We start from the raw sequence: 139,069 nt of genomic DNA on the forward strand, positions 1-139,069 counted from the left end.
CCAGGTCTTAGGTTCTGATATCTGGTATTTGCTTTATGTTTTTAGGCCTATGCAAGTTCTTGATGTATCAATTTTTTAAAAATATTTATTTGAGAGAGAGAGAGAGCATGAGCAGGGGGAGGAGCAGAGGAAGAGGGAGATAATCTCTAGCAGACTCCATGCTGAGCACAGAGCCCAATGTATGTTCCATCCCAGGACCCTGAGATCATGTATGACCTGAGCCAAAACCAAGAGTCAGACACTTAAACCAACTGAGCCACCCAGGCACCCACTGATATATCATTTTTTTAAAGACTTTACTTTGAAGTAATTTTTTAAAAAAATTTTTAAGATTTTATTTTTAAATAATCTCTACACCCAACATGGGCCTTGAACTCATAACCCTGAGATCAAGAGTCACGTGCTCCACTAACTGAGCCAGGCATGTTCCCCCACTCCTTTTAAGATTTTACATTGTGAAGTAATTTTAAATTTACTGCAAAGTTGCAAAGACAGCATAGTAAGTTCCTGAATACCCTTACCCAATTCCTTGTAATATTCACATCTGTGTGATCATGGTACATTTGTCAGAACAAAGAGAATATTGGTACATTACTCTTAACTGAATGACAGACTGCATTTGGAGTTCATTGCTTTTTCCACTAATGTTTCAGGATTCAATGCAGGGTACCACATTGCACTGAGTCATCACGTCTCCTTAGTCTCCTCTAGTCTGATAGTTTCTTGGTCCTTCAATTTATAAATTTTAAGCATTTCCTCCAGACTGGTATGAGAGATGAGTGTTTTTGATCAATTACACACCCTATTTTCCCTTTCCCCATCTTTCCCTTATATTTATCTTACCTTTTTGGTATAATCTGTATTTATTGATTTTGTTGGTTTTTTTTAAGATTTATTTATTTGAGAGAGAGAGAATGGGGGAGGGGAGGAGCAGAGAGAGTCCCAAGCAGATCATTTGGTTTCTAGCATAGTTACCAGCCCCCCTCAGTCACTACATTATTCAGAACCCTTCCAGTTTCATATGACAGAGCCATATCCTAAATGATCTTTGGCAAAATTTTATCAGCTCAAAGAATGGACAATAAGCCATGGAAAGGAGCATCAGAATCAAGGACCTGAAATCTACAATGACTCTCTGGGTATCTTGTCTCTGTCCATCTCTCTTTCTCACAGACTTTTCCACAAGGCTGGAAAACTGGTGGCTCATAGCTACTGATTCTCTTAGCCACCCACCCCCCACAAAGGGAAAACTGCCAGCCAATCTGGTCCCAAGTTTGAAATACCAGGAAGAGTTCTCATTGGCTCACCTAGAGTCGGGTGGCCATTCTTGGACCAATCACCAGTGACCAGTGGTAGAGGGCAATTAGAAAACATGGTGGCTCTGAGAACCACCTGGTTGGGGCAGGGAAAGAAGCAATTCCCAGGAAAAGTGCTAAAAGCAAACAAAGTTGGAAACTACACAAGAATTTTACACTTAAGACCCCACGTAAATCTACAACACATCTTTCAAAATCATCTCTGGAGAAGTATGTTGGAGTCCAATTAAGTGACTACTGACAGATTGTTCCCAGCGGTGGTGACTGTAGTTTTCACTGCAGGTGAATTAGCAAAATATGGCCCCTCATTCAGAAGACTTAGCCCTCCTTACAAAACAGTACATGGTAGAGCTCTATAGACTGTTTAATATCCATAGTACCTCACCCTTTCTCAGGCTTCAAGATGCATCAGAATCAAGTGGAAGTTGGTAGAGCGTGTACTTTCCCAAGCCCACCCCTCAGATTTTGCTTCAATGGTGTAGGGTGGAATCAAGGAATCTGCATTTCTATATGGCTCCCAGGTGATGCTAATGTAGGTGATCCATTACCACGCCAAGAAACCACACACCAGGCCACCTATCTACAAAATCATAAAAATAAAGCACCTAGCACATTGCCTGGCACACGGTTTGTGTCCAAGAAATAGCCCAAGAGAGGCCACGTTAACTGGTCCCACACCTGCACGAGACCTCTGATGCTCACTCAGTCCTCTGTTGTCTTGAGTGCAACATCTAGACTTCCCCTGGCCCTGTCCCCCAGCCTGCCTGGGAGAAGAGAATAAACAACAGCAGAAACATTTTCATTTTAGAAGCACTTGGTTTTATTGCACAGAAGCAATTGAAAGTGGACTCCAGTGGAAAAGTGCGCCCTGGCATAATTCAGTGGCCAGTGCCCAGCCCCACCTGCTCAGCTCTTCCAGGATAGAGAGCTCTGGGCAAAGGCTCGGCCACTCCTTTGGAAAACAAGGCATTCAGGAATAGGTTAAGACATCTCAAGCATAATGTGTTTCTAACTGCTCATTCATTATTGCGGTCATCTGTCAATTGCACATACAGGTAATAAATGCACTTATTTGGAAAGGAGGGGGTCAGTTTTTATAGTCAAGTGTTTACATGTGGCATTCGGCATATATCACATTCGGCTACGTAAGCTATCATAACATAATTGTCCATCGCCTGGGGAGGGTTTGGGGTGTAGGTCCGGGGGCTGGGAATACCCTCTCTTGCTAACATATTGCTAATAGAAATTCCTGTTTGGTGAAGGAGGGCCCCATCATCTAAGCAGAGTTTCTTCTTATATAAAGAAAAGGGAGAAAAAATGAAAATTTGTTATGTTGACCCTTGAGCTCCTGGGCCCTCCTGAGTTTCTTTGGCTGTTCTGGATAGTCCTTTCTCCCTGCCTTACTTCTCCCCCTTGGAGGCCTTGTCTTCTGTGGCCTTCTCTGGAGGCCTGCTGTCTTTCTGGTCTGTGCTAGAGGATTTCTCAGCCTTTTCTGTCTTGGCTTTGCCAGGTGTGGTGGCCTCCTTGCTGGGCTCTTCTTTGGGTTTCTCCTCAGGCTTCTTGGCCTCCTTGACATCTTTTTTCTCGGGTGCTGCCAGTGTCTCTTCCTTCTTTGGCTTTTCTGGCTCCTTCTCTGCTGCTTTGCTGGGTTCTTTGGCCTTGGCATCATCTTGCTCCTTCTTGGCCACCTCAGCCTTCTCTTTGGGTTTGGCCTCTTCCTTCACCTTGGCAGGAGCCTCCTTTTCTGGGGTCACTGCTTTTTTCTTATCTTCAGCCTCTTTCTTGGCTTCGACTTTGGGTTCTTTGGGTTTCTCCACAGCAGGTCCCTTCCTTTCCTGGACTTCAGGCTTTGGAGCCTCCTTTGGCACCTCATCTTTCTTGCTGTCCTTCTTCTCCTCAGTTTTTGGTGTGACTGGAGCCTTCTCTTCCTCTACCTTCTTTGGGGGCTCTTTCACTTTCACTTCCTGGGGTTTCTCTTCCTCCTTTTTGGGGGACTTTGCCTCTCCCTTCTTTGCCACCTCTTTTGCAGGAGCCTTGGTCTCTTCTTTCACAGGAGATTTGACCTTCTCTGGGGACTTGACCTCCTCCTTGACAGGGCTTTTTGTCTTTTCGGGAGATTTGATGTCTGCAGGGGACCTTACTTCCTCCTTTGCTGGAGTCTTGGCTTCTGGGGACTTCACATCAAGAGTCTTAGCCTTCTCAGGGGACTTAGCCTCTTCCTTCACTGGGGACTTGGTCTTCTCTGGAGACTTGGCCTCTTCCTTCACCGGGGACTTGGCCTTCTCAGGGGACTTGGCCCGCTTCCTTTACCGGGGACTTGGCCTTCTCTGGGGACTTGGCCTCTTCCTTCACTGGGGACTTGGCCTTCTCTGGGGACTTGGCCTCTTCCTTCACTGGGGACTTGGCCTTCTCTGGGGACTTGGCCTCTTCCTTCACTGGGGACTTGGCCTTCTCTGGGGACTTGGCCTCTTCCTTCACTGGGGACTTGGCCTTCTCTGGGGACTTGGCCTCTTCCTTCACTGGGGACTTGGCCTTCTCTGGGGACTTGGCCTCTTCCTTCATTGGGGATTTGCTTCTCTGGGGACTTGGCCTCCTCCTTCACTGGGGACTTGGCCTTCTCAGGGGACTTGGCCTCTTCCTTCACTGGGGATTTGGCCTTCTCTGGGGATTTGGCCTCTTCCTTCACTGGAGACTTGGCCTTTTCGGGGGACTTGGCCTCCACTGGAGACTTTGCTTCTTCCTTAGCTGGGGACTTGGCCTTCTCTGGGGACTTCACCTCAGTTGGGGATTTTGCTGCTTCTTTCATGGGGGATTTAGCTTTCTCAGGGGACTTCACCTCAGCTGGAGATTTGGCCTCTTCCTTCCCTGGGGACTTGGCCTCAGCTGGTGATTTTGCTTCTTCTTTCATGGGGGACTTGGCCTTTTCTGGGGACTTGGCCTCTTCCTTCACTGGGGACTTGGCCTCAGGTGGGGACTTAGCTTCTTCCTTCACTGGGGACTTGGCTCCAACTGGTGACTTGGCCTCTTCCTTCTCTGGAGATGCAGCCTCTTCTGCTGGGGGAGACTTTGTTTCTTCTTCTCCCCCTTCTGCTTCCTCCTCCTCACCTTTCTCCTCTTTGGCCTCTTTCTCTTCTTCTTCAGTCACTTCTTCAGTCACTTGGATCTCCTCTGTCTGTTCCTCCAAAATCACGGTTTCCTTCTCTGACTTTTCTACCATCTTGATCTTCTCTTCGCTTTTGACCTTTATGTGAGTGGATGTAGAGGGGATTTTGGGAAGTCCTTCTGGAAGGGAGAAAGGACTGGGGCCAAAGCCAATCCGACATTCTTCACCCTCCAGGAGTTTTCTGCAGAATGGATAATGGAACACATTACTATTATTAACTCAGAGCAGACTGATGAGTTGGGGGTCGTCCTGAGTTACTCTGAAGGTCATAGAATCCAATGATATGGACTTTGGGGGAGAAAGGAATGTGAATGATGGGCAATTTGAGCCTGGAAAAAGTCACTTTAGCAAATCATCCCAGGGACCACCCAGAATCTGTACCTGAGTGGCACTGCTCTTGTTTCATGCGGCTAAGGCTACAACTTATAAAACAACTCCCCCACCCCAAAATGGCCCTCAAGAGAAAACACCAGTATTAACAAAAATTACATTAACTGTCTCTCAACTAAAACGTTCAAGAGGAAGGTGGGAGTGTGAGCAAACAATTCCACATTTACAAATTTGGCATTAAGAGGTCTTAGAACATTCCACTGGAATTTCAAGGGTCTCTGGTCGCCTTATATTCCATCCTTTGAGTTTTAGGAATATGGTGCGGGCAGCAGTTTCTACTCTTTCCTACTCAGCAGGTGTGTGATCTCAGCCAAGCCACTCAAACTCTTCAAGTCTCAGTTTCTTCATTGGCAAAAAGAGGGTCATAAGAGTCCCTACCTCAGAGGGTTATTTCAATGAGAATGAATAAAAAGGACCTGGCAGTGCCTGACTCACAGTGGGTGTAGGGGTTACTCCTAGAGACCAGTGCTTTACAAATTTAACAGCATACAAATCCCCCAGGGATCTGGTTAAAATGCAGATTCTGGTTTAGTAGATCTGGGGTGGGGCCTGAGAGTCTGCCTGTCCAGCATGCTTGCGGAGGAGCCGATTGTGCTGGTTCACGGACCACGCTCTGAGCAGCAAGATTACAGACTAGACCCAAGCGCTGGGACGTGAAGGGTCGCCTACCAGCAACTGGGACAGATCTTCATGGGGTCAGCCTACTCCTCAGCAAGAAATTGCTAAGCTGGGCTTCTCCTGGCTACCATTTACTCAGGGCTTTCTCTATGGCCACCCAGCAGTATCCAGATTTGCTCTGGAACTGGATTAGTTCCTCCTCCCCACAACCCTGTGACAGGAGTACTATTATCATCTCCATTTTATATCCCCAGGAAACAAAAGCTCAGGGAGCTAAAAAAACGCTAAGAGAGTTGTCCCCCTGACAACTCAGGTACCTCCTTTCCCTCCAAAGCAGGCTTCTAGCTGGCTGGATGTGGGGAGGGGTGAGGAACGTTAATCCTCTAAGTCACTGGCAGAATGAAAAGAAGACACTCTCAAGACTTTTGACTCTCAGAAAGTAGAAAGACGGTTGCCAGGGCCCGAGGAAAGGCGGAAAGGAGAGTGGGGAGTAATTCTTTAATGACCACAGGGTTTCAGTTTGGGAAGATGAAAAAATTCTAGAGGTAGATGGTGGTGATGGCTGCATAACGAGGTAAATGTACTTAGTGCCACTTAAAAATGGTTAAATAGCGAATTTTTTATCCTATACGTTTTACCACAATAAAAAAAAATTGTTTTGTCTCTAAGGCAGGTCGCCTTGCTGGGAATTTGAAACTTAATGCTTAGCTTCTCATAAGAATGCAAGGGCTCCCCACCATCCCAAAGGCCCCCTGGCCCACCTCACCTGTAAGCGGCAATCTCAATATCCAGGGCCATCTTGACATTGAGCAGGTCCTGGTACTCTCGGAGCTGGGCTGCCATCTCCCACTTGGTGTTCCTCAGCTCGGTGTCCAGCTGCTGGATGGCTTCCTGGGGAGGAGCGATCACACACACGTCACGGGCCAGCCAGTGCCTGGCCCTCAGCACCAGAGAAGCTGGGGCACACCAGGCAAACCCAAAGCGGCGCCATCTCTCCCGGCTCACTGGGGCCAACACCCACACTGCCAAAGCTGTGGGAGCCTCATTCGTGGACGCGGAAACCATGTGGAGCAAAAACCCTGCTGTGTGCACACGACCTCAGCCTGGCGAATGGTTTGGAATGAAACACACCAGGTGCTGACAATGGTAATCCCTGATCAGTGGGATGACGGGGGAAGTTTTACAGAGCTCTTAAGCCTGGAAAACGCTCCACAGGAACAGAGCCTTGTCTGCACTGGTTCCTGATGTTCCCAAGTGCCTGCCGCACAGTAAGGGCTGAGGACTGGAGCCGTACAGAGAAGCACGCTAAATAGCAGTGGAAGCTTCTTCCCTGTCCCCAGGCTCACGGAGCCGCTGCTGAAAGTGAACCATTATGGCTGATTTTTATTGCCTCCTTTTAGCTTTCTCCATTTCCTAGTTTATCCACAGATAAACACTCCACTACTAACTTGCATAATAAGTTGTTTAAAAATGTTACTTTTGCCAGCTGTCTTTCATGGAAGGACTCTGCCGAGGCCTCCCCAGGCTACCCATGCTCCCAGACACTGGTTATGGTTTACCAAATGCCCACCATGACCCAGACCCTGCCGAGCAGGCTCACACGCCGCTCATGAAAAGTCTGTCCATCTCTTTAAACTTCACAGCTCTGCAAAGTGGACATTTTCCCCCCCTCCATTGCACTGAAGGAATTCAGATTCCAAGAGGCAGAGAACTTTCCTGGGGCCACACAGCTAGCTAGCAAGACATACTGGTACCCCTTGCATGTCTGACTGACTCCAAGGCCCACGGTCTTCACCACAACCTCGCTGAAAGAGGGACAGTGACTTGTCCAGGATCACCCGACTAGGGAAGGCAGTCTGGCTCTCTGCCCCATCCTTGCCCACCTGGTAGGATGCAATGTCAGCCTGATGACGGTCCTCCAGCTCAGAGCGCTGCCTCTCCAGTGAGTCCTTGGTGCCTTTGAGAGCCTCCAGCTCTGTGGTCCTGGCCTGCAGCTGGCGGCGATACTCTGTTATCTCCTCCTGTGCTGAGCGCATAGCATCTGTGTTCATCTTGGCTGCCTCCGATAGTCGGTCCAGCCTCACTGGGGGAGAAGGAGAGGGCACAGAGTTAGACACACCTAGATTTGGATTCTAGTGTCCAGATCCCAAAGGTGACACGCACGGGTTGAAGACCTACTGAGTGCCAGGTGCCATGTTGGATTCTTTTTTTTTTTTTTTTAAAGATTTTATTTATTTATTTGACAGAGATAGAGACAGTCAGTGAGAGAGGGAACACAAGCAAGGGGGAGTGGGAGAGGAAGAAGCAGGCTCATACTGGAGGAGCCTGACGTGGGGCTCGATCCCGTAACGCCGGGATCACGCCCTGAGCCGAAGGCAGACGCTTAACCGCTGTGCCACCCAGGCGCCCCGCCATGTTGGATTCTTAACATACCCTCTCCTTTGTGATAGGCAAATTACTACTGTCCAAGGCCGGCTAGTAACAAGCAGTAGATTCAAATCTAGTATCTACCTGGTTCCAAAAATCAGACTGTCTCCCCCAATTCAGGGTCTCAAACCCCACAGGACAGAGGAAGCCCCCATTTCCGGTCCTAATACCTGGTTCAGCTCCCCAGCAAGGGCTGACAGTGCTGGGAATTCAGATGTGAAACTTGGCTGGCTGACAGGGCTTAACTCTGAGCTTGTGGCTGAACAAGTTAAAGAGCCTGTGACCTTTGATGGTATGAAGGTGCTATGAGCCACTGAGCCCAAGGTCACTGCAGAGCCTGAGGCCCACGTGCCAGCTTCTCTGTCCCTTCCCCCACCTGGCTGCGCATTCTCTAGCACAGGAGTCCTTGTGTCAATGGCAGCCACACCCTGGCCCCTGTGAGCAATGGGCTGCTGGTGCCCAGAAGATCTTCTAGGACCAGTGGAGGTATGGAGACTAGTCCACATCTCCTGAAAGTGAATATCCTGAATCCCAAGATACTAAAACTCAGGGCCTGAGTCTTGGGAGGATGAGGCAGGAAGAAGGGAAGCCAGCTGGGTGGGCCAGAAGTCCTGGCATGGTTTGTCTTTGTAAAGGGTAAAGCCCAAGAGAGCAGAGACATTTGCTCTGGAAGGAGTCTTGCTGCAGAGATGGGGGAGGGAAAGGTACGGCCATTGCAAAGGAGAGGAAAAGTAATGGGGAAAACCATGCATCCGAGTCCCAGCTTTCCTCGCTTTCCTTGCTAGTGTTGGCAAAGACATAGAAACCATCAAGGTGGGAGAGGATTGTTACCCATGTGGACAACAGACCTGTTTGAAAATCGCTGGAGCCTCTGCACCCTCTCCCAAGGAAAATGCAAAAGTTTTACACAGTTTCAGGAAGGATCACGTAGCTCCCCCTGAGTAAGAGGCTCAGTTGACCAACCCCCTCCCCTTTCAACCCCCCAAGAAATGAAAACAAGAGAAGGCAAGCGTTGGCCAAGGTCACCCTGCAGCTGCTGGGCAGAGCTTCAGAGCTGCTGCAGCTGCAATCTAGCTGACTCAGAGCAGNAGCACGGGGTTGGGGGGGGGGGGAGCTTGAGAAGCTTCCAGCTTCTCAAGGGGAGAGAGGACATTAAGGGGCCACCTCAGCCTCATGCACCCATTGGTTGGGATGATGACATCTCCCGGGGAGAAAAGATGGAAGAATGCCCCACTGGGGAGGAGCCTGATAGAGGTCTGGAGAATGAGGTCCCCTGCAGAGTGCAGGCAAGGAGGATGAGCTGTGTTGGGCAGGGAATGCATGTTACTTCGAAGGGCAAATGGTCCCCAGTGCCTGCAACTAAAAGCTGGCACTGCTTTGGAACTGTAGAAGGAACCTGATGGAAAGGGGCCTCAGAGTGGGGTTATCTAATCTTGGGAGGGAGCAACAGAGGGGACTCAGAGCTGCAGGACAGATATAAGGTCCCTGGAGGAGGGCAGCCAAAGGACAACCCCGAATTGCAAGCAAGGGAGAGGAGTGTCTACAGAGACCCAGGGTGAAACTGTTATTTAACGAAGGGGAACCCACTTTGTAGGGGGAAACTGAACAGCACACCCTCCAGCCCAGCCACCTTCACACAGAGTGCACCCGGCCCGGCCAGGAGGGGGCGCCCCCTCCCCCACGCGCCTACGAACCTCGGAACCACTCCTCCGACTGCAGTGTGCTCTGCACCGCGTGGCCTTCAAGTTGCGCGCGGATCTCGCGCAGCGCCGACGTCACGTCGCACTTCAGGGCATCGCGCGCCTCGGCCTGCGCCTGCGCCTGCGCGGCGCCGCAGCCCTGGATCTGGCCGAGCAGCTCGCCCACCTCCTCCTGGTGGTGACGCCGCAGGTAGCCGCACTCTTCCTGCAGCGCTTGCGCCTTCTTCTGCAGCTCGACGCGCGCAGCCTCAGCCTCCTGCGCAAAGCGCGCAAGTGCGCGCGCCGCCGCCTCTGCCTCCTCCCGCTGCCGGGCCTCGTCGTCTAGGCGCTGGCGCACGTGCGCGATGTCTTCGAGCAGGTGCTCCTGCTCCAGGCGCAGCTGGCCGCGCGCCGCACCCAGGCGCAGTACCGCGCCGCGCATCTCACGCACCTCTCGCTCGTACAGCTCGCCCATGGCGGCGCGGCCAGCGTGCTGCTGCCGCAGGGCCGCCGCCTCGCCTTCCAGGCTGCGGTTGTGAGCCTCGAGCTGCCGCACCTTGTCGATGTAGCCTGCGAAGCGGTCGTTCAGCACCTGCAGCTGCTCCTTCTCGCTGCGGGCCGCTGCTGCTGCCACCACGCAGCCTTCCGGTCCGTTGCTCAGCGTGTCTAGCGAGTCGGTGCTTGAGGTGGCTCCTGCGCCGCGGAAGCGGCCCGGGGAGGCCGACACGGAGCTCACGGATGTCCGCGCCCAGGAGTGGAAGCCACTGGATGAACCGGCAACAGAGCGAGCTCCGCCCGCGCCGCCCTTGCGGGCCAGCGCGTAGTGCAGGCTGCCGCCTCCATGTAGCGGCGCGAACGGGGCGCCCAGCAGCGCGTCCGCGCCGCTGAAGCTCATCATGGCCGGAGCAGGTGCGGCCGCCGGCGGAGGGGGATACCCAAGGCCAGGACGGGGAGGGCAGCACTGCGGCAGCACCGGGATGCCGGCCTTTTTATAGCAGCCGGGTCGGGTCCAGCCCCTCGGCAGTGGGGGGGGGGGGGCAGGGGAGGAGGGCCCCGCCCTCTCTGCCTCCTCCCCCGCTGCCCCGGCCCCGGCCGCTCCGCCGCAGTGAGAGGGGCGGGGCAGGGGGACTCAGGAGTGAATGGGAATCGACGCGGCGTCAGTGGAGCACCCCGTGGTTGGGTTAGGGGGTAGAGGACTCCTGGAGTGGAACGGCAGGGACCCCTGGGTGCGAGTCAGAAGACCCTGCTACTGTGTTCGGAAAGGGGCCGGAAATAGGGAGAGGACAAGGAGTCCTGGTGGGAATAGGGGCAGGGTGCCTTTGGGATGGAGTGATGGATGACTCTGTAGTCAGTAGGATGAGGAGACCCCTGAATGAGAGGGGGCACAAGATTTTCCTGAAAGTTAGACAGGACCTCAGGATAGGGGGTGCAGCGTGTCCGGAGCCAGCCCGGAGTAGGGGAGGGAGTAAAGTCATCCTAAATGGACTAACGGTGGGTGGTACAGAGGGTAGAGATAGAAGACTCCTGAATGGAGGTACTCTTTCCCTAAAAGCTAGGAAGCCGCCAGGAGGAAATGCAGCCGGCTGCGGTATAGGGGAAGGGGACTTGGAGTTGGGAAGGGCGGCAAGGCTACCGTGAATTGGGGGTATGGGGTACACCTCAGAGGATGGAGAGAGGGAAGCCAGGATGGGAGACACAGTGGTCTCTGCAGTATAGGAGGAGGGAGACCCTGCAGCTGGCCCCAGCAAGAAGGGCCCTCAGTGAAGGAGGCAGAGGGTCCCCTGAATAGGTAGGAGGAGCGTGGGCTGCGTGAGGGTCAGAGGACCCGGAGTGGGGGTTCTGTGGGGACTGGACATGAAGTTGGGGGAACTAGCCCCTGTGTGGGGTGGGGAAGTGACAGGTGTCCTAGGAATCATTCAGGCTAGGATCTACACTTTGAGGTCAGCTCCACAGTTTGCTGGCCAAATGACCTTGGACAAGTTGTGTCCCCCACCCCTGGTTTTCCCATTGTACTAAGAGGGGGCCTTGCCCTGGGATAGGTTGCAGCTAGAGATTCCCGACAGCTCCTGCTTCAGTCTCTGGCTGAACTAGGGAAGGGGAACCCATATACGCGGCAGCCACTTTCCCACAACTAGGAGGTCCTTCTTTCTCCCTCTTCCCTCCTCATTTCCTCCACTTTGACTTGTCATCTCTCCCCCCACCCCCACAACAGAGAAGTGGGTGCAGTGATAGGCATCCCTTCTAACCCCCAGTGACGTGGTGGGATGCTTTCAGGGCACTAAAACCCCTTACCTCCATAATCCCTAAGGGAGGATAGAAAAAGGGGTCCATGGGATTTGGGGTGCTCTGCAACTGCTGTTATAGGACTTTTTCTTGAGCTTTCATTCTCATGTGAAATGCCTTGGGAGTGGGGGCAGGCTGTGTCTGGTGCTTCAGCACCAAGGACAGGGCCTATTCCTTGCGGAGAGAAAGGGGTTAATCTCTGCCTTTACCTTGGAGGGGGAGAGGAGGGAGGTATGCCTGTATGCTATGCAGATGGGAACTGAGGAGGGGGTGATGAATGATCTTGCAGGTTTACTCCGGGAGTCGGGGACCCAGCCCCTCGACCTTCTGCCGGGGGTCCAGTCCCCTGTTTTCTATGAAGTTCTTTCACATACACACCTGGGCTGTCCTGCCCCTCCTTTGGGAGCTGAAAGGACCCCTACAGTCTTTTTCTGGGAAGGAGCTTTGAGACTCCCCTCCCAGATCTGAGCCTCCCCTCAGGCAGTTACTCAACCCCTACTACACTTCCAGTTTATACTGGTTTTCCTTCTGTGGGATCCCCAGGATGGGGATGGAGAGATCCCTCCAGGAAAAACCTCTGCCAGTTTGTTTCTCTTTGCTCTCTGCCTCATTCCCAGACCCCTGGTTCTAACAGACCCTCAGAGATGAGGAAGTGATGGTGCTGTCCCTTTAACCACGTTTTACTGGAAGGAGATTGCGCTGGGAGAAGGAAGGAGGGGGAAGGGAATTTCTGGTTCTGAATGGAGAAGCAGAACATGATGAAGCATTTTTCCCCCATTTAAAGACCCAGTCATGAGCCAGTTTGCTGGGGGCAGAGGGGCTGGTTTGCAGTTGGTGCTGGGAGGATGGAGGTGAGTATCTGGTCTGAGGCTTCCAAGAATGGCATCCGGGGGGCTTGAGCAGGGCCTCCATGCTCTCTTGTGGCTCCCTATTTACTTGTCATTCTGCTTGGCATTTTGCCAGTAGAGCCTTGTGTCTTTCGGTCTTTTCAGTCACCTGCATAATGTAGCTACATCCTCTGGGTGTAGGATGGCTGATAAGCAGCTGACAGTAAGGGAGAGTGGTAAGAGGAGTTCCATAAAAGAGGGGTGGGGGCCAGGGGGCCAAGATGAATTCTCTCAAGGTCAGGGGGGCACAACCATGGATCACAGCTCCCTGTGGATTCCAAGCAAGAAATCCCAAACATGATTTGTGTGGCTGGAAAAAAGACATGAGGGTGGGAGTCCATAGTTCATTCTCCCAAAGGGCCCTTCTGACTCACTTCCAGGAAGCCATTTCTGGCCTCCTTTACCTCCACATTTAGTTAATTATCCCCTCCGAGGTCTCTAGTGCTAATCCACTACACTGCACTTAACCACTCTGTTGTCATTGGTTGAATGAATGAATGGCTAAATAAATTCCATCTGTTCTCCAGCCAGACTTGTGGTCTAGAGGAAACTAAAAATGGTTCTGTCCTGAATCCTTGGGTCTCAAATCACTTTCACCTTCCTCCCCTCAATTCTTACCATTTGGAAATGAGTAGAATAACATCATTCATTCATTCATTCATTCATTCATTCATTCATTCATTCATATATCCATTACATGTTTACTGAGCACCTGCTATGTGATAGACACCCAAAGAATACTGAGGTTACAGAATCTCATAAACCTCTGAAATTGTCTCCCGGGGACAAGGTTTCTCAAATCCTTCCCACATCCTAGTCCAGTATTTCCCAAAGCACCTTCTTGAGGATAATAAGTGTTTCTCCAAAAAAGAAGAGGAAGAGAGGAGTTTCATTGGTAAAGGAGTTAAATAGGGCTCTTGAAACAACTCTTGGAGCCTTGACTTGGCAATGAACATTGAAAATCCCCCAAAGGTGAGTGGAGTGTGCTGTCTTGTCCAAACTTGTTTGATTATAAGCTTTTCTTGCCCCCAGATGTCTCCCATGGTGGCCCACACTGAAGGACACACTCAGAATTGGGCTCCAGCCTGTGTTCTCCCTGGGCTGCTATCTGGGCTCCTGTGGATCGTGTCTGTTTCTCTCATAAGAGACAAAATCATGAAAATGAAAGACATTCATTAAAAAGGACATAATGAAACACGAAAATTGAATAACAATTTTTTTAAGTAAGCTCTACATGCTATGTGGGGCTTGAACTCATGACCCCGAGATCTAAAGTTGCACGGTCTCCTTTTTTTCTTTTTTTTTTTTAAGATTGTATTTATTTCACGAGCAGGATGAGGGGCAGAGGGAGGAGAAGGCTCTTTGCTGAGCCGGGCACCCAATGAGGGACTCGATCCCGGAACTCCAGGATCTTGACCTGAGCTGAAGGCAGATGCTTAACTGACTGAGCCACTCAGGTGCCCCAGCACGGTCTCCTGACTGAGCCAGCCAGGCACCCCTGAATAACAAAATTTTAAAGACTATCACAAAGTACAAAATATTTGAATACATTTTAACTGTGTATAGATTCATGGCAATACTGTGAAAATAACTGACTTTATTTTGTGATTGTACTTGCACTTGTCTCAAAATCATTTGTTCATAGTACTACACATCTTTTTGGCTTGCTGATTCATCTCATTTAACATCACACTTTTTCTCTTTTATGTTAAAAATTCTTCCTTCATTAAGACAGTTATCCATTTCCAAATACCAGGATACATATTTGTAACTGAGTTTTGTATTGCATTGTGAGAGCCTTCTCTACACTGTTGTTTGTTCTTGGCATAATGTCACATGTTGTTCATAGACATCAAAGTTCTGTGGGAAATGTGGGTTCAAAAATCTGCATCACTGTATAGACCATCATAATGGCTACATTTTATATTATATATAAATGGGAGCACTGTGTCAACGGAGAAATGAAACCAAACTCTCAGCCAGTTGATGAAACCAACAAACTATCAATCAGTTATTTTTTTTATCCTTTAAGGGAAAATTGCCTCATAGCCCATTAGTTATGAGGTGAAAATGCTTGCGGCAAAGAAGCTTATGGCAAAACCATCTAGAACCCCTGTGGACCTCAAGGTTAGTGCTCTTCAGAAACAGGGCTGCAGTGTGAAGGATAAAGCGGTACAGCTCTCTCTGAACATCAACCGAACATTGCCGTCACTCACTTCATTCACTCAGCATCTATGGGATTAGACCCTGTGTTAAGCAATGGGGACTCCAAAAATGAGCCCTCAATGAGGGGAAATCCTACCCCCCAACTCACATGTGTACAGCAGAGAGAACTCAGCCACCACTTTCTCCTTGGTACCTCCTCAAACCTTGTTCACTAGGCAAGGATGATTGTTGCTATTTTATAGATGAGTAAACAGGAAATAAAGTGAGAAAGTGGGTTGCCTGAGTTGACCCACTGATAAAGCAGAAGTGAGCTCAGTGTCCCTGTTGGACACACAGGGTGGAAACTCACTTCTCTGGCACAGTGGACCCAGATGGCCTGAGGCTGAAGGGATGAGATGCCCCAGAGAGGGAACAGGCGAGGGTTGGAGTCTGGCCTCCAGTGGGTCATCCTTTTTTTATTTATTTGAGCAAATGTGTGTGCATAGAGTGAGGGGAGGGGCAATGGGAGAGGAAGAAGCAGACTCCTGAACAGGGACCCCCCCACACACACACACACGGGGCTCCATCCCAGGACCCTGAAGTCATGACCTGGGCTGAAGGCAGACACCTAACCAACTAAGCCACCCAGGTGCCTCTGATGGGTCATCCAACTGAGAGTCCTTGTGACCTGTGACTGAATGTCAGCATATCCTTATGTGAGGGTTCACTCCCAGCCTTGGCATCCTGCACCGTTGTGTCTCCTCTTTGGGGAAAGGCATGTGACCACTGTTTAGGGGTGCATTTGCCGAACTCTTCATTCTCTTCCTGCTTTATTTTTCTCAATAAAAGGTGACTTTTTCTCACATTAAATATTGTATGAAAATTGTGACTGGTTTAGCATTTTGTTAAAAGTGAAATGACAAATCACATAGAACATTCTGTCTTCAGCCTATATATATATATATATATATATATATATATATACACACACACACACACATACATATATATGTATATATATGTGGTATAATATATATGTGTATATATATACACACACGCATTTATATATAAATGTTCCTTTTATATATGTGTGTGTGTGTATATATATATATATTTAGTGGCATGGGATGTAAAGTTCTGCACCAGCTATTATTTAACTAGGGTTACATTTTATTAAATGACCCTTGCTTGAAAATAACAATTTTAACATTGAAACTTTCCCAAAAAAGTGACCTTTTCTGACATGGATAGTTTTTATCTCTCTTATCTCTTCTCCCATGGGTTGTAAGCTTCATAAGGGCCCAGACATTTGTCTGTCTTATTCACTGTTGCCTTCCTCAGCACTTGGAACAATGGCTGGCATGTGGTTGGTGCCTAACAAGTAGTTGTCCAATGACTGAGCAGTCTTGCCTGACAGGCAGGCTGGCTAGCGCCTGGACATTTCAGCACCAGCATCTGGACAGCTCCCAGCTTGCAGGGCCCTCGGAGGGAGGCCGCCGCAGGACGACTGGGAAAGGCATGAAAGTGTGCCACCCTAACCGCCCCCCTCGCCAAAACTTGGAGCCTCCAGACCCTCACTCTGTGGTCACTTTTGCTGGGTCTACAGCCCTGTCCACTCCGTTGTCTGCAGACTCCCCTAGTATTCCTTTTCCTTTTTGACTTCAGCAATTATTCATATATATCTACCTTTTGGCTAAGATTAAGTGTATCTATCTATCTATGAAGAACTGAGCATTTCTTTTTTTTTTTTAAAGATTTTATTTATTTATTTATTTGACAGAGAGAGAGACAGCCAGCGAGAGAGGGAACACAAGCAGGGGGAGGGGGAGAGGAAGAAGCAGTCTCCCAGCGGAGGAGCCTGATGTGGGGCTATCCCAGAACGCTGGGATCACGCCCTGAGCTGAAGGCAGACGCTTAATGACTGAGCCACCCAGGCACCCCAGAACTGAGCATTTCTCTTTCTCCTTGTCTCTCTTCCCCTAAATTGTGCCCCACATCTCAGTCGGCCTTGCCCTGTCCTTTCTCCACTTCTTTCCCCTTCCTCTCTTCTTTCCTTCTCCCTGTATCACATCCCTCCTCCTTTCCCCACAATTTCTCTGTCCTTTATCTCTCCCCTTCTCCTCCCCCTCCTTAGAGATGTCCTATTTTTGGAGGGCTTGATTTATAGTAAAGGGAGGCAGCCTCCCTTTCCCTACTCCCTTTATGAAAGAAACAGCAAAAACTGAACTATGTGCAGTTTTGCATAAGCCTCGTCCTCCTAGTGTCCACCCACAGGTTAACCCCCAGGGGACTGGCCCACAGCTGATGAAAGCCTGCAGCAGGCCTGCCTGCCTGCCCACTTGTCTGTGCCCTGGGGTGGCACCAGGTGGGAAGCTGAATTGTGCAGCAAAGGTCATGGGCTGGTGGGTGGATTTACTGATCCACCCTATCACCCCCACTCCAGTTCCCTTTGTGGATAATCATGAATGAATGATTTGGGGCTGTGGTTCCTGAGAGTAAGAGGGAGGTGATTCATTGATCTTTCCTAAGGGACCAGTTCTAGCAACTAGGTGAGGTTTGCTGTGTTACACATGCTCTAGGGCTGTCATATTCTTGTTACCTAGAGCAAGAGGCTAAGCAACAATAGGAATGAGAGCTCTCAGCTAAGGAGAGGAGGAGGGGACTTTGATTTTACCCCTGGCCTTGCTTATCCCTATAACTCTATGATGTAGATAGATACTGTTATTCTCTCCACTTCATGGTCTGGGAATTGGAGGCTCAGAAAGGTTGAGTGACTTGCCCCAGAATACACAGCTAGAAAGTGGTGGAGCTGGGATTGGAATTCAGGTCTAATGGATTCCATTGCAGCAAGTATACTGAACTATAGGATTGTACTACCACCTTTCACATTCATGGGAAGGCCCAACTAGGTTCCCATAGGACCACTGCTTTAGAAATGGACCCAACACTTTCCCAGTTCCATCACAGCTGGTTGGGGCTTTGCTCAGGATGTCCCTTCTGTCACCCTAATGGAAGCAAATGGCGTTGAGAACTGGCATTGTGTCTGGGGGAGGAGGCTTTCCAGGCAGTACCATTAGGAAGTTAAAATAACAGCCAACTCAGCTTTCTGAATTACCTGACCTGAGGAGAGACTGATAAGTAGAAAGTAGTCATGGAGCCATGACTGATCTTGAGTCATCCAGAAAACAATTTTGGCAACCTCCATGTGGTGATCGCCTGCCTGCTGTGTGCTAGCCACCAACATACGTGGTGTCTGCAACAGCTCCGCTAGACCTGCAGGGCATCTTCTAGGACAGAGTAGGTCATTTAGGTCAGAGAAAGAAAGTGACCTCCCAAGGTCACAGAGCAAGTTAGTGGAGGGGCCTCCTGTACTTCCCAGTTTCCACAATGGCTCTCAGGGAAAAAAAAAAAAACGTTTCAGTGGTGTTTTATCTCTTTATTCCAGAGGAGAAAGCAGTGCATAGATAATTTTAGGAAGTTATATGCCAATGGGCTTAAATTGGGGGGTGTTGGGGCACCTGGGTGGCTCAGTCGGTCGGGCGTCTGCCTTCGGCTTAGGTCATGATCCCAGGGTCCTGGGATTGAGCCCCGAATCAGGCTCCCTGCTTGGCGGGGAATCTATTTCTCCCTCCCCCTCTGCCTGCCACTCCCTCTACTTGTGCTCTCTCTCTCTGTGTCAAATAAATAAATAAAATCTTAAAAAAAAAAGGTCATTCCTGATGGTCAGTATTGGCAGGTAAATGAAGCAATACTGGGCTTTAAAAGAGGCTCCTGCAAGTGGGCATGTCCTTGGGCTTCATGGACATGAAACTTGCCTTACTTGGGGGCAGCCACACCCTGGCCTGTCGCTCTGCAGTCAGGCTGCGTGAAGACACAAACCCAAGAGCAGCAAATGCCAACAGGGAGGAGACATGCCAGGAAAGTTTCTGAAACCTCTTTCTCAGCCCTGAGCCAGGCACCTGCAATAGACAAAACACTGCAAGAGCCCAGACTGGACCTGGACTGGGGAACTTAGTCACACATACCAGTAAAAGCTCTGCTGGGTGCCTGACTGCTTTCTGGCTTCTGGGGAATTTAGTGGTGGAGGAGACAGAGCTGACCTTGAGGTCTTTGCTCTCTTGGGGCAGGGAGTTAGTGGAGACAATGTGCTTTTAATTAAAAATTTAAAAATAATTCTGCCTCAGTGCCTATCACCAATGCATATTCCCAGGTCTACCCAGATTCTCAAGTCAGAATCTCTGGTGGAGGGGTCTGGGGAGGTGCATTCTGAGCCAGTGTCCCTACAGCAGAACTGCCTCCAAATCTGTTCTCAGCCAATCTTCCAAGTTCACTGATTGAGCTCCTGCTCTTGCCTTTTATACACATTCTCTCATTTAGCTGTTACATCCACTCTAAGAAGCTCTGGTAAGAAAATTGAGGCCCAGAGAGGTTAAATCACTCACCAGGTACAAAACTTCACAGCCTGGCTCTAGAAAGCCACTCTCCCAGCTTCCTGTCTTTGCTCATGACCAGATCTCTCTCAGGATGCCTTCATCCTTCTCCATGTACCTTGTGTCCTGCACATTACTCAAGTGTATGTCCTGGGTCCTAGATGATGGCATGTGCTGGAGTCCTGGTGCCCGGGCCTCCTGACCTATGGGTGTAGGGAATGGTCTTGGCACCTGGGGCTCAGGATGTGTGCAATAGGCAAACCAACTGTGGGGACACAAACACATGAGGCACAGATAGAAGGATAGAAGAATGTCCCTTGCTGGTGGCTTTGGAGGGGGCAGGACTGGATGGGACGGAGAGAGAGAACTCGTATGCCCTCCTCTGCCTACATCCCTCTCTGCCCAAATCTCTTCTGCCTTCCAGGGCCGCCTCCGTGGAATTCTTGATTCTGCCATATTCTCTTTAACCTGAGCTTCTTGTCTGAAACCCATTCCCTGACTCCAATATTCACTCTCTACCCCTCCTTCACGTAACTCCTTCAGCTACTCCATGTTACCTACTCCTTCGGGGACTTTCCCTAACCCCCAAAGTTTTTGTAGCTGATTCCTTTAGGCTCCCACAGCCCCTCTGTCTTTCTGACATTCTAGCCCTAACACTATTCTAAAGGGCTATTTATTTGCTCCTGATGGAACTGTGAGCTCCAACAAGGGCAAGAGCCAACTCTTATTCAATGTTGCTTCCCTAAGTTCTGGTACAAGAATGTTAGCTCAGTGAAGTTTGTTGTATGAATAAATGCCAACTGGTGGTGACTTCCTACGATCTCTACTCCACCTTATTCATCTAATTATAATCCATCTTAGGGCGCCTGGGTGGCTTAGTCGGTTGAACGTCTGCCTTTGGCTCAGGTCATGATCTCAGGGTCCTGGAATCGAGGCCCGCATTATACTCCCTGCTCAGCAGGGAGTCTGCTTCTCCCTCTGCCTCTGTGTGCTCACTCACACTCGCTCTCAAATAAATAAATAAATGAATAAATAAATATTCTTTGAAATCCATCTTGGACTGCGTTTCACAAGCCAGAATCCAAGGAAGCCAGGCTAAACGGCCTCAGAGAAAGGAGGAGGAAACTGAGGCTCAAGTGGTCAGTGGCAGGTCTGACTCCCAGCCCGTCATTTCACTGCAGCTCCCAGCTGCCTTGTTTCTGGTTCTGAGGTTGGAGCTTCTTGAGGGCAGGAACCAAGACTTGGACCTTGTTTCCTGGCTTGGCAGGGCGCTTTGCTTATTATCACAAAGATTGCCATTTATCGGGTGCTTACAAGGCGCCAAGCCCTTTATATGTATTTTTCCCACAGTTTGCAACTCTCACAATATACACAGGGAAGGAAGGTACAATTATCCCCATTTAGAGATGAATAAACTGAGGCGAGGTAAGTACATATTTATCAATGTGACTTCTTGTTCGTTTCATAAATTTATCCAGGTTCCACTGAAGCCTCACCAAACTTGTCATCAAACCCATTTTCCGGAGCAAGAAACCGAGGCCCCAGGACTACAGAGCCTGTTCCTGTGCCTCCAGAATGCTTGGCCCGCAATCCGACTTGAACGATCGCGCTGGCAACAGCGCCCCCTGCAGGCGGCGACGGCCACGCCCGCGTCACGTTCAGCCCCGCCCCTCGGCGCCGGAAACTTCCGAACTCTCCCTCCGAACTCCGAAGGTTATCGAGCGCTGCTCCAAAGGTCCGGGCTCGGAGACGCCGGGCGCACAGCCATCGGCCCGGACCCGACTTCCCCGCAGCCTTAGTCGCCGCGGCATCGGGTCAGAGGCATCCCCGGGGACCGCGGGAAGGTGGAGGCGGCCTTCGCTGCCGTCGTCTCCTTCTTCGTGAGTAACGCCCAGACAGACGCCGCGGGGCATCCGGGAGGGCCCGACGCCCACCCAGGAGCGGAGGAGGCGGGCTCTGGGAGGGGCTCCTGAGGCAGAGGCTCTGCCCGGGGGGACATTGCCACAAGCGAGGACGCCGTGCATCAAGCCCTGGGCATGTGTCCCTGCGTCCTTGAGCAGCAACCTCCCCCTCCTTAGACCTCAGTTTCTGCACCTGTAAAATGGGGGCTCGCGGCACTTCTGTAACTGCAAAAACCGTGATTTCGTCCAGCATTTTCAGAATTCCCCTCCCCCAGGCAGGCACTGAGAAATCAGAGCTGGGTCAGGCTCTGCCGTGTGAACGTGCAGAGTTCTGGGATCGCCTTCCCTTGCGGTGTTAGTCCTTCTGATACTGGAGAGCCCCAGAGGTTGGGGACTAGCCCCTTCCTGGTGGACCAGGTGCCCTGCAGCCTAGGATGTGACAGACATGAGACACGGCCATGCAAGTAACAAGTAACCGTGCTAGCTCAGATTTACTGAGCACTTACTGTGTGTCTGGCTTTACGTGAAGCCCAACACGTGTTATTTCCGCCTCACGACAGCCCTGTCTGGTAGGTACTGTTCCTCCCCAGTTGACTGAGGAGGTGTTTGAGGCCCAGAATCACAGAATAGTAACCAGTCCAAGGTGTCCCAGCTAAGATGTGGCTGAAGCAGCAGTCCACAGCCTTACTACCCACTGTACTGTTCTGAGAAATGTTTGACCTGGAAGGCGGAATGCCGGGACAGGGAAAATGACAAGGGCCTGCCATTATCAATAATACAAACCATGAATTGAGCACTAAATATGTGTAGGGTGGTGGCCTAAGGGCCAACGTCCTTTATACTGCTGACCCTGCACTACAGGGTTTGTTATTTCTACTTCATAGATAAAGCTCAGAGAGGTCATCTCATATGTCTCAGGTCACACTGGTACTAAAATCTGGGTTCATGAGTGGTGCCCTCTACGTGCCTGTATATCGCTCTTAGGAAGACCCCACTCTTTAAAAAAAAAAAAAAGGAAGACCTGACTCTTCTCTGAATCTCAGTTTCCCCTTCTGTTAAATGGGAGACTTGGGCCATAGGGCCCTGGACATTGTTTCCTGAGCTCACATTCTTTGATTTTTAGGTAGCATTGATATGATGTCTGGAGTTCTGGGTTTGTTCCCAATTTTCTGTGACTTGGGAATGCCTTGGCCAAGTCCTCTGTATCTCTGAGCCTCAATTTCCCCCTTCAAAAAATGTAGAGACTAGACAATCCTAATTGCAATGGCACCTTCTGGCTTTAATATTTTATGACTGCGGATGAAAAGACAAGTTGAGGTCCAGCAAACTTTGCATCCCCTGAGAATGTCTAATGAATGCGAATCTGCCACCTCACTCAGAACATCCCTGGTGGTAGGCTTCCAAGGACAGATACTCTGCATGGGTGAAGGGGAGCGGCCACCTCCAGACCATCACTGGGGGAGGCTTACTCCTCAGAGTAAGCTCAGAGCTCGCCCCTCAGGTCAGACCAGCCCAAGGCTGAATGCCAGCCCTCCCACTTCCCAGCGGGGAACCTCAAGCAAGCGACATCTCCTGTCTGCGCCTCAGTTTCTACATCTGTAAAATGGGGTGCTAATAATGCCAGCTTTGTCTGGAAAGCATACGCAAAAAACCTAACACCATTTCTGGCCTCGAAACCCCTCAATAAACACAACTGTGACTGATTGTGTCTGCAGCGCCATCCTGGGGACTAGGACAGTTCCTGAGCTCTGGACCCTGCCACCCTCTGCCCCCTGGGAGCATTGTGGTGTTGGGAGTGAGGGAGGAGAAGAAGGGTCCTGCTGAGTCAGCAGGGCACCCAGATAAAAGAAACAGGCAGCCCCACCCCTGGGGCGGCTGGTGTAGGCTGCCAGGCGTGATGGTGGCCGAAGCCACGTTGACGGGCATTCCTGCACGTCCTTGGCTGGTGGCAGCCCCTGGGGTGGGGCAGAGGCCGTCTGAGGACAAGAGGCAGAGGAATTGTGTCAGGTCTGCTGCACTGTGTGCCAGGGGCTGCAGCTAGGGGCAGGCTCGTGGTTCCAGATGAGGCGGCTGGAGTGCGTGCTATGCCTCAGGCTTTTATGAAGTCCATTCACATCTGTTGCGTCCCCGGGACAGGGCTGGGTGACACAGGACGGGATTTTCCACCTGCAGTACAGAGACGCTACTCCTGGGTGCCTGTGGGTGAGCTGCAGGGGGTCGGGAGCCCCCAAAACTCTGCAGGATTGTGTGAGTGATTCTGCAAGAGGTGCCAGACCTGTCAAACGTCAGAAGTTCTGGGTTTAGGAGTCAGAAGAACTGGTGTAAGACACCCTGATGCTAGTAAATGGCGTTGTGTGACTGGGCTGGTGGCTGAACTGCCCACCCCTCCTGCCCCCTCCCTTCCTTCCCTTCTTTCATCATCCAGTCAACACACATTTGTTGCCCAGGCCTGCACTCGGGAATCCCAACTCCTCTTACCATGAACAAATAAGGAGCCAGTTTTATAAGGGCTGATAGAAGGGCAAGTCCAGGGGCTGTGGGAGTCACAAATTGGGACTCCTGACCCAGCATGTGTTTGGGGAGCAAGTTGGGGAGTCAGAGGCGGAGTCCTGGTTCAGTGTCTGTAGCCTTGGGCAGATTGCTAGCCTTTCTAAGCCTGTTTTCCCCTCTTTCCCATAGGCCCGATAGTGCCACTTTCAGAGTGGTGTGAGGATGGAGGAGATAAAAGATTCCCTTTTGGAATAGGCCAGGGGGAAGAGAATTGGTGTGGGAATCAGGGATCAGCCCCAGTCCCCTCTCTGCCTGATCACTGGGTGACCCCAGACACCTCCCCAGAGCCTCAGTTTCCTCCCCACACAGAGAGGGAGCCTGGCTGCCCAGTTTTCCAGGGGCAAATGCACATGGGCAGTGGGAGCTCCAAGAAAGGTGAGCGATCAGGGAGAGCTTCCCAAAGGAGGCGGCATAACCAAGGCCTGAATGATGGAGAGCAGGGATCATGAGAGAGCTGAGAGGGGTCCCTGGCAGAGCCCCTGGGTGTGATGGAGGAATTTGGGGGTGAGGCTCTGGGTGCAGGTAGAAGGGAGGGGAGGACTGGGGTTGTCCTTGAGCCCCAGCACCCACTGACTGGTAGAGTTAATGGTGAAGAGCAGGTCCTCTGGGTCAGGTGGGCCTGGGTTTCAAGCCTACCCATCGTTGCTTCATTAAAGGCCCCCGGGGGCTCCTGGGTGGCTCAGTCTGTTAAGTCTGCCTTCGGCTCAGGTCATGATCTCAGGGTCCTGTGATCAAGCCCTGCATCGGGCACCCTGCTCAGCACTTGTCCGTGTTCTCCCGCCCCCAGCCTCTCCCTCACTCTCGCTCTCAAATAAATAAAATAATAAAGAAATAAGGCCCGGGGTAAGGTTTCACCCCGTCTAAGCCTCAGTTACTGCCATCTGGGAAATGGGGGTAAAATAACCCATTCAAAAGAATGTGGGATGTTATATGATACCAGTTATATGAAATATCCAGAATAGGCAGGTCTACAGAGAGGAAAGTAGGTTAGTGGTTGCCTTAGAGCCAAAGGGATGGTAGTTAAGGAACATGGGTGTTGTTGTTTTTTTGTGTGTGTGGGAAAAAGTGTCCTAAAATTGACTGCGGCCCTGGCCGCACAACTCTGAATATACTAAAAAACATTGAATCATGCACTTTTAAGTGGTTGAATTGTCTGCATGGTATGTGAATCACATCTCAATAGGCTGTCGCCAAAAAACAAAAGGTTGTTGGGATGATCAGCTGAGCTGCTACAGGGCTGCACGTTGGCATCGTTCCTTCCCTCCCTCAGAGAGAGCTGACGGGCTTCTGGAGGAGGGGAAGGCGCCTGGCCCACCGCTGGCCGGCTGGGGGGCCCCAAGCAAGGCACATCACCTCCCTGAGCCTGTCTTCTCATCTGTGCAAGGGGGGTGATTTTCCAAGCCTTGGCCACCTCTTGAGACACTGTGAGATCAGACTCTGGGTTTTGCTGGGTACAGATGCAAGGTTGCATGCGTGTCCCCTTCTAGAGAGAAGGGCGGGGAGATTGGATGCTCCCTGTCTCTACCCGGGGTGGGGCTGGCTTCATGCATCTGCTGAGCTTGAGCGCTGAGGCGGATTGCACTTAGGGCTCAGGGCGGAGGATGGAGCAGGGCCCGCAGCAGACAGAGCCCGCCTGCCTGGACCTCAGAGCCCAGCAGGAGGGGCACACAAGGGTCTCCTGGGCTAGGATGGAGCAGGTCGTCAGGTTGTCGTTCCGGGCCTCCGTTATCTGTGACATGGGGAAAAACAGTGTCCTCCGGGTGGGGCTCGACTGAGGCTCACGGTGACTGGCCCAGCATCTACACGTAACACCTGGGAACTATTACTATTATTGTTGCTTTCGTTAATATCAGGATCATCAAGTGCCTTTTGTCACCCCATCTCAGCTATCTTGTCACACAGTCAATGGTGTCAGGGCTCCATCTCCCCTTCCCAGACCATCAGCTCCCCCGCCCAGGGCAGGGCCTGGCTGCCCCTTCCCGGCACTGCCCTTTACAGACCCAGCCCTGGGCTTCTCCTCTATGTGGCCCCAAGCCCCCTTCTTGCCCCCTCTCTCGAAGATCTTTTCTCTGGGCCCGCAGGTCTGGTTGAGCAGGGAACTGAAGCCCTGCTCCTGCCTTCTCCTTCCGCCCAGCTGCTGGGTACGGTCACCAGGCCATCCCCCAGTGGGCCTTTCTGGGCATTCTGGTCTCACTGCGGCTGGAGCTAGAGCAGGCTGAGGCCAACTCAGCATCTCCTCCCACATCCCTCCCTCTGCGGAGCTGGGAGCCGGGCTGCGGAGTCAGCCAGAGCCGCAGCAGCAAACGGGCAGAGGGCCCAGAGAGAGGGGTGTGCTTTCCCCGGTTGGGTGCCAATCCCCGTTCTGGACCCGCGGTGCCTGCTTTGCAGTTCCCTCCGAACTCTCTCCACCAAAACTGCCTGCCAACCACTGCTTCTCCCTTTTCTCCTGGTTCCCATTTGCAGACGCTGTGGTTGTCTCAGGCCTCAGCCTGCTGGGCTTCCCTGGGCACCTGGGGTAGTGGGGCACGTGCATTGAAAGGAAGGACAAGGTCCCACCACAGCCTTACCGTGAATGGGCTGGGTAGCTCAGAGTGGCTGATGGAATCTCTGTGGGTCTCAGTTTCCTCATTTGTACGGTGTGAATGATCTTGACGGTGTCAGCACTGACATCCATCCTTCTGATTTCTCTTAGTCTCCCCCTGACCTTGAATCTTTCACCTTGAGCAGGGGCATCAGCACCAGGCTGAGCAAACAGGAGAGAGCTCAGATAGGCTAGGTGATGGGGGTAGTGGAGAAGCCCAGCCCTGGAGCCTGCGACCTTGAGCACGACTCCCCTTTCCCCCCAGGCCAGTCCTCACCTCCCAGAACCTCGGTCTCTTCATCCGTAGAATCCGGAGAGTGAGACCTGAGTTATTGGAGGTGGACCCCTGTGTCAGACACAGCACTAGCAGGTGACTGTCAACAGAGGCCTCCTTCCCCTTCCAGGCCCAGCCTAGCCCCCCAAGCCTGGGGCTCTGAAGTTGAGGTCCCTGCAGGCAGTGTCAGAGATGGGAACTAGCGAAGGGCATTTTGTGGCTGAGATGGTTTCCAGGGGGGCAGGGGGGTGAGGCCAGAGCAGGCTCCAGCCCTGGGGGTCGGCGGGGGGGTGGCATGGGGCTGTCTGAGAGCTTGGCGCCGTTTGCTCGCTCCTTCATCCACTCAGCACACACTGAGTCAGCATCAGCTCCCTGAAGGCCACGGCGCGCCTGGGCCTGTGGAGGACAGAACAGAACTGGGCTGTGTGCCAGCCCCTGCTCCAAGCACCTTATGTGAATTAACTCCCTTTTATCCTCACAACAACAGAGTGGGATAAACACTGTTTGCCTCGTTCGGCACAGAGAAGTTAAGTAACTTGCTCAAGTTACACAGCAGGTAAGTGGTCGACCTGGTGTCTGAAACCAAGCAGTCCTCTCAGGTCAGTGACAAAAGCCTCCCCTCATCTTCCTACTGCCCTCACTGGGGCTGGCTTCACTTCCTGATCGTTCTGGAACAACCCACCGGGTCTTCCACCTCTAGCCCTTGTTCTTACTGTTGCCCCTGCCTGCAGGGTATTTTCTGACCCTCTTTCTCCGCTGACTGACCAAACCCCGGTCGTCTCTCAGTGCTTAGTTGTGGCGACACCTCTTCCAGGAAGGCTTCCTTGGTGCCCTTTTCACCCCAGGCTGGGTTAGGCTCCTCTGCTGGCCTCTTACCTCTCCTCCATCCACCACTTCTCTCTCTTGTTGCAAGCATCTGTTAACTTAGCTGCCTCCCACAAGACTGGGAACCCCTTGCCCTCACCTTGGCACCCCCCAACTGTGCCTGCCACCATATGTGGTACAGAGATCACTGGGAAATAGTGAATGACTAAATCTTGATTGTTAATAATCTTGTGAATAGTGGGCAAGTACTAGTATCTCTGTTTCACAGAGGAAGAAACTGAGGCACAGAGGGATGAAATGATCTACCCAAGTCACAGACCTAATAGTAACAGAGCTGGCATTTGCTGGAATGGCCTCAGTCTTCAGGAAGAGATCTTGGATGGTGACAGAGGACCATGATAGTAGCCCTTGCTTGGGGTCTGAGAGATAGATGGTCAATAATAATAATAATGGTATTAATAATAATAATAGTAATCCCATTTTAAGAGCTTTTACTGTGCCTCAGGCCCCATGCTAAGCACTTTGTGTGAATACTTTCATTTATACCTTACTCTTTCCCTATGAAGTAAGCGCTGTGATTAACCCTATTTTATAGCTGGGGAAATAGAAGCTCAGAGAGGTTAAGTGACTTGCTCAAGGTCACACAGCAATAATTTACCAAACCAGAGTTAAACTTTTTAAATGATTTATTAATGGTTTAAAAGTCCAAAGGTCCAAAGGGTGGACAATGAAAAGTCTCCCTTCCCCTCTTCTGTCCCCAGCCCCCTCCCCTGGAGGCAACGAGGATGATTCTCAAGTGTCCTTCAGAGCAGGTTTGTGTGTTCCCAGACAAACCTGGGTTTGTGTGATTCAGAACCAGGTTTAAACCCACACCTGTGAGATGCCCTGTTACCCACCGAGGCCCAGGGCTTGACACAGGGTGCCCACCATGGCCTGGCAGAGATTTGGGGCCACCAAAAGCCTCTTTCGTCTGCCCCAGGCCCCTCTCCCCACTGCCATTGTGCTTCTTCAGCAGTTGGCTGAGGGCCTGCCTGGCTCTCCTCAGGCTGCTGCAGAGCCTGGGCACTGGTCCAGGGCCCTGCCCAGCGATGGGGGAAGGACTGCGGCAGGCCCTGGGGGACCCTTCAGCCCAGTCTAACACCCATTTTATGATCCCTCGCGGAGACAGCCCCGCATGGAGGAACAGCCCCGGCAAAGGCAGGGAGGCCAGCGTGAGCACAGGGGGTGCGTAGGGGCCATGGTTTTGGTGCACAAGGAGACTTGGGTCTGAGTCCCGGCTCCACCCCTTTGCTGTGAAACCGGGTGGGCCTCCTTAAGGAGCCTCTGTGTTCTCAGGATCCTCGAGGGTTAAGAGACAAAGTACCTGAAGTTGCTTGGGGAATGTAGTAGGCCCCCACTAGGCTGGTCGTGGGCTTGTTTTAATTATGAAGGCCTCTGCTCTGAGCTTTTCCAGACTTCCATCTGACCCCTGGAAGGCAGGGATGCAAGACCCCCAGCTCTTCCTTCCTTCCCGAATGCAGAAGGAGCTGAATGAATAAACATTAGGTTGTATTATTGTTGTTGTTGACGTTATTATTACTCTTACTTGGTGCCCAGTTCCGTGGTGTCCTTGGGTGTAGACCCCAAGGACCCCCATTCCTCCCCGACTCCCCAGATGACACTCTGAAGGGGAGCCCCCTGGCAGGAGTTCCCTCTGTTGGGGGGCAGAGCAGCAGGGGAGGTGTGCGCAGGTTTGAAGGCTGGGAGGAAGGCGGCTAACAGGAAGCTGGCTGGGGTGCAAGACTGAGCACAGGGCTGGGAATCGGGTGTCCTGGTCAGTAGCCATGCCTGCCTGAGCTCCAGTTTCCTCTGTGGAATGGGGTCATCTGTCCTCTCCCATTAATATCGTGGGGTTTGGGATGCTCAGGCAGGGGAATACGTGAGAGGATATTTGCCAACTGCAAAGTGAAAGTCATAAGGAGGCAGCCCACAGGCTGATGTGGCCTGTGGACCAGCTTGTCTTGGCCCCTACCCCACCCAAGAGTATTAAAAAAATTCATTTGAAAAAATACTCATGGTTGCGCAGCATTGTGAATGTAATTAACGCTACTGAATTGTACACTTAGAAATGGTTAAAATGGGGGCACCTGGGTAGCGCAGTCGTTAAGCGTCTGCCTTCGGCTCAGGGTGTGATCCCGGCATTCTGGCATCGAGTCCCACATCGGGCTTCTCCGCTGGGAGGCTCCTTCTTCCTCTCCCACTCCCCCTGCTGTGTTCCCTCTGTCGCTGGCTGTCTCTCTGTCAAATAAATAAATAAAAAATATTTTAAAAAAAAGAAATGGTTAAAATGGTCAATTTTATGTTATATATATTTTACTATGATAAAAAAAAAAGTGTGCAGAAAAAAAGAGGATTTGGGGGGGTCCTGGGTGGCTCAGTTGTTAAGCATCTGCCTTCAGCTCAGGTCATGATCCTGGGATCCTGGAGTCGAGCCCCACATCGGGCTCCCTGCTCAGAGGGGAGTCTGCTTCTCCCTCTCCCTCTGCCACTCCCCCTGCTTGTGCTCTCTCTCTCTCTCCCCCCCTCTTTCTCTCTTTCAAATAAATAAAATCTTAAGAAAAAAGAGGATTTGTGTTAATTGCCATTTCAGTCAGAAAAACAGAGCCCACTTTAGAGAAGTCAACAGGGACAATTTTAATGACCAAACAGGAGGCAGCAGAGGGCTGGTTACCCAAATTTGTGACGTGGACCCATGGAGGATGGGCTGTCTGGAGGGCACTGAGGCTTTGGAGGAGACCCCTGGCATGCACAGAGAGATGGGACATAGCCTGGCCTCGTCCCACCTGCCAGTCTTCCTTCAGTGCCTCCCATTGGCTGAACCTAACTAGTCAGTTTGCAGAGGAGCTTGGGAAATGTAGTTCACAGGATTGAGCACCCAAGATGCCAAGCAAAGCAGAGAAAGGGCGGGGAATGGGTCTGAGATCACATAGCAAATGACTGGTACAGTTGTCAACGTTTAACAGCTGGGTGATTTAACATAAAAATCTGGATTCATAGCTTTTCCTGAAACACCCTTGGGCCCCCTGTCCTCGCAATGACCCTGAAGACTAGGAAGGGAAAGGAAGACAGGGCATGGGGGTCAGTGAGGCCCACATCTGTCTAGTTGTCCTGGGGCACTGGCCTTGGGCAGCCCTGCTGAGGAGTCCTGAGAAGCCTACAGGGTCTCCAGTGTTCTGACTGGCACTTAGTGAGGCATGAAGGGACGGACCCCAGGCCCTCTAGAGCAGGAATAGAGGAGAAGCCATGGGGACCCTGAGCCAGGTGGACAGAGCAGGCAGGAGCAAGGGAGCTGGCGAGGCTGGATTGTCCTCTAGAAAGAGCACATTGGGTTTCCAGGACCATGGGAACCTCCTGTCCTATCTCTTGGAGACTCTCTGGTCCTGTGGAGATTTTGTTTGTCTTTTGTTTTATTTTTTTTTTCCGAGGCTCTTAAGCCCTGTGTTCAGATCAAATCTTCCAGGAAAGCCCAACATGTAAACTCATGGCAGAACTGTCCTGGAGGAGGTGGTTGGTTGGCCTGGAGTTTTCCTCTGAAAATCCCTGAGGGGATGCTCAGGAAGGGTCTCAGACCTGTCCAGGGTCGCACATGGCATTTGAGGAGAGCTGTGCTTATGCCACAGGCCTCTTGACTCCCAGGAAGCTGAGAGAGCACTGGCTTTGGAGTCAGTTGGACTGGGGGGCAAATCCTGCCTATAGCTCAGTGACCTCAGACAAGGCCCTTCACCCCTTTAAGAAGGGGATCTGGTACCTCCTTTACAGGGTGTTACAGGGGAGAGGCTTATGCTTGTCAGGGGCCCACACAGTGCCTGGGAGAGGGGCTGTCATGGTTACCAGAGAGCCAGTCCCAGGCCTGTAGTGACAACCCAGGCTGCCCTGTACCCCCAAGATGGGGAGAACTCCCCAGCTTCCCTCTTCCTCTCTTCCTGCTCCCTCCCAGGCCACACAGCCAGCAAGAATGTGTCCTCTGCAGGGATTTGCAGGGAGAAAGTCTCTTTTTTTGATGAAACAGCGATGAGGTGATGTCTGGGTTTTTTATATCCCCATTGCTGAACTGGAGCCAGACACAAGAGTCCAGGCCAGATTCCATTAGCCACATTTGTCCTGTGGGCTCCTGGCCCTGCAGGGACCTTCCAGGGGTCCAGGGTGAGACCCAATAGCTGGGAAGCCATTGGAAGCAATTGCAAGACACGGATCTTCCACCGGGGACCGGCCAGGGGCTTAAGAGTCAGCCTCACTCAAGAGTCTTTGCTTTAAAAAAAAGAAAGAAAGAAAGAGAGAGAAGAAAAAAAAAAAAAAGACATTGTTACGTTTTTCTTCTTGCCAATGTAAGAAATCCTCTGAGGTGTGGGAGTTACTACTAACCCCATTTTTGAGAATAAAGGGAGGCCTAGAGAGGTTGATTACCTTGTTCAGAGGAACCCAGTGGTTAAGTGTCAAGTCATGCTTTTAATCCTGTTGATCTCTTGTCACTCAGTCTTCCAAAAACCTGAGTCCTCATCATCGTTCTGCTCAACAAAAGGATCAAGGGTCTGGAGAATTCGAGATTGTTGGCCATAATATTATAGGATTATATTTTAGATGGGGGCAAAAAATCCCTCAAAGTAGTATGGACTTGTTAAAAAAAAATATTGTTACAAAAATGTCCGAAGTAGACGGTGAACGCCCCTGTAACCCTACGCTCGAGAGAGAAACTCTGGAACCATTTATGATGTACATTCTTCCAGATCCTTTTATGCATTTACAAGTAAGCACTAATTTTTATGGTTTTTTTAAAAAAAGATTTTATTTTTGAGTAATGTCTACACCCAGCGTGGGACTCAAACTCCCAACCCCGAGATCAGGAGTCATGTGCTCACCAGCTGAGCCAGCTGGGCACCCCTGATCTTAGGTTTAAAGAAGATTATACATCCTGTCTTGCAACTCGCTTTTTGCAAATAACAGTAGCCCTGGATATGTAGAGGTTCCCAACCACGCAGATGTGTGGCTGATCTGGGGGGGGGAAGCGGTTGGTGGAGTTTGTGCAAAATTGTGTTGCGGGGGTGAGCACTGTTGAGGGATTGTGGTTATGAGCGTCATCAGAATTTTTAAAAAGACTCAGACCCAAGCCCCTTGTTTTTCCGATGGACAGAGCGAGGCCGAGAGGGGAAGGGCAGGGGAGTGGGGAGCCCAGCCCCTCAGGATGGCCTTGAAGGGGGACAGCGAGGACGCTGCCTTGCTGGTCCTGGGCATCCTGCCCTGGCCCTGAGAGGAACTGCGCTCTGCATCAGAGCCAGAAGGAGGGCGAGGGCGTTGGCCTTGGCCGGGCTGCCAGGCGGGGCTTCTGCAGTCCCTGCCAGGAGAAGATTTACGGCCACCAGGAGATCGAGGTTACAGAGAAAGAGCTTGGTGCAGCGCTTGGGGAGGACACTCCCCGCAGTGCCTGCAGTGGGCCAGCTTCTGGTCAGGCCTGGCTCTGCCAGGCTCAGAAAAGCCCTCCAGGGCGCAGGCCTAGAGCGAGGGGATGGGCAAAAGGTGGGTTGGAGGGCGCTGTTGGGATCAGACCCCCCCACCCCTCCCCAGCTGGTGTTGGGCCCCCAACGCTGGAGAGAGGACACTGAGCACAGGGCCTGGCCGGGTTCCTGTTACTGTGCTAGTAACAAGAAGTTACTAGAGAAGGGGCAAAGGACAGAGTGACTAGCACAGGCAGAATGACACGAGAAATTGGATAGGAGGCCAGGTGGCTGGAGCTCAGAGCCGCAGGGTGAGGGAGGAGAAGGCAGAGGCTAGGAGCGTCGTGCCATCAGGGAAGTTTCTGAGAAGGGTTCAGGCAGGGGCTGGCCGTGTGTCAGATGCAATTCTTGAAGCCTCCCTCTGCCTGGAGGCTGGATCAGGGGAAGCGGGGGTGGGAGGGTGGTGAGGAGGCTACCGCCAGCAGCCACGGGCCACACTGGGCAGAATGCAAACAGGGCTGGGCCACCGAGCCATCAAGGGGCCTCACACCTTTGGGTTCCTACCCTTCGTCCTGCCCCAGCTGGGCCAACAGAAACTCACCACTAAGGTTTCCTGCCAGCACCCTCACGACCAGCTGAGCATCACCCCTGACCTACAAGCCCACCTCTAGCTCCCCGGTGGCTCAGGACGGTGGGCATTCATAGGGTGGGTAATCAGAACAGGCTGTGCTCACTTCTCTCCACGGCGTCTCCACGTTGGCTCCAGGAGGCTGGGACGGTTACTCTCCCTGGTTTACAGAAGAGGAAACAGTCTTGGGACAGGTTGAGACCTTTGCTCGAGGTCCCAGAGCTGCAGAGTGGTGGCAGACAGAGCCAGGACCCAGATCCAGGGTTCCCAGTGCCTTTGAGAGCCTTTGAGTCCCCCACATCCAAAGACCAAGCCTGGCCCTGCATGGTTTATTCTTTCACTTGATTCATTCATTCATTCATTCACATTCTTATGAGCCCCACTGTGTGCGTGGCTCTGTCAGGCACTGAGAGGCAGCAGCCCCTCCACTCCCAGGGCTCTACCCTGTGTACAAAGAACAGCAACCAGTAGAAACCAGATGGTAGGGACCCAGGAGACCGAGAACACTGCCAGCTCATTCCCTTGATGGCATCTACCAGACACAGGTATCAGTAATGTCCTCTTCAAGAACAGCATCTGTTTGGTACCCAGGCAGGTGAGCTAGGTGGGGGCAAGGGAATCAGCCGCTCGGGGGTTACTAGCTAAGGGATCAGGCAGGAGGCCAACTTGGGGGGACAGTGAAGTGCTGTCTTCCAGAGGGCAGCCCATGGGAGGCTATGAGGTATTCTATTATCTGGCGGATGAGCCCTGCAAAGGAGGCTCAGAGAGTTTGGTGAGGAGCAAATGGGAAGCTCCTGGGGGCAGAAGTTGGCTGCAGGCCTGCCAGGCTGGGGTGGCAGAAGGCCGCTGGCCGGGTGAGCAAGAATGCCTGTGGGGGCTGCCCTGTCTGGCTCGAGAGTGGGGCCAGGCAGCTTTCTAGGCACCTGGCAAGCCTGCTGTGCAGCTGTGGTGACCTGAGCCTGTCGTGAAATCCGAGTCCTCAACCCAGACAGCATTTCACCTCCTGCTCCAGCAGGGAGTTACCCAGAGGGTGGAGAGCCGGTGCTGTGGGACCAGGTGGATTGTGGTTCCCAAATCCCAGCCACAGATAATAATGCATTTAATACGGAACAGTGATTGATGTGGTGTGCTCCCTGCATGCCAGGCATTTGGCATGACTGCTTTTGGTCCTCGTGGCAGGCCTGTGGAGCAGGCATCAGCGGAGACAGAGGCACAGAGAGGGTGAGTGACTTGTTCAAGGTCACACAGCTAGAAACAGAGGAATCTGGGTCCAAGCCCAGGTCCATATGATTCTGGGCTGGGCTCTTCCCAGCTGTATTATCTCTCTCCTAGTCCAACTCTTTTTCAGCTGTATGAGCCTCTGTGTTTTCCCCTATGAAATGGGGGTGACAGTTGTGCCTACACCACGGGGTTATCATGCAGATGAAGGGAGACAGTCGAATTAAAGGAATTTTGTGTGGAGTCTGGCAGATAATGAGTTCTTGGCAAATGGCACTGTTACCACCACTGCCACCATGGTCACCATGATTACTGGGGCTGGAAGCCACCTGCGTGATCATCTGATCCAGCCTCCTCGTTGTACAGATGGGAAAACTGAGGTCTGAACAGGGGCAGTGGATCACACAGTTGGTGACCAGTGAAGGAGTACTAGAAATCCTCATGAGTCAGGCGCCTGGGTGGCTCAGTTGGTGAAGCGTCTGCCTTCAGCTCAGGTCGTGCTCCTGGGGTCCTGGGATCTGGGATCAAGCCCCTTGTCGGTCTCCCTGCTCAGCAGGGAGTCTGCTTCTTCCTCTCCCTCTGCCCCTCCCTGCCCCACTCTGCTCTCTCTGAAATAAATAAAATCTTAAAAAAAAAAAAAAAAGAAAAAGAAAAGAAATCCTCAGGAGTCTGAGGCCTGCCATCTCCAGCCTCCCCACCCTGTGTGAAGATAGCCTCAGGCCTTTCCATGCGTGTAGCCCCCATGGGAGTCCCAAGGGGCACTAACCCAGCTTCGTACCCACAGCTACCCAAAGTGGATCAAATGAGCTATGACACCAAGAGTTCCTACACATGCGGCTGGCTGCCTTGCACGGGGAATGTGCCGTGCTCAACCTTGGAGAAGCCCACTCCTCCACCCTGGATTCTTCCTCTACGCCACAGCCCAGGGCTATCACTGCCTCCCTGGACATGGCTTGGGAGCCCCCTGGTGGCCATCTAGGGCTCGAGCTGCAGAGTCCAGGCATCATGGAAGTCCAGCCCAGCCCCAGCTGGGAGCCCAGCGCACATGGGCCTCTTTACCCAACTGAGCTCCAGAGCAGTGTCAGTGTCCCAAACTCGATAATGAAGTCCACGCTCTGCTCCTGGGGAGCACAGGACTCCACCCTGATAGGGAGTGGTGTTAATACCCATCCACAGACCCCCATCACCCGTTTTGTCCCCAGGGTATCCCAGTTCTGGGATGCCCACTTACCACGGTACCCCTTGTGATACAGAGGATCTGATTTTAATGTAGAGTTCTGGGTTTCCTTTTTTTTATTTGGCCCATGGGATGGCAGGTAACTGCAGCTTTCTGTTGTCAACTTGGCAAAAGTCTCTCCTCCTCCAGGCACACGTAGCTACGGGGAAGTTAGGGAAGTTGGACTCTGTTTGAGTGGGTCTATTAGGAGGACCTCACACTGACAGCCTTGGGAGACCCTGAGCTCTAAGAACCTGCCTGCTCTAAACCAGTGTCCCTCCTCTCATTCAGTCAGGGTTCAAGCAGAAACACCAGGCCATAGAGAGTATGGGATTTGTCTCAGGGGTGTGAACTTGGGCGATTATGGGAGCTGCTTAAGCAATCTCTGGAAGGATGTTGTCACTGAGTTTGATGCTGGAGCTTACAGATGGGCAGGCTGTCAGGAAAGGGGAGGGCAAGGGTAATGCAGGGGAGAACCAGAACATTCCGGGACCCTCAGGAACGAGCTGGAACCCATGTGGACAGACTGGAACCCTGGTCGGTTCTTGCTGCTGCCAACCTTGATGGTGTACGTGGGGGTTCTGGAGAAGTCAGGACCCTTCTCACAGATCTAAACACACACACCTTGGGGCATCTGGGTAGCTCAGTCAGTTAAACAGCTGCCTTCAGCTCAAGTCCTGATCCCAGGACCCTGGGATCAACCCCCACAATCGGGCTTTCTGCTCAGCGGGGAGTTTGCTTCTCCCTCTCCCTCTGCCCCTCTCCCCTGCTCATGCTCTCTCTTGCATGCACTCTCTCTCAAATAAATAAAAATCTTAAAAAATAAATAAATAAATGCATACATCTGGCTTAGCAGGAGTGAAAGCCGGATGCCGATCCCAGGGTAGGTGGGCCAGTTGCAGACCTACCACTGCCTTGAGACAGGGAAAATGACGGGACCCCATGAACAGCTTTTTTGCTGCTTTTCCTCCTTCTATTCTTGCCAGGACCCCTACCCTACACATGTCTCTTGTACAGGTGATGTATATGCTCTTTGTAAAGGTCAAGGAGTTGATTTCTTTGGAGTCTTCCAGCCCTACAGATAACATCTAAGGAGTGACCGGGCAGGATTGTCATGAACGTTTTCCAAGACCACTGACTCACCAAGACCCCTGGCTCCAGGGCTGAAGTGACTTATGGAGGACACCTAAACACTCGCTTTGTTCCTGGATGCCCGAGAAGCCACGTGCACCAGACTGCAATCCTTAGTAAAACCCCCAGGCTCCCACCAAAGATGAGACTCACTCTTCTTTCCTTCCGAGTCCTGCAGACGCTTTGCCTGTATCTACATTCTCTATATCCTTAATAAACTCTGCTCTCACTTCTTGCCTCACATTTGATTTCTCTACTGTGCGAAGCCAAGGACCCTCTTGGTTGGTCCTGCAGGACCCCCACCCCCACCCCCGGTCCCTGGACCTGGCCGGTCTGCATCAGCCTCACGCCAACAACGTGAGCCAGCCAACCCGTCAGCAGCTGCAGTCTTGGTGTTGTTAGTGAGGCTGTGGACAATGTCACCTCCTGCCTCCTTCCAGAAAGGCCCTGATGTAACTTCTAGTAATTTCTAGGGTAAAAATAATAAAAACAGCAAGCAAACAGAAATTGAAGTAGAGGCATAGTAATCACAGAGGAAGAAGCGTCTAGAAAGAAGATTGGGACAGGAATGCTGTGGGGCGGCCTGTGTTAACAATTACATAGGAAGGGAAGGGTGACCGTTTAGTGTCACTTGGGGGCCCTCTAGTGGGCATAGACGGAAATAATACTTAATTTGTGCAACATCTGTTTATTCCACACTATTGTGGCGGGAGGGTGGGGAACGACCTGCCGGGAGACTGTGTGTGTCAGAAGGAGGAAAGGACTTGTTGAAGGGCACACAGTGCCAGCAGCAGGTCCTGGGTCATTTCACGACACCACAAGAACTCCCAACCTTTCTCTCATTGGATGAAGCCCCATGAGGCAGGTATGGCGGGGCGGGGGCGGGGGGCGGCGGTGGCAGAGAGGGGAAAGCATGGGCCCTGACTCCCAGCTCAGTCCATTGTTGCCCTGTGAAAGTAGGAAAGTTCCTCGGCTTCTCAAGGCTTCAGCATGCTCACCTGTAAAGTGAGGGTTATTGTAGCCCCCACCTCTTGAGAATGGTGAAGGTTACAAGAAGGGATGGATGTCAAGGGTATACGATGGAGCTTGGCCCATAATGAGTGCGGGGTTCTCAAGGAGGAGAAACTGAGGCTCAAAGAGGTAAACAGGCCAGTCCCACATCAGCCAGCTCAACAGGGCAGGGTGGAAAGTGAATGGGACTTGAAGAAAAGTTTTAAAATGTCCTCTTCCAACCAGGAGGTGAAGTTATTGTTAGCGATGGTGTATTTGTTGGGAGAAGTCCTCTATCCACGCAGACTTCACCATTATAGGCTCTGCTCCACCCTTCCGAAACCAGGGGCTCCTCCTGGGCCTGGGGTCTCAGAGGGCCGCGTGAGATGCACAAGACCCAGGTGTGACTGTTCTAGCCACAGCTGTCAGGATTTGATGGTGAGTGGGACTCAGGCAGAGTGGCCAGCTGGGTTTGGTGGTGGGGCTGGAGAGGGAAGACCCCGAGAAGCCCCCCTCCTCTGCTTCTGGGTCCCACCTCTGCAAGCCGTAAGTATCCAGTCTTTGATACTAAGCTGTGCCTTAATATAGTAGTACTGTATTTTTAGCTCTCTTGCCAGGCTGAGCTGTGGGAGAGGAGGCCTAGACCCACAGGGAGGTGTGCCTACTGGCCTGTTTTCTCAGTTTTACCTGGGGACAGTCATGGAACCTCAAATTGTTGGGCAGAGTCCAGTGACTTAATACGTGGGAGAGCCTAGCACAGTGCCTGGTTCATGACAACTATTGATAGTAACAATATCGTCCTTCACAGGTTGGGCTGGATGTCACCACCTCCAGGAAGCCTTCCCTGACTTTCCCAGGGCAAGTTTGCTGCCCGAGTCTCCTGTGCATCCCTGGTCCTTCTAGGCTGAACTGCCCCTTTATTTGTCTCTCTCCCATACTCAGCAGTAGCCCAAGGAGAGTCTGTGCCAGCTCTTGTTCATGTTGTAGCCCCCTTATGTCTGGCTCAGGTAGGAGTGGCAAATAGATTTTAGGTGAATGAATGGGACTTATAAGAGCATGTATGCTGGGGCTGTAGGACCAGGCCCTTAGCTCTGACACTCACACACTGTTTGACTTAAGCTCTTGGAGTTACATCCCCTCCCACTATGTTCTGTTCCCACGGGGCCAGGCCTAGCATCAATGCCACCTTCCCTCGATGTCCCTCCCAAACAAACGAACACTGTGACTTCTGTCTTCTTGGAAATCTTTTTCTTTTTAATATTAATTTACTTTTAGGGAGAGAGTGAGAGAGAGAGGGTGAGTGAGCAGGGGAAGGGCAGAGGGAGAGGGAAAGAGAATCCGAAACAGGCTCCACCCATAGCAACGCGGAGCTAAATCTCACAACCCTGAGATCATGACCTGGGCTGAAATCAACAGTCAGACCCCTAACAGACTGAGCCACCCAGGCGCCCCTGTCTTCTGGGGAATCTTAAAGCTCTGACTGCTTTTACCACTAACTTACTTTCACATAGGCTCTCCAGTTTGGTATCTTCAGGTTTTGTTTTACTTGTTTGTTTTAAGATTTTATTTATTTATTTGACAGAGAGAGACAGCGCACACACAAGGAGGGGGAGTGGCAGGCAGAGGGAGAGGGAGAAGCAGTTTCCCCGCTGAGCAGGGAGCCCAATGTGAGCTGGATCCCAGGACCCCAGGATCATGATCTGAGCCAAAGGCAGACGCTTAACCAACTGAGCCACCCAGGCATCCCCGGTAACCTAAAGGTTTGCTGGTTTGTTTGGTTTGGATATTCTTTTCTTTCCATGTTACATCTCCAGGGAAATTTTGTTCCCCAGGGAGGCTGATAGCATTTGCCAACGTTTATCATTAGGGAAAGGTGGTTCCTCCACATGCATAGCATGTGGAACATGGGATGTACATATAAAATTATTCTATTCGTGCCCTGCCTACTTCAGACAAGGATTTAGAGGGCACCTGGGTGCCAGAGTCGGTGAAGCGTCTGACTCTCGTCTCACATCTAGCCTGAGAGATGTGCCTGTTTTTAAAGGAAGAGTAACTAGAGATGCGATATTGTAGAAGATGAATTTCTCAGTAATCATAATATGCAAGCTAGAACATTACATGTCCCTTCGATTTCTTAGTAAATCTCAATTATGACAATTTTCTTCTTAAAATTAGGAAGGTAGGGACTGAAAGAGAACTCAGCCTTGCCAGTGACTCAAAAAAAAAAAGTTAGTAACAGCCCCCTTTGGCATAGTGAGCCCTTCAACTCAGTAGAGCTCTGGAATGTGTTTCCTTATGCCAGAGGAAAAAATCACATTCAAAGAGTATGGGGAAGGGGCACCTGGGTGGTTCAACCGGTTGGTTAAGCGCCAAACTCTTGATTTTGGCTCAGGTCAAAATTTCGGGGTCATGAGATTGAGCCCCACATCGGGCTTTGCACCGGGCAGGGAGCCTGCTTGGGACTATTTCTCTCTCCCTCTGCCCCTGCCCCCTCCAAACAAAACAAAACAGTAAGTAGGGGAAAGCAATAAAACCATAGAAAACCGAAGTTCTTTTTTTTTTTTTAGAATTTTTTAAAAGATTTTTTTCTTTTAAGATTTTATTTATTTGACAGAGAGACAGCCAGTGAGAGAGGGAACACAACAGGGGAGTGGGAGAGGAAGAAGCAGGCTCCCAGCGGAGGAGCCTGATGTGGGACTCGATCCCGGAACGCCAGGATCACGCCCTGAGCTGAAGGCAGACGCTTAACGACTGTGCCACCCAGGCGTCCCTAAAGATTTTATTTTTAACTTATCTCTACACCCAACAGGGAGCTGAAACTCACAACCCTGAGATCAGGAGTCACATGCTTCACTGACTGAGCAAGCCAGGCGCCCCACAGAAAACAATTTTTTTAATTTAAATTCAATTAATTAACATATAGTGTATTATTATTTTCTTAGGTAGAATTTAGTGATTCATCAGTTGCATCTAACACCCAGAGCTCATTACATCACGTGCCCTCCTTAACGCCCATCACCCAGTCATCCCATCCCCCACCGACCTCCCCACCAGCAACCCTCAGCTTGTTTCCTATGATTAGGAGTCTCTTATAGTTGGTCTCCCTCTCTGGTTTCATCTTATTTGATTTTTCCCTCCCTTCCCCTGTGATCCTCTGTTTTGTTTCTTAAATTCCACATATGAGTGAAATCATTTAATTGTCTTTCTTATTGATTGACTTATTTTGCTTAGCATAATACCCTTTAGTTCATCCACATTGTCGTGAATGGTAAGATTTCTTTTTTGATGGCTGAGTAATATTCCATTGTGTATATACATCACATCTTCTTTTTTTTTTTTTTAAGATTTTATTTATTTATTTGACAGAGATAGAGACAGCCAGCGAGAGAGGGAACACAAGCAGGGGGAGTGGGAGAGGAAGAAGCAGGCTCATAGCAGAAGAGCCTGATGTGGGGCTCGATCCCATAACGCCGGGATCACGCCCTGAGCCGAAGGCAGACGCTTAACCGCTGTGCCACCCAGGCACCCCTATACATCACATCTTCTTTATCCATTCATCTGTCAATGGACATCTGGACATTGTGGACAATGCTGCTATAATCATTGGGGTGTAAGTGTCCCTTTATATCACTATATTTGTATCCTTTGGGTAAATACCTAGTGGTGTAATTGCTGGGTCATAGGGTAGCTCTATTTTTAACTTTTTGAGGAATTTCCAAACTGTTTTCCGGAATGGCTGCACCAGCTTGCATTCCCACCAAGAGCGTAAGAGGGTTCCCCTTTCTCCACATCCTCGCCAACATCTGTCATTTCCTGACTTGCTAATTTTGGCCATTCTTTTTTTTTTTTTTTATAAATTTTATTCATTTATTTGGCAGGTAGAGAGAGAGCATGAGCAGGGCAGCAGGAGAGGGAGAAGCAGACTCCCCACTAAGCAGGGAGCCCAACGTGGGGCTCGATCCCAGGACTCCGGGATCAGGACCCAAGCCGAAGGCAGATGCTTAACCGACTGAGCTAGCCTGGAACCCCTTAATTTTAGCCATTCTGACTGGTGTGAGGTGGTATCTCATTGTGGTTTTGATTTGTATTTCCCTAATGCCGAGTGATATGGAGCATTTTTTCATGTGTCTGTTGGCCATTTGTATGTCTTCTTTTGAGAAATGTCTGTTCATGTCTTCTGCCCATTTCTGGACTGGATTATTTGTTTTATGGGTGTTGAGTTTGACAAGTTCTTTATAGACCTTGGATACCAGCCCCTTATCCGATAAGAAATTTGCAAAAATCTTCTCCCATTCAGTAGGTTGTCTTTTGGTTTTGTTGACTGTTTCCTTTGCTGTGCAAAGGCTTTTTATCCTGATGAAGTCCCAATAGTTTATTTTTGTTTTTGTTTTCCTTGCCTTTGAAGACGTGTCTAGCAAGAAGTTGCTACGGCCCAGGTCAAAGAGATTGCTACCTATGTTCTCCTCTAGGATTTTGATGGATTCCTGTCTCACATTTAGGCCTTTCATCCATTTTGAGTTTATTTTTGAGAAAACACAAATTCTTTTTTTTGGGGGGGGCTTGCATTCCACTTCATTATTTTTTTATTATTTTTTAAATGATTTTTTATTATATTATGTTAGTCACCATACAGTACATCCCCGGATTCCGATGTAAAGTCCGATGCTCCATTAGTTGCATATAACACCCAGTGCACCATGCAATACGTGCCCTCCTTACCACCCATCACCAGTCTATCCCATTCCCCCACCCCCCTCCCCTCTGAAGTCCTCAGTTTGGAGAAAACACAAATTCTTAATTATGATCCATTCCTATCATTTAGTAAGTGGTCTAATTACCAATCTTTACATTTTCCAGTACATTAAAAAAATATTTTGTCACTGACCACAATAAGAGGGGAAAGGGGCATGGAGCTCAAACTTTATTTGCAATGGAAGTATGAGGTAAATATAAGGTTATTAAGTACAACCACAGGTCCACTAATAGTTTATGAGGTAAGAAAAATATTAGTTTCCAAAAAAATCAGACAAGTATCTATACTATACCTTTGTTGCTTCTAGCCAAGGGACAGGTTAAAAGTGGGTCACCAGTGTATGAGCAGTCTACTTACTGCATATAACCCAAATTTTCAAAAAATATTTATTTATTTATTTATTTATTTATTTATTTATTTATTTATTTAAGAGAGAACAGGTTGGGGGAGGAGGGGCAGAGGGAGAGGGAGAAGCAGACTCCCTGCTGAACAGGGAGCCCTACACAGGCGATCCCAGGACCCTAAGATCATGACCTGAGCCGAAGGCAGATGCTTAACTGACTGAGCCATCCAGGTGCCCCCCAAAAGTTTTGTTTTGTTTTGTTCATTTAAGTAATCTCTATACCCCCGTGGGGCTTGAACTCATAACCCGGAGATTAAGAATCTCACGGTCTTCTGACTGAGCCAGCCAGGAACCCCTAAACCAAATATTTTTTATTCTTTGAGAATAAAAATCTCCACTGCCAAGATGACAAAAATGAATGAAACTACACATTTAAAAAACAGAACACACATTCTGTAAGTGCAAATAAGAATTTTGATGATGGCAAGTGTGTACCGCCTTCTCCAGAGTTTCCTAGAATCTTCTGTGATCTATTTGGCCTTCAAAAAAATAATAATAATAGCTCCTATTCTATTTCTCAGCTGAGCCTAAGAGAGCTGCCATTAGTTCCCCGTAAGTAACAAAACCATCTAGAACTACCATAAGCATAAAGTGCTACCAAAGATTATCTTTCTTACCAGATAGGTTATGTATGACAAAACCTGCATGTCCAGCTACCTTTTAAAATGATTAAACAGCAGAAGATACCTAGGCACGGGGCCCACTGTGAATTTCCAACGAGATATGTCAGAAGAGTTTGGTGTCTCGCTAGCTGTTGGTACAGGGGCGGGGAAGAAGCATTAAAGAACTATTTAATTGCTATGGGCCCCATCCAGATTTCAGCCCAAAGGGATCCTATGCCAAATTTGGATTTAATTGTTCTTTAGCAGAAAGAAAAACCAAATGATGAAAATGTTCAAATTATTAGTGGATTATTTTAAGAAATGACATTCTAAAATGGGCACGAGCACTGGTAAATTCCAGGTATGCTTCAAGTTTTGGATAAAAAAGACATTCTGCTCTTCGCAATAATCATTCCAAATAAAGATGTTGGTGTTTCGAAACAGGCTAAGAAACAAACCGCCTTCACACTTTCAGTATCATAATTTCTTAGAAGAGCATCAGGTAAATATATATTTTTTTCCTTTGGTAAATTAAGTACATCTAAGAGAATATTAGAAACTATCATATTCAGTTGTACCTAACTATCTACTGGAAGTGATCATTCCTTTTTTAAAAATATATTTATTTATTTAAGTCATCTCTACACCCAACGTGGGGCTCGAACTCATGACCCCCAGATCAAGAGGGGCATGCTCCACTGACTGAGCCAGCCAGGTGCCCCTGGAAGTGATAATTCTTTTTTCTTTTTTAAAGATTTTATTTATTTGAGAGAGAAAGAGAGAGAGAGAGAGAGGGGAGGAAGCCGGCCCAAGCGCGGGGGGGGGGAGGTTGGGTGGAGGTGGTGCAGAAGGAGAGGGAGAAACAGACTCCCCTTTGAGCAGGGAGCCCAATGCGGGACTGGAGCCCAATGAGAGACTCGATTCCAGGACCCTGGGATCATGACCCGGGCTGAAGGCAGACGCTTAATGCCTGAACCACCCAGGCGCACCGGAAGTGATAATTCTTAAGTAACGATTCAATTTACAAACAGGCCAATCAAGTCATACAGAAGCAAACTACACACATACGCTATATACTTCTCTCTGGTCTTGACAAAAGCTTCAGGTAACTTCACAGCTTGGGTTAGCAGAAACTCAAAAGCCTTTCTCTTATCAAATTAAAAAAATTGTATCTTTGGAGCACCTGGCTGGCTCAGGTGGTGGAGCGTGCGACTCTTGATCTCAGGGTTGTAAGTTTGAGTCCTACCTTGGGTGTAGGGATTCCTTAAAAATAAAATCTTAAAAAAAAGAAAAGAAAAATGTATCTCTTACTGTCACCTTGTTAATCAGGCTACAGACCCAAAGATAAGAAAAACAAAGGTCGCACATACCTTAAGAAATCATGTCAGTCGAGGGGCGCCTGGGTGGCTCAGTCAGTTAAGCTAAGCGTCTGCCTTCGGCTCAGGTCACGATCCCAGGGTCCTGGGAGCAAGTCCCTCATCAGGCTCCTTGCTCAGCGGGGAGCCTGCTTCTCCCTCTGCCTGCCGCTTCCCCTGCTTGTGCACTCCCTCTCTCTCTGTAGCAAATAAATAAAATCTTAAAAAAAAAAAATGTCAGTCGAGGTACAAAGGAACCCATGACTGGCTTTTTAATATCTAATATTTAAGCAATGTGAAAAACATAAGTAAAGGCAAAGCAAACAAACATTGCCATTATTCATGCTTTCATATATTTTTTTAAGATTTTATTTATTTATTTATTTGAGATCAAGAGCCAGGGAGCACGAGCAGGGATGGGGGTGCAGGTGGAGGGGCAAAGGGAGTGGGAGAAGCAGGCTCCCTGCTCTGCACAGAGCCTGACTGGGGACTTATCCCAGGACCCAGAGAGCATAATCCGAGCCTAAGGCAGAAGCTTAACCGACTGAGCCACACAGGCACCCCATCACCAGGTTTCATATTTTCACTAGCAAAAAATTTTCCTTAGGTTAGTGTTTGCCTTCAATCGTCCCCCGGAGTTGAATTAACACATATTTCAAATGCTAACCTTTTACTTATAAAATCTAGAGGATGAAACTAATTCCTTCTCTTATATATATTTGGTTTATAACCTGGTGATAGTGATGTATCTAAAAGCAATGTTTTCTAATACGTAGGTGAATAATGTAAGAAAGAGTGTGAAGCCAAAGTCACTTGTTAAAGGCTGCAATGTATGTAAAAGGAGTGCCTTACACATATGAAGGGCTCACTAAATTTGTAATTATAAAAAAAAACCCATACAAGTACTCAAAACAACACAAATATATCTTTAGCTAACCGGAGTGTTAACATTAGAAATAACACTTTCCAATTATATATATTTATACTTCATAGTTGAAATACTTCCTCCCCACACACAAAAACAAGATGTTCTTTACTTTTCCTGTAAAGAATTGAATAGTAAAGTCACCTTTTACATGTAAGAAATGGGGAAATGTTACTTCAAACTTCTGAATTTTAACTCTAGCGTTTCAGCCTGACATTCATGGTCTCATAATGTAGTAATAAGTAACTTTTATTTATTATTTTTTTAAAAAGATTTTTATGTAATCTTTACACCCAACAGTGGGGCTTGAATTCACAACCCCAAGACCAAGAATCACATGCGCTACGGACTGAACCAACCGGGCGCCCCTAGTAATAAGCAACTTTAAAAAAAATAGGTGTTCTTTTCTCAACCTGAAGTTTTGTTTATAAATCTTTAATTATTATCTCGCTGGAACACCTTTGTCAAAGGTGGCATTGATACCTAATTACAAATGTGCCCAAATCTAATGAAATCACTATCATGGCAAAAAGAAAATGCCCTAAGAGTCAGAATATGAGCTCGTCATAGTTAAACTCATTCCCAGTAAAACATTTTTAAAAAGCAGTGACGAAATACTGTTTTAAGGGGGATGATCAGAAATTATCTATAAGGAGAAAGTTAATAGTACCAGAATCAGGAGTGAGGTGATTATAGGAATCGACGTCCTGGCAGACCCAGCAAAAGGGAAAATGGGATATTATGAAGTTCCTCTTGGGTAAAAGTTCCTTGGAGGCACATGGGTTTAACCCTTCCAGTCGGAATTTCCAAAGGGCTGCACACTGAAGGGCAGCAAGGGCTAGACTGGATTTACAGCTCTGGTTTTGATCAACATTCATAAGGTAAACAATCTTGAGCAAAACTTTGTCTTTCTCAGAGTCTCAGTTTTCCCGTCTGTAACTCAGAAGGAAAAGATGGCTCTTAAAATCCTCACCTGAAGTTACTTAGCGATTAACTAATTCTTTTGCGCTCTGCAGGAGACAACGGCGAGAGTGCGCCGCGGCTGGGGAGGAGTTAATTCTTTCGGCCCCGCCCCTTCCTGGCCCCGCCCCGTGGGCCCCTCCCCCGCCCGGGTTGCACCCTTGACCCCGCCCCCAGGCCGTGCGTCCACCGGAAGTGCCCGCGCGCGGGCAGCTCACTTCCGCCCGGCAGGTGACAGCCGCGGGGCTCCGAGCGGCTGGCGGCACGGACGCACCGGGGGAGCGGGAGGACGAGGTCGCGGACATTTTGCCGGCGAGCCGAGCCGCACCGTGGCGCCGGGAGCCGTTCGGACCTGTGGGTGAGGAAGCGGGAAGTCCAGCGAGGCAGGAGAAGGAGTGGGGCGTGGAGGCGGTGGTCTGAGGTGAGGGGGGTTTGTGGGGTCAGAGGTCACGGAGAGGACGGAGCGCTAGAGAGGCGAGAGTGGCTTCCCAAGCCACGACGAGACAGAAGGACTGCGGGTTCATTCATTCGTGCCCACTTGGCCCCGGCCTGAATCCCAGCAGCCCCTCCTGGGGCGTCCTCCGGAGAGAGTCCGCTCCTGGCCAGGGGTAAACTCCTCTCCCGGTCGTGGTTTCCCCGTTCACATCCTGAGGCCTCCCTGTCATTCAGGGCCTTATCTCTTTGCCAAGGTTCAAAAAGGAAAAGAAAAAGAAAAAAAAGTCAAGAACCGGCTCTGAGCGCCTGCCCCGAGGTAGGCTTGGGCTTGATCTGTCCGTCGGCGTTTTATGGACAGGTTATCGGGGGACACCTGTAATCATGCTAAAAATACTGACGAAATGCTAGCTAGTAGTTACTGAGCTCCTACTGTGCTAAACACTGTGCTAAGCACTGTAGGTACAATGCCACATGTAAACTTTTTAACAACCCTTGTGAGGTAGCTGTTGCTGATATCCGCATTTTATCCACAAGGAAACTAAGGCACAGAGAGGTTAAATCACACATGGTAAGGTCAGTCCTGTGGTATAGGCAGAGCCAGGGTTCTTACCCAGGCTTTCAGGGACCTGCAAAGTGCAGAGACAGAAGAGGCTGGAGCAAGGTTGGGGTGTAGAGGCAGTTTGATATCTTTAACTGCCGTTGTATTTATTCGCAGCTATGTAAAGATGTAGTCTTATTACTTTGCGTCTAATCTTTACAAAGGACATTTGAGTCACATATTTAGGATGAAACAGTCCTGCAGGCTATTGCTATAAGTAATTACCTTTCAGGGCAAAAGTGGAAGTTTTTCCTGACTATTGAGAACTGTGAGACACAAAACAGGCTATTCATGAAGCTGATTTAAGAATATTCAGACCCTCTCTTAGGAGTGGTTGAGCTGCATTCCTTTTGGAGTAAAGAAAGTAAGCACATGACCCCTAGGGGATCTTTTGGCCCTAGGTTCTTGAAGAACGTTCTCAAGGGGAGGGTCTCTGTCTCTGAGAAAAGTGCAGGCCTTTTGGCTTCTTGACTGAGGAGCGCACAACCCAGCTTGGGAGATGGTGAGGTCATTTGATGGCTGGAGGACTTGACTCTGAGTCTGAGCCTTATTCCTTTGTAGACATTCACTTGCTTCAATTCTGCCTCAGTTTCCCTGATAGCAGCAGGAGAAAGACCTGCTGCCTTCCTATCCAGTCCTGGGTGTTACCAGCCTTAATGAACCCGTGAAGGTTCTTACATGCTTCTGAAGAAAGCTGTGATATAAATATTACTGTAGTACCTTTTTTTAAACTCTATGGTCTGTTCTCCTAGTTGCATTGAATTCACAGAAACTTAATATTGTCACCTTATCCCCATCCTTGCAAGGGAGGATTTGAGATGAAGTGACTTGTCACAGATGGTGGGAACATGAGCAAAGCTCAGAGCATCTGGCTCCCTGTCCTTAGTTGAGCCTACCAGCCTCCTCTAGCCTCTTAAAAACTGTCATAAAGAGTAGCCTCAGTAGTTCTCAAAGATCAGATCCTTCAGAGGTTGTGCAGAGATTATCTGTTGAGCATGGGTTGAACAGACTTAATCCTGAGTGGCCTGAAGGGCTCAGAGTTGTAATGGAAAAAGCACTGCTGGACTCCCCCCATCAGTCAGCCCCGGGTTCCAACCCCAGCTCAGCAGCTTCCTGATAGTGTGACCTGGACAACTTACTTAGGCTCTGCCTCCTTTACTTCAGCTCTAGAATAATACCGACCACCACCTTCTCCCCATCCCCCCAACACTGGTGTGTGTGGGGATTAGATAAGGAAATTTGTGCAGAGACTGTTACTGTGGTTGGGTGCCTTGGCCCTAGGCAGTTTGATGCCTACTGGGAGCCTGTGTCTGAGGAAGGCTGTCAACCCTGGTTTGTGGGGTATTACTTCCTTCTGCAAACAGAGACCTTTACATACACAGGACTGCTCCCACCCTTCTTGTTTCACTTCCTAAAAGTGTTTCAGAACAAGTTTAGTCTGTTGGTCCTACTGGCTTTGGGCTTGGACTTCCATCTTTTTCTGGGCATCCTCTGAAACTGTTACATGTCTTGATTGCTTACTTCCCAGAAAACCCCCACACCTGGTACCTATGCCTGACATGCTGACAGTGAGCAAACGTGGCTTGGGTATGGGGTTTGCATTTTGGTGTAATTATGAAAGCTTGAGAGGGCATCTGTTACATGTAGATGTTTATTTTTATGAACAGGTTTTTTTTTTCCCCCTTGTCTGAGATAGGTCACTAATACATGATCACAGCCCAGAAATGGTTTTAGTGTTTTGTTTTGTTTTTTTTCTCTTCACACGGAAAGGAACAAATAACACCAGAGAGAAAATATCACTTGAGCACTTGGGGAATCCTTTAAAAAAATAATCCTGCTTGAATATCCATTAATGACTCCTTATTGCCCTCAGGCTATAATTCACATGCCTTATCATTGCCTTCAAGGCCTTTTGGGCTGACTCCTGCCTGGCTCTCCTGCCTTATCTCTCCTACTCCCCACTTCCATTTCTTCCCAAGCTCCAGTCAAACTCAGCTGCTTGCCACTTCTGCAACCCCCACCTCTTTTTACCTCTGCGTCTTCGCTTTGTGCTATCCTCACTGCCTGAACACATTTTTTCCTGCCACACGTGCCTATTTCTTTGCTGGGCCACTACTTGGAGCTTCCCATCTGATCATATCTCCCACCTTGCCAGCCTGAACCTCCTCAGTGTCCTGTGGCACTGCTCATGAGGGTTTGTCATTGTTCACTTGGCCGTCTTCTAAGTAAACAGTTCTTAATCCTTGGGGAGGACTTGTCTTAACTGTCTGTATCTCTAGGACTTAGTGAAATGTCTGGCACACTTGTTACGATTCTTTGATTCCTAGGGAATTCAAAGTACTTTCCAGATGATCTCCTGTCCATCCTCATATCACTCGGAGAGAACAGGGAGAAGTCTGTCCAGTGATAGGATTAACTACTGTCTGGTTTTTTTTGTTACTACCCAGACAGCCACCAGAGTGACGTGGTCTGGGGAAAGAGCCTTCCAGGCCCTAAGGTAGTGAAGAGTAGGAGTGTCCCTGGCTTGTTTGAGGAACAGCAGGGAAGCTGATGAGCAATAAGCGGGGCAGTGGGTTATGAGGTCAGAGGAGAATGGAGGGGTCTTCCAGGTCAAGATGAGAACCCTGGCTTTTACTCTGAGTGAGTTGGGAACTGCTGGGGGGTTTTGAGCAGGAGTTCTGAGATCTGACTTACATTTCAACAGGCACCACCAGAGTGCTTCAGGGCCTCCAGAGACTTGGGGTTGGGGAACAGCAAGGAGGTGCTGGTGGTAACCACTCTCCCCATGTAGTAGTAATAGTGGCCAGCCTATAGCAGTAGGCCACTTGGTGGGCTGGGCACTGCTGAAGGCTTTGTATGTATTGACATGTTTATTTTACTTTTTTATAAAGATTTTATTTATTGGGGCACCTGGGTGGCTCAGTCGGTTAAGCGTCTGCCTTTGGCTCGGGTCATGATCCCAGGGTCCTGGGATTGAGCCCTCCATGGGGTTCCTTGCTCAGTGGGGAGCCTGTGTCTCTCTCTTCCTCTGCCTCTCCCCTGGCTTGTGCTCTCTCTTTCAAATAAATAAATAAAAACCTTTTTTTTTTTTAAGATTTTTATTTATTTATTTGTCAGAGAGAGAGACATCCAGTGAGAGAGGGAACACAAGCAGGGGGAGTGGGAGAGGAAGAAGCAGGCTTCCAGCGGAGGAGCCCGATGTGGGGCTCGATCCCAGAATGCCAGGATCACGCCCTGAGCCGAAGGCAGACGCTTAACCACTGAGCCACCCAGGCGCCCCAAATAAATAAATAAAATCTTAAAAAAAAAAAAAAAGATTTTATTTATTTATTTAAGAGAGTGCGTGCACGAGGGGGGGTGGTCAGAGGGAGAAGCGGACTCTCCGCTGAGCAGGGACTCCAGGATCATGACCTGAGTGGAAGGCAGATGCTTAACTGACTGAGCCACCCAGGCGCCCTTGTATTGACCTGTTTTAGCCTCACAAATCCCTCAGGTATGTGACATTGCAATTCTCATTTTATAGTGGTGGTATGCTTGTGCCTGTTAAGTAGTATAGACCCCTGGAGAGCCCCTGTCACACCTGTTGTGGCCACCTTCCCTTTACCAACCCCTCATTCTTGGACGGTCTCCTGTTAATGTTGCTGAGGACGGGCTTGGCTGTGGTTTTAGACTTTCAAACCTCATGCTTTTTGGGTCTTAGCCTTGGGCTTGACCTCAGACCTCCATTAAGACGGTCTCTCCAAAGTTGGGAGACCTCTTCTAGTTAAGGTAAGAGGCTGATTGAGTCCCAAATGCCCACAGTCCATCAGCAGCCAGAATGCCTGCCTTAGTGACTGCTCTCCCAGGTTTACCATCTCCTCCGTGGACTTGAGCTGGGAGATAGTAGGTTTGGAAGTCAAGTCTCAAAGCTTTAAAACCAGTCTTCGTTGTTCATTTTCAGCACTGAAAACATTCGTTAAATCAGAGCTCTGAGGAGAAATCGAGTTGGGTGACACATACTTTTTGCCACACCTAATTGTTTTTAGGGTCTTAAGCATATTGAGAGTGGAATGACAAAATTTCATTAGCCGGTGAGTCTGCTTCTGTGGTTTTCATTCTCTGAATGAAGTTGAGTGGCTGCATGTTGAGACAATGTCACCTGTCACCTTCCCAAGGTGGCCACCTGGTTAAATTTTAACCTACTTTCCTCCCTTCCTCCACACTCCCTATCCTCCCGTTTTCTTTTTCTCCATAACATTTATCACTATCTCGGATAGTATATATTGTATTTATTTACCTTGCCTGTGGTCCATGTCTGCCATTGGGATGTGTGCTCCATGAAGGGAAGGATTTTCGTGTCATTTATTCACTGCTGCATCCCTAGCATGTAGACCTGTTTATGGCACATGGGAGGTGCTCAGCAAACATATGAATAGGAATGGAGGTGGGGGTGAGGACAGGAAAATCTGTACTTAGTGCAGGGACAGTATCTTTGTGGGTTTTTTTTTTTTTTAATAAGATTTTATTTATTTGAGAGAGAGAGAGCTAGAGAGCACGAGCAGGGTGAGGGGCAGTGGGAGAAGCGGGCCTCAGCAGGGAGCCTGCTGCAGGGCTCCATGCTGGGACTCCAGGATCATGACCTGAGCTAAAAGGCAGACGCCCAACCAACTGAGGCACCCAGACACCCTGGAGACGGTATCTTGAAGTGATGTCATCTAAGCCGAGATTTGAAGGATAAATTGAAGCAGCCACTCTAGAAGCTAGAGAGGATAATCCAGGCAGAAGGCTCCTCAACTGCAAAAGCGGTGAAGAGCTTGACAAAGGAACACAGAAGGCCTGTGGGCTTAGAGGGCTGTAGGCGGAGCAAAGGGCCTGCTTGTGCTCACATAGCTGTGTCAGAGGCACTTGCCCCCAGCGTTGGCATCTACACCTCCAGCAGCTCTAGTCTCTGAGCTGATACATATGGGAGTTGAGGATGGTGATCTGGCCTCAATGAAGGAGGTGGCCTGGACCTTTCTCCCATCGGAGGTGTTGCCACCTGATCTTCTGCCCTTTGCCGTTTCTTTTCTCTTTTCTTTATTTACTTGTTTTCCATTTATTTATTGGCTCTAAAATGGGCTAGGGGGTGTGACATTTTCAACTTCAGGTTTATCAAAATAGCTTGACAACCAGAGCAGATGCATGTCTGATGCTGGCAAACCCTGTGAATAGAACATGGGGAAGCTGCTCTCGAGCTGAGGTTGGTTTATAAAACTTGAAATTTCCCCAAGAAGAGAGTTGAGTACTAATCATTCAGACATTTATTGGGCACCTACTATTTGTCAGGTAACAGTCTAGGAGCTAGGGATACAGTAGTGAATAAAGTGGGCAGAATCTTTGTCCTCATGGAGCACATTATGGAGGGAGAAAAAACAGATAACATAAATATAGTTTATAGTATGTTGGTGATAAGTACCTTGAAGAAATAACAGAAGGAGAAGGATAGGGAGTTGGGGGAATTGGTTGAGGATGTGTAGAATTTTAAATAAAGTGGTCAGAGAAGGTATCATTTGAGTGAAATTTGAAAGAGATGAGGGACTGAGCCATGGCGTTGTCTGGAGAAAGAGCTTCCCTGGCAACGTGAGTAGCATGTGCAAAGGCCCTGAGGTGGAAGCACGCCTGTTGTGTTCAAGGATCAGCAAAGGCCCCATATGACTGGAACTGAGGGAATGATAGAGAAAACAGTGGGAGAAAAGTTCGAAGAAGTAATGGGTGGTATGTAGGTGTGTGAGAGACAGAAGGGGTGTGTGTGTTATATGAGCCTGTAGTCCATGAGGCCATGGTAGAGATTTTGGCTTTTACTCCGAGGTGAGACAGGGAACCATTGGAGGATTTTGGACAGAGGAGTACCACTCTGTCTGGCTTAGACTGTAATGGGATCGTTCTGCCTGTTGCTGAAATGGGTTGTCGAGAGCAGTGTGGAAGCAGCCATACTAGCAGTCCCAAAAAGTGACGGTGGCTTGGTGCCTGGTGGAAGTGATGGAGCTGGTGAAAAGCTGCTTTATGGATTCTGGATTCATTTTGAAGGTGGACCCCTTAGGAATTGCTGATAGATTAGATGTGGAATATGAGAGAGTGTGTGTGTGTTGTCAAGGGTAATGAGGTTTTTGGCCTGAGACTCTGTTAAAGATGTTGATCATGAACTAGATAATGAAAACTGCAGATGAGCCAGTTGGGGGTAGGGGGGAGGCAGGAGGTCAGTTTTTATCATGTTAAGTTTGAGCTGCCTGTTAGCTGTATAGATATTCAAGTTCAGATATTGATTAGGCAGTTTGGATATATGAGCTGGGAATTCGCTGGAGAGGTTGGGCGGGGGGGGGGGGCTGTAAACTTGTGAGTTGTCAGCATGTAGGTGATACTTAAAGCCTTGACACTGGATGAGCTCACCAAAGAGGTGAGATAGTATGGGGGAGGTGGGGTACCAGGCCTGACTGTGGGGCCGTCTAGTGATGAGGGAGAGGAGGAAGAACCAACAAAGGAGACTGAGACTGAGCAGGCATGGGGCAGAGGGGAAAACAGAGTACATGGCATTCTGGAATCCAGGGGAAGAAAGTGTTTCAAGGAAGAGGGAGTGATAAGCAGTGTCAGATGCTCGTCAGTGTGAGACTTGTCATGTGACAGGATCACCGCATCTTCTGCCAGCAGGATCTAACACCCTCTGGCATCCAAGACCATCGCTGAATCTCATCCTTCCTTGCCTAACCTCGTCTGCTCCTTTCCCTTCCAAATCCTTGCCTTCAGCCAGGCAGGGATTCTTACAAACTCCTGAACACACATGCTTGTTTTGGCTTTGGATAAGTCACTCCTCTCTCAGCATTTTTAATTCCTCATTTATAAATGGATTACCTTGAGAATTAATTGAGAGAGGGGCTGTAAACCATTTAGCACAGAGCCTGCACCCCAGTCAGTGTTGCTGGTGGTTTAGTCTCTCTTTGCTCCCTGTTATGCTGGTATCGTGTGGGTCTTCTCCAGGTTACCCTCAGTCTTCCCTTTCCAAATGTGACCCATCTTTTCCTGTCTGGAAAGCACTTCTTCATCTAAGAGGGCTTCCCTAGATGTTGCCCCAGTCTCAGAACCCTCCTCTGAACAGTGGTGGTACTTATATGGAAGGCATGATTGCTCTGCTCTTCACCTGCAGTCTTTTACTTGGCCTCTGCATCTGTAAAACCCAGCGGGAAAACTGTCCTTTGTCTGCTGTGGGCATGCTCCTGTGCGGGGCATAGTCCCAGTCTCAGAGTTGACAGTGCCCCACACTGTTACACATGCTGAATGGATGACTCCAACACTTGACAGATCTTCAGAAAGTGTTTCCATTGTATAGATGGGAAAACTGAGATCTCAGGGTGCCTCCTTGTTCCAAAGTCTTTGGCCTCTTTCTTTTCTTGATTAATTTAAGTATTATTCAGAAGTCCCTGTTACTTTCTTTTTTCAAGTCCAAAGGTAATTTTCTTTCTCTTGACAGCAGATCTTTCCAAGCATTACTTCCTGTAGGTAGTTGAGAACTGGCAGGTGATTCTAGAATTAGTTTCTAAAGAGTGCTAATATAAGAACATTTGCATGTGGCATGTGCGTGCCTTTACTTCCTTTTCATTTTGAGGCTTTAATTGCTAGTGGGTCTCAGAAGATTGATTTTGGCTAACTGCTTTTCATCCAAATCCCAGGACACCCATAACTGGGCAAGCTCATCCAGACAGGCTTTCACTAGGCACATTACCAAACTTGATGTTCCTGTTGTCCGAACTGGATGGGCTGGTCCTAAAATAACCTGTAATTCAATGTTCGAGGGACTCTGCAGGGATACGTGGCAACATATTTCATGTATCCTTTAGCTTGGAGTGTGTGTGATTCTGCCAGGGCTTCATTTAGAGAGGAGAAGTTGCCTTGCTGGACAGAGCGGGACCTTTGGGACCTCATTATGGGGAAAGGGTAGAGAGTGTTGGTGCTACCATTTTCTAGCTGTGTGACTTCAGAGAACTGCGTCGGAATCTCTGGGCTTCACTTTCCTTATCTGTAAACTTGTGATATTATCAATACCTTTTCCACAGATCATTGTGAAGATTAAATGTGAAGCTCTTTACGTAGTATCTGGCCCATAGAGTGTGTCTGTTTGCCATTACAACTAGCACTGGCACCTTTGTTCTGAAGTTCATGCCAAGCCCAAAGAAGAGCACAGCTCATTTTCTCATAGTTGTTAAACTGACTTGAAAGAGCCTGTCTGAGTTTGGTGACCATGTTGTTTCAGAGAGAAAGTCTGAAATCTGGTTTCTGTACTGCTGAGTCACCTTTTAATCTTCAAGTTGGCCTCACCTGTTTCCCTGTCTATAAAGTGAACTTTAGGACTTACCTGTGAGGACCTTTTCCTTTTTAAAAGGAGACTGTCAAGATAGGTGAGCAATGTGGTGAGTAATTGCTGGGTGGTGAATAGAATCATTGTCTCTATTATAGTCTCTAGGCTTCGTGGGACAGGGACACAATCCAGAGCGTGGCACAGAGTAGGTGAATATTTGTGAGTGAATCAACCTGTGCCCTTCGAGACAGAACTGAAACAACCAAACATGGGGGGATTAAAGTTTGGCTTTTCTGTTCTTTTTTTTTTTTTTTTTTTTTTTAAGATTTTATTTATTTAATTGACAGAGAGACAGCCAGGGAGAGAGGGAACACAAGCAGGGGGAGTGGAAGAGAAGAAGCAGGCTCTCAGTGGAGGAGCCTGACGTGGGGCTCGATCCCAGAAGGCTGGGATCACGCCCTGAGCCGAAGGCAGACGCTTAACGACTGCGCCACCCAGGCGCCCCTGGCTTTTCTGTTCTAAATGAAGAAGAAACAGTAGCACCCCCCCAACCCTTTTTCTTCACTCCTCCTAGCTTATTCTTAACTGTCCTTGAGCTAACAAGTGCCTGGAGCAGTTTTCTGAACATCTCTTGGTCAGGCAAGGGTTTAACAGTGACAGTTTTATTAATTTTTTTGTTTTAAGATTTTATCTGAGAGACAGAACGCGAGGGCACGAGCAGGGGAAGGGGCAGAAGGAGAGGGAGAAGCAGACTCTCCACGGAGCAGAGAGCCCCATGCAGGGCTCCATCCCAGGACCCTGAGATCATGACCCAAGCTGAAGGCGGACGCTTAACCGACTGAGCCACCCAGGTGCCCAGCAGTGACAGTTTTAAACAGCACTGAAGTTGGAAGCCACCAACATAGACTTTCAGGGCTCATTTTTCCCTGCCTTGAATATCCTTGAATTCGGAGATGACTCTTGGCAGCTGGATCAGACCTTGCCAAATATCTCCTTCCCCTTTCCCTTTCCTAAAGCTGCTTCTCTGGCTGATCTCACAATAGTGATTGTCTCCCTTGTTAATTCACTGAGCGCCAGTGGTATACAGTGCACTGTGCTAGCGCCACCAACTTCATGCCTCTCATCTGAGTTTGTTGCTCTGGCACAAATCACTGCCCTGAGACTAGAAGTCTTTCCTTGACCATTGGCAGGCCATTTGGGGAATTGTTTGGCTTATTACTGTTTTCTTTCCTACTGAACACCTAATAAGGTTTGGTAGTCCTGGCTGCATTCTGAATTTGTTTTCTCTTTTCCTTTGGAAATGTCTTTTGTCGTGCTCAGGGAATGATCATGCTCCATTCCTTCTTGTTTGATACCCTGGAAGAACACTCATTGGTGAGGAAATGGATTTCTCATCTAGCAGAGAACCATGGAATGTGAGATGTGGGAGGGAGTTTATCTGTCATTTAATAGACCGGAACTGTTGTCCTGTGGAACTGTGGGTTGTCTGAAGGGACCCTGGTGAAGAGGGGGATTTGGGCATAGTGGAATGAGCTAGGCTCTAGGTCCCTCACTCTTAAGTCAACTAGAGCAATTCTGTTTTTGTTTTAAACAGTTTAAAAGTGAGAAGGGGCTTGAAAAGCCATTGATCTGGTTGAATTTTTTTTTGTTTGACAATTAGAAAAAGTAAGGCCCAGAGATGGAGGGATTTGCCCTGGGTCATAGAGCTCTTGGTAGCAAAGCTGGATTTCCTGGCCGCTATCTTGGCAGTGGATCAGCCTTGCCATGTTTGTTGAAAGTTAACCACAAAGGCTTATGCCCCTGGTCTTCCCCATCGTCACTCTCTGGTCTCATCAGGGAGTCCTCTTATCTTGGTCTGTCATAGGCCCCTGGTTTTGTAGCTTCTCTTTTCATTCACTCTGTCAGCAAACATTTGATGAGCTCCTGGAATGTGCCAGGGATAGTGCCAGTCACTGGGTTGACAGCATTAAATAGGACAGATCCCAGATTAGAGTCGTGAGGAGGGATGTGAAGTCGGCGATGTGACTGAGTCAAATGTCAGAGAGGCCTCTGCCCCTCTGGGTCTGGAGAAGGCTCCTGTAGGGCAACAGTGTTTGAGCTGAGACTGAGGATAAGCACGGAGCTGGGAACAGTGTTTTGGATAGATGCCCCATTATTCTTTAAACTGTACTGTATTTGAAAGAGGTGCTACATACACAGGATATACAATTCCCAAGGTATAAGCTGGTGAGTGATGAAAGGTCAGTCTCTCACCCCATCCTTTGGCAATCCAGCTGCTTTTCTGGAGGAAAAGATTGTTATCTTTTCTTGTTTACTTTTTCTTCTTTTTTCATTCTTTTTTTTTTTAAGATTTTATTTATTTATTTATTTATTTATTTATTTAAGAGAGAGAGCACGCACACCCATGAGGCGGGTGGCGGGGGGGCGGATGGGGAGGAGCAGAGGGAGAGGGACAAGCACATTCTCTCTGCACTAACTGCAGTCTGATGGGCTTGGTCTCATGACCCTGAGATCACAACCTGAGCTGATATCAAGAGTTGGACGCTCAACCAGCTGAGCCACCCAGACACCCCTAATTCTTTTTTTTTTAAAATAAGTAATCTCTATACTCAATATGGGGCTCGAACTCATGACCCGGAGATCAAGAGTCACATGCTGGACTGACTGAGCCAGCCAGGGACCCTGTCGTGCCATAATTTTTAAACAAGCCCTTTATGGAAGGACATTTATGGTGTTTACAATAGTTTGTTATTACAAAGGATGCTACATGAATGACTGTATGTACATAGCTTTTGTACATATGGAATAAATTCCTAGGGGCTTCTGGGTGGCTCAGTCAGATCAGCACTTAGGTCATGATCTTGTGGTCTGGGTGTCAGGCTCCACAGTCAGCGCGGAGTCTGCTTCAGATTCTCTCTCTCTCTCTGCGCCCCTCCCTCCGCTCATTTGCCCTCTCTCTCTCTCTCGCTCAAATAAATAAAATATTAAAAAAAAGAAAGAAGGGGCGCCTGGGTGGCACAGCAGTTAAGCATCTGCCTTCGGCTCAGGGCGTGATCCCGGCGTTATGGGATCGAGCCCCACATCAGGCTTCTCTGCTATGAGCCTGCTTCTTCCTCTCCCACTCCCCCTGCTTGTGTTCCCTCTCTCGCTGGCTGTCTCTCTGTAGAATAAATAAATAAAATCTTAAAAAAAAAAAAAGAAAGAAAGAAAGAAAGAAAAGAAATGCCTAGAAGCGGACTTGCTGGGTCAAGGGGTCAGCACCTTTGCAATTTTGATAGCTGTTGCCGAATTGGTGTAGAGGTTGTAGCGGTTTAGACTCTAATTAGCATCATATAAGGGTATCTATTTTCCCACATCAGCACCAACATGGAATGTCCTCAGCCTTTTGAGTCTTTACCAGTCTAGTAGCTGATGGATGGTATTTCATTGTAGTATCAATTTCTCTTATAAGTAAGCTTAAACCATTGTTCTTCATTTTCTGTGAATGCACCACATCCTTTGCCGTTCTCCTTGTTTTAGGTACTTTTTTAAAATTTTTTTTAGATTTTTTTTTTAATTTATTTATTTGACAGAGATAGAGACAGCCAGCGAGAGAGGGAAGACAAGCAGGGGGAGTGGGAGAGGAAGAAGCAGGCTTCCAGCCTGATGTGGGGCTCGATCCCGGAACGCCAGGATCACGCATAGAGCCGAAGGCAGACGTTCAACCACTGTGCCACCCAGGCGCCCCTAGGTACTTTTTTTTTAAATAAATATTTTATTTATTTATTTGACAGAGAGAGATAGCCAGCGAGAGAGGGAACACAAGCAGGGGGAGTGGGAGAGGAAGAAGCAGGCTCATAGCAGGAGCCTGATGTGGGGCTCGATCCCAGAACGCTGGGATCATGCCCTGAGCCGAAGGCAGACGCTTAAGGACTGAGCCACCCAGGTGCCCCCTAGTTTTAGGTACTTTTTATGTATTAAGGAAAATGGGCTTTCATCTGAGATGTGGTAGAAATTTATATGTGTGTCAATCATATGTCTTTTGTTTTTGACCATGCAGGAAAATTTAATTTTTATGTAATCAAACTCACAGATTTTTAAAGACTTGATTTAATCTCATATTCAGAAAGGCTTTGTTTCCTCCAGATTATACAGTTTTCCATTTTTCTTCTTCAGCATTGGATTTTTTGTTTTTTGCTTTTTGTTTTTTAATTCAATATTTGGGGCGCCTGGGTGGCTCACTCAGTTAAGCGTATGCCTTCAGTTCAGGTCATGATCCCAGGGTCCCGCGGAGCAGGGAGCCTGCTTCTCCCTCTCCCTCTCCCTCTGCCTGCCACTCCCCCTGGTTGTGTGCGCTCTCGCTCGCACTCTCTCTCTCTCTGTCAAATAAAAAAATAAAATCTTTTAAAAAAATAAGTAAAATAAATAAAAACTTAAAAAATTAAATATTTGTGTGATTTACACCAAGTGGTATGTCAGCTCTTAAATGTACCAGTCTGGCCAGTATCTGCATCAAGATGCAGATCCTTTCTATCACCTCCGGAGTTCTTTTGTGACCCATTCAAGATAGTCATCCTCAGCTAGAAGCATCCACTGATCTGACTTCTACGACCATAAGTTAGTTTTGCCTCTTCTTCTTATCTTAGAATTTCATGTAAATGGAACCCATTGTATTTTTTTTTTTAAGATTTTATTTATCCATTTCATGGAGAGAGAACACAAGCAGTGGGAGCTACACGCAGAGGGAGAGAGAGAAGCAGGCTCCCCACAGAGCAGAGAGCCCGATGTGGGGCTAGATCCCAGGACCCCAGAACCACGACCCGAGCCAAAGGTAGACGCCTAACCCACTGAGCCAGCCGGGTGCCCGGGAACCCCGTAATATTTATACTTGTCATCGTGCTTTCATTCCCACATTGTCCCCTATCAGAAGAAATGAGTGAACTAAGTAGAAGAGCAAGTGCTGCTGTCCCCATTTTCAAGAGAGGAATTGGATCATAGAGATGAAGTAAACTAACATCAGTTCTGTATTCTTTCCTTTAAAATTATTGCTGTTGGGGCACTTGGCTGGCTCAGTTGGTAGAGTACGTGACTCTTCATCTCAGGGTTGTGAGTTCAAGCCTCGTTGGGCATGAAGCCTACTTAAAAAATAGAAATGATAAAAATTAAATAATTATCATTAGTAATTTTGAGATCTTGGAGAAAAGTTGAAATAGATTCAGTATTTATTTATTTTTTCTTTTTTTTTTTTTAAGATTTTATTTATTTATTTGACAGAGATAGAGACAGCCAGCGAGAGAGGGAACACAAGCAGGGGGAGTGGGAGAGGAAGAAGCAGGCTCATAGCGGAGGAGCCTGATGTGGGGCTCGATCCCATAACACCGGGATCACGGCCTGAGCTGAAGGCAGACGCTTAACCGCTGTGCCACCCAGGCGCCCCCAGTATTTATTTTCTTAATTATTTTTTTGTAGATTTAAATTCATTTTATTAGTTTAAAACACGGAGATTGTTTATCTCTTGTTCATAGAACTACATTTAGAATGTGAAGACCTCACAAATTTAAAAAGTGCTGAGGACTTTTTTTCCTTACACCTAACTAACTCCACTGGCTAAAATTCAAAGTCTTTAGCTGGGAATATTTTTATGAGTTTTTTCCCCTCCATTTTCTTCCTAGGACCTCATTTTTCCACTCTTAGATTACATTACATCTTTGTCCTAGCCAGTGTGTCAGTGATTCTCACCGGGGACTTCTTTATAATTCCAAAAAACAAAACTACTCTATTTCATGCTTTATTACCCAGTTTCTTTGCTTTAAGTCTAGTGGCAGGGGAAAGCAGGAACGTCAGTAGGATTTTTTTTTTTTTTAAGTAAGATTAATAGGGACTGGTCCTGGGATTATAGGATCAAAGTGGGAAGGTAAATTTAAGGTAAAGACAGCATCAGTGGCTCCTCAAAGACAAAACCAGTCCTTCCAGGTGTGCCCCTCTTTAATTTTGACTTTCCTTCCCCTCGAGGCATTCCTTAGCCCATAAATGCTGAAAGTGAAGGGTATCCCAGCCCAGGATGCTTTCTTCTTAGCAAAAGTGACTCATCACACTGGCCAGAGTAGTTTCCAAACCAAAAATTCCCCGATTATTGCTTTTTTAAAGTGCGTCATGTCACTTCCAAAGATGGAATCCAAACTCTAAGCTTTTTCTTGCCTGAATTGGCTGCTGCTTTCAGTTGTGGCTCATGTACACAATCAGATCCATCAAACAAGGTCTTAGTCCCTGTGGCCTCCGTTAGTAGGTGTGCAGTGTGTAGCTGTAGCTGAGCAGTGCCAGGGAAAGCACCCATCTTTCCTGTGGCATCCACAAGGCTGGTCTTCAGACTGAACTGTAGGGTTTTTTCCATTCCTGCAGAGAGAATGAAACATCTCTTGCACCGACATCTAAGGTAACTGCAGAGAAAGGACACAAGAGATAGCCACCCGTAGCAGATCAGCCAGGTGCAGTTGCTCTTCCACAGCGAAATGAGGTTTTTAAGATCTGTGCTCTAGGTGGCTTTGCAAAAGTGTTTTCACTTCTCCCTACTTTACCTTCCTCCTCCACTTTAATTTCCTATACATGAAACAACTTCAGAGGGATACGATTTCTGCATCATCACTCCCATTGGGCCCTTTGCAGAGGGATATGCGAAATAGATACTGCGGAGAAAAGAAGCAGCCAGCACTCACACTGGGTAGCAGTGTAAGTTGTGAGTAGTTGCTTAGCACCTGTAAAAGGAAGTGTCATCAAAGCTTAACGCCATAGGGGTGTCAGCAGCTGCGGTCATCTAATTAGCTGACCCTGCGGCTCTGTTGCTTTTTTAATCCCCCCAAAAGAAGCTTCCCACCCTTTTTTCCACCTGGGCAGTTGCATACAACACAAATCTGTCCCCAGGAGGTTGTGTGTTCTGGGAACTTAGGACCCCCAGATGTTGTGTTGTGCTTGCAGATAAGGAGAAAGCCCCCGACAGCCTCGTCTGTTGGAGAAGGAAGAATTTCTGGGCAGCACTGAAGTTAGACATCAAGGTAGTTTTTCTTTTTTGTTCACTTTGATTTCCTTCTAGATTTAACAATAGAGGGTTTTATATGTTACTGTGATTCTTTTGGTCTAAAATTTTTAGCCCCTTTTGCTTTCATTGATCCCTCTTCTTAGACTAAACTTAACTTAGAGAAATGGGGTACTTCTATTTTGGATACCTCTGCTGGTTGTGCTCTCATGCCTGTGACTCCTAAAGTCATACAGCCCTTTGTTGTGTGGCAGACATCCTATTATCCTGTTTCTCTGCTCAGTCGCAGCACTCCAAAAGAACCTCTAGGTTGGTGAGATTTCTCTGAGAAAATGGCTTTGTGTGTGCTCAAAAGAAAATGATTTTCACTGTAAGTAAACTCCTTTAGGAAACAGATGCTAAAGAGTTACATAACAGAGCTGTCAGAGAGCAAGCTGAGGCTCCCCGGGATGCTCATTGGTCCCTTTTCATTTCTTTTAACAACTATCAATTCAGCACTGGCCATGTGCAGAACCCTGGGCTGGTTATGAAGGGGGAGGACAGACAGAGCCATGGACCAGCCTGACGTGGGTTCTGCCTTTGTGAATCTGTCCACAGCCCTGATTACTGCTGCGGGGACCTGCAAGTAAGAGTCCTACTATGGGTCTGCTATCATCAGACACACCAGTCTCTTCTGCTTTTTCCTGCACCTCCCACAGAAAAGTGCCATCATCCCTTTTCAACCTTGCAAAGCAAAGGAAAGTAGAATTGTGTTTTTTCCTTTGTACTGTTTTGTCACTGAAGCCTTTATTCCTTTAGTCCAACGGGATCCACAAAGAATTTATGGCAGCCCCGAGACAACACATACTTGTTTCCCATTGATCACTGAGACAAAATCTACTGGGTGTCTCAGTTGGGGAACAGCCTCATTGCCATCCTGTTGTGAATACTAGCTTAGTCTGGAGAATTCACTTGGGCTGGAGAGGAGCCATGTCAGCTTTGTTTCCAGAGACTTTTGAAATGATCCTTGACTGCTGACATCCATCCCACCAATAACCTCCATCTTGTTCCCACATAGTAATGCATTGAAAGAAGATGTTAATAGGTTCTGTGGGTTTTTTAATTAGTTAATTAGTTTCAAGATTTTATTTAAATTCTAATTAGTTAACATACAGTGTAATATTGGTTTTAGGAGTAGAATTTAATGATTCATCACTTACGTGTAACACCCAGTGCTCATCACAACAAATGCCCTCAATGGGTTCTATGTTTCAGTCTCTTCCGTGGAGGCAACAGAAGGGACAAAGTGAGTTTTTTTTCCATTCAGATGTCTATTTTTTTTTTTGGATTGTGTGGTGTTCTGTACCATGTGAGACTACAAGTAGGACTAGACAGTTGTCATTAAAAGTCTTACGGTTTTTGAACTGAGTCCTTAGCCACTGTCAGGGCTCTGCCCTCCCTTTCAGATGGGAGAAGCAGAATTCCTTCATTGATAGAATATAGCCACCGAGGTCAGGCAGACCTGAAATGGTCTCCCAGTCTAGCCACTTACAAGTCACATGACCTTGGGCAAGTTACGTCACCCTGAGCCTCAGTTTCCTCATCTGTAAAATAGGGTTAAAACCAGCTACGTTATTGGTAGGATTAAATGAGAAAATGTGTGTAAAACCCCTGACTGTAATAGGGATTCGGTAAATGATAACTTCTTAAATGTTAGAACAACCCTGGAGCCTCTGCCATGTATCCAGGGTACTTGGTGCCTGTGTACCTTCTTTAATCTTTCATCTGTTGATCAAGAGGAGCTATTAAATGTATACAGTAGATACTCAGTAAATGTTGAATGAACGAGGGGGCCTTGGTACTTTCTTTGGTTCTATTGCTTTAGAACAGCACTTCACACTGTGACTTTTGCCCTGGGAGATGTCCTGAGAGATGCTTTGAGGAAACTGGCCAGTTAGATTTGGGGAATGCTGTAGAGTGTACAGTATATAAATAGAGTCTAGCCCTCTCTAGAGATGAATAGCGCATATCACTGTTAGAGAAGTTCAGAGAAGTTGGGGAGAGAAGAAAACCTCCCTAGCTTTTCAAATTTGGCATTTTCCAAGCTCATTTGACTATATGGGGTAACGGTAGTACCTCCATGAGGCTGTGATGAGGCTTTAATGGGTTAACTTGCATGAAGCACCTAGAACAGTGCTGGGTGGAGTGTGCACACGAAGGCGTGGCTGTAACTAAGTGCTTTTTAATCTGTAGACTTTTCGGAGATTTAGCCATCCCCCCTCCTTTTTTTAAGCTTTTTTTAAAGCTTTTTATCCTTTTGACAGAGGGGGCACAAGCAGGGGGAGTGGCAGAGGGAGAGGGAGAAGCAGGCTCCCTGCTGAGCAGGGCCCTGGGATCAAGACCTGAGCTGAAGGCACATGTTCAACTGACTGAGCCACCCAGGTGCCCCATTAGCCATTCCCTTATTGATGGGCATTTAAGTTATTTCCAATGGTGTAATGTTATGAACAGTGCTATGGGAAAACCCTTACATCTGTGCAGGTATTTCTATGGGAGAGAGTCCTAGAAGTAGAATTGCTGGGTCAAAGGATATACACATTCAAAAATTTGGTAGATCCCTCAGAATTACCTTCCAAAATCTGATCAGCTATTATCTAACAGCTCATTTGCCCCGTAGAGAGATAAGAAGCTATCTTCCCATACCACATGTGTGCTGGATCCTGCCCTCCTCCTGTGCCCTGTAACTGAAAATGGAGCAGACACAACAGAAGGTCACCACTCTCTTCTGTCTTGCAGAGTCTGGCCACAGATAAGGGACCAAAATGACTGACTCAAAATATTTCACCACGACCAAAGAAAGGTACTGTTTGTTTCATTGTGGGGTCTTGTCCTACCCTTTCCCTGCTCCACTATTCTGCTTTCTCCCTGGCAGGGTGGGGTTTGGGGGCAGGGGTGGAGGCCTGGGAGCAAGTGGCGGGAATTACCCAGAGTGTAACCTTGTGGTTCCAGAACATTGAAGTGTTATTGATGGTATAAGAAATTGACCACTTCTTTTTTTTTTTTTTTTTTTTTTTAAGTTTTTTTTTTTTTTTTTTAAGATTTTTTATTTATTTATAAGACAGAGATAGAGACAGCCAGCGAGAGAGGGAACACAAGCAGGGGGAGTGGGAGAGGAAGAAGCAGGCTCATAGCAGAAGCCTGACGTGGGGCTCGATCCCATAACGCCGGGATCACGCCCTGAGCCAAAGGCAGACGCTTAACCGCTCTGCCACCCAGGCGCCCCTGACCACTTCTTTTAGAACTCAGGAAGGGAAGAGCATTAGCTCCAAATGGAGGGAGATAAAAGCCCCCTTTTGTTCCGAATGGCCTAACGTTAATAAATATGATGTTTTTTCCTGGAGGAAAGAAAGCACACAATCCTATCAGTAACCCCACAGTGATACGTGTGTGTGTGTCTGCTCTTTATCCATGGGCACATGTTTTACGTGGTCAGAGTCAGAATTTATATCCTGTTTTTCATTTGACATTATCTTAAACATTTCCCCACAGTTCTAACTACTCAATGTTAGTCTGCTGAGTTGCTGCACTGAAACTTGCTAAGCCAGTCTTATGTTGTAGGTATTGTGGTTGTTTCTGCTTTCTGGGAAACAGAGATGGTTGTAGTGGCTGCTGAATATGCTTTAACCCTGTAAGCATCTTTCTGACCAGCCCTTCCTTCCTCCCTTCTTCCTTCCAAGCGAGATTGACACATGCCTGCTGACCAGATGAAAAGAGCCTGTTGTTGAGGCAGCTGAGCCAGGACCTGCAGTCTGCCCCTTATTGAGCACTTCTTTATTGTTCTAGCCAGTTTTTCCTGAGCCCCCTCCCTATGCCACGGAGACAGATTGGAGTCTCTGACCTGGCTTTGCTTGCTGTTAAGCAGAGAAGATAGTCTATTAAATAGTAATTGCACTAAAGGTGGTAGGTGCTGTGGTAAGGGAAGTGAAGGGGGCTTTGGGAGGACTTTGGGTGGAGCTAGCTAGCTAAAAGGGGCAGGGGTGGGGAGAGGAGCAGAGCAGGGCACTTGCTCTGCCCAGGGTCCGCTCAAGTAAAGGAAAGCACCTGGGCACAAGGTAACTGAAGAGTGTGATGGAGGGAGAGTTGGAGAGGTGTGCAGGGCTAGAGGGGGTGAACGTAGTGCTAAGTATATTAGGATGTCAGCGGTAGGGTTTTGTGGAGAATGTCTGTAAAGTGATGCGTGGGTCCAAATCAGACATCAGTGATGGTTTTAAACAGGAGAAGGTCCAAGATAGTTTATAGTAAAGAATTGAAGGGGTGAAGATTGAGGGGAGGCAAGGGGACCAGTACCATAGGTCCTGTGAGAGAAGATAGTACCTGAGCCGGGGGTGGGGTGGGGTGTAGCATTGTGGGTAGAGAGATTTGGATGCTTTATGTGATTGAGGAGGTAGCCTTGATGACTGATTGGATTTGGGGCCCATTAGAGGAAAGAGATGTTTTAGAAACAGGCAGATCCCAAGTTTACCTCATCAGCCTTGTTAGAACTGAAGTGACTCAGGCCTAGATCCATCAATTGACAGCCAGTTGTATTGAATCTGACCAAACACTTTGAGCAAAGCTGGGGCAGCCCTGCAACAGGACCCAGGGTCAAAGTCATCATGGTCTGTTAGATCCTGCAGCAGGGAGACAGGGCCCCCTCAGTCTCTTGGAGGGGAAGGGCATGTGTTCCTCCGGTCCTATAGAAGTCAAGAGCCGGAACTGCAAGGTCTGCAGATTCCTCCTGGCTCTGTTGAGCAATATCCTCAGTGTGGCCTTGCCCTGGGCCCTACTGTGTGATTGTTCTTAATTAACTTCGTTTGCTCTCTGTCCTCTCAAGTTCTTTCCCGAGCACCACATTGTTCAATCATGATAAAAACCTGCGAGTTTCTTTTTCTCACTGTAAATCCATCTAGAACTTCTTCAGCACTTCCCCCCACTTGACAGTCTTTGCTTTATTCCCACCCCAAATAACTTGAGAGGGAAGCTTGGGACTCTCTTTCTGTGAAAGAGGAATCCAAACCAAGGGTCACATGGCAAATTAGTAACAATAGCAGTCACCTTTAATGCAGGCCACTGAGTGCCAGGCACTGAGATGAGCATTTTACATCTGAGTGTTAAACGAGAGAATTCACTGCCCCAGTCAAAGTAGAGAGAGTACAGACAAGGAAACCAGTTCAGGGAAGCAAAGTGATATCCTTGGTTGGCCTGAGCATATGGGCTTTGGAGCTGGCAGACGTGATTTTGAACCTTGGCCCTGCCTGCTACTAGCGGTATGTTCTTGGGCAAGTCACAGCCTCCATTTGCTCATCTGTAAAATGGGGAGGAAGTGCAGATTTGTCATGAGGATGAAATGAGAAATGGGGAAAAGCGTGGCACCTGCCTTAGAGAAAGGCTCAGGAAATCCTTGCGGCTGCTGTTTTGAGGGCGGGAGGCCTGTCTGATTCCAAAGTCTGCCCTTGTAACCTGTCACTGGGGTTATCTGGGCCCTGAACAACCCTATTTCCTCATTTGTTTTTTCCAGATCATCAAGTTCTTAAGAACAGTATATTATGTGCTTAAGCCCTCGTGGGGCAGCTGAATTCCCATTTTCAGAGCTGAGCAACCACTGGTGGTTCAGGAAGTGAAACCCTGAGTGCGTTATTTTAACTGGAGGTTCTAGGAAAACAGGAAAAGCCAAGGGTGGGAATGCAGCAAATCCTTCCCTCTCCCTTCAAATCTTCAGTCCCCAGATTCCGTCACACACAACCCCGAGGGCTTTGGGTGAGGGTAGTAGCTGAGGAGAATTTTGCTTTCCTCTGAATGTTTTCAACTGGCTGAGCAGGACCTGTCTTCACACTTCTTGGCTCCCTCAGAACCTTTGTAGCTTCCATAGTTCCCTCTATTCAGTCCAGCACGGCCTCCAGGCTGTCCTCCTCAGAGTTGTCCCTCCCTGCTGCCTCTGTCACTGAGGCCAAGGACCTAAAGCTGCCCTCAGCTGGCAGCACAGAGTGGCTTACCTGCCTCTCCCCTCCCATTCTTCTGGGGACTGGGAATGGCCCCCTGGCAGAGTGGGGGTGGATCACTCATGCCTGCCTCCTTTTTTAGGGGAGATCTTCGAGCTGAAGGCAGAGCTCAACAGTGACAAGAAGGAGAAGAAGAAGGAGGCGGTAAAGAAAGTGATTGCGTCAATGACCGTGGGCAAAGATGTCAGGTGTGCAGGCGTAGGCCGGGTGGCAGCTGGAGCGGGGCTCTGTAGCTTGGGTCTAGTTCAGTTCTCTCCTTGACGGTATCTCTAGGGACCCGTGTCTCGCTGTGTTATAGCTCCCTTCATGAGAGACCTTTCCAAACAGAAGTTTTCGTTTACAGAGGGGTCCTGCGCTCAGATGCTGCTGGGGACAGGCAGCAGCGGAGTGAGTGAGGTGGGCAAGGTCACAAAGGCAACAGTGGATGAAGTGGATGTGGCAGGAACCCTGTCAGAAATTCCAGAGGATTGCTGCCAGCTGGGGAAAATGAACCCAGTGTGGAAAGGCCTGGCTTTTTAAAAGAAGAAATCTAGATTTTTCATTTTAAATCTCCTTATTCTTTTAGATTGCCAGATGTTATTAAACAAACAAACACTGCAGTGATGCTGACACATGCCTGCAGATGGGATTTATCGAATTTGTCGCCAGGTTGCAGCCTCTGGTTTGCATCTGATTGCCAGAGCACATGATACATAGCACTGCTGCCTCACCTTTGCTCATGCTTTTCCCCTGCGTAGAATGTCCCTTTCCCCTTTCCATTTACCAGCTTGTTTCCCATCTCTTAAAACCCATTTGAGGTCTCCCTGTTGCCTTCCCTCGTCACCCCAACCCACTGCCCTGAATGTGCAGCATTTGTTCTGTGTTCCTGTCACCTGGCACCAATTCTAGACTGTCTTGTTTCTTATGTGTACTTGTTTTTACCTGCCCACCATGTCATAAAGTCCCTGGGGACAGGGACTGGATTCTGCAACAACCTAACAGTCACATAGTATTTGAGAATGTGCAGAAAACCTTCAGGTATGTTTTCTAACAATTCCTTACAATTCCCATATTGTAGGTAATGGCGTGTTTCCTACTAAGGAAACCAGATAAAGAAGGGGTATAGTGACTGCCCAGCAGTCGTGTGGTTAATAACAGGACTAGGACTGAAGCCCAACCATTCTGAAATCTAAATCCAGGGCGTTTCCACCCATACCCTCTCCTCTGTGCCCTCATGGTGCCCAGCTCCATGCCTCATAGGCTTGGGCACTGCCATGGAGCAGCTCCTCATCCGGATCTCACGTCAGGATCACACTTCTCCAGAGTTCTCCATGGATTGCCCTATCCTATTGCCACCTCATCAGGGGACCTCCAGACAGTGCCTCAGTAGACACAGTTCTGCAGAGAGACCTGCTGTAGACAGAGTGGCAAAAGGATCAGGCATCTGCTGGAGAACTGGGCTTCCTTCCAAGTCACATCCTTCTAGGACAAAGCCGTTCTCCTTCAACTAGAACACTGCTGTCAAATCCTCACAGAGGAAACATCTTTGTTCTTCTGTCTCAAGTGAACTTGTTGTGCTGATATGATGGGCCCATCAGCTGTTCCTCCTCTCCACCCCCTCTTTCTTCCTGGTTCTTCATCTTCCAAGGTGATGCATCAATGTCAGCATGAGCTGGGTTCCTTCCTAAGGGAGCCCAGGGAGCTCACTTTGACCTCTTAAGTCTCTATTACCATGTCTTTGACCACTAAGTCACAAGACTTGAAAGTCACAAGACAATGATTCCAGAGAGAGAAAATTGACTTCTAAGCATCTTTCACATCTCAAGGGGTTTGGGACTCTGGGACTCTGGGGTCCTGTGTTGGGAAGGGTTCCACCCAGAGCCATGAGCGCAGGTTTTAGAGCCAGACTTGGCTCCTCAGGCAGTTATTTGACGTTTGTGGGCCTCAGTATTGTTTTCTGTAAAATGAGGATAACACACTGGCTTCTTGGGGCTGTTAATTGAGATCATGTATGTAAAGCCCTTAGTGCCAAGCCTGGCATATAGCACGTGCTCTGTACATGTTGGGCTAGTTTTTAGTGGGCAGCTGAGCTGGACCTCGTGGTGAAAGCAGCATGGCCCACCCTTGCTTCCCTACAGCCTTCTGGAACCAGCAGCCCCAAATATAAGGAGGCCACGTTAAGTATCAGGGAAGGAAAATAGTTGTTTTCATTTATTCAGCACCTCTCAGATGTCAAGGACCAGATACCTGAAATATGTTGTCTTCTTTAATTTTCACAAGGGCCCTGTGTAATGGGGTTTTGTTGCACCTTTCCTGCAGGTGAGCAAACTGAGACATGGGGGCGGGGAGCAGGGATGAAGGAATTTTCCTAATTTCATACAGCTAGCAGGAGGCAGAGCTGGGTTTGAGGCAGGCCTGATGGGCTGTAGAGCTTCTGTATGAATGAACTCTGTGGAAAGAACAGAGGACTTTGCTTTTCAAATCACTTTTTGGGTTCCATTGCTACCCATAAGTGTTAATGGTAACAGCATAGCTGACATCCTCCCTGTTACTAGGAAGTCCTGTTATTTTTTTCCTTCTCTCCCATCCACTGTCTCTGCGCCCCCACCCCAAACCTCAGACCCCTCATTAGAGCTCTGAAAAATCTTCCTTTCTTCAGCCTTACCTACACTCACGCCATGTTGACTTTCCAGTGCCCTCTTCCCCGATGTGGTGAACTGTATGCAGACAGACAACCTGGAACTAAAGAAGCTGGTGTACTTGTATCTGATGAATTACGCCAAGAGTCAGCCCGACATGGCCATCATGGCTGTCAACACCTTTGTGAAGGTGAGTAGGAACTATGTGGGAGAAAGGGCATGGGTGTTCACTGCTCCATCTCCCCTCCATCTCGGGGAGGGACACTATGGCCCTGAGTAAAAACACTCTGGCTCCTTTCTAGTCCTTCTGACTTCCAGCCTGAGGGCTTCCTAGTCCTCCAGCAGAGGGCTCCCACTCTCTCAGAAAATCAGTTGCTACAGACCCTGCTAACTCATTCTGTGTGAGGTAGCCTAAGGCCTGTATCGATCCCCATGTCCCCCTGGGATTCACCATTGTCCTACATCCTTTGCCAGGGCAGGATTCAGCAAGCATCTGAGAGCTTCTATGTTCCCCTTTTAGACTTTGCCCCTTTCTTTGTTTTCCATCTAGATTTAGGAGCAAACAGAGACTTGAAGTGTCAGTTCCGTGTACCCTTAGGACCTTCCTAGCTCCCCTCGCCCTGTCAGTGCTCAGATACAGTCACATGAGGGATTCTGTGGGTTATGGTGCCAGATGGATGTGGGTGGGTTTGGATCATGGCTCTGCTGTGTGACTGGGTGATCTCCCAGTCTTCCTGGGAGCCTCAGCTGCTTCACCTATAAAACGGGAACAATTTTGTATGCCTGCTGTGAGAATCAGAGTCAACGATACACAAAGCCCCAGCACAGTATCTGGCAAATGCTAGATGCCCATACATGGCACTTAACTTTTGGTGCTGTTGGCCACCGTTGGTGGGAGATCCCACAGCAGCGTCTGATGCTGAGCCTGCCCCTGCCCCCGGCCGATGGCTGATTCCCCTCAGGATTGTGAGGATCCCAATCCCCTGATCCGGGCCCTGGCTGTGCGGACCATGGGCTGCATCCGCGTTGACAAGATCACAGAGTACCTGTGTGAGCCACTCCGAAAGTGCCTGAAGGACGAGGACCCGTACGTGCGCAAAACAGCGGCTGTGTGTGTAGCCAAGCTCCACGACATCAACGCCCAGCTGGTAGAAGACCAGGGCTTCCTGGACACCCTTAAAGACCTCATCTCTGACTCGAACCCCATGGTAAGCCGTTGCCACCCACCGTGCCACTTGCACTACCGCCTGGGTTGCTTGGGAATACCTTGGCTTCATTTTCCACCAGGCACTCCCCGGTTCCTGGAAGTCAGAGGCTTGCTGGGTAGGCTAATTGTTCTCGTGCCTGCAGTGGTTCAGGCACCATCTTTGGAGGGAGTTAGACCTGGATTCTCTTCTCTGCACCCTCTCTAACACAAGCTGTGCGACCTTGGGCAGGCTGCCTAACCTTCCAGAGTCCTTTTTTCTTCATCAGTAAGATGGATCTAACTCTCCGTGGCTGGCGGGAGTGCTGTGAGGCTTAAGCTGTGAAGGTAACACAGTGGACATGCAACCAAGACTAGTGTGCTCCTTCCCCTTCTAGTCACTGTCATTGTCACTGTCTTCTCACCGAGATCATCGGTGAGCTCTGGATGTGAAGTACTTTTCCCTTTCCCCACATCTTTGGGGTTGTAGGGTTGTGGAGGGTCACCACTGAAGTAGCATAGCCTGGAGGGCAGGGCACCAGGATGTGGCTGGGAGTGGAGCGCCTCTCCTCCCACACGAGTGTGGCAGCGGTTTGGAGGGCAGTTCACCAGGCCCTGTTTAAAGTGTAATGCATAGACCCCTCAGCCCAGCCATCCCACTCTGTCCTGTGGAAACACTGATCACACAGGGACCCTGAGTGGCCAGTACAGGATTGGCCATTGGAGCACTGTTTGTTATAGGAAGAAGTTGAAAACCTTGCAGCACACGCATAAAAACATCTGCTCTGGTAGAAATGGGTTGAGAGCCCAGTGCTTCACCTGACAGCCCCTCTGGACTGCAGCCCCCATCTATTACCAGCAGGCCTGAGGAGCTCTGCAAGAATCTTCTGGCTCCGAGACGCACACTTGACATTCCCCAAAGTGAGCTGTTGTAGCTGGTAGGCAGGGGCTGTGTGTCAGGTAGCTAGGAATGTTTTCTGTTGCCAGGCAATGGGACCTGGGTCTTTCTTTTGTTTCTTTTGTTTTCCCTCTTTTTTTCCCCACTGGTGGGGGCACTTATGTTTGTTCTGGTTTACAGGGGAGTCAGTAGGGTGAGTGCTCGGAGTGGGTCTCCATGCTGCAGACCCTGCCCATTGGGTCCTGTTCCTTTCAGGATATTCAACCTCTGACCTACCAGCGTGATTAGCCCCAATGTCCCTTGGCCCGAGCAACACCCCCAGCCTCTGCCTCTTCCACCCTCTCAACCAGGTGGTGGCAAATGCAGTGGCTGCCCTCTCAGAGATTGCTGAGTCTCACCCCAGCAGCAACCTGCTTGATCTGAACCCGCAGTCCATTAATAAGCTGCTGACAGCCCTGAACGAGTGCACCGAGTGGGGCCAGATCTTCATCCTGGACTGCCTGGCCAACTATACACCCAAGGATGACCGGGAGGCCCAGAGGTGAGCAGACTGCTCCTTGCTGCCAGCCCAGTGGGACCTGGTCCTTGCAGGACTCCAACCAGGAGCTGGGCCTCAGACCTCTACCGGGCCCTTTGCCAGGGCCTTGCCCCACAGACCATCCTCAGACACATCTCAAGGGAGGCCAGAGCCAGGCAGTCAGCTCCCTGCTCAGCATGGTACAAACAGAACAGAAGCCAGCGCCTGATCTGGTTGTTGACAGAGACCCCCGTCACCTTGGGCTGAGTAAAGGAGGTGGATAGCACCAGAGTCACCATTCGTTGGATTCTTTCTGGGTGGCTGGGGCTCTGCCGAGTGCTTCCTATGCATTAGATGCTCCTTAAAGCACCTCTGTGAAAGCTGCCCCATCATTGTCCACATTTTACAGGTAAGGAAACACTGGCTTAGAAGGCAGATGAAGTTATGCAGGTCACCCGGGTGGGTCTCCCCTGACCTTTGGTCGTAACCAATATGATATCTTGCCCCTTTTGAACGCCCTTGTGGGGGGGGGGGTGACGACACTTAATCAGTATTTATCAACTACCGTGCATGGTGCTTGGGGCTTTACGTGCATTGTCTCATGTAAGTCCTCAGCAACTCTGGGAAGATGGCACCATCATCTTCATTTTCTAGACAGGGAAACTGAGACTCAGAGTGGTTTTAACCTGTCGGGGTCAGTTAGCAAGCACCAGAAGCAGGGTCTAGATCCTCCTGCAGAAAACATGCTCTCTCAATAACTAAAAACAGGGTGTTGCCCTTGTCTGTCTCTCCTGTTTGCCTCCCTTGGAATGGACCCCAGCATCTGCGAGCGGGTCACCCCCAGGCTCTCCCACGCCAACTCTGCTGTGGTGCTGTCTGCTGTGAAGGTGCTGATGAAGTTCATGGAGATGTTGTCCAAGGACCTGGACTACTATGGCACGCTGCTCAAGAAGCTGGCCCCGCCCCTGGTCACGCTGCTGTCAGCCGAGCCTGAGCTGCAGTACGTGGCCCTGCGCAACATCAACCTCATCGTACAGAAAAGGTACCCGTACTGCCGCACACATGCAGGGTGTGCTGGGGGTGGCGGGAAGGAGGGATGTCTCCTGGGAACAGGAAGCTAGAGGGAAACTGACCTGTCGCTGTGTAGGAAGTCTCAATAGCTTAACCCAGGAGTCTTAGCCACAGGCAGCTTTGTTCCCCAGGGGACATTTGAAAATGTCTGGAAACATTTCTGTCGTCAGACTTCGGGGGGTGCTACTGGCATCTAGTGGGTAGAGGCCACGGATGCTGGTCAACATCTTAGAGCACACAGGACGGCCTCCCCCCCCCAGAGAGCCGTCCAGCCCAAACTGGCAGTAGTGCTGGGGGTGAGAAACCCTGGCTTAGCCTGATCAGGTAGCAGAGCAGGTAAAGACCAGTGTGGTGCTTCTTAACCACAAACAGTGGATGGCTCCACAGTCCACAGAACCGTCCTGAAACGGTGCAAGATTCTGTGTGTGTATTTTTCCTGGGGTTAGAGTCTGTAGCATTGGTCAAATTCTCTGAGGTTGGAGGACTCCAGGGTGGCGAAGGTACTGTGGACTTTGCATCGGCCTTGGGCCTGAGGAGGGGTCCGCAGGAGTCACTCAGATGCCCATATCCAGTGGTGCCTGGGTGGTTCAGTCAGTTAAGCGTCTGACTCTTTTTTAAGATTTTATTTATTCATCCGAGATAGAACTAGAGAAGGAGCACAAGCGGGGCAGAAGGGCAGAGGAAGAGGGAGAGGCAGGTTCCGCCTGATGTGGGGCTCGATCCCAGGACTCTGAGATCATGCCCTGAGCCGAAGGCAGGCACTCAACCAACTGAGCCACCCAGGCGCTCCTAAGCGTCTGACTCTTGATCTCAGCTCAGGTCTTGGTCTCAGGGTTATGAGTTCAAGCCCCGTGTTGGGCTCCACACTGAGTGTGGAACCTACTTTAAAAAAAAGAAAAAAAAAGGAAGAAGCCCATTTCCGTTGGTCCCATGGAAACAGCCACAGCTATAAGCCACTGCTCCTAAGAGAAGGTGCTTGATACCTAGGATGGGTAGAAGTGAAAAACAGTTAGCAGTGCCGGTCTCAGGGGCCCAGAACAGGATGGGTTCTCTGGAACAGTCCAGAAAACAGAATGGGGCTGGTCTCCAGAGATCTCCTCCTAGCCTTTTTGGTCAAATGGTTCACTCAGCAACAAACTCATGAGTGTCCATGTGTTACAGCAGTCCCCTTGCTGGGCACAGAGAATAAGGGCCTCTTGTAGACATTCTTTCTTGGAAGACAGCACTTCTCCCTATCCTTGTAGCATCATTCTGGTTCTTAGGACACTCTTGGGGGCCCAGAGATATCAGTGGAATCGTAACAGTTGTGAAGGTTTGGGAGGTAAATTTGGGAAAGCTTTTTGAGTGTCTAAACAGAGCCATGAGACTAGAGATTCATTCATAGTTGCAGTGTGGGATTTAGTAAGGTGTAGTTACCTGTAGATATGATCGGCGTGAAGGGCTCCTTGTGCTATATTTAACACGGCAAATCTCTTAAGAAGTTGACCGTGTTGTCCAGACACCATCTGGCCCAGTCCCCACATGGTCAGCAGCTTTTGCCAGGTCCTGATTGCAGAAACCATGCCCCCCTCCCCCGCCAGCTTGGGACCCTGTCTCCCCCACCAGGCACCACAAAGGCTCCTTGCTTTGCCAGCACCTCCCTGCAGCTTGCACAGCAGCACTAAGTACTGCCTGGGTAGGGTCCCTCCTTTCTTTCTGCTGTGTCTTTTCCCCTCCTCACCGTCTGTCCTCATTCTTTTTCCTTCCTTTCTTCAGTTCTGCAAAGGGCAGAGGAGTTGAGGGTAGTGACTCTCGATTCCACCCTAATTAGCACTAGATATGCAACCTGGTGCAAGCCCCTCCACCTTTCAGGTTTCCTCATCTAAGAAAAACGAGGTGGGCGGTACCACCAGGAGCAGCAACACTGGTGACAGCTCCCATGTAGCAGATGCCTTCTCCGAGGCAGGCATCGATTATGCTGGATACTTCCCGTCTAACTCTCACAACAGCCCTGTGATGTAGGCCTCTGTCAGGGTCCCCGGGATGACCCCCACGTTCAGAGATTCACTAGAAGGACTCGTGGGAGTCAGCGTGTAGTTGTTTTCACAGCTTAGATTTAGTATGGACATAATACGGATACACAGGTGGCATCTGGAGGAATCCACGTACGGGCTTCTTTATGTTCCTTCCTTTCTATGAAGGGGGTGACGCAAAAAGCACACTCTTCCCCCAGCAGCAAGATGCAACAACATGTGTGTAATTTTTCTGCCCAGGGATGCCTTTTGGAGACTCAGCACCCTGGATTTTTATTGGGGGCTGATCACATAGTCACCTACCAAAATCTCAAGACTCCCAGATGAAAAGCAGATATTCAGTATAAATATATTGTTTGTACAAACGGTCTAGGCACAGTTAGCCACCTTTATTATTTAGGGAACAGGGGGAACACTCCCAAAAATGGAGTTCCCAGGCCTTTCTAAGACTAGAGACTGAGGCCTGCAGTGGTAACACTTCCTACATAGTGTCATTCTGATTTCATGAGTGAGGAAGCAGAGGCCTGAGGTCGCAAGCTGAGATTGGCGTGGAGGTCTGATTCCCATGCCTGTCACCTGCTACTTCTCGAATATGAGCTCTCTCTTGCTCATGGTCCCGCTTCCTGTCCTGGGGTATGGTTGGACACAAAATGGCCAGTCAGAACCTGGTGAAGTCAGTGGACCGTCGCCCAGGAACATGCAGCCGTGGCAGTGAGTGCCTTCACGGACGTCAGGATCTACCTCAGACCCCAGAAATGACTGAGTAAACATGGAAGGGGTTTTCTCACAGGGCTTATGCCTTTTTTTGCTCTTTGGACAATCCTTTCTTGCCACCAGGCCTGAGATCCTGAAGCATGAAATGAAGGTCTTCTTTGTGAAATACAATGACCCCATCTACGTGAAGCTGGAGAAGCTGGACATCATGATCCGTCTGGCCTCCCAGGCCAACATCGCCCAGGTCAGCAGAGGGCTGTAGCCAGGGGCATGAGCTTTGGTGTTGGACAGCAACACCAAGCTGTGGTCTCTGAGCAGGCTGTCTGGTCTCACCATTAACAGTTCATCTCAGGAGGAGTGCTTAGCACAGGGCTCTGTAAGCAAGCACTCAACAAATCTTAACCAATATTTTTGTGATGAAAGCATTTGTTCTCCCTACTATTACTTATTATCCATCCATTGAAAAGTAGTAGTTAGGAGGCTGTGTTAGCTAGCTTAGCCTAAACAAGGGTTGTCCGGTCCTGCCAACTAGTTCTTCCCTGCTTTCCTCTTGGGACACCTGATAGCTCTCTGCTTCCTTCTAGCAGTCTGTGCACCCCCATTGTCCAGGCATATTGGTTGCCCCAGCAGATCCACCCCCACCAACCCCATCTTCTCTGTTTGGGCCACAGGTCCTGGCAGAGCTGAAAGAGTATGCAACAGAGGTGGATGTGGACTTTGTACGGAAGGCTGTGCGAGCCATTGGGCGCTGTGCCATCAAGGTGGAGGTGAGGCTCTGGGACTCTGTCCTCTGTAGGGGGAGAGGGAGGGAAAGGAAGCTGAAATCAGGAAACCAGTCTGATTCTAGCAGAATCTGCCAGCTGCTCCTGGTCCTGGAAGGCCTGAGAGTCACCACTGGAAGCCCTAAGGCACCCACTGTGCAGATCTGATTGGGCTCCTTCTCTGTGATCACCTTTAGGCCTTCAAGTTATTGCAGATGAAACAAACCCATCTGTAACCATGGGTTCTCCTGCAGCATTAGCTAGGACGGTGAGGCAGCCCCAGCTGGTGGGGTGGCCCTGGTAGACTTAGCTTTCACTTCATTGGGTTTTGGAGCAGGGTTCTCTGCCCGCTGAACATTTTAGCAATAATCATGATTTGACTATCCATATTCCCTTTTCTCCAAGCTCCCAAGGGCTGTCCAGACCCCTGTGTCCTAGCATTTCATCCCTCCTATTCTCTGCCAATGGTGACGTTCCTTGACCACTGAGCTGACTTTTTTTAAGTTAGTCCACTGGGGACTGGGAGATCCTCGGACAGCTGGTCACCCCAACCCAGCTCCTTGAGGCATTTTCCCCTTGGTCCTTATGATGGCATCCTGAGAATCTCTCCTACAAGGGCATTAGTAGTGTAGCTTACTGGAATAAGGGGTGGGGGTGGTTGTTCACGTAGAGACTTTCTATTTTGGGTCATAAGGGCCTATTTTGGGAAACAAGTAGAAGTGAGGTGGTGTCAGGCTGAAGCATAGTCACTGCCCTCAAGGCTTGGCCTGGAGGCACTTCAGATACCCTACCCACTCTCAGGAGCTCTACTGGTCTTCTAGCTGTACTGGCGTAGAGAGAGCCATCTCTCTAGGTCTCTGCTCTCCCCAGGCTATCATTTTGTACCCATTCTCCCACTTATTATCTGGGGAGAGTGTTCTCTTGTCTTCCCTCTGTGGCAAGGAAGGGGGCAAGACAAGACTGAGCCCTTGGCCAAGGCATGGTCATCAGAGGTTCTGTTGGAAGTGGGTGCAAGGGCTTTGCCCACATTCCTCTTCCCACAGCAATCTGCAGAGCGCTGTGTGAGCACGCTGCTCGACCTCATCCAGACCAAGGTCAACTACGTGGTCCAGGAAGCCATTGTGGTCATCAAGGACATCTTCCGCAAGTACCCGAACAAGTATGTGGCCACCCCTCCCCGTGTGAGGGTGATGTGGCTCTGCTGGGGACAGGCATGCGGGGGGAGGTGAAGCAACAAGGAGCCTCTCCCCTTTTCCTTCTCTGCCACAAATGGCATTCTCAAAAGAAACCTGTTGTTTTTTCATATTTCTCCTGAGTCACCCCTCCTCCATTCCCCAAACTAAATAAGCACTAAAATGTCAGAGATAAGCTCAAATCCCGTTACTCACCACCCTCTCAGGATCTTGTGGGGCAGCTTCCTGCCTCTCTTGGCCCCTGCTGGGCCTCCTCTGGGTTGCCTGGGCTCTTCCATTGCTCACATGCTGGCCGTGTGCTCATCTCTTAGGTATGAGAGCGTGATCGCCACACTATGTGAGAACCTGGACTCCCTGGATGAGCCTGAGGCCCGGGCTGCCATGATTTGGATTGTAGGCGAGTACGCTGAGCGAATTGACAATGCTGATGAGCTGCTGGAGAGCTTCCTGGAGGGCTTCCATGATGAGAGCACGCAGGTGAGCGATCGGGGCCCGGGGGGGGGGGGGGGGGGGGGGCCGGGAGGGGACTTGGGCCAGGATGTGGGTCATGACTGGCAGCTTGGTATCGCTACAGTCCATCCCACCCTGAAACCCTCCCCTTAGCCTGCAGGCCCCACGGCCCAGCCCTCCGTGATATAGCACTAATGGTGTGGACAGATAAGTGAGGTGGGGCTGACAGGGGTGGTCCCTTTTCTTCTCACCCTGCATTACCTATGGGGGACTGTGGGGACAGTCTGTGATGGTGGACACCGAAGGCAGGCAGAAATTTTGGGCTTTAATTTCATATTTATCTTTGGATAAGTAATACATTGACTTGCTTCAAAATGGAAAAAATAGGAACAGATGCATGGTGAAAAGTCTCCTTCCTACCACTTTCCTGGCGACCCAGTTCCTCTCACAGAGATCATCAGTGTCATTTATTGGCTTTTGGGGATACTTCCAGAGACAGTATAGGAATACGCACCTCTATGTACAAGGAAACATACACATACATAGTTGGTTCTCGTTATTTGTAATAATTATGTTCTGTAAAGTCACACAAACACTGAATTAGTGAGTACTGGACCATTGTTCCTACAGGCCTCTAATCACAACATTTTTGTCAATCAATACATAATCTTGTTTTTTGTGTGTTTCTTAATATATATCATTGATTCATTCCCATTGAACTCAACGGCCAGCAGCGCTATAACTCAGGCCTTCGTGAAGCTTCTCTAGCACACATACTGCCTCCATAAGGCTCATCAGCCTCCTCACACTTCAGACACTAGACAACAAACACTTCAGCCTGACATTTGGGGTGGGGGCCGTTTTAAACAGTGAATCACCAACAAAAAACAAAATGTGAAAGATGTGGCAGTAAATAGGTTGTGAAAGGGACACTCGTACACAGTATGAGAGCGGAAGCAACAAGGCAGTGTCACCTCCTTTGACCTCAGCTGGGAGTGTACCTCAGGCAACTTGAACTTTTCAGTGCTCTGCACTTCGTTGTGAAAGATAATGAAAGTTCCCCAAACATTGATTTTGGGGTTACAAGTACATTTTAGAAAATAGGCAAAATGAAAATACGGGCTCCCCAGATAATGAGGATCCACTATGTATATGTTGCCTCTCATTTATTTATTTATTTTTAAGTAGTCTCCACAGGTAGCATGGAGCCCAGCGTGGGGCTTGAACTCGTGACCCTGAGATCGACACCTGAGCTGAGATCAAGAGTCGGACATTCAACCGACTGAGCCACCCAGGCCCCCGCCTCTCATACTGTGGGGCACCTGGATGGCTCTGTTGGTAGAACATGTGACTTTTGATCTCGGGTTTGTGAGTTTGAGCCCAACGTTAAGTATAGAGATTACTTAAAAATAAACACTACTGGTAGCACACTGTACACATTCATATTATGATGCACTTTGTCTTTTTCCCTTAAAAATGTGTCTGACGGCACTGCTGTTACCAACTGATGGGACTCTTTGTGGCTGCATAGTGCCATGTTTATTTAACCAGCCTTCCCTGATGGATATGTAGGTGTCAGTTTTCTGTTCTTTTAATCAATACTGCTATGAATAATCTATATAGGGCACATCTGCGAGTATAGCTGGGGGATAAATTGTTAGATAAATTCTTTCTGGTAAAAGGAGACGTGGGAAGCTGTTCCACATTTCCTTTGGTGTAGAGAGTGTTATGGTTTACAGGCCAATCTCAGAAGTGGCATAGCCCTCCCCTTACCTCCCTGCCAACCTAGTAAGTTCGCAAACTGTTTTTGCCACTCTGATGAACCACAAGGTGTACCTTGGTTGGTTTTGTTTGCATTTCTGTTGAGTGAGGTTGAGCGTCTTTTCGTTTGTATTTCTTTTTCTGTGAACCAGGTACTGTCTGCTCATGCAGGAGGGCTTTTATTTATTTATTTATTTTATTTATTTATTTATTTGTTTGTTTGTTTGTTTATTTATTTTTAAAAGATTTTATTTATTTAACTGACAGAGATAGAGACAGCCAGCGAGAGAGGGAACACAAGCAGGGGGAGTAGGAGAGGAAGAAGCAGGCTCATAGCGGAAGAGCCTGATGTGGGGCTCGATCCCATAACGCCGGGATCACGCCCTGAGCCGAAGGCAGACGCTCAACCGCTGTGCCACCCAGGCTCCCCAAGAAGGGCTTTTAAACCATATCCGTAAGCACAGAAATCTTCGCTGCCCAACTGGGGAGTGTAACCTGTTGGGTGAGAGCGTGAGCCTTGAACTAGGAGACCCCAGACTCCAAACCCCTCTTCTGCCCCTTCCTGGCTCGGTGGCTGTACACTAATTCTCTGCCTTTCTGAGCCTCAGTTTCATCATTTATAAAATGAGATTCATAAGACTGCCTCATCCTGTTGCTCTGAGAGTTAAATGGAATGCTTTGTGCAATGTCCTTAATGTGTGCCCAGCCTATGATAAGCACTCACTAATAGTGGTAATTGGCGTTGATCAGAATTGGTTTATAAGTAAACTGGTCCATGGGGTACTGGGTGGCTCAGTCATTAAGCGTCTGCCTTCAGCTCAGGTCGAGATCCCAGGGTTCTGGGATCAAACCCTGCATGGAGCTCCCTGCTCAGCGGGGCGCCTGCTTCTCCCTCTGCAGCTCCCCCTGCTTGTTCTGTCAAATAAATACATAAAATCTTAAAAAAATAATAATACATAAATAAATAAATAAAACAAAACTGGTCCAGGCAACAAAGGGGACCTACTGGTTCCTGTAGCTGATAAGTTCCGGGAGTGTGTTGCCTTCCAGCATGCTTGGGTGAGGATGCCCAGATGGTGGCATCAGGGCTGTGTCTGTCCCGTGTGTCCCGTCCCCCCCCTCCCCGGCTTCTCCTTTAGAAAGACTCCCAGGAGTAGGGCCTACGTGGGGTCAGTGGTTCCAGGCTATGTCCTGTAATAGCATAGTGACTCCCCTAACTCCCTTCCCCCTGGTACTTCCAGCAGTGGTCCAGGCCTGTTTGCATTATCCTGAGCCAATCGCCATGATTCCAGTTGGCCTGGTCTGTCAGACTCCTATCCCAGGCTCGGTGGGGCAGAGAGGAGGGTGATTCTTTGAAGGAAGGCCAGCATTTCTGTTACCAGAAGACAGACTAGATGCTGGGTGGGCAGAAACAACAGATGTCCATCACAAAATAATAGTACTAACTCCTACCATCACCGACTCCCACCGCCACCTGCCAAGTCCGCTGTCAGCCTGCCCTGTGCTGCTTTTGCTTTCACCGTTACTAGCCTCCTCACTTGCTTGTCTCTGAGAGAAGCAGAGCATGGCTTGGGATCCCTTGTGCCCCTGCAACCAAGTCCTGCCTGGGATTACTGCAGAGGATGTCCTCTGAGGGGTGTTTCTGCCCATATACTGTAAAGTAAATCTTTTGTAGCTGCTTCCCCCTTGGCCAAAGCCTGCTGGTGAGCCCAGGCTTGAAAAAGGGAAAGCTTGAGCAGGAGCCTGTCTTGAGGAAATGAATCTAATCTATGCTCCTCCCCGTTGGGTGGCCTGGAGCAAGTTAAACTTGCCAAGCCTGTTTCTTTGTCTCTAGCACAGGGTTGCTGCAAAGCTGATTGGCTGATGTGTATAAACTGGCCACTCAGTGCTCTGCAAACGGTAGCTGGATGAGGGCAATGGTGGTTTTAATTCAGGGGCCAGCTCCCTTTGCCTCCTGGGTTCACAACACCAAAGTTTTTGTACTTTTTTTTTTTTTTTTTAAAGATTTTATTTATTTATTTGACAGAGATAGAGACAGCCAGTGAGAGAGGGAACACAAGCAGGGGGAGTGGGAGAGGAAGAAGCAGGCTCATAGCGGAGGAGCCTGATGTGGGGCTCGATCCCAGAACGCCGGGATCACACCCTGAGCCAAAGGCAGACGCTTAACCGCTGTGCCACCCAGGCGCCCCCAAAGTTTTTGTACTTGTTTAGTGCTTTGCAGTTTGGGAACTTATTTTATTTATTTATTTATTATATTTATATTTTATTTATGTATATATATTTGTTATTATATATATTGGGCGTGGAGCCGAACACGGGGCTTGAACTTACCACCCTGAGATCAAGACCTGAGCCGAGATCAAGAGTTGTATGCTCAACCGACTGAGCCACATAGGTGCCCCAGGGATCTTACTTTAGATTGTCTCTTTGAACCACCTTGTCCTGGTCTCCTAGGCCTCTCCAGCCATGGACAGGGAGCTCAGAAAGTCTTGTCCGGGCTGTTATGTCAGTCCAACCAGCGTCTTGCCCCTGTCTGGATGGCAGGGGCAGTGGCATCATTGCGGAAGGGTTGTCCTGAACATGCAGGCTGACATGCAGGTGTCAGTGTGTTTGGGAGGGGTGGGAGGACTTGGGCTAGTGACCGGAGTTCTAGGCAGTATAGCAGACCTGATAGTGATGAATGATGCCAGGCAGCCGGCTGACCTGGGTTGAGAACTTGGTTAAGAATCCCTGTGTGGTGGCTGTGGTGATATTGATGAACACGGTGACAGGTGTTGTGTATTGAGCAGAATACACAATAGGTTCTTTACAGTTCTTGTCTCATGGGCTCTCCCATTAATCCTGTGAGGTATTTATACTGACATTATAGATGAGGAAGCGAACTCAGAGACGTTGTATGACTTGTCCAGACTCACGTTCAAATGAGGTGTGATGTGACTGTAGCTTCATAGTCAGTGGTCATAAATTGCAATTTTGTGAGCTCACAAGAACCCCCTGAAGCAGGCCACCCTTCTCCCCACCAAAATGAGGATAAGTGGCTTCCCCTGGACTACCTGGCCAGGGGATGTAGCCAGGTCCTAAAAGCCACTCCCTGGGTTGCCTCCTACTTTGGCAATAGCCAGCCAGCTCCTCTACTGTTGGCCCATGTGTAACCAAATGACAAGGACTCTGGATTGCTTGGTTCCAAAAACGACCACATCTCTTCCATCCTGCCTTCTGCTGTTAGCCCATTCTGTTACCCTCCATCCTGCCAACCACACCCGGGAGGTGCTGTAAACCCTGTTCCCTCCCTCCTGCCACAGGCCTGTCCCTGATCCTGGCTAGGGAGCCTCAGGCTGCCCTCTTGTCCCAGGACTGGCAAAAGTGAGATGTGGCTAAGGAAGGACTATGTGCAGAGAATTGTTCTTTCAGAGATGTTTTTTGAGTTAGCAGGTTTTTCTTAAGTGCCTGCTATACACTGGACACTCGATAGAGCAATAACCAGGGATACAGCGGTGACAGGCATGATCTCTGCCCTCAGACGGCTGTCTCCACAGGAGAGGCCGGTGGCTGAAAAGCATTTCTAATAGTGTGGGGTGGTGCTGATGGTGGGGGGGGTGATGCAGGAGGCTGCAGAGGCGTGGGGGTGCTGGAGAGAACATGAGCTCTGAGGGGTGAGAAGATGTTGGCCAGGCTGAGGACAGCAGGGGGCATGATCAGGTGAAGACAGCAGCAACAGCAGCAGCGTGAGGGACGGGGGCTGAGAGGGCTGGGCAGGAGTGGTTCCCACCTTCTGCTAGAAGCCCTGCTCCTCAATGACAGGCTGACTCCGTCGGCCCTCCTGGCCCAGTCCGTCGCTGGCAGCATCTCTGCTTCTTGACAGATGGTCCCTTTAAGAAGCACACCAGCCACACATGTTGCCTTTTTAAGCTGCAAATTCCTTAAGGCACTGTGAGGCTGGGAATTCTGACAGGTTTCTGGAACCCGAGGGTAGGGATGCCAAATAGTAGTGGTCGTCTCCTTCCTGAGTGGTAATGCCAAGGTCCAGGCGACTCAGCACTATCAACAGCCCTCTGGCCTTGGTCTGTTCTGTGGCCAACTCCAAACCTGGGAAGGCTGCTCTCAGCTTCCAAGGCCTTTGAAAAATGCCCTTTTCCGTCTTTAAGGCCCTCATTTGGTTTCCTCCCATCCCCACATGAAGCCCTTGCTACTTCTTCCTTGTCACCTCTCTGTCTTCTCGCAGGTCCAGCTGCAGCTACTGACAGCCATCGTGAAACTCTTTCTGAAGAAGCCGACAGAAACCCAGGAGCTGGTGCAGCAGGTCCTCAGCTTGGCCACTCAGGTCAGTGCCTCTGCCTTTCTGCTGCACCCAGTGCAGGTCTCACTCCACAGGGGGCGCTTTGGTCCAAGGAGCCGGCCAGACCTTCGTGCCAAGGTCCTGCCCCGAAGACTGGCCTCACTGGGGGGTTGGCCCTAGAGTAATCCAGGATCCCTGCTCAGGAAGCTCAGTCTCAGATAAATCAAGATGGAGTGGGTCACGTGGTAAGGTTGAGACAAACTGCAAACAAAAGAGGAGAGGGAGGTCCAGGAGAACCAGAGGGTTTGTAGGATAGAGAGGGCAGATTTTGGAGGGGTGTGAGGAGTAGGGACAGGAGTGGGAATGGCCTAGGGGAGGAAATTGAGGGGCCAGGCCATGTTTAGGGACAGGTTCATGGGACTGCTCAGAATCAGTGTTGTCGGCCAGTGCTGTGACCATACCTAGGTCATGGGGTTTTGGGAGGAGCTCTTTCCTTTTCAGCCAGTTGCTCTGCTCTGAGTTTTAATTTGCTTCTCATCACCTCCCCGCTGCTTAAGGACTCTGATAACCCGGACTTACGGGACCGTGGCTACATCTACTGGCGTCTGCTCTCCACGGACCCAGTGGCTGCCAAGGAGGTGGTGTTGGCTGAGAAGCCCCTCATCTCTGAAGAGACAGATCTCATCGAGCCCACACTGCTGGACGAGCTCATCTGCTACATTGGCACCCTGGCCTCCGTCTACCATAAGCCTCCCAGCGCCTTTGTGGAGGGGGGCCGGGGCGTGGTGCACAAGAGCCTGCCCCCTCGCACTGCCTCGTGAGTAAAGTGGGCCAGTCTCCAGGCACTCAGGCCTGATGTGGTAACTCCTGGCCAGGCCATTAATCAATTTATTTATTTTAGAGAGAGTGTGAGCAGGGAGAGGGGCAGAGGGAGAGAGAATCTCAAGCAGACTTCACACTGAGCATGGATCCCAATGTGGGGCTCGATCCCACAACCTGAGATCATGACCTGAGCCGAAATCAAGAGTCGGATGCTTAACCTACTGAGCCACCCAGGCGCTTGCATTCTAGTGACTTTATAATGAATGTTTACTACGTACCAGGATGACCTCATTTGATCCTTACAGCAGCTCTAAGAGTTGTCCCCATTTAACAGACGAGGACAACAGGACAGAGAACTTGAAGGCCTGGTGCAGCATCCCACAGCCAATACAGCTAGGCCCAGACCTGATTCTAATTCCAGAGCCCTGTTCTTCTCACCCTCCTCTGCCACCCCGCGGTGGTTGGTTTGGCCTGGGGACCCAGTGCTCCAGGGTGGGCATCCAGTCTCTAGAGTGCACTGAGTGGTGGAAATACAGAGGGCCCCTCCCTTCACTCACCCCCATGATGCTGGTTCTTCTGGGGAGCCAAGAAGATGGATCATATGTGGGAAAGGGGAAGAGGAGGGGGCATGTAGACAGATAGCCCTTCTGGAACAATGTGGAGACCCAGGGACCCGTCCTGGGGGAGGATCCTGGAGACTGAGGACTCTGACCTCCCTGAAACAGCCTAGCACCCACCCCACTGACCCTCCCCCTCCTGTGTTGTCACAGGAGCGAGAGCACAGAGAGCCCTGAGACGGCCCCTGCTGGAGCACCCTCTGGTGAGCAGCCAGATGTCATCCCCACCCAGGGCGACCTGTTGGGTGACCTCCTCAACCTGGACCTTGGCCCCCCGGTGAGCGGCCCACCCCTGGCCACCACCTCAGTGCAGATGGGAGCTGTGGACCTTCTTGGTGGAGGCCTCGACAGCCTGGTATGTCCTGGGGCCCCCCCCGGATGACATTGATAATGACCTTTAGAGGAGCAATCACTGAGCGCCCTGTCTGTGCCATTCACCAACCAAGGGCCTCAGGGTACACCTGTCTGTGAAGGTGACTGTGTTGCTCCCTACTTAGAGGGGAGAAAACTGAGGCTTCAAGAGTTCAGGTGACCTTCCCTTTAAGAGTGCACAGTACGTGGCAGACATGGGACTTAGCCCTTTGCTGGGCCACTGAGCCCCAAGAGATCTGGAGCCCGTAGGGCTAGAGGAGCCAGACCGGTGTCCACTTACCCCCACACCCTGTACCAGCTTGGGGCAACAGCCCAGGAGGCCTGAGAGGCCCATGAGGGGTTAGGGACAGTCCCTCCTCCCCTGTAGAAAGGGGGTGGTAAGGCTGCACTGGGTATCTCCCTGGGACTTCTTCAGGCAACTGGTGGAGCCAGGAGGAAGGGGTAGCAGAGCCCGTGTCACTTGGGCATGTCTGGCTCAGGTCCCGAAGGCATCACACAGAAAAGGGTAGGAAAGGCCATGGCACAAGATGTGGGTGGTGGAGTGAGGCCCCAGAAGTAGTGCCCTTCATCAAGATAGTCTGAGCCCCCCTTAAGCCTGGCACTGTCTCACCCCAGACTCCTCTCAGTGGAGCAGCAGTGACTAATCTTTTCCCTCTTTCCCTCTCTCTCTTGTCTCTGTCTTCTTTCCTGGCTTTTCTCTCTGCATGTGGCTGCCTGTTCTCTTCACCCCGCCTGCTTCTGCTTGGAGATGGGGGATGAGCCTGAAGGGGTATGGTTCAACCCTTGTGCCACCGAGCCTTTGTCTCTGCTCTTCCTGAGTGCTGGCCCAGCATCCCAAGGGGTGGATGGTGTCAAAGCAGTGCCTCCCTGCTGAGCCATGGCCTTCTATCCAGTGTCCCGTCCTCAGCACCCTAAGACAAAGTTGCCTTGTCATCCCGAGGATCACCCGTGCTCTCAGTTTCCACGGGCCCTCGGTGAAATCCTAGAGGGTGTGCTCCTGTCTGCTTAGCACAGCCTCACAGCAGTGGTCTCGGGTACTCCTTTTATCGGTGGGCTACATGTCCCAGCCTTTTCCCAGAGGTCAACCCTAAGACTGGAGTCTTCCATGTCATGGGAGGGCAGTCTTTCTTCTCCACCCCCTTAACCCTGTCTTGTCTCTGCAACTTAGAGCTAGTATGACAATAGCCCCGCAGCCCCCCTCCTGCCCTGTCCCATGGTCTAAAGTGCCAGGTTGCTCCACTCATGCTGGGCTCCTCATGTCCCACCTCTAATGCCTGCCTCTGACCCCTTTCCCTTCCTTTTCAGATTGGAGGCCCCAATTTTGTGGCACCCCCAGCAGCAGCAGTTCCAGCCAACCTAGGAGCATCCATGGGCAGTGGCCTGAGTGACCTTTTTGACCTGACCAGTGGCGTGGGCACGCTATCAGGATCGTATGTGGTCCCCAAAGCAGTAAGTACCACACCTCCTTCCATGGCAGGAGCAGAGGGAAGTTAGACACTGACTGATGTCTGGGTTCCTGAAGTGGCCGGTTCCATGGAATCGGCTCAGGCCAACAGGGACAGGCTCCAGGGGCAATGGTTTGCCAGCACGATACTGAGGGCAGCCAGGGGCTGTGGGAGCACAGGGAAGAGATGCTAGGTCGGCCCTGGGGGCCTGGGAAGACCTCCCAGAGCAGGGTTGCTGGAGCTCAGGCCTATGGATCAAGTCAGAATTAGGCAAAAGTGGGGAGAAGGCTCCAGGTGGCTGTCACAGCCTGTGCCAAGGCCTGGAGGGGAGGGAGAGTCTGCACCTCCCGGAGAACCGGCAGAGATCCCATTGAGTTGGAGCAGCAGTTCTCAGGGCTGTCCCACCTGGTCCCCTTGTTGATGATAGATTTTGTCTAATGCATCCTCTATCTCCTGTGCTCAAGGGAGACATGTGGACTGTGCAGCCTGCCTGTACAGATCACTTCAGAATTAGTAAGATTCTAGCACTTTGTAAAGGAGACACAAAGGGAAGAGAATAAAATGATACAGCTCAGTATTGTAAAGGCTCAGGTACGTCTGCCCCGGCAGATCTGACAAAGTTGTCGGGTGCTGGCTGCGGCGTAGAGTCACCGAGACGGCCACAGGCAGCGTTTGTAGTGTGGGTGCTGTGAGCCATGGGGCTAGTGGGGCCCTTAGTTCCTGAAGCGGTGACTGACTCCCAGTAAAGTGGCAATAAAACAAAGAACAGGCTTTCTTTGATTTTCACCAAAGTTGGGTTCCCAGCAATTTCAGGGTATGTTGAAACCAAGGGATGAAGGAGAGGTGCTCAGCGAGGGGACTGTTGTCTTCCCGGCAGCACGCTTAGCATCCCTGACCCCGGCCCGTTGAACTTCCTGTGCCTTCCTGTCATTGTGCTACCTGTGGGTGCCCCATAGATGCCCACCGTGCTACCGAGGGCTGGTACTCCCCAGGACTCGCGCCTAGACTAGGGATTAGGGAGGGAAGAAACTGGCAAGGTCTGCATTGCCAGGCCGTGAGGGTCTCTCTCAGTCCTGGTACAGCGCAGCCAGTAGAAGGTTTGAAGCAGAGATGAAAGGTATCCGCACCGGAGAGAGATTGCTTTGGCTATACTGTGGCAGGCAGGTTGGAAGGGCTAGGACAGAAGCAAGGTGCCCAGTGAGGAGACTGGCAGGAACTCCTGTGTGGTGATGGCTCCTGGACAAGGGCACCTTTGAGGGCGGAGGCAAAAGGCTGCACTGGAAAGCTCCTCAGGAGGTGGGACTGTCAGGGAGGGAGGGATGCTGGCTCCAGCAGGGGGATGGGGGAGGTGCCGTTGCGGAGTCAGGGGCAAGAAAGAGGAAGGAGAGCTGGGTTTGCAAGGCAGGCAAGAACACTGGGCCTGGCACTGAGGAGAGTGTGGTGTGGGCCACACCCTCAGCATCAAGGAAGCTTCCAGAGGGGACGGACCTGGCCTGCCCCCTCACGACACTCCGGGCAGGCACCGTGTCTGCCACTTCGTTCCCAGCCAGAGCCCCTCTCTGTCTTCCAAGGTCCCCTCCCCAGAGCAGGACGCAGCTGGGCTTAGGGGTGAGATGACCTCTCGGTTGTGACTGCGGAGCTGTGAGCCAGTGCCTGCCTTGGCCTCACCGGGTGTGGCAGCTGTGCCTGCAGCGGTGGTGGCCAGAGCCCCCAGCAGACAGCAGGTTTAGTGCCGGCAGCGGCACACTTCTGTGCCAGGGACGGCAGGGGCGTGGCACAGCCCCCACCCCGCCGAATCCCACCAGAAGCCTTATGGCGCTGTTCTTCCTGTTCTGCGATGGAGAAATCTGAGTGCTTTTGCTTAAGGTCACAAAGCAGCTAAGTGACAGAGTCAAAACTGAATGCAGGTGGTGGCGCCAAAGCCCCCATTCCTGATCCCAATAGGATCGTGCCCCACAGTGTTTGAGAACGTCCTGTGTGCCTTAGTGTCATAGGTTGTCAGAATCACTAATTACTACCCAGATTGTCTACCTCAATGTGTGAGGCCAGCACATACAGCCCAACATAACAGGTGTAAGGCAGGACCGAGTGACAGAAGAGCAGCAAAGACTCCTGCAGTCCTGTGGGCGCCAGGCCTTGCCAGGACTGCAGGGCTGCCAGGAATATAAAGTCCGGAAAAAAAAAAAAAAGGAATATAAAGTCCGGAGCTGGCCCCCGGGGAGCTGGCCCTCTGCGTTGTGTTCATTTTAATGGATGCTATCGCAGCCTTTTCTTAGGCCCAGATGGGTGGACCAACAGTGAGTGCTAGAAATGAGAGGTCAGGGGATCACCCAGTCAGGAATTTAGGGCAGGCTGCCTGGAAGAGAGTCCTCACAACACGGGACTTTCTCCATTATCTTAGACACAGGAGTCTCGGGTGCGGGTGCGTTCTTCTTCAGAAGCAGTAGGTGTGTCATCTGCACTTTCCTAGCAGCCATGTGACTGCCTAGAATGGTCTGTCCCATGTGCATTCTCCCCGCCACACCTGTGGGAGTAAATATGTTCTCCAACTTTCCTGGTCAAGGGAATGAGGCTTTCTCTGTGCAAGAACTTGGGAGTTCCTCAAGCATTTGGACCAGTGGGTGGTGACGTTTCCTTTGGTCCTTCAGTAAATGTTGAGGGTTAGTTCCGTGGTAGGACCTGTGCTAGACTCCATGAAGCCACGGTGACCAAGAGAAACGAGGTCCCCAAGGCAGCAGCCAGTCCCAGTGACAGAAGCAATTCTGCAAGAGCTGTGAAAGGTGGCCCGCTGGAGGGGCAGGGCCCCGGGAAGCCACTCTGGGGGTTTGTGGGGGGGCTTGGAGCTCTTTGCTTCCCTGTCTCAGCTGAGGCTGAAGCCCTGTGATTCTGCCCTCACACCTTTGTCCCAGGGAAACAAAGGATGATCAGGTTAGCCAGTACGGTGGGGGCGGGCCTGCAGAAGCACTTTCCAGACCAGGGGTGTGGGGCTCAAACTCATAACCCCAAGCTCAAGAGTCAGCCAGGCGCCCCCAGATCTGTACTTTAGAAGATGACTTTAGCTGCTGTGGAGGGCGGGGGGAGAGGGATTGGGGCACCCCAGGGGCTGCCGTCTTACCTGGCGGACTCTGACTGTGGCTCAGATGCGCGTGCTGCCTGCCGAGGGAAGTGGGGCCCTGGGTGCAGATTTAGGAGGTGGTGGTGACAGGACCCGGGCTTCNGGGGGGTGGCGGGCAGTAGAGGAGCGGGTTCATTCGAAGCCTGGCGGAGGGGGGCGCCGGGACATGAGGCCGTGGGCAGTGGAAGTGTCACAGCATTGGAGGAGTTTAAGTTTTATTTATTTAGGTAATCTTTCTGCCCCATGTGGGGCTCAAACTCATAACCCCAAGCTCAAGAGTCAGCCAGGCGCCCCCAGATCTGTACTTTAGAAGATGACTTTAGCTGCTGTGGAGGGCGGGGGGAGAGGGATTGGGGCACCCCAGGGGCTGCCGTCTTACCTGGCGGACTCTGACTGTGGCTCAGATGCGCGTGCTGCCTGCCGAGGGAAGTGGGGCCCTGGGTGCAGATTTAGGAGGTGGTGGTGACAGGACCCGGGCTTCGTGACTGTGGTGTGGGGCTTGGGGTCGGCTGAGGGTGGAGACCCAGATGGCTCTGAGGTTCCTGATGTTGGCGCCTTGAGAGAGGGTGAGACGTTCGCCGACACAGGATACCTTAGGGCAGCTCTTGAGGAGGCCTGGGCCTTTTGACCTCGGGGGCGGGGGGTTGTGAAGTATCCTAGAGAATAAGGGCCTCAAAGGCATGTGCACAGCCCTGGCCCTGGATGACACCTGTGGATGTCCTGCATGATTGGGGCTTTAATTCAGGCTGGTCTCTCTGCAAACGCTGCCTGGATGCCAGCGCCACAGCAAGCTCTAAGCCAAGGATGAGCTGCCTGGGTGCAGGGGAGACAGACACACGGGCTCACATTTATCTGCTAAAATGTCATGGTAGCGTGGATGTAGGAAAGGAACCTAGGTGAGGAAGCTTCCCGGAGGAGGCAGCTCTTGAGCTGAGACTCCTGTGACAGCCAAGCAGCAGAGGGCCTGCCAGTCAAGAGGTCCTCTTAGGTACTGTCCTTGGTCAGCCCAGTTTCTACAATTAAAAGGCCAGCCCTGCCTTCTGTGAGGAAGGACAGACTGTGACAGCCAGGGAGGCCTGGGGCTCTGGCTGAGGCCCCGGATGCCCTTGGGCTCTTCTTGACTCTACTTGGCCCTTCAGGAGGCTGACAGGGCCCACTCATCTCATCACCTTTCTCAGCGCTACTTACTGAATGTTCCTTCTTGGACCTCCAAAGAGTCAGGTCAGCCCTTGGGCACGCTGAGCACCTCTCTACTCCAGGCTCCTCTGATATGCAGCCACACTGTGGGGGTGGCCCTGGGTGGGCCATGCAGGATTGTTCCTCTCATCCCAAGATCCACATGGCCGTCTCCTAGTGGTAAAGGCAGCTGTGGTGAATCTGGGAGGCTTCTAAGGGAGAGGCAGAAAGAAGGTGAAGAAGGGGCGGGGGGCGGTTACCCTCAGGTGGGCTGTGAACTTTTATGAAAGTGGCATACACGAGCCTCCTCTCTGCTGTCTTCCCTGTAGGTGTGGCTCCCGGCCATGAAGGCCAAGGGTTTGGAGATTTCAGGGACCTTCACCCGCCAGGTGGGCTCCATCTCCATGGACCTGCAGCTGACCAACAAGGCCCTACAGGTCATGACCGACTTTGCCATCCAGTTTAACCGCAACAGGTGGGCTCCCAAGGCCAGTGCGACGAGAGCGCTGCTGGGACTGCCGGCAGGGCCGGAGCTCTGAGGGGTCTGGTGCCTCACGAGTGCATCTCAGCCCCAAACCCTCTCAAGCAAGGATTTTTTTTTCCCTTCCCCATGACCTCTTTATGTGGACTCCAAAGTACCAGGCAGAGGAGTAGGTTGTCTCCCCTTCTTTTAGCCTTCCTCCACTGCTAAAAGAGTGTTGACAAAAACCCCCAGCTCCAGACTGGGAGCCCACCTTAGGCAAACGCCCCACATGACAGGATGGAGCCTCCTCTCCAGGCCTAAGTTGCTGCCACCTCAGGGCCCAGCTCTCAGTAGGCTGTGACAGGGAGTGGTGGCTGCTTTGGCTCCTCACCCCACTAGGTCCCCTGCACTGGAGGTCCTGGGGAAGGTTTCCTCTCTGGCCCCATTGGGGTTCTCATGGACCAGGCCAGCTAGGCCAGGGCTCTCTGGGGGACCCAAGCAGCCTCTCCTGATGATTCTTCTTCCTGAGCGGCTCTAATGATGAGCAAACTGAGCCTCTAAGAAGTTGACTGAAGGGGCTGCTTCCTCAGGGGGAGCCCGCAGGCCAGTGGGTCCTGACCCGCTGTCAGCTCTGCTCCTTATCCTCAGACGGCCCTAGAGTTCATAGAAGTACTCTAGGCTGCAAGGGGGAGTCTCGATGACGGCTCACAACAGACTCACAGCGTGCTGACAACTCCCTGGGTGGCAGGCCCTGTGCCGAGGACTTTAGAACTATTATCTTACTTTGAGCTACTTGACGGCCCAGTGAGGTCAATGCCGTTGTCCCGCTTTCAGTAGATAATGACACCTGGGCTCAGAGAGGACCAGTTCCTTGCCCAGGATCACACAGCAGGCAGTGGGGGAGCTTCCAGGAAAGCCTGAAGAGCCGGGCTACCACAGAGGCCTGGGGTTCCCCACATCGTCTCTCAGCGGGTCCCAGGCAGGTCTGAGCCATCACGGGCAGAGTGCAGGCCGGGTCAGGCAGCTCGAGCTCTGGGTCTCAGCCGTGCTACTCATCCCATAGACTCTGAGCAGAGGCCCGCCCCTCCCTGAGTTTCCGTGTCTCGGAAGATGAGAGAATGTATACCTCTCACTGTTTTTGTGAGGGTAGGAGTTGGTGTAATGTCAAACCCCAGCCTGGGCACAGTGAGCTGTTGCTTCGTGGCCCTGTGTCTCACACTCATGGGGGTCCTCCCCTCCTGATTTACCTACGTGTTGCTTTACTAAGAAGTAGGGCTTTCCTGAATCTCTGTCTGACCAGTTGTAGCCCAGACAGTAAAACCTGGTATCTTGCTTGGGATGGTTACATCCTTCTTGGAAGATGGGGATTGGTAGCAGAAACTTGGGTACTCAGAGTCTTCAGTTACTAGCAGCTGGTGTTAGATGGAGCTCCTCAAGTGCACGACGGAGCAAGGCCACGTTCACCTGGGCCTGCTCAGTGTGTAGCCCAGAAGAAAAAGTGGAGCAGAGATGGGCTTTAGGCCTGCAGCTCGCCCAGGGCTCATTCCTCCCGTCCACACAGCCATTGAGAGTGGGGGTCAGGAACTTGTCCGTCTGTCCTGGGCCTAGAGCTGAGGTGCAGCCAGCTTGCTGGAGAGGCTTCCTGCCAGCTGCTGCCCTGCCTAGCTCTGGAACCTGAGGAGCCCCCCATCCCACGTCAGCACCTGTTCCCCCTGCCATTCCCGCGGGGGCTTCTCTCTCCCCAGCTTCGGCCTGGCCCCTGCTGCCCCCCTCCAGGTCCATGCACCACTCAGCCCCAACCAAACTGTGGAGATATCCCTGCCTCTCAACACGGTGGGCTCGGTCATGAAGATGGAGCCTCTGAACAACCTCCAGGTGTGTTGCGGGCAGGGCTGAGCACCCCACTCCTTACCTGCCCCCCTACTGCAGGGGAGGAGCCTGGTGGAGAGGTCTGGGGCCTGGCTTTTGTTGGCAAAGGGGTGTGTCTGTGGAGTTGCGCTCTTCGCCAGAGACCTGTCAGGGGAGGCCTGATCCGAGGGGACTAGAGGTGTGGTGGCCAGGGAGGGCGTGTGAGGAGACCTGCTCAGGTGGAGGCACAGGGAGCAGGCCCTTCCTGGGGCCTCAGCGGTCGTGTCAAGCGTCAGGGACCGATCGGGTGGCCTTGTTCCTAGGTGGCTGTGAAGAACAACATCGATGTCTTCTACTTCAGCACTTTATACCCACTGCACATCCTCTTTGTGGAGGACGGGAAGATGGGTGAGTCCTGAGGGTGCCCTGAGGGTCCCCGGAATATAACGATTGGCTTTGCCCCACGATGGAGTCTGAGTCGCCAGCCCCTCTGTAGAGCCTGAGGCAAGGGTCACACCTCCATCAAGGACCCCGGGTGTCGTCTAGCCAGCTCTGTCCCACGGTGGGGGCCTTGCCATGTCGGAGCTGTCTCACTCCTAAGTTCTGCTCTGCCCGCCCCTCCGCCTTGCCCATAGTCTCTAGGCACTCCTCCCACAGCCTCCCGAGCTGGGGAGCCCAGACCGTGTCATACTCGATGTCCATCTCCTGTGCCCTGGCTGGAACCCCTAAGAAGACTCATCCGCATGTCGGGAGGGCTCACTGCCAGCTCAGAGCTGAGCAGAGAACTTTGCCCACATCATCTCTCGGTCACCACAGAAGCCCTGTGACACAGGCTGTGATTAATGAGCAGGCTGCTTGGGGCAGGGCAAGAGGGAGTGCATATGTGGGTGCTGGGAAGGAGAGATTTAAGGCCCAAGGGGGTGGGGAGCCCAGGATCTTTTGGGAGCAACACTGGTGACTGATGTCACAGAGCTGAAGGTTTGTTCAGGGAAGCAAGAGGGGGCTGTGGCAGAGCTAGTGCCTGCCTTCCGCTTCAAGTTGGCACCCCCAAAAGACCCACTTCTGCTGGATGTTAGTTTATCAGGGTCCCATCTTCTACCTTGCCCCCCCCCCCGCCAGACCGGCAGATGTTCCTGGCCACGTGGAAGGACATTCCCAATGAAAATGAAGCCCAGTTCCAGATCAGAGACTGCCCCCTCAATGCGGGTAGGACTTGCCAGCCCTCCCCTGCCTTCCCGCTTGTCCACACTGCCCCTCACCTGTACCCCGGCCCTCTCCCACTGCTGACTGGGGGCCCTTCTTGTCCTCAGAGGCTGTGAGCAGCAGGCTGCAGGGCAGCAACATCTTCACGGTGGCCAAGAGGAATGTGGAGGCCCAGGACATGCTCTACCAGTCCCTGAAGCTGACCAACGGCATCTGGGTGCTGGCGGAGCTGCGTATCCAGCCGGGCAACCCCAGCTTCACGGTGAGGCTCCCCGCTCCTGCCCTGCCAGCCCTGGGGTGTCTCCTTCCATGTGCCGGGCAGCCTCTCCTTCCCTCACTCCTTCCCAGAGCAGGGGTCAGTCTGATGGGTGCTCTAGCCCAGCTAGGCTGGGGTCCCTCTGAACCTGACGTGAATGAGCATCAGAATTCTGAGCCTAGCTTCCAACTCAGTCCCATCAGGTTACCTAGGTAAGACACCAAACTGTGTCACCAGTGAGTTGGACTAGAAGATTCTATACAGTTGGCCCCATGAGGTGACACAGTTGGCCCAAGGCCTACCTGACTGGGAAATGGCACTGCTGGGCCCAGGCCCTGGCCCTCCTCCCACTCTTCCCTGCCCGAGGGCCCGCCTAGGAGGGCACTGATGGCGAGCATCTTGTCCTTCCTGGCCTTCGTGTCAGGCCCCAGTCAGGACATGGCTTCCACGGAGTGCGTAGTTGTCCTGGAGGCGGTGCTGCTGTTCCAGGTCCCAGAGAGCGCCAGGCTTTGCTTCTCCCCCTGCACCCCAGTGTCTGGCAGGCACGGCCCTCCAGATGTTGCTCTCCGGGCCCTGCTGGCAGTGCTGGCACTGTGGTTGGGCGGGGGCTGCGGTGGGGGCTTCGGTGGTGGTAACTTCCATCTCCCTGTGTTTGGTTTGCTGCATGCCCACCTTCCCTGCTGGCGCCCGTGGTGCAGGACTTGGAGGTTAGCAGATTGCTTTTCTCTTCCTCTTTCCCCTCCATTCTCCCCAGCCACACCTTGCACCACCCGTCTCCTGGCCTGGCTCCAGTGCACCCTGCCTCTCCTAGTCTCGCCTCACCCTGCTGCTCCCCAAAGCCGGGCAGACGTGCATGCAGGCCACAGCACGGGGCACCCCAAAGCTTCCCAACCAGGTGAACCTGATTGAGGAGCTGGTACCCCCACTTCTTAGCACGCACAGCGTGCACAGAGCCCTTCAGAGAAGATCGGGGCCCCGCAGGGCCACCACGGCTGGCTTCCGGAGCTCCATCCACTCCTCCCCTTTCTAATCGCACCCTTCGGCAGCAGTGATTTTGGCAGAAGTGCTGGTGGCTCTTGTTCCTCCTCTGCCTGCTCCCGGCTCACAGTGGCAGAGCCTCATGCCGGAACCCAGGAAGACTCCCCGGCACCCCCCACCCCCAGCAGCTCTGTGGGGCGGGGGCTGGGCCCTCGCCGCCAGCCGCCCGCTCATGATTCACGCTGCTCGCAGCTAGGGCCGCGGTGGCTGGGCTGACAGCAGGTGTGTGGGCTGCAAGTATATTTGGTCCGCGCCCAGCTGGCCGCAGCAGCCGCCCCCTCCGCTTTACTACACATCTGCCCCAGCCGCGCCGCCGCCAAGCCACGTGTGCACACCACACTCTTCCATCTGGCTCTCGCGCTCTCGTCGCTCCCTGTGTTCCTTCCCAGCCCCAGAGAGGAGCCCGGGGAGTTTGGAGCCCTCTCCATCCCCTGACCTCTCTCTCCCCCTGCAGCTGTCCCTGAAGTGTCGAGCACCAGAGGTGTCCCAACACGTGTACCAGGCCTACGAGACCATCCTCAAGAACTGAGGCCCCATCCAGTGCCCACCCCAGCCTTCTGCCAGCCCCAACAAGGAGCCCCCTCGGAGTGGCAGTACCTCCTTCCTGGAGAGGCTGAGCAAGGCTCCTGGCCACCACAGAGTTCCCTGGTCCTGACTGCCAAGCCCACCCGGGTCCTCAGGGCAGGGCAGCATTCCTCCTGGAGTGAAATCTCAGTGTACCCCAATGCTCGGGGACTCCCCTCTTCCGTTGCTGCTGACAGGGTCAGGTGAAGAGGGGACCAAAGGAGACAGAGCCAGAGAGGCCACTGAAGCTGATCAGGCAGACCCAGTGCTCTCTTCCTTTTCCTGACCGGTGCCTGCAGGGCGAGTGTGTGGCTCCCTCTGGGCTCCTGGCCCGGGAAGCCCCTTGCCCCTCAGTCTCTCTTGGGTCAGTGTTAGAGGGCCTCCCCGTTGCCTGCTTTCGTGCCAGGCTGTCCTGGTGTGTGTGGAGGATCCCGTGGTGTACCAGGAGAGTTCCTCTGTCGGGGGTCTGGGGCTCCTGGGGCCTACATCCCTACCCTCCGTCCCTCTCTGCATCCACCCAGGCTGGGCCCCTGTGGTTGTGGCACTCGGGCCTCTGCCTCCTGAGCACTGACCCACACAGGCAAGACTGGGCAGAAACGTCCAAAGCCCCGGCCCAGGGCCGTGCTCCCCCGCAGTTACACATACCCACTCACCCCTCACCCCACTCCTTCTCTTGCCCCTGAGGACGGTGACTGCCTACAATACAGTCCTTGGCATCCCCTGTGTTCCTGGAGCAGACAGGGATGGGGCACGTGGGTGAGCGGGGTACTTCCCATCCGGGGTTTCTTTGGGGTTTCTCCTTAGTGTCTGCTACCCTCCCCGTGGCCTCCCAAATTTCAGTTGTCTGACAGAGCGTTAGGTTTTCCTGTACTGCTGTTTAATAATAAAGATTCTGCTTTTGGCAATCACGGATACTTTTTTCCCCTCCACCAAATGTCAGAACTGAAAATGGCCTCTGAGTGATTGAGGGTGGTGTTCTGAGCCCTGCAGTACCTGTAATATTCATAGTATACATACACACGTACATATACGTATGTATGTAAACTGTCGTACACATAATATACACACATGTATATATAATGTATGTTAACTCTTATTTTGAGAAAGAGAAAGTGAATAAAAATAATGACATCAAGTGTGTCCCTGGCCGGTGTGTCAGGTCCTGAGGCTCTTGTTGGTGGGGTCCTGGGTCCAGGATCAAGGGCTCGAGCTGTGTGCCAAGCCCCTCCCCTGGCACTCTGAGGACAGCGCCTTTCCCTCTACCCTGTCCTTAAAAACGGACCTCTGAGGCCTGCGGGTCACCCTGGCACAGCTCCTGCCCTTGATTGTAACTCCACCCAGCCGTCTTGCCTTTTGATGTTGGCCAAGAGGGCTGACTTCTATTTTGGTTTTCCTCCGCTCCCTGCCATCACGAAGGCTCCAAGAGCCGTGGGGAGGTACTCCAGTGGGGCGCTGTTGCAGGAAAGGGAACAGTCGGGTAGGCGGGGCACCAGGCCTGTAAGGCAGGCTTTTCCCCACCCTGCATCTGTGGCCGGCTTAGTGGGGGTCCTAAGCTGGTGCCCACCCAGCTGCCAGCAAGGTCATCCCGTGTGGCCCCAGTGCTGGCACTGGCCTGGATCCCAGGGGAGGGCAGCCAGACCCTGGGCAGAGCCCCGAGGGCAAAGCTGTCTATGGTTCTCAGTGCCTGGTGGCCTGGGGGCCTTCTGCCTGCCTTTAAGTGGGGGGGGGGAGCAGCCTGGGTGCCCTCGCCCCATTTCAGCCCAGCTGTTCCCTGCACTGCCCACTTCTGACCCACTGCTGCCTTCCTGGTGCTGGGTGGCTGAAGAGCGTCTGCAGGAGTGCCTGGTCCTCGGCTGCCCCACCTCTGACCCCTGCAGCTGAAAAGTCTAGAGCAGACCACATCCCTTGATGGCACGGTCCAGTTCTCAGTGTACCTGAAAGTCCAGGGCTTGGGAGCCCCTACACCGATGCAGCTGGAATGCCCCCGGCATGGACTAGAGAAGGGTTTGGAGCCCTCGAGGAGACACCCTGGCCTGCAACGTCACCTGCTGCTCCTGCTGCTGGAGGGCCCGGCTCCCACCCAAGATCCCTGTGTGTGCACTGCCAGGGTCATGGCTCCCCACCCCTCTACCCCTGAGAGCGGGTTTGAAGTGCAGGATTGCTGTCCGCGGTCGAGTGGTGTTGGGTGAGGAGGTCCAGGACCACGTACCTGGGGGGTAGGAGAAAGGCTGGCCTGCTTGAATGGAGTACCTGGGACCACCATCGAACACCTGGGACTTGCCCTCCTGTATAAAGCTGTGCTCGGGCCTCAAGCCATTGTGGGTAGGACCTGACCATGATCGTGCCTTTCTCCCACTCAAATGGCACCTGGCATGATGGGACCCAGCAGAGTCTTAACATTTGCAGGGAGAGGGGTGCCTGGGTGGCTTAGTCAGTTAAAGAGTCTCTCTCAAATAAAATCTTAAAAAAAAAATTTTTTTTTATTTTGTCAGGGAGAGCACAAGCAGGGGGAGCAGCAGGCAGAGGGAGAAGCAGGCTCCCCACTGAGCAAGGAGCCCAATGTGGGGCGCGAACTCAGGACCCTGGGATCATGACCTGAGCTGAAGGCAGACGCTGACCAACTGAAACACCCAGGCATCCCTCAAATAAATAAAATCTAAAAGAAAAAAAAAATTGCAGGGAGAAACTGAGGCAGAGAGCATGCTCACTCCCAGTTCCCCAAGTCTGGGCCTTTGCACGTCACTGCATCAGAAAAATAAGCACCAATAAGCCACCCCTAGGACCCAGGCCTTTAGGAGAAATGCTTTAGGGGAGAGCCAATCAGTCCCAGCTGTGCCCTTGGGCTTCCCTGTCTTCCCCCACCTTACTGAGGACCCATCACGTGCCTCTTCACCTTCCACACATGGCACTGCCTGGTCCTGAGGTCCTCGGGCCAGTCAGGGAATTCAACCAGGGCCTGAGGGTTCCCTGTGTGCCCGACACTGGGCTAAGGCCGGCGGGGCGACCTCGTTTTCTTTATCTTCAGCTAGTGGTTTGCTTTTTAAAATTTTTTCTCTATGGAGAGGGCTAGATTCTGGACCGTTGGTAAAAGATAAGCCACACAAAAGATCCCTCCCACCTTTCCTCAGTTCTTAGTTTTTCTCCCTAGAGGCAAACTTTGTTGCTAGATTTGGGGCTTTTTTCGGGAATATTCTGTACATGATTAGACTCAGATCCGCAGAGATAGTTACCAAACAAATGGCAGCACATTCCAGATACTACCAGCACTTTGCTTTTTTTTTTTTTTAAAGATTTTATTTATTTATTTCACAGATATAGGGACAGCCAGCGAGAGAGGGAACACAAGCAGGGGGAGTGGGAGAGGAAGAGGCAGGCTCATAGCGGAGGCCTGATGTGGGGCTCGATCACACAACGCCAGGATCACGCCCTGAGCCGAAGGCAGACGCTTAACCGCTGTGCCACCCAGGCGCCCCAGCACTTTGCTTTTCTTAACCTATCAGTACAAACAGACCCACCTCAGAATTTCTTGTGTGAACAGGCTGCCATTAGCTGGTGCCTGCGGACGGACGTTCCGGCTGTTTCCATCTTCTGCGAGTCCAAGCAACGGTACAGTAAGTATCTGCCTACATACGTCCTTGCTCGTGGGCCCAAATGTAGCTGTAGGATCTAGCTCCGGAAATGCTAGATCAGGGAGTATAGCATTATCTGTTTTAAATCGTACTTCTTGTTTTGAGAAGGCAATGTATTCACATGGCTCAAAATGCAAAAGGCAAAAAAAAGTGAAAAATCCTACTCATTATTCTCCGCAAAGGAACCAATGTTACCTTCCAAAGAGACTCAAGATGTCTAATATGGCTTTTTCCCCTTTTAGACACAATGGATAGCATGGCATACACCCTGATTTGCACCATACTTCTATCTTGGAGAATTTTCCATCATCAGCCCATTACAGAGAGTGTCCTCATGCCTTTTTAGAATGGCTGTGTGGTTTTCCATTGCAGGGAGGTTACCGTCCCGAACTAGAGCCCCACAACGCCCATTGAGTTGGTACAAGTAATACTGCAAAGAATATTCACTTTTATATACATGGATTAATTCCTCAGGCACGAGTTGCTGGGTCAAAGGTAGGTGCACTCATAATTTTGATCGCCGTTGCTAAAAATTCTCTGGTTTATGGGGCGCCTGGGTGGCACGGCGGTCAGGCATCTGCCTTCGGCTCAGGGTGTGATCCCAGCGTTGTGGGATCGAGCCCCACATCAGGCTCCTCCGCTTGGAGCCTGCTTCTTCCTCTCCCACTCCCCCTGCTTGTGTTCCCTCTCTCGCTGGCTGTCTCTATCTCTGTCAAGTAAATAAATAAAATCTTTAAAAAAAAATTATCTGGTTTACATTCCCGCCAGCCAGGAGTGAGATGCCTACGTCCCCCATATGGTCACAGACAACCCAGTGTATAGATGTGTGCCAAACTGATGGTGAAGAGTGGTACCTTACTGTGTTTTCTGTGTGCCTCTGTTTGTGTGTTTGCGAGCCATTTGCATGTCCTCCTCTCTCTTTTTAAAAGATTGTATTTATTTACTGACTTATTTGAGAGAGCACACACATGTGCGTAGAGGGTTTGGGGGCAGAGGGAGAGGGAAAGAGAATCTCAAGCAGACTCTGCGCTGAGTGCAGAGTCCAACGCGGGGCTCGATCTCACGACCCTGAGATAGGACCTGAGCTGAAATCAAGAGTCAGACGCCTTAACTGACTGAGCCACCCAGGTGCCCCTGGACGTCCTATTCTGTGAGCTGCTTCATATTCATATTTCATATTTTTTGCCCATTTGTAATTGATCCTGTTCTTACTGATTTGTCATTATTTCTCCCCATTTTGTTACTGTCTTTTATTTTTCTGTGCCGAAGACATCTTGCTTTAATGTCTTCTATACTTGCCTGATCTAGTGCTTGTCTGATCTTCATTTGTGCATTTCTATCCTGTTCCATCTGGGCTTTATGTTAGGGACAAGGTAGGGATCCAACTTTCTCTTTTCCCAGATGGTTACCCAGTTGTCTCCACACCATTCACTGAGTAATTCATTTTCCCCACAGAGCCGAAATGTCGTTTGTAACATGTACATTTCCATATGTATATGAGTACTTTTCTGGACCTTGTTCTGCAGCAGAGAATTTTGTCTACTCATTGGCCACTGCGTTTTTTTTAAGTATTGTACCTTTATATTTCCATATTTATAGTACCCTCTTATTCACCCTCTTTGTCCCAATTGAACTTTAGAATTAGTTTGTCCTTGGGTGCCTGGGTGGCTCAGTTGGTTAAGCAATTGCCTCTGGCTTAGGTCATGACCCTGGAGTCACAGGATCGAGTCCTGCATCGGGCTCCCTGCTCAGCAGGGAATCTGCTTCTCCCCCAGCCTGCTGCTTCCACTGCATATACTCTCTCTCTCTCTGTGTCAAATAAATAAATAAAATCTTTTAAAAAAAAGAATAATATATATTTATAAAATAACATAAGTTATGTAATATATAATTTGTAAACTGCACTCCAGACTTTATTCAGATTTGACTCATTTCCCCACTCATGTCCTCATTCGGTTCCCAGAGCCCACATTCCATGTGGCTGTCATGTCTCCTCGGGCTCCTCTAATCTGTGACAGTTTCTCAGACTTTGTTTTTCATGACCTTGACGACTTCAAGGAGTACTGGTGGGGTATGTTGCCGACTATCCCTCAGTTTCGGTCTGTCTGATGTTTTTCTCATGGTTAGACGGGGTTGTGTGTTTTTAGGAGGAAGAACAGAGAGTTGCCCTTCTTTGTCACATCAGATCAGGGCACACATCGGTCTCTCACTGTCACGTTAGCCTGGATCCCTTGGCCAAGGTCGTGTTTCCAGCTTTCTCCGCTGTGGAGTTACTCTCTTCCCCTTTCCCTAGTCTGTTCTTTAGAAGCAAGTCACTAAGTGCAGCCTACACTCGGGAAAGATTGTGGGGGCAGGGAGTAGCCACATAATGACTTGAAATTCTTCTGTAGGAAAGAACTGGTTTCTTCTCCCGTATTTATTTATTAATTCAGTCATTTATATCAGTCTGGACTCATGGATATTCATTTTCCAATTTGGGTTTAATCCAAAAGTACATTATTTATTTTGTTGCATAAATTGTTCCAATCTGGCCATTGGGAGCTCTTCGGGGTAGCCTCCGTGTCCCTTTGATACCACCCATCCTTGCGTTACTTTGCGACTTCCTTGCTCTCTGGAATTACGAGATGCTCCAGGCTCATCTTCTGTTTGTCCTGCCCCAACCCTAGCAGCCGCCATTTCTCCAAGGAGCCTGGTTCCTCTCCTTGGCGAGTGGCCTTAGAAACCAAGATCTAAGTGCTGGGTGTGTTTGTTGCTCCTGGGTAGCACTTCTAGGCCCTCTCAGCAGACAGAGCTAGGAAATACCTGTGTGCACACTGACCCGTGTAGACACACGTCCCTCCGTGGTTTTGTAACTAGTAGCTATTTGCATATAAAAATGAAATTGCCTTATAGGTACAGATCTTGTACCCCCCCACCTTACAAAACTGTCTTGTTTTTCTCCGTTTTATTTCATCTCCTCCCACAACAACTGTGTGAAGTCAAGACCATTGTTATCCTATTACAGTCTAACTGTAAGGCTTAGAGAGTTGGAGTAATTTGCACAGATTACACACTCTTGCGAGGAGACCTCAAACTCAGCCCCACTCCGTGCTGCCTCCTCGGGTCCTGAGGGCCTTCGAGAGGCTGACCACTACACTCGGTGGGTGGCACTATAAGGATGACCAAGGACCCACTCTATGCCAAGCATCTGAGAGAGGGGTGCACCCCCATTCCAGGGCTCGGAGGCTGAGTCACTGCTGGGACAAGTGGTACGGTGCTGTGATTAACGGTCAGGACAGACCACGATGCAAGGGCGGGGCGGGGCCAGAGTAATGGCCCTGGCAGCTGGATGCAGTCCAGGATGCTCGACCCCAGGGAAGGGCTGGACTCAGGCCAGCCAGGGAGAAGCTGTTTAGGCACTGGGGAGAGGGAAGGGCAGTGCTCGCAGGCTGGCATCAGGCGGCTGTGGGCTCAGGTTCCCCCCACCCCCCTGCCTGCCCCTGCCCGGGGCCTCTCTACAGCCTCCCAGCCCACCCCACTTTCTGTGGCTTAACCTTTCAGGGCTCAGCTTAGGCGTGGCATCAGGCCTTTCCTGAGCCCCCAACCTCGGTAGGCGGGCGCCTCCCCTGGGTCGCCTCAGCCCCCAGAGCCCCCAGGCCTTTCCATCTGTCTGTGCCTGGCTGCATGCCTGGCCCCTTCACGCGCCACAGAGGACAGGCAGGAATGAGCTTGGCCACCATAGGCCCAGCACCGGGTCCTATGCACCTCATGAACACATGTAGGGCTGCTTGATGCGTGCTCCCGGGAGCACCGAATGGAAGCATGTGAGGAGCCTGGGAGCCGCGGTGGCAGCAGACAGCCTCCTGGCTGCCTCTGACTGGGGAAGGAGTGAGGGGACCCCTGAGGGAAATGTTGAAATTCCATCCCAGCCCAAGTTCTCTGGCTTGCTAGTCTTCGGGAAGCCTGTCACCCGGGCGGCCCACTCCTGTCATAGCTCAACTCCATCCCACGTATGAAAGGGGCTTCCTCAAAGTCCCTCCCCACGGGGCCACAGGCTCCCAGCTGATCTTCTCCCGAAGGCCTTCTGGTCCCTCGGCTGCTCAGAACGTCAGACCTGATGATGCAATGTCCTGGGTTCCAGTGCCTGTGCCGTCACTTTCCTGCCGGGCAATCTCAGGCCAACCTTTGCACCCCTGGGCCTCGAGGAGCATGAGGCTATGGGTCGGGGCATGGCACCTCACAGCCCCTTGCTAAACGGGGACTGCTGCTAGGGGTGCTGGCACAGGAGTTTCCTAGGGGATGGGTCACCCCCGTGAGGTCTGCAGGGCTTTGTAGAAGCTTTAGGACATTCCCTGTCCAGAGTGTCCTCCATCATTTCCAAACCGTGCACTAGGAAAGCACACTGGGACCAGAGATGTCCCCAACCCAGCCACACACAGCCCAGTTTGCTGGTTCTGAAGAAGCCTTGCCCGAGAAGGCTATCTGTCAGAAAGAGAAGCAAGGAAGGTTTTCCAGAGGAAGGACACGCAGAGCGAGTTCCCAAGGGTGGTCTTGCTCCCAAGGAGCAAGAAGATAGGGTGCTCCAGTCAGAGATGCGGGTCCCACCCAGGGCCTCAAGGAAGACCGTCCTGATGTCGGCCCTGCACTCTCCTCAATGCCAAAAGGGAAGGAGAGCTTAGTTTATGCTCAGTCTTGTTCCCCAAAGGAATTGAGGCAGCTCACAAAACCCCAAAGTCTGAAATGTTATGAAGTGAGTGGGGAAGGTGGGTGAAGGGAAAGAATCATGGCAGGAAAGGAAGATGAAGCCAGGAGCCCCCACTCACTGGGCTTGAAGACCTGGAACACCCACAAGAGACAGTCACAAGTCTGGCTCTGAGCTCCCTAGTGGTTAGGGAGAAGAGTGAAAGCAGATCCAGTTCCCCAACCCAGTGTGGGAAGACGAAAACACAACCAGAACTCTGGAGAAACACCCTCTGTTGCCATCACTTGCTTCCCGGAGGAGGTACCCTCTCTTCACTTCAGAGCTAAGCTCCTCCTCTCTCCTCCACTTCCCTCAGGCTGGAGTGGGCTTGTCTATGCTCCTACGATGCCTGGATCCCATGTGTTCTAGAACATTCTCTCCTAAGGTAGGACTTTTCCCTCTCCCTCCCCACCTCTCCAGTCCCGGTGAGCAGTAAGCCGGGGAATGCTTGTTGAAGAGACACACAAGTAAAAACCTTGGTCAGTGCAGAAACATAGAGGTGTCCGTACATTTCTCCCAGCACTTGGGCATCTGGTCAGAGAACTAGGAGAGTCCCCCTCTGCAGGGAGGAGGCAAGCAGAAGTAGAGGATGGGGGCTGGACAAACCCAGACTTCCAGAGCTGTAATGGTGAAGGAGCTTCTCACCAGATCCAGGGAGGGGGGAGTTTGGGCTTTGAGGGAAGATACAGGTGGAGACTGAGGCAGAAAACTCAGCTTCCGCAGTGACAGAGGTGGTGCTGTCCAATTTCTGGATCTTTCAGCCTTGTTGGGCGGGGATTTGGGGCTGAGCTACTGTGACCCGGTGTGTACCGGGCTCAGCACACTCTGTCCAGCCCCACCTGGATGACGGCCATCTGATATATTGTTTCATGCTGGACATTCACCTCTGTGTGCAGGACAGAAGTGGGAGGGCTCCTCCTAGGAGACCACAGGCTGTGCGTCAGGGAACACCCACTGCCCGCCAACCTTGGAGAGTCCCCTCCAGGGCCTGTTTTCCTCTCTCAAACGGAGATAACTAGGCTAAGTCTGAGGGTTCAGTGATCGCTAGGCAACAGCTTAGTAAAGGGCCCAGCACGTAGTAGGGTCTCAAGCCCGGTGTCTGCCTTTGATGGATGCGGAGCAGAGAGCCAGCGCAGTGCGGAGACTCGCCCAAGGTCACACAGCTGGGGCTGTAGAGCCGACCCCGGGCGGCCTGACTCCGGCGGATTGTGTTTGTCTGGAGCCAGCTTGCGGGAGCGGTGTTTGGAGGAACGGACGCGGACGTGGGCGGGAAGGGACTTCTATTTTGGAGCGGGTGAGAGGAGCGCGGGACACGGAGGGGCTGGATCCCTCCCCCAGCTCCCTGCGCCCCAGTCACCTTCCCGCCACCCTTCCCGGTAGGTGCGTCCCGGGCGGGTAGGGGGGAGGTGGGAGGGGCGGGCCGGCGGTTACCTCATCGCCGCCTCCGGGAGGCTCCGCTCGCTCTCTCGCGCCGCTGGCTGGGGCGGCGACTCAGGGAGCCGGAGCGGCAGAAGGACGGAGGGACGGAGGCACCGCGAGGCAGCGCCGCCCCCGCGCCGCGATCCGCTGCGGGACCCTCGCGGCCAGGAGGTCGGCCCTCGGTGCTCGTGCTGCCGGCGGCGCCTCCAGTCGCGCTGCGGGGCGGAGGAGGCGTCTGCACGGCGCGCAGGAGGCGTCTGCACGGCGCGCAGGAGCTGCTTTCTCCCGAGCTTCGGCACCTGCCGGAGCTGCTCGTGCGTCCTCCGTCGGCCTGCTCGGCTGTCTGCCCTCCGGCCGCACGCTCCGTCCTCTGGCCCGGCCTCTCCAGGCCGGGGCTGCTCCGGGGGAGGATGAGGGGCGCGGAGCCAGGGCGCACCGGGCAGGGCACGCGGGGCGCACGGCGCTGCGCTGGCCCATGAGGCTTTCCAGCGCTGGACGCGGCAGGGCGCGCGGGCCATGGGGGGCAGCCTGCGGGTGGCCGTGCTGGGCGCCCCGGGCGTGGGCAAGACGGCCATCATCCGCCAGTTCCTGTTCGGTGACTACCCCGAACGCCACCGGCCCACGGACGGGCCACGCCTCTACCGGCCCGCGGTGCTGCTCGACGGCGCGGTCTACGACCTGAGCATTCGCGACGGCGACGGCGCTCGCCCGGGTCAGAACCCCGGAGGTCCAGAGGTAGCGGCTGGAGGGGCGGGCAGGGGCGTGTGACAGCGTGTGTGCATGTGGGGGTGGCATGCTCGGTGCACACGTGCGTATCTGCCTGGACAGCCCCGGGATGCCCAACTGTGTTCCTGGATTGAGGATGAATGTGTCCTGGGGGTTTGTGCGTCTCTCTCCTTCTTGACGGCCGGGAGCTGCCCAAGATCAGGCCCCAGGCCGGCGATTTTGCAAATCGGCTTTTTCTCACTCGCCTAAACTGCCTGTATATTTGCCTGCCTCAGCTGGTGGTTCTGGATCAGTGCCTGGCAGAGCACGGTTGTGCCTCCCTGAGGGTGAGCACTGTAGGTCTGGGGTCTTAAGCACAGCCTTAGTGGGGGGAGGATGGGGCCAGACACAGGAGTACTTTCTAGGGTGGTCATTCTCTGCTCCCTTATTCCTGTGACTTGGAGCAAAGATTCCTGTAGCAATTGGTGTGAAGTCCAGGACAAACTTCAAATTCTTGGAGCTGGATGCCTCGGAGAGATGAAGAGGAAAGTGCACGCAGAATTAAGCAGGGCTTCCTGGAGGGGGGGACGTTTGGGCTGACCCTGGAAGGATGAGTGAAGTTTTGATTAAAAGAAGTGGCAAAAGCCTGGCAGGTGCACAGAGCAGCCTGTGCTTAGGCAGCGAGGCCTGAATGTATACAGCTGCCCATAATCAGTGGTCTCCGAGGGCCCCGGGGAAACACGGAGCCCAGCGCTTAGAGGCAGCTGTAGTAAACAGGGAGGAAGGGCCTAAGGCGCCACCAAACCACCCCCACCCCGCCCCCCTCTCCCCCGCTGAGCTTTGGAAAGCTGGAAGGAGGAAGCTAGGGGGTGGGCAGAAAGGAGGCCGAGAGTGAAGCACGGCTGGTAGCTGACTGGCTTCAGGCACCGGTTAGAAATTTTTACCCTGGCGAGGACATTAGGGCCTGGAGCTTGGGGGGAGATGGCACACAGTAGGTGGGGACGGCCGAGGCCTGAGGATGAACTGTGGGTTTAGACCCTTCAGAGGGTCTGGCTGTCAGAGAGTAAGAAAGGGTCTCTGGCAAACTCCGGCCTCCCACCCAGGAGTGGCCGGACTCCAAGGACTGGAGTTTGCAGGACACGGACGCCTTCGTGCTCGTCTACGACATCTGCAGCCCGGACAGTTTCGACTACGTGAAGGCGCTACGGCAGCGCATCTCGGAGACCAGGTGGGGACACGGCCACAGGTATGTGTGGGCGGTGGAGGGGAGCTTTTGCCATTCTGGCTGGGCCTTTGCCCAAGGGGCGCGGGTGGGTTCTTCCCCAGTGCTGGCCGGGTCTCAGGCCTGCCGGCTATGCGGTCTTCGGGCCGTTCGGGGCTGGTGTTTCCTGAGGGGGGTCTCTGGCCACAGGAGTGTGGCCACTGCGGGGGAAAGTTGTCTCGGGCCGTGGGGTGTCCGGCATGGCAGCCCTCGTCCCCATCTGGCCCACAGGCCGGCGGGCGCACCCGAGGCTCCCATCCTCGTGGTAGGCAACAAGCGGGACCGGCAGCGGCTGCGCTTCGGGCCTCGGCGCGCGCTGGCCGCCCTGGTGCGCCGGGGCTGGCGCTGCGGCTACCTCGAGTGCTCCGCGAAGTACAACTGGCACGTGCTGCGTCTTTTCCGCGAGCTGCTGCGCTGCGCTTTGGTGCGAGCGCGCCCTGCGCATCCGGCCCTGCGCCTGCAGGGGGCGCTGCACCCCGCGCGCTGCAGCCTCATGTGACTGAACTGGACGACGACGCCGATGGGTGGGTGGGAGGGTGGTTTGATTGGAACAACCGGGTACCTGGATTGGACGAAATTGCCCAACTTCTCTCGGATTGGACAGGACAAAGTCTCCTCCCTGATTGGATGAGGAAACCTCCCACTCAGTTTCCCGGGCGACAGGACTCTCTTTGAGCCTCATTGGACCCCGCCAGGCCCCAAGCTACATTGGGCTGGAACCGTTCTTTCTGGGACTTCATTGGGTTACAATTCCATTGGATAGAAGGGACTTGGCTATGAATCTGATTGGAAGCTCTCAGGTTGCTCCTGCGGCGTCATTGGACAAACTCTTAAGTCACACCTCTCGGGAGGTAATAAAGAGGAAAGCAATGCAAGCGCCCCCCGCATTTCTTAGATAGGCTGCATGGTCGTTAGCTTAGAGGTCCGAGCTGCCAGGCATTGCTCCCTGGCAGTCAATGCCAGAATCCCGACATGTAGTAAGGGTCCCCCCAAAAGGTGTGACGGCCCCAAGGCTGACCCCAAGAAGCAGACACAAGTGGCTGGAACAATACTTTACTTGTCAGGCTCTGCAGGGCCACAGGACCTCAGGAGGGGTCCTCACTGGCCTCCTCTAAGGCATTCAATAATATTAGTAATTAAATAGCAATGCTCATCCCCCAACCGGAATGTACAACAGAGGTCCCATTGTGCCATGTGGTCCCAAGGGGTCTGGTCCCATGAGGTCTGGTACCCAAGAGGCAGGGGTGGGGGTGGGGGGCTCCCTGATGCAGAGGGGTTAAGGCCACGAAGGAAAAGGAAGAGAAGGAATGGGGGCCTGGGGGGCAGCTGGGCTGGTTCATCACATCCAGGAATCCGGCTCTGCCCTTGGGCTCACGGAGTGCAAGGCATGCCAGGACCCAGGCTCTGTGGATCCAGATGGGCGCCGAGGGCCCCGAGGCGTCGGGATGCGTGAGGGTTTTCGGTCTGGCTGTGTGTCCATCCGGCCCCGTGCCCAGGTCCTCGGGAGCTCCAGGCCAGCCAGGGGGCTCCCAGGTGCATCTGGTGGGCCCCCCACACCGGGGCAGGGGCTGCCTTCATCAGAAGAGCTGGACAGGATTGGGCCTCGGGGCCCAGGCAGCCCATTGGCCATCCGGCCAGAGTCCCCGGGTTGGCCACACTTGCCACCCAGAACACTGAGGGATGAAGAGGAAGAGCTGGAGGAACAGTAGGCTGAGTCAGGAGCTGGAGGGTCTGGGGCCCGAGCTGGGTCAGAGGCTGGTCCCGTGGGGGTCCTGCCAGCAGCAGCCTCAAGGGCTCGGGCATTGGCCAGGAACTCCTCTTCCAAGCGCCGGAACAGCTGCTGCTCCTGCTTCGGGTCAAGCTGCAGGGGGGTGCGGAAGACACTGGCCGGTGTGGCGCCCAACTCTGGACCCGGGCTGGAGACCCGGAGAGGCCGGGGGGCTGCAGGGCTGCGAGCCCGGGGAGTCTGGGGGCTGCTCCTGCCTGAGCCCCCGCTGACCCTGCCCCGGGGCACCCATGAGTGCTGCCCATCTCGGTCCCTGCGCACCAACAGCATGGTCTGCTCCTCACGGCTCTGGCTCCGGGCCCGTCGGGCAGGGCTGGGGGCCAACATCTGGGCTCCCCTGCCTCCTGGGGCCCCACGGGGCCGCCCCCGATCCAGTCGGTCTCTGGACTGGCTGCGCGGAGCAGGGGGCCGTCGCGGGGAGGCTGGGGTGCCAGTGGTCAGCCGCCGACTGGGCCGCTCCCTCTGGGGGCCAGTGCCCGAGTCTTCACTGCGGACACCAAGGGTGCCGCTCTGGGCTGAGGACGCAGAGGAGTCGCTGTCCCCGGAGTAGCGGCGGGAGCGGGGATGGGGGGGCAGCTGGTCCCGGGCCCTGGGGCAGGGGAACAAGAGAGAGAGATGCGGCATAGGGAGACAGGACTGGCATGCAGAAAAGGCAGGAGAGGAAGGAACAAGCAGCCAAATGGTTGGGGGCGGGGAAGACACCTATGGTGGTGGCGGGGGCTGTCAAGGGCTTCCGTCAGTCCTGGGGACTTCCAGAGAGAAGTGAGGGACTCGGTGGCAGCTTCCGGCAGCCAGGGCCACCCCCCAGCCCACGGCAGCGGAAGAAGCCAGGCTCCGAGCTCCCCCTCCCCAGGCCTCTCGCTTCCTGGGCAGGCCAGAGGGAAGCGGGTAGGACTGGCCGCCGCCCAGCCCCCAGGGCCTGCCCCAGCTGTGTTGTTCGGCTGCTTGGGTTGCCATGGAGATAGGAAGCCAGGCCTGCCCCCACCCACGGGAACTTTTCCCAGGGTGTGAGTCACTCTGGAGCGCAGGCTCCTTCGTCATCCAGGCCAGGGCGGACGCCCCCCACCCCCACCCTCTGGGCCCCTCACCCCCAAGTCCTCCTGCCTCTCACCTGAGGGGGGTCTCTGTTCCCTCCTTTGAGGTGCGTAAGCTAATGGGCGTCACCTCTGGCCGGGAGCTCCGCCGCTCACCCCCAGGGGCTGGGCTGCCTGCGCGAGGGCTGGGGGTGGGCGACACCCTCTGTGGGGAGAAGGCGCGAGCCCTGGGCTGGGGCGGGCGGTGGGCTGCGGGGTGAGAGAGCAGGTGGCAGGTGAAGGGTGGTGCCACAGACCGGAGTGCTCTGCCCGCCCGCCCATCCGCCCACACCCCCGCCACAGGCACTGACCCGACGACGAACAGCGGCAAGGGTCATGCTTGTCCAGATAGTGCTCCAGAGTGTCCCAGCCGCCACCCACGCGCACCATCACGTGGCTCCTCAGCACCTGTTGGAGCCCAGTGTGGGCTAGTCACGGCCTGTCCCTGTCAGTGGACCCCGCAGCCCCCCGCGGGCCGCTGCCTGCAGGGCAGCCCCGAGCTCTTACCCGCACAAAGATGAGGAGACTGGAGTCTCCCACGCGGTACTTCCCCTCCGAGACTTTGATCATGGGAAACTGGTCTGGGCAGGTGCAGCAGCCCAAGATCTCCCTCACCTGGGGCCAGAGAGCAGAGGCTGGAGGTCAGGGCTGCAGTCCCTCCTCCTGGGGCCTGATGTCAGCAGCTCCAGGCTCAAGAGGAAGCAGGTCCTTCCGGGGGAAAGGGGGCACGGACCGTGTTGCCCCAGACTTGGGTGCGGGCTCTACATCTGACCTGTCACCAGCTCCCCTTCCCCTTTGACTGTCAGAGGTCAGGGAGCTGACCCGGAAAGGCCGGTGGCGCTGTGGTCAGACCAGGGCTTGGGACCCCAAGGAGGCGCATCCCTCCAGCCCCTGAGCCTGGGGCAGCCCTGGAAGCCGTCCTCACTCCCCCTTTACCTACTTCACAGACACAGAGGGTGAGGCCCCACAGGGAGGCCAGGTCCTGGGAGGAGGCAGGCCAGGGACACGAGTACCACAGACAGGTAGTGACACACACACACACAAACCCCGACATGCGCACACAGGCCACACGCCCAGCTAGCAGACATCTGCCCACATGCCCCTTCCCCCAGACCAGGAGCTGCCAGACTGGCTATGTGGGCAGCCCTGCCCGCCTCGCAGCCCACAGTGGAGCCAGAGGAAATGAGCAGGTGGAGCCTCGGGTGACCCTGGCCCAAGATAGGGGTGGGGTGGCAGCCTCTGCCCATGACCAGCCGGCTACCCCCCTCTGGGATAGGCACATCATAGTCCTAACCTCCTGATAAGAAGGAAACTCTTGGCCAGCCTGCGGGGGCGTCAGGGATACCTAGGTCCTGAGAAGGGGAGGAGGGAGCTGGGGCTATGGTCTGGCACCTCTTACGCTCACAGCAGAGCTAATCCCGTCCTTCGGAGAGGACTTCGGGCTCCTAGCAGCAGCTCTGGGCCTGGCTTCCCATGGCAGTGATGTGTGCAGGGCCCCGGGGAGAGGGTGGGCCTGCAGAGCCCTGGGGAGCTCCACTAGGCACTCTCTGAGAGCCTACTGTGTGCCGGGCACCTTGCTCAGAGCCCAGCGTCACACGCACCCGCTCATCCTCCAGCTCTGTGATGGGGATGCGACTGTCTTGCCCTCGAGTACATACAGAAGGGGTCAAATCATGCAGCCCCCCCCGGATGAGGGAGCGTACGTACGGCACTTCTCTGATGCACGGCAGCCCTTAAAGGAAGCGGGGAGATCGTGCCCTGGAGCTCAGATTGTACCCCAGGCCCAGCAGGGCCGTGTGACCTCACCCAGCGCTTCTCCCTCTCCGGGTCTGCGCCCATGTCCTTGGGGCCAGGTATACAGTTGGTGCTCAACATATGCACCATTCCCTGCACCAGGCTGTCCTGTCCCCTGGCACGCGGTGGGGGCACAAGGCAGGGCCACGGGCATGCGCCCTCTATGGCAGACTCACCAGCTCGTCGAGGTTGCGCAGGTCGTTGGGTGTCATGCGGGGCCCGCGGGCGGGAGCCCCTGCTGCTGTGGCAGTTTCGGGGGTGTCCTCCTCGGCTGTGGGGGCATGGGGGGCAGGGGGGGCAGCTCGTAGCTCCCGCTCAATCTCCTGTTCAAACTGCACAAGGCGAGGGGCGAGCAGGCCAAGGCGGGCCCCACGCCGTGCCACCTCGAGCAGGCACAGCACCACGCTCTTCTCGTTCTTCCGCAGCACCAGGTCCTCGGTCTCAAACATGAGCACTTCGGGCACACCCAGCTCTGTTCGGCACCAGCCGATGAACGTGGCCACGTTGTCGCGGGCCATGAAAGAGCCGGGTGCCACGCTGTGCGCCTGGAAGGCCACCCCACGGGCTGGACGGGCAGCGGCCAAAGCGCGGGCGGCCTCGGTGACAGCATTGGCATGTTGGCACAGGGTGGTGCCCGTGGCCAGCCCCGTCAGGAAGCCATCACCACCGCTGGGCAGACCCAGGCCGTACAAGGCGTTGAGCCATTCGGCCAGGTCCTCTTTCATGGCCTCCACGTAGGCCTCACTCGAGCGGAACGGCCGCACGCTCTTGGCTGCCGAGCCCGCGATGCCCGCCACCGGGTCCGCCATGCCCGGGCCAGCCGAGTCACTGTGGGTGGGCAGGGACACAGGACTGCTATGAGGACCCAGGAAGCACTCAGTACAGACAGACTAAGCCGCTGACCACTTGCAACTCGCCTGTCATCTCAGGCCAGATGCCCGGTTTTGCGTGCTGGCTGTGAGAAACTTCACTGTACCTCAGTTTCCTCGTCTGTGAAATGGGTACAATAATAGTACCTTCCTTGCAGGACCTAATGAGATAATTTGTATGAATGACTTAGTATCTCTAAGTGGTTGCTATTTCCCTCTGGGAGGGGGGGCAATGGGAGACTTGGCTGAATCCTCCCTCCCTCGCAGGCATACACGCATCCTTATTGCCCCACAGGGTAGGTGAAAAGCAGAGCCCTAGAGATGCAGCCCACAGGCGTGGACTCACAATGGACAGGCAGGGCCTGTCCAGGAATCCGGGTCCCAACCTCAGGAATGGTTAGCTCCATTGCTCAGGGCTGGTACCTGGCCCCCCACCTCTGCGAAAGTCCCGGGTTCTCCCTCAGCTCCCCTTCCCTAAGGACTGTGTCATTATAACAACGACATAACAGCAGTAACAACCGCAATGCCCCTGCCCAGGGCTGAGAGTCAGTGATTTTATCTCCATTTTACAGATGAGGAAACTGAGGTGCACAGTGCGTTAAGGGCTCGCTCAAGGTCGCAGAGCAGTGGGTGGCAAAGCCAGGCCAACCTGAGCCTCACTGCTGATCCCAAGCGCCTGGGCAGCCCGGGGGCTGGAGGGAGGCCCCGCCTCCTCTGAGGAGCCTCCTTAGCGCCGCAGGCCGGGTGCGCGCGGGCCGGGACTCAGCCGGGACTCAGCCGGGCCTCCGCCGGCCCCGGCTGGCCTCCGGGCTTTGGCCCAGAGAGGGTGCGGGGCCGCCCAAGGTCACACAGCCCCGGGGAACGGAGGCCGCAGCTGCCAGGTCCCCGTAAATGTGCGCCAGGCAGGGGGTGCTGGGGGTCCCCGCGCTCACCTGGCTCATCCTGCGGCCTCGGGGAGCATCGCCCCGGCGGGGCCGAGCGGGGCCGGGCCGCCGCAGGCAGGCGCCGCCCGAGCCACAGCGATCCGGTCCCGCGGCAAAGGCCTCCGCACCCGCCCGCCCGCCGTCTCCGCCCCGCCTCCCTGGAATTCGGATCCGGCCCGAGGGGGCGGGCGGGGCCGCGCGCTCTTAAAGGCGCAGCGCTGTTCCCGGGCCGGGAGGGCCGACCGAGGGAGGAGCTGGAGTCTCCTGACTGGGGTGGGGTGGTACCAGGGCTCCCAGGCGACCCCACCAGCCTCGACGCCGCATCCCCGCTCAGGCTGGTCCCTACGGTCCCTTCCAAACCTCCTTGGTCTCCCAGGGAGAGGTGTGGGCGCTTTTAATTGCACTCTCTCCCGGGATAGCTGCCGCCTCGGGCGAGCCGTACAGCCATTTCCCAAGATGAACTCAGGAAGCGATAGGAACCGGGGCTGCAAAGTCACCTCCGTCTGGAGTGAACCTTCCTAGGCCAGATAAATGAGGTCAGCGTGACTGGGGTGCGAGCTTCCTACCAGCAGCGCGGGCCTCGTGGAGGGGGAGGATGACCTGTTCTGCGCACCCAGGCATGCCACTCCTCACTGAATGCTCATCTTTAACCTCGACCATTTCTCTGATGAGGACACTGAGGCTCAGAGGGGTAGGCAGGTGGCTAAGGCCTGGGGATCTGACACCTTGGCCCCTGCCCTTTGTGGGGAGGCCCATCCCCAACCACCTGTGGCTGCCCAGGTCAGACACAGAATTGAGGGGAAAGGAGGATATGAACTGGCTTGGCTTGGGAGGGTTAATCGCCACTGGTTTCTTTTCAAACTGCAGAGGAGGGACCTGGCTGGGACCAGCGGGAAATCCTGCCCCCTGCTGCTGGCTGGGCTGCAGCCTCGCTGGCCAGGCGGGGCCAGCCTGGGGGGAAGCACCACCACCCACAGCCAAGTCTCAGAGCTTTCATAAAGCTCCTACTGTGCACCAGGCCTGCTCTGTGCCCTTGACCTGAACTAGTCCAGTCACCTCTATGCCCCAAACTAGGGCTCAAGAGAGCAGCTGGTGGAGTCTGGGTTTGAACATGGCCATTATGGGAATATCCTCATTCACGCATCAGGGCCATTTGTTGAGTACCTACTGTGTGCTACACCTCCTGGTGCCAGGCTGATCCCATACATCGTCGCTCCGAGTCCTCATGACTCAGCGGGCTCACAGTCCGGTGTCCTAGATACCAAAATGGTGCAGGTTCTGATCTACCCTCTCCTTCAGCACCCCTACCCACAGAGAGTGAGGAAGGCCGGTAATTAGTAATAGTAATGGCTGACATTTATGTGGCACCTACTGTGTGCTGGGTCTCTCCTGGCACTGGGAACAGAGAGCAAAAAGTGGGGAAGGAAACAGAGCCAGCTCTTGGGGTTCACAGTGTGGTAGGAAGGCAGCCCCTGGGCTGAAAGAGGGATGAGGCACCAGGGAAGAGAGAGTGGCGGAGCCAGGTGAGGGCCTGGGAGTGTGGGGTGGGATAAGGCTACAGTTTTATTTATTTATTTATTTATTTATTTATTTATTTATTTATTTATTTAAAGATTTTATTTATTTATTTGGCAGAGAGAGACAGCCAGAGAGAGAGGGAACACAAGCAGGGGGAGTGGGAGAANGGAGATGAAGAAGCAGGCTCCCAGCGGAGAAGCCCGATGTGGGGCTTGATCCCAGAACGCTGGGATCACGCCCTGAGCCGAAGGCAGATGCTTAACGACTGTGCCACTCAGGCGCCCCTAAGGCTACAGTTTTAAATCAGTAGTCAGGAAAGGAGCTAAGGGAAAGAACCGTGTGGATGGGTAGAAGGAGAGTATTTCATGTAAAGGGAACGGCCAGTGCAAAGGCCCTGAGGTGGATATGTGGTTGGTGTGTTCAAGAAAGAGTAAGGAGGGGCGCCTGGGTGGCACAGCGGTTAAGCGTTTGCCTTTCGCTCAGGGCGCGATCCCGGCGTCATGGGATCGAGCCCCACATCAGGCTCCTCCGATATGAGCCTGCTTCTTCCTCTCCCACTCCCCCTGCTTGTGTTCTCTCTCTCGCTGGCTGTCTCTATCTCTGTCAAATAAATAAATAAAATCTTTAAAAAATAAATAAATAAATAAATAAAAACCAAGAGGGGAAAATTACTAAAAAAAAAAAAAAAAGAAAGAGTAAGGAGGCCTGTGAGGCTGGGGTGGAGGGAGGGATGAGGATTGAGAGACTGAGGGCAGAGCGAGTTGGGCTTTGTGGGCCACGCCTCTTTGGAGGGACATGGGATCCATGGAGGGATTTATTGCAGGGGAGGGGTATGACCTGACTTAGGTCTTAACAGGTTCCCTGTGGTTGCTGTGATGGGCAGGGCAGGCACCCCAGAGGAGACTACGTGGTACCAGTGGGGATGGTGGAGAATGGTGGATTCTGGCTGTATTTGAGGGGATTGCTGATGGGATACGCTGGTGAATTGGATGTGACTGTGAGGACAGAGTCAAGAATGACTCCCAGGGGCGCCTGGGTGGCACAGCGGTTAAGCGTCTGCCTTCGGCTCAGGGCGTGATCCCGGCGTTATGGGATCGAGCCCCACATCAGGCTCCTCCGCTAGGAGCCTGCTTCTTCCTCTCCCACTTCCCCTGCTTGTTCCCTCTCTCGCTGGCTGTCTCTATCTCTGTCAAATAAATAAATAAAATCTTTAAAAAAAAAAAAGAATGACTCCCAGATCTGGGACTGCTGATACCTGGGGAGAGAGGGCTGCTGGAGATGGGGCAAGAGAACTCAGGTTTCAGGGAGAAGAACAAGGTGTGGAAGCAAAGTAATTTTGTCCTCAAAATAGTCCTTGAGGTATGACGATTTCACATGTTCTCATTTTACCACGTGGGGACACGGGCCGTGTGCGGTCAGCAGCTGTGAGGGAATTTGATTCCTGCTTCTATCTACCTTGCTGAACGATGGGGGTCTAGACAGAAGAGTGGTCAGACTGAACCCAGGCCCTGCTCTTGGTCATTGGGCGAGATGGTTAAGCTCTCTGAGCCTCCGTTGTACTGTGTACAATGGGACAGCAGTGCTAGTCGCATCACAGAGCCGTGAAAATGGTATCATTAGTTAGCAGTCGGGATGGATGTCTATTCCTCTGAGGAAGAGGGGACACGGGGGTGGGGGCTCCCTCCTCCCTATCTCCCATCCCCTGGGCTGTGGCCTGCCATCACAGAGGCCCACTCCAGAGCACAGACTCCAACATTCTGATTATAGGACAAGTGGCAGGTGTAGGGGTGACAGGCATGGCCAGACTCCTGGCCCAGGCCATGGAGGGCCTCAGCTCTGACCCCCTCTGTTGTGTAGGGACCTTTCCTGTTCCTTGCAGGACCAAGGGAAGTCACAGAAACTGCTGGAGGGGCAGCAGGTGTGGGCTATGGTTGTCCTGAACCTATTCCCACACGCTAACCCAGGGGCCACAGAAGGCTGTGCTGTGCCTCCTGTGCGCCTGTGGCCAGTGGGCACGTGGCTGGATTTCTTGCCTCCACTGCTGGGTGCCAGGGAACTGCGTGCTTGGCCTTGGTTGCAGGTGGGGGTCAGACCATGGCCACGGAGTCTTCAAGTAGAGCCCCCACTGGCGGGACTCGGCCCTGGTACCGGGCAGCTCAGCTGCTGGATGGGTCCACTCCCAGCTCGGCGGGTTAGACTGCGCCTGTGAGCACCGCCCTGGTTGAGTGAGTGACCCACAGGGGTCTTTAGGCTCCTCTGTTCCAGTGCGGGTCCAACTATGACAGCTGCTTGCTCCTGCTCCGGCTGTGGGACGAGTGACCCTAAGCTTCCCTGCGCTGCCTCCTGGGCCCTCCAGGAGAGAAATCAAAGCCGGAAAGCCCAAGAGGGCTCGCTTTCCAGCCCGCCTCCGTTACACTGCTCCTCGCTTGCCCCATGCCCGGCAGCTCCGTCTGTGTGGGACGGGAGGGGGCTGCTCAAGAGCCAGACGTTGGCCCTGGGGTACTGGTGAGTGGGAGCTTGGCCCCCAGTTGCATCAGCCACTGGCCCGGCTCCCTGCACTGTCCTTGGCCCCACAGCTGCTGCAGTCCTGGAGCCCCACGTCCCTTCCCACAGAGCAGGTGAGCCACTCGCTACTGTCCATGCGTGTGCGGGGCATAGATGAGTCTCCCCACTGACCCCTCAGCCTTTGCCCGGGACTGTGGAGTGTAGCCGCGTGGGCCCATGAGGCTGTGATGGAAATGTTTATTCTAAGCCTGCCCGACCAAGTGCTCTTGGAGAGCTCGGAGCAGGGTGTGGAACGTGAGCAGGACTTCTCTGACTTCTCCCTCCTCCCTCTCCTGCTTCTGGCGGCTTCCTCCTGCTCCACCTCCAGGAGCATTGACCAGCTTGGCGCAGCCTTTTGAGACGGGGCTTGGAACTCAGGCTGCCTGAGGTCCTCTGAGGCCAGTGCCGCCCAGACGTTTCTTTTGGCTAAGAGAAATCAGCCCTTCTGACATAAACGCTCCCAAACCCCAGGACTATGTAGTGCTGGTGACAAGCCCCTCTCCCAGCAGGGACACCAGCCACTCCCGGGGCAGCCTCAAGCTCCAGGCAGGAGCCAGGTGATAGCGGTCACATGTGATGGTTGTGCCACGGCTCCCACGGAGGGCTGCCTGTCATCCCTTAGCCCAGGCTGCAGGCCGGGTGTGGCTGACCCCCGCCCACTGCTGCCAGAGCACCCAGGCCCTGACACAAGACCCCTGCATATGCCGATCATGCAGGCTTTGCAGGGAGGCTGCCCTCAACTCTGGCCTCGCAAGTTCCGCCGCATTCTCCAGATGGGGGCAGACTCCTACCTCCCAGACTTCTCGGGAAGTAATGTGCTTGGCACCATGCACGAGCCCGGGGATGTGGTTAAGTTTGGGCCTCAGGGTGTGCACCTGGGCTCTGAGGCTTCCGACACCCGCCAAGGCTGAGGTGGGAGCCTTCTGGGCCCCTTGGAGGAGCAGCACTGGCCTGTGTGGCCAGACTCCAGCCAGCAAGGCCGAGTGGGGCGGCTGAGGTCACAGGGGCCCATGGGGGCCAGATCGAGTAGGGCCTTGTGGGTCATGGCAAGTGTGGTGGAAGGTCTTGTCGAGTTGTAAGAAGTGCAGTGACTTAAGGTGTCAAGAAGTCACTCTGGCCTCTGTGGGGCAAGGGCTGGAGGGGCCGAGGGAAGTGGGGAGCCCAGCGAGAGGTGGCAGGCGCTGGTGACTTATACCGTACTGGACTTTGAAGAGAGTTGCTGGGTTGTGTCAGGGGCTGGGGTGACACTAGAGAACAAGGCGGCCAGGACAGTGAGGTTCTGGGCCTGGTGGCAAGCAGCGTTTGCGGAGCTGGGCTGGAGGAAGGGGCCGGCTCCAGCCCTCCTGCAAGCCCATCCGACACTCAGAGGAGCCGGTGCCTGGGAGGAGGTCAGCCAGGCACGGAGGGTCAGAGGAGGCCGCCCTACGTTTCGAGGTCGGGTTGTGGGGGTAGCAGCCACCAGAGGGCCAAGGAGGGACTACTGATTTGGCAACGCGGTCACCGGGGACTTTGAGAACAGCCCTATCAGTAGAAGCAAAAGACTGAAGTGGGTTCTGGAAAGGGAGAGGAGGTGGCCACTAGGGGAACAGAAAAATGGCTTGGTATCTAGAGGGGCTGATGAGGAATTTCCCAAAGGTGGGAGAGCAATGTCTCTTCTTGAGAAATGACTTGTCACGTAAAAGACGAAGCCACAGAGAGGTCACATGTACGTCCAAGGAGGGCTGGGAGTGCCCAGGACCCGTTCCGTCTGCCTCAGGAACACGGCCGAGGAACGCAAACGTTCGCGTGAGCGGGGAGCGGCGCACGGGCTCCTCAGAGGTCTCCCAAGGCCTTGCTCTCGTGGGCCGGGGGACGGCGAGGAAGTAACTTATTCCAAATCCTTCTTGTGCCTTCCCCTGGCAAAGGTGACAGTTTCTCCTTGAAGCCTCAGACACTGGCTGGTTTCACTTTTTATCCTTCTTTAAGCTCTGAGAGCTACAATTTCATACACGTGGACTTTGGAAATACGGATTAATATGAAGTTAACGCCAGGAGAAAAGCTGCGGCCGCGACTCTAGGAGGCAGCAGTCACGCAGGACTCGCTCCACTGCTTCACGTCAGCACCACCCAGCATCTCTGCTTCCGAGCCAGAGCCCAAGCCGCCAACGTCTGATTTCCAGAATCCCTGGCCACCATTCAAGACTTCGTGTGCAGCCCTGCCCTGGCCGGTCTCTGACTGGGTATGTTAAGGCCTGCATTTCTTCCCTGAGCATCTGGTGATCAACTGCTTTATTTGCAAGACTGGGTTACACACAGTCGCTTACTTGGAAAACCCCTTTTCCCAGGAAGGCACGTTAGGGCCTCAGTCTCTGGATGCCGGAAATCACACACGCGCAGGAGGGCATCAAGACTTGAACCTACTGGCCTGGCTGTAAACGGTCTTCGTCCAAGAAAAGGCAGGACTGACCAAAAAGGGTCAAAGGTCTGGGGCTCATCTCACCTTTTCCCCAACAATTTCAGAAACACGCTCATGGGGAAAAGCCCGGGCAACCAGGGAGAGCTGAACAGTGGCTTCTATCTACCAAGTTCACCAACTCTGACCCTGTAACATCAAGACCACATCACATCACGGAGTGGGAAGTAAGAACAATCCCTATTAGCGGTCACGGAAGCATACCTTCGTTCTTTAGCGTTCTGAAGCGTGTGGAGCCTGACTGGGACCGCCCACTACACCACGCCAGCGGCTTGGGAGCCGCAGTCACCCACGGTGCTGGGCCCTCTGACACGGAGCTCCTCCCTGCAAATCAGCCAGGCCCGGGCTAGATGTCCCCTTGCCTGGAGCTAGGGTTCAGGGTCGGGGTTAGGGTTGACCCCGCAACCCCCACATGCTCACTAGCAGCACCACGCCCGACATGGTGCCATCCTGAGCACTTCAGGTTTCCCCTCCCAGGACGCTGGAAGGAGCAGTTATCTGGCGGGTCGGGGTGCACTCCAAGGAGACTCGCAGCGACTGCGCAACAGAGGCCGAGAAGGATGACTGTTTATAAACATTTGGAATTTTATTTAAAAAAAAAAAAAAAACATCACAACCATGAACATTGTTACAGTTAGAGGCCCTCTTGGTTCTCCACAATGATACTGAGCATGCTCACAAGGGGTTCCCATTGTTTAGTCTTAGTTAAACAACCATCTTTTAAAAGAAGGAAAAAAAAACTCGGCACACTACCATTTAACTTGTTTTAATGTTTCTTCACAAATGGTGAAAAATACTAAAGTACAGACAAGGAATAATCATAATGTTGTGGCCAACATTATAAATATGGAATTATAAATTTAAAACATTTTTTCTGGTTTAAAAAATAAATCTGGTAGTCAATGCAGCTCTGCGGGGTCTCTGCGTCTAGTAGGGCCGGTCTCTGCGTTCCTGACGGTGCTCGCCTCTGCAAGGCCAAACGGGGCGAGGGGTGAACAGGGTGAAAGGAGAAGGAGCTTCCCACCGCCTCCCACCAGAGCCCACCCTGCTGCAGTCAGCCGGGCAGGGCTGCCGCCTCGAGGTGCCCCAGATCCCGCAGCTGGTTCGCACTGCCACGTACTTATCCATTTTTCCAGGTCCTCCGCGCCCGCCTCTTCTTCCTCCCATCTGTTCCATCAAAGGTCCAGGGGGCCCACCAGGGCCGCCCCGTCTTCCTCCACCGAAGCCACCTCGGTCCATGCCCCGGCCACCACGGAAGCCCCCTCTGTCTCCACCGCGGCCACCTCTGAACATGCCACCGGGACCACCGCGGTCCATGAGGCCGCCTCTTCCGCCCCGCATGCCACCAGGGCCGCCTCTGCCACGGTCACCGCCTAAAGGAAGGAAAAGCACGGATCAGTAGCAGGACAGGGAGGACGGGCGGCTGCTCAGGGTCTGTTGCCTTCTCCCAAAGCAGAAACCAAGCCGACACTTTGCTTGGGCGCACTTTAGAACGGACTGGAACCTCAGCAGCTCCAGCGCCAAGACTACACTTACTGAGACACCAAGCTGGCTGTGAGCGCTGGGCGGAGGAGTTTACCAAGCCCACCAAGTTAACACAAGAGGTTTAGAACCAAGATGCTGAGGGGATGCTCCCAAAACCTGTACCTACCCGGGGGTGGAAAGGGTGGTGGAAGGAAGCCTTCAGGCTTTGGGGCCTTACACTGGTTGCATTCTGTTCTCCAGGCGAAGTTCTGGTTTCCACACCCCCTGCATGAAATTATATCACAACAGAAATCACCAACCGAAGTAAGACAGTTAAGCAAAGCAAATGCGAACAAGGACACACCGTATTCCACCAGCACAAACAGTGGGGCCTGGTCAAACACCATTAAGAGGATCTGTTGACAGAAAATGGCTTTAGAGTCATAGCCCCAGGCAGCAACGTACCGAAAAGATCAGTGTATGATCCAGAACACATCTACACAACCACGTACACATGGACCCCAGGAGTCCCGTGGAACCATGACTTCCTTCAGAAGGCTCTGAAGACGGACTAATTAGGCCACCCACCCACCCCTGAGCTATCAGGGTCATCATTAGACTCCTTGAGACAGAGAGAAGCCAGCAGTCCTCCTCTCCAGAATGGGAATGGGTGGGACACGGGATGACTTCACTAGTGTAGGGTTTCAATTTGTCAAGTACATACGGATTGGGACACTGCCAGTCTCCAGCTCGGTGCTGGACGTTTCCTCCTCCGGATGGGTTCCCTCGGGAACCCCGGGGCCCTCTTGGAGGAAAGCCACCTCTGTCTCCTCCACGGCCTCCCATGCGACCCATGGGGCCCCCAGGACCTCCTGGGCCCCCGGGACCTGCAATAAGAAAGAGCCAGTCACCTCTGTATAGCACTAGATTTTCTACAGGGGAACTCTCTATCATTAAGGGAATTCAGAGAACACAGCTATCACTGTCCATTTGCCTCAAACTTTTCCACAGGCCCAAGGACCCAGCTGCATGTCTTCTGTGCACACTACTTTAGTTAGTTCCCACAACCTGTACAGAACAGGCATTCTCATGCAAAGAGACCCAAGCAGAATAAATAAACGGCAGCCTGGGGTTGACAGCCAGGCAGAGTGGTTCCCAGGCATTCCAGCCCCCCTGACCCAGAAACCCCTGTTCTTCTCTTCCTTTTGTTCCTGCAAACTTTTAACTGTCAGCATTCAGTGGTTCAGTATTGATTCTACGTGGCTTTTTAGTATTTCTAACGGGCTTGTCTACACCCTAGAAATCAAGTTTCTCAAAGCCAAGTGTAAAAAAAACATTGACAGCAACACAGAAGCTGTTCAGGGAAGGTGTCTGGCAGATACCTCCACGGAGTGGCGGCGGCATCCCTCTGCCCTCACGAGGAGGCATAGCACCCCGCATGCTGTTCATCGGAGGCTTCTTCCGAGCAAGAGACACCTTAAGCTTGCTCCCTTGGAAATCTTTCCCTGGAACAAGAGAAGAGAACACAAATTACTCCCAACCTGCAACTCTTCCCTCCTTGAGGGACTGGGCAAGGCTAGACCACTCCTCGCTCCCCAACTCCACCACACCGTCCCACTCAGCCACCCCCACAGCAGCATGTGCCCCGCCCACAGCCTTCTCAAAGATCTTCGCTGGTAAGGCCACAAAACATTTTCAAAAGATACGTCAAAACTCCTGTACCGTAGGGAGGAAAGCAAGCCAGGGGAAGGCTGAGTGCATTAGCAACCTTGCCCCACAAAGGGTAAGGAGTAGGGACAAGAGTATAAAGCGGCCAAGAGATGAGAGACCAGGACCTGCCCTTTGACACTTTCAAGTTGGTTTTGTCTGCAGTGAAGCTCCAGAATCAATGCCAAGGCCAAGTATGGATATATTTAAACTCAAATGTATACTGGACTTTTACGGGGTGATCTGTACGTTCTGATACCCATGCTGAGAGAAGCATTTACAATCTCAAGCAAGGCGGATTTATAATAATAAGGACTCAAAATAAGGGATCTGCTAACCCAGGGCCAGCAACAGGGCCCTCCCACAGCAGAGTGGAGCCAGGCACGCCACTTCCGAACAGCCATCTGGTGCTCCTCCAGTGCAGAAGGCCTTCCTGCTCCTATGGCTCTCAAGCTCCTCCCTTCTGCCATGTCTACCTGTCCCTTGTCCCCCAAACCAGAGCTTTAGAATATCAGAGAATGATATTCTAACAGAATTACATACATCAGCAAGACCCTTGCTTCACCTGTAGGCTGACAGACATTTGCTACAAGACCCTTCGTGCGCCCCAGCACCGAGTTAAGAACACCAGTGAGCGCCCCCTGTCGACTCTAGGGCTCCTACCATCAAACCACTCCACGGCAGCCTTGGCGGTTGGTGGGTCTTCATAGGACACTGTAGCATCTCCTTTGGGCTTTCCTGTTTCCTTGTCCAAGTAGATATGGATCATGGGTTGTCCGGTTCTCTTGTTCATCTAGGCATAAAACAGCAGAGTTAGGCTGTGACCAGAAACACACTGCTTTTAGGGGGGAAAAGTCCATGTGAAATTCAGAGAAGTCCCTTAAAAATTGTCAAAAGTGTCAAAAGCAGTAATTTTTCACACACATTCACACACACACACAGCAGGATATCAGTTTATCTCCGAGTAGTGGAATTACACGTGCCTTATTTCCTAAATTGCCACAACAAATACACACTTGGGTGATTTCTTCCTCTTAGTATAGGTGTCATGAAAACCAAAATAAGCTTAAAGTTCCTAAGTGTGTAAGTGAACAGTACAGTTCCCACTGCTTCCCTAGTTGTCATCTCCTGGTGTCCTTGTTTGTACCTGCCCCAACATTTTCTGTGCCCATACTAAGAGGACCCAGTGACACCACCACCTCCTACGAGGCAGTCAGGCTTTGATGCCATCACACACACCATGTCTCACATAAAGTAAAAATCACCCTGAAATCAGGCGATACAGTATACAGGGGCTGTGAGTGTGCTAGAAGCATTCTTAAGTCTAACACTGCCCATCTGTCCTGCAGAGGCAGAACACACCATCGGCCTTTCTGCTGAACGCCAAAGGCAACTGGCTTGAATTCACGAGCCACACTATGGAAGAACACGGCTTCATCTATTTTCTGCATTTAAAGTGCGTATCATCAAAGTCTCATCTATACATATTTGTTTATGTAACACCTAATGATACCTAAGAGTACTGATTTATAGGGTGCTTTGTTTTTTTAAAAGAAAGCTAATGTTTACAAGATATACGTACCAATACCTACGTTTTTATAAAGGACATACACAGACTGAAAGGAAATATGGCAAAAGAGTGGTATGAATGATGGGACTATGTATTTTTTAAAATTTCCTTTATTTCACAATATTGACAGTATACGGTACTTTCTTAACTAGGGGAAAAAAAAAAACACCACACATACCCAAATAAACATACCACATACATCACAGAGAGAAACTTCCATTATGCAACTCTTAAGCTCTACTCAAATCAATTTCTATATAGTTGTAACAACCACAAAATGTCATTTGAAAAAGCCAATCACAATATCAATTAAAAAAATCTAAAAAATAAAACAGGGGCGCCTGGGTGGCTCAGTCATTAAGCATCTGCCTTCAGCTCAGGGCGTGATCCCAGGGTCCTGGGATTGAGTCCCGCATCGGGCTCACTGCTCCACTGGGAGCCTGCTTCTTCCTCTCCCACTCCCCTGCTTGTGTTCCCTCTCTCGCTGGCTGTCTTTCTCTGTCAAATAAATAAATAAAATCTTAAAAAATAAAACAAAGACTGGGGCCCCTGGGTGACTCAGGTGGTTAAGCGTCTGCCTTCGGCACGGGTCATGATCTCAGGGTCCTGGATCAAGCCCTTCATAGGGCTCCCTGCTCATTGGGAAGCCTGCTTCTCCCTCTCCCTTTCCCCCAGCTCGTGCCCCCCCCCCAAGTACTTTGTTTCTTAAAAGCCTTTATTTGCTTGAGAGAGAGAGAGTGAGCATGAGAGGGGGACGGTCAGAGGGAGAAGCAGACAGGGAGCCCCATGTGGGACTCAATCCTGGGACTCCAGGATCATAACCTGAGTGGAAGGCAGTCGCTTAACCAACTGAGCCACCCAGGCACCCGAGATAAAATCTTTAAAAAACAGACAAACTCAAAAACTAATAAAGACTTGCAAAACCTTTAAGGAGATGGTCTTTACTGGGCATATGATATTCATGGAAAAAACTACTCAATGTTATAAAAACGTCAATTCTCCTCAAACTAATTTTATAGATTCAATAAACACCCAGGTTCATAAATGGAATTCTAAAATGTATATAGAAGAGCAAGGAGTAAATAGCAAAGCATTCCTGAGGAAAAAGAGCAAAACAGAAGAATTTGCTTTATTACACGTATCAAGACTTAGCATAAAAATAGCAGTGCTATTAGTGCAGATCATACAGATTAACTCCAAGTACACAAGACCATCAGAAATAGATCCAGGCCCCTGCCCCTTCAAATAAATAAATAAAATCTTACCAAAAAAAAAAAAAAAAAAAGGAAACAGATCCAGGTACGGGTGGAACTTTATGTGACACGTACAGTAATATACCATCAAGGAAAGGATGGATCCTTCAATAAATGTTGCTGGAACAGAAGGTCTTACAAATACAAAGACACAAACCAGTAAGGACAAGACCGGGAAGTTCAATTACATTAACAGCTTCTTCAATTCATCAAAAGAAAAGGAGTTAGAAACTGGGAGAATACATTTGCAATATTAGACAAAGATCTGCCTCCAGAGAACATGAAGACCTACATGTAGGGGGGCGCCTGGGGGGCTCTGTTGGTTAAGCGTCTGACTCCTGATTTTGGCTCAGGTCATGATATCAGGGTTTTAAGATCAAGCCCCGCACTGGGCTCTGCGCTGAGCTTGGAGCCTGCTTGGGATTCTCTCCTTCTCTCTCTGCCCCTACTCCTTGCTCCCCATCAAATACAATAAATAACAAAATAAATTCTTTAAAGAACTATATGTAAAACAACAAATGACAACCCAATGAAGAGTGAGTACAAGACTAACAGACATCTCATAGACGACAGCATGCCATCAGAACATCATTAGCAGGGTGACGGGCATTAAGGAGGACACGTGATATGAGCACTGGGTGTTACACGCAACTTGTAAATTATCTAAAACTAATGATGTACTGTATCTTGGCTAAATGAATTTAGGTAAGAAAAAATTAACAACAAAACAAAACCACCACCATTATTAGCAACCAAGGAAAAGGAAATTAAGACGACATTTCCGGGGCACCGGGGTGGCTCAGTCGGTTAAGCATATGACTGCAGCTCAGGTTTCTTTTAGTTATCTCCAACCTAACAAAGAACCCATGTTTCCCACTGTGTGAACTCCAAGGGTTCCTAGTTCGTTCCCAGGGTATCCCCAGAGTAGCAGTGTTTAATAAACATTCTCTAAAATTATAGAAAACAAACCATTACTGAAGGTACATCTATGAAAAGAAAGGAACAGGAGGACAATTTGGGATAGAAGTGTGGAGAAGGGATAAAACTGGGAAAGAAAGAAATATGCCACATGCTCATAAAGCTTTCCTTCTTATACTAGGAAGTAGAAATATTAATGTTCACTATTTTAAAAATTGTATGTTATAATCTGTATTTCATAAAAAAGTGTCCCTGTAAGTATTCTTATAATTAGCTGACAACTATAAAGAAAGAATTGTCAAGTATGCCCAACCATGTTTAGTATTTTTCTTAAAAAACAAAACAACACACACACAAAAACACTTTTCTTCTTGTTTTTTTTTTTGTATTTTAACGAACAAACCACAATATGCCCAGAAAGAAGTCAGGCAACTTCAGAAGCAGTGAGACCTTCAGAAACTCTCAATGTCATCTCTTTAAAATGCCTGATGTGGAAGGTCTGCCAGCTCGCGCAGCTGTGCTCGTACTTACCCTAACAACCCCACACTGCTTAAAGAAGTCTGCCAGATCATCCAGCGTCACACTGTCATTTAAGCCTTGCACATAAATCGCACTGTTGTCACAGTCTTCATCTGGGTCTACAGGTGGGCCTTCCAGAGAAGACAGAAGGGAGTTATTGTCCTGTTATCTACAGGGGCTGATTAATCCACTAGTCACTACTGCTCACTGGTAATTACCACAAAGCTAAGAGAACTACCAGCCACACTAACAAGAATGCCATGGAACTTGTGGTCTCCTTTGTCTAAGGCTATTATGAGTAGCTGCTCGCGATGAAGGGAGCCCCAAACCGCGTCTGACAGGAAGAATATCACACTGATCTACGAGGCTCCTGAGCTCTAGCGTGCACTTACTTTCGTGCTGCTTATTTAAAAAGCATGATACAAAATTCAAGAATTCAAAATTACCTAGATCAAGATCTGGTCCTTCGTCCATGGGTCCTGCCAACCAGGAAAGATCATATAAAATACTATCAGTGCACGTCTTGCAAGCTACAAACCTTACAAACACACATAGCTATCTACTATACCACCATTTGATGGGGCTTCATTAAATTCAAAATGACCCGCACTGCTAAAATGGAGCAGTGCCCCTTTAACATTTGTGAAAGATTTGCTAGGGTTTTGCTTTTTTTTTTTCTTTGCTGGTTTGCTTTTAAACCATTAACCAAATACACTCTCAATGCTTATGTGCCAAATTAGTGTTAAATCTAAGTCAAAATTTTTCCTCCAAACAAACCAAATTTAAAAAATGTATTCTCCCCCATATTACAGAAGCAGTTGCTCAATACTTCAAGTTACCCTTTGTTCTGTAACCATAGGTTAACCTTATTACCCCTAAGACAATGCCGGCAGTACCCATTAGTCTCTTTGTATAGATCATTTTAAACCGCTTATGAAACTAATAAAAAATTATAGTTTTCTAAAAACTGACTGTATTTTTTTTAAACACTATCCATGGTAATACTCAAAAACTTACCACCAGGCTTATTGAAGCCACCTCGCTCTCCAGCGCTGCTGGGGGGATAAACGAAGAAATGAAGGCCTTTCCCTTTAAAAGCCAGTACCGCTCTGAGCCTTGGGGGGGCTCGTGGGGAAGAAGGGCACTGGCTAAACACATCTCCAAACAATGCATCTCTCTCATCTCGTCACTATGCCTTTCTTCAGGGCAGCTTGCTCAAATTTCCTTTATATACAACCTTGCTTGTCTGATTGTACACACCAGTGTGGTTGGTTCCTTTCATTTCGGGGGCTGGTATTAATAGTGCAATACTTGGCAAATTAGGGGGGGGAATCGATCCCAAACACCCACCCCATCAGCTGGGAAACAGGGAGAGCTTGGTTGTAGAGAGGAGTAGCAAGCTGGGGCAATTGCTTTCCATGTTCATAAAGGTGCACCCTCAACCTCTCCTAGGGGAGAGCCAAGTGAGGCTTCCTAACAAGTCACAGTATAATAAAGCAGGAGACAACCACATTAAACACCTACAACACACATCAGAGGACGCATCCAGCCAATCTTCAGCATAAAGCCATACAATTCAGGGCACTAATGGATTTAACAATCGCTGTGAAAGGAGAATTTACAACAAATACCAAGGCTCAACGGACTGGGGGTGCAACTTTATAGACACATCAGTTGGGAACAGTGTGATAGATGGCAGTATAAAATGACTGCCTTACATACTGTAAATAGGGGGAGGGAACATGATGGGCCCTTTTTATTTTTCCTTTAAGATTAAATAAAGGCAGCTCCTCAGTGGGAGGTCCTGGGCTTTTTCTAACCAGTATTGCACCTTTAATACCTGAATATACAATTTCAAGCTGTTGCATGCAGCTTTGTTTCCTTTTTAAAAGTACACACCATAAAATGTTCTCTCTCTTTAAACACAAAAGTTTACACTTTAATGTTACACAATTCTAGAGTATTATACCTCCTCTGGTTCATTACCAAATAACAAGTATGCAGTTACCAAAGTTACAGAAGGATTCCATTTATACAATGAATACATTTTGTTAAAAATATTCTATGTATATTTTTCCTCTCCATATGGACACCGTGTCTAGTCCCACTTTTCATTATGCTGCCGGCTGAGTACTGAGTACGGGTACTTTTTAAGTATTGAAGTGTATACAAGGCTCTCACTTTGTAACCTGTAGCATATAAATGCGACAAAGCATGTTAAAAAGTTTCCACGTTTAACAGCCAATGAAAATATCAAAATACTGAGGCAATGAAAAAGGGCATGTTAACAACATTGAGTGCCTTACCTGCAGAAGACACTGAAAACCATCACCACACCAGAGTGAAAAAGAGGGGAGGGGAGAATGCCCCTGTCCTGTCCCCAAGGGATCCAACCGACTGCTTCACAGTCAGCTGAAACACCTGGGGGGAAAGCCATGACTTTTTTTTTCTATGGCTCCAGGAGAGACTTCTCGTCCAGAAAGGGGATCCCTCTACTAGCGAGGTCTAGCAAAATTAGTAGAATTATCACTTCTGGAGTATTAAAATGAATGAACTTGAAATTGGTTTTGCAATTGGAAAATACTAAGAATTCTAGGTGATTGGAGGAGACGTGATGATAGTAATTTCAAGTGTCTACGTCTATTTTAAAACATCCATAACGAAGTGAAACCTTTATAATGGAATGACATGCTCCAAATCAGACTGATTTTACTTAATACCAAATTGTTCATCAATTTTTGTGTGTTGTCAAGTAACTGTTTCTTCCAATAAAGATTTCACCAAAGACTTTTAAGTTATGCAGAATACACAGAACCGTATTTTCAATCAATTATCTTTCAATAGGATACAGATTTGAGAACACAAAAATTAAAGATCAGCTTTTTATCTAATTTTGAAGCCCATTTCTATAGAAAAAAAAAAAAAGAAACCCTACCCAATTTTTCTTTGACCCAAGTGGCACCAAATCCAATTTATACATAATATGTAACATTCTGCATAACTTTTTTTAAACTAGTTTATATAGGGACAGAACACACACAGAACTAAACCTTCTGGATTATGTTAACCACCAACATTATACCTCACCTTCATCAAAGTACAGACACCAGAAAGGGAAGAAGGGGTGGGAGAAGGGAGGGGAAGGGCAGGCACAGGTAGCAGGGTTATGTTATTGATCTAAACAAAATTTTCTAAACCAGATTGTGCCATCAATCCAAATGGTCAAACCGATTTAGACTTCTCAAAATCTCCAATGGGGAGTGATCCTATAATTACATACATTACTCTGCAAAAAGCTATTAGACTTTTCTGTGTACCAGGTGCGCCTCAGGCCATAGTTCAGGGGTTACGGGACCAAGATCTTCATTATTATGTTCAACAATTCCAAGTACAAACAGAAGTTGGGGACAAACATTGTGGAAAACAGCTGCAATCCCTTTTCTGCAGTATATATACACCAGGTATTTCAAGACAACCATTCAGAGGCAATTAGTTAAAAACCTAGGGGTGTTAGAAGGGTTGTGTGTGTTCCATCCCGAGTCTATTACCCACAGAGGCTTTTGACCTCTGGAAACCATGAAGGGAACTGAAAGCTCTAGTTTCAAAACCATTCTTTGTTCTCCCCAACCCAACCAAGTAGATTGGCAGGGAAAAAAAGTGAACTGCCACTTAATCTATGCCACAAAGATGACATTTCCATGTTTTAGAAGATGGCCTGGGCTCAACAGATTGTCCATGGAAATGTAGAAATAAATTTCTTATGTCTTTCAGTCCCTTGTTTCCATTGAAAATCCTATGGATGAAACAAAATTAGGTAAAAGGAGAAAAGGTTTGCTCTTACCCCATTCCACCGCGTCCTCCTCCCCGCCCACCTCTGCTCATGCCTCCACGATCAAATCCCCCTCTTCCCCTGCCCCGGTTATCAGGGCCACTCATGCTCCGGTTCTCTCCTGGTCCGGAAAATCCTCCAGACTCCTGCCCATAAACACCCATGCTACTGGGGTGGTCCTGTCGGAATGAACCTGAGGAAAGAGTCACATCTGTAAGCCATGGACCAGCATTTGAACCACTGCCTGTTGTACTTTCTCCTGGAATCACAGAATGCTCAATTTCAAGGCACTAACCAAGGCACCATCTTCTTTAAACCTGACAAAGCACCTCTAAATCAGTAGGATCTTTTAAGTTTAACCAAAACTGCTGGCTCATTAAAGCTGAAGTAACCTTACGTAATAGTTAACCTAGAATAAACCACCCAAATAAGAAAAAAGCTCTCTGGTCAACAGTTTACAGGGTTTTGTATCCTAGGATGCCTCCAACAGCTGCTTCTTTAAACTATCTCAAGAAACAAAAACCAGAGGCAGGTTTGATTTCTCAGGGCTTTAGCATGTCGCTGAAGCTTGGGCTCCATTAAGAAGCACTACTCATCTCATAGCCGTGACGAAACATGCCCATAGATGGAGTTTAATTAAAAAACAAATATCCAGGTAAAAATTATATTGTGAAGACAGTTTTGAGTTTTTGGTTATACTTCTCCATGTAAAACTAAGTGTTCTATGAGAAGGACTTTTGTTTTTGCTTTAGAGATGTAAAGAAAAAACAAAACCAAAACACAGCATTTACATGACTACCAAAACTGCAGTCGTCTTCAACAGCTATCTGCTCACGTCCTTATAATGAGCTGGGTGGGCAGGCCACAGGAATGCCAGCTTCACTCACTGTGCATAACCTCCTCAAAGACAGCAAGGCTGGCGTCTTAAAATGTTTTCTCTGGTCAGTTACAAACTCTTTTCTCTCTCTTTTTTTGCAGGGCATAATAACAATTAAACTGGAGAAAAGCACTCATGTCTTTAATGGGACATCCAAGCGGTAAGCCAGTATGTTATGTCCTAAAGATGCCCTGGCGTCCAAAAGTAAACAGCGTAAAGAGCATTTCCCCATGTTCAGAAACTCCAAACATAATCATTCTTATTTGGTTTTCTCTCTTAGCAACTCACTCTGCTGCCCGTAGCTGCTGCTCTGTTGGCTATATTGACTTGGAGCCTGGCTGTAGGATCCAGTTTGGGGGGGATAACTAGTGGGCGGCTGCTGCCCATAGCTGCTTTGTTGACCATAGCTACTCTGCTGTCCATAGCTGCTCGGCTGCCCATAGGTGTTCTGCTGAGAGTAACTGCTCTGATCATAACTAGTCGGCTGTGTAGAGGAGTAGCTGAAAGAAAGAAAAAAAGCTTTTTAGGAAGGAGAGGCTCATTATTTCTTCAAGCCCCTTAAGTATAAGAGACATTCATAGCATGTGACACAGAAACCCTTAAAAACATAGTTACTTTCTACATATCAATAGTTCGAATTTAAATAAGCAAATATTTTTGTGTTCAGAATAAAGCTTTAAATCCAAAGAAGGGGAAAACCACTGAAAACCAATCTATACAATATACAACCCTTAGAGTCTCGTCTTTTACCTCCCACCCCCTTAAAACCATAGTTTTCAATTAAATTCAAGGCAAATTTGGGAGTTTGGTGTTTGCCGCATTAAGGGAGGAAAAAGTGCATGCGCACTCCGTGGAAAAGCCCCCGAGGAAAAGGAGGCAGTTAAGTACAGCAGCGCTAGGCCCGCCTCCAACAATTCCCCTTCAGTCCTGACAGTGACTGTTCTGAAGGTAGCAGGCGGCCCGATGTGTGTGCTGCCAAACAAATATGGCAATTTTCTCTTGACATCTGTCCATGTGTCAAGTTGTTTTGCTATATACTGTGTATAGGTTCACACTTTCAGAGATGCCTGATCATCTATGAAATCTCAACGAAGAAAAGATGAATGAGGAAACTTGAGAATCAAGGAACTGCACAAGAATATTAAGTGGATCTTCATCTTTTCTTTTTTTTTTTTTTTTAAAGATTTTATTTATTTATTTGACAGAGACAGCCAGCGAGAGAGGGAACACAAGCAGGGGGAGTGGGAGAGGAAGAGGCAGGCTCCCAGCGGAGGAGCCCGATGCGGGGCTCGATCCCAGAATGGTGGGATCACGCCCCGAGCCGAAGGCAGACCCTTAACGACTGAGCCACCCAGGCGCCCCTGGATCTTCATCTCTTGACATGTCAACTACACGGCAGGGAGACTAACCAATGATACCTTTTTACATAGAAACAAAGCTCGAAAGAACTGCTATTAAACTTCAGATGAATTATGGTAACGAAAATTTAAAAAGAGATTATATTTAAAAGTACAACTAAACTAAACCTCTATCACATCCCCCAACATGGCTGTACAGACTCAAAAGCCTCTCTTCACCGAGGGTACCTCTTCACTTGGCCACACGACTCTCAGCAACACGGGCACACGCGGGCTGTGGAAGGACTGCTGTAAGCCCTGCCCACTGCTGCTCCACGCTGCACACGTACCCAGTCAGCGGTATTTTGTTCCCAAACCTGTTCACACCTGCTGCACCTGCATTTGCAAGCCAATGAAATGGAGTGCAAAAAAGGGAAGCACTACCTCTAGCAAAACTAAGTTAACACTGTAGGACATGATTCAGACAGTTCATTTGAAAACTTGCTTCTAATTAAATATGAGTGAGAAAACTTGCAGCTCTTCCTCTATTTTACAAGAAACCCAAACGAGGGGCGCCTGGGTGGCAGAGCGGTTAAGCGTCTGCCTTCGGCTCAGGGCGTGATCCCAGCGTTATGGGATCGAGCCCCACGTCAGGCTTNAATAAAAAAAAAAAAAAAATTTTAAAAAAAAAAAAAAAAAAAAAAAAAAAAGAAACCCAAACGAGACACTGTAGCTGCTAGAGTGGTTAACATAGACAGAGAGTGAAGAATAAATCTGCACATGAAAGGCCCTGGCCCAGTCATTAGAAGACTTGTGCATGGGGGCACCTGGGTGGCTCAGTCGGTTAAGCGTCTGCCTTTGGCTTAGGTCATGATCCCAGGGTCCCTGCATCGGGCTCCCTGCTCAGGGGGAGCCTACCTCTCCCTCTCCCCGTGGTTGTGCGTGCTCTGTCAAATAAGTAAGTAAGTGAAATCTTAAAAAAGAGTTGTGTACGAATGGACCTGTGAGTTAAGTTAAATATGAAATGATTAAAAATGAAGTTTCTTT

General features: G+C 51.2%; 5 protein-coding genes, 1 long non-coding RNA gene and 1 other non-coding gene across 26 annotated transcripts in view; 4 read left to right on the forward strand and 3 right to left on the reverse strand.

The window, feature by feature from the left end:
• Positions 1 to 2,173: 2,173 nt before the first annotated feature.
• NEFH (neurofilament heavy) lies at positions 2,174 to 10,564 on the reverse strand. Its single transcript, XM_011220216.3, is given in 6 exon segments — positions 2,174 to 3,616; positions 3,618 to 3,888; positions 3,890 to 4,660; positions 6,254 to 6,378; positions 7,371 to 7,570; positions 9,609 to 10,564. Coding segments are annotated over 6 exon segments (3,150 nt in total). The 5' UTR covers positions 10,492 to 10,564; the 3' UTR covers positions 2,174 to 2,716.
• Positions 10,565 to 14,765: 4,201 nt separating this feature from the next.
• LOC117795282 lies at positions 14,766 to 22,943 on the forward strand. The gene is made up of 2 exons (XR_004619213.1): positions 14,766 to 14,890; positions 20,817 to 22,943. It is a non-coding gene; the product is annotated as an uncharacterized LOC117795282 (long non-coding RNA).
• A 24,377-nt stretch (positions 22,944 to 47,320) lies between these two features.
• On the forward strand, positions 47,321 to 100,760 carry AP1B1 (adaptor related protein complex 1 subunit beta 1). Of its 11 annotated transcripts, none has more exons than XM_034672492.1 (23): positions 47,329 to 47,476; positions 63,408 to 63,484; positions 64,063 to 64,090; positions 66,241 to 66,304; positions 72,155 to 72,290; positions 73,063 to 73,308; positions 74,532 to 74,722; positions 75,519 to 75,740; positions 78,619 to 78,739; positions 79,167 to 79,262; positions 80,300 to 80,415; positions 80,761 to 80,926; positions 86,883 to 86,981; positions 87,494 to 87,753; positions 88,529 to 88,730; positions 90,053 to 90,196; positions 94,813 to 94,958; positions 96,692 to 96,821; positions 97,118 to 97,202; positions 97,914 to 98,000; positions 98,105 to 98,259; positions 98,952 to 98,960; positions 99,746 to 100,760. In XM_034672492.1, exons 4-23 carry the CDS (start codon positions 66,267 to 66,269, stop codon positions 99,818 to 99,820), a joined length of 2,724 nt encoding a protein of 907 aa, XP_034528383.1. In that variant the 5' UTR covers positions 47,329 to 47,476; positions 63,408 to 63,484; positions 64,063 to 64,090; positions 66,241 to 66,266; the 3' UTR covers positions 99,821 to 100,760. The 11 variants fall into 11 exon arrangements, with proteins under 11 accessions (XP_034528380.1, XP_034528385.1, XP_034528383.1 ...); XM_034672497.1 differs by lacking the exon at positions 64,063 to 64,090 and adding an exon at positions 69,565 to 69,670; XM_034672498.1 differs by lacking the exon at positions 63,408 to 63,484 and adding an exon at positions 69,565 to 69,670.
• LOC117795337 lies at positions 95,438 to 95,534 on the forward strand. The gene has a single exon (XR_004619308.1). It is a non-coding gene; the product is annotated as a small nucleolar RNA SNORD125 (small nucleolar RNA).
• An 8,310-nt stretch (positions 100,761 to 109,070) lies between the features above and the next one.
• RASL10A (RAS like family 10 member A) lies at positions 109,071 to 112,525 on the forward strand. 8 transcript variants are annotated; one of them, XM_034638203.1, is made up of 4 exons: positions 109,071 to 110,358; positions 110,625 to 110,675; positions 111,465 to 111,574; positions 111,821 to 112,525. In XM_034638203.1, exons 1-4 carry the CDS (start codon positions 110,140 to 110,142, stop codon positions 112,086 to 112,088), a joined length of 648 nt encoding a protein of 215 aa, XP_034494094.1. In that variant the 5' UTR covers positions 109,071 to 110,139; the 3' UTR covers positions 112,089 to 112,525. The 8 variants fall into 8 exon arrangements, with proteins under 8 accessions (XP_034494094.1, XP_034494093.1, XP_034494099.1 ...); XM_034638202.1 differs by having other exon boundaries at positions 109,092 to 110,358; positions 111,432 to 111,574; XM_034638205.1 differs by having other exon boundaries at positions 109,099 to 110,358; positions 111,465 to 111,556.
• Positions 112,526 to 112,626: 101 nt separating this feature from the next.
• Positions 112,627 to 118,463, reverse strand: GAS2L1 (growth arrest specific 2 like 1). Of its 2 annotated transcripts, none has more exons than XM_034638201.1 (6): positions 118,044 to 118,463; positions 116,419 to 117,070; positions 114,956 to 115,063; positions 114,760 to 114,856; positions 114,487 to 114,658; positions 112,627 to 113,964 (listed from the first exon to the last, which is right to left on the reverse strand). In XM_034638201.1, exons 2-6 carry the CDS (start codon positions 117,049 to 117,051, stop codon positions 112,929 to 112,931), a joined length of 2,046 nt encoding a protein of 681 aa, XP_034494092.1. In that variant the 5' UTR covers positions 117,052 to 117,070; positions 118,044 to 118,463; the 3' UTR covers positions 112,627 to 112,928. The 2 variants fall into 2 exon arrangements, with proteins under 2 accessions (XP_034494092.1, XP_034494091.1); XM_034638200.1 differs by having other exon boundaries at positions 116,419 to 117,272.
• A 6,646-nt stretch (positions 118,464 to 125,109) lies between these two features.
• EWSR1 (EWS RNA binding protein 1) overlaps positions 125,110 to 139,069 on the reverse strand; it is a 27,341-nt gene continuing 13,381 nt past the window's right edge. The window contains exons 7-17 of one of the 2 annotated variants that reach the window (XM_002915588.4): positions 136,974 to 137,185; positions 135,821 to 136,001; positions 132,997 to 133,034; positions 132,426 to 132,458; positions 131,992 to 132,110; positions 128,383 to 128,512; positions 127,395 to 127,517; positions 126,737 to 126,899; positions 126,200 to 126,297; positions 125,669 to 125,921; positions 125,110 to 125,515 (exon numbers count right to left, since the gene is read on the reverse strand). In XM_002915588.4, coding sequence (XP_002915634.2) covers positions 125,476 to 125,515; positions 125,669 to 125,921; positions 126,200 to 126,297; positions 126,737 to 126,899; positions 127,395 to 127,517; positions 128,383 to 128,512; positions 131,992 to 132,110; positions 132,426 to 132,458; positions 132,997 to 133,034; positions 135,821 to 136,001; positions 136,974 to 137,185 — 1,390 coding nt within the window. In that variant the 3' untranslated portion in view covers positions 125,110 to 125,475. The remainder of the gene's footprint in view (positions 125,516 to 125,668; positions 125,922 to 126,199; positions 126,298 to 126,736; positions 126,900 to 127,394; positions 127,518 to 128,382; positions 128,513 to 131,991; positions 132,111 to 132,425; positions 132,459 to 132,996; positions 133,035 to 135,820; positions 136,002 to 136,973; positions 137,186 to 139,069) is intronic. The other variant, XM_011220224.3, reaches the window with a different exon arrangement.

This window comes from Ailuropoda melanoleuca, chromosome 12, assembly GCF_002007445.2.
Source record: "Ailuropoda melanoleuca isolate Jingjing chromosome 12, ASM200744v2, whole genome shotgun sequence".
Lineage (NCBI taxonomy): Eukaryota > Metazoa > Chordata > Mammalia > Carnivora > Ursidae > Ailuropoda > Ailuropoda melanoleuca.

Excerpts from the sequence above, each read along its gene's own strand:
- AP1B1 (XM_034672489.1), top strand. The coding sequence starts at position 66,267 with ATGACTGACTCAAAATATTTCACCACGACCAAAGAAAG. Across the intron at positions 79,263-80,299 it reads GCTGTGCCATCAAGGTGGAG|CAATCTGCAGAGCGCTGTGT; the intron begins GTGAGGCTCTGG and ends CTCTTCCCACAG. Across the intron at positions 86,982-87,493 it reads TCCTCAGCTTGGCCACTCAG|GACTCTGATAACCCGGACTT; the intron begins GTCAGTGCCTCT and ends CCGCTGCTTAAG.
- RASL10A (XM_034638202.1), top strand. The coding sequence starts at position 110,140 with ATGGGGGGCAGCCTGCGGGTGGCCGTGCTGGGCGCCCCGGGCGTGGGC. Across the intron at positions 110,676-111,431 it reads ACGGTTGTGCCTCCCTGAGG|GAGTGGCCGGACTCCAAGGA; the intron begins GTGAGCACTGTA and ends CCTCCCACCCAG. Across the intron at positions 111,575-111,820 it reads AGGTGGGGACACGGCCACAG|GCCGGCGGGCGCACCCGAGG; the intron begins GTATGTGTGGGC and ends TCTGGCCCACAG.
- GAS2L1 (XM_034638201.1), bottom strand. The coding sequence starts at position 117,051 with ATGGCGGACCCGGTGGCGGGCATCGCGGGCTCGGCAGCCAAGAGCGTG. Across the intron at positions 115,064-116,418 it reads TGCGCAACCTCGACGAGCTG|GTGAGGGAGATCTTGGGCTG; the intron begins GTGAGTCTGCCA and ends CTCTGGCCCCAG. Across the intron at positions 113,965-114,486 it reads GGAACAGAGACCCCCCTCAG|GGCCCGGGACCAGCTGCCCC; the intron begins GTGAGAGGCAGG and ends CCCCTGCCCCAG.